Genomic DNA, 141128 nt, shown 5'->3' with positions numbered 1-141128 from the left:
CTTAAGGAGTTTGCAGCTGGGTGGTAAGAGGGAAAAACAGAACAGGAGATATAAACCAGATGAAACTCTCAGCTCCCCAACCCCTGACATTTCCATGATAAACTAGAGTACCAGTAGCCCACATAGCCCTTGTCTCTTGGCCTAAACTCTACTAAAGAAAATGCAGATTTGAAAGTTCTTGGATGAATAAAACTTTGGATGGATGCAAGTTGTACATCAGAAGAGCATGGCTTGATGGTGGCTGTCATTTAGTTGCTGCTGGCCTGCTGTTGATCATATGTGTGTAGCTGCTGTCATTCATCATTTACAGGTAAAGGTCACATAGGGTTGCTTTGCCTTCATGATGCTCATGGGGGCTACTCCTGGCTTCTTTCCCTCACAGCTCTAAAAGACAGTGCTACCCAAAGTCTGAGATGGACCTTTCAGTGGGATACTTGCATTGTGAATCTTTCTGGACAGTTTTGGTTTTGTTTTCCTTAGTCCCATCAATATCTGGCTCTTACAGTGTCTTATATTCCTCAAAGATTTCTGTAGGTTTTTTTTTCCCAAGAAAATACATTTTTCCAAACACTAGCAAGCTGCTCATTTCAGTTTGAGTGCTTCTCATGCCTTACAGAGTGATTCCCAGTAACTAAGCTACTGATGGATCTCACCTGAGAACACAACTAAGCTCCTTGAAGCTTTGAACAGTTTTTCTTTCCTCATGGGCCTGGCTAGGTGCAGTCTTGGTTTTGTTGATACTCTATGGGACTGAACTCCACTGGGATCTGCTGTTGTGAGCAGAGGTGAAGGTGGGAGTGTTGAGGGTGAAAGAACAAATATCCTGTCCTTTTCATACTCCTAGGATGGATTTGGAGAGGCCTGAGAGTGTTGTGTGTTAGGTCTGCAAAGATCATATAGCTGCTAGTCTGTCAGTTCAGCATATGGGTGTGGGCAGAGACTAGAAAGAAAGGACTGGAGTCTGGAAAGTTGAAACATTTTTCCTTTTTCATGAACTGATTTTCTCACTTTCCATTTTGTCTTAGTGACAGGGATAGAACCCAGGTTCTCACTTGTGCCATGTTAGTCCTACCCTTGAGCTGTTCTCAACTCTCCCTGTTGATGTGTAGACAGCCCCAGCAGTTAAACACAAAGTTCCCTGTTTTTCCTGTTAAAATCTCATAGGATGGCATCTTGTGAAAGTGGTCTTCCCTCTTAAGTCACATCATAGTGAGTAGCTCAGGGAACTTGTATGGCCAGATACACATTGACTCCCAAAGACTCTCCCTCAAGAGAATGAAACTCTGATAGGACTTTATTCCTGCTTTAGCTTGTAGCTTGGCTTTCCACTTCTAATAAGGAGAAGGGTGTGGATAGGTCATACTGCAGTTCTCCATGAGGCTGTTGGGAGTTCAGAATGTATCCGGATTGCAGGAAGATCCTTGAGAATCTCCACCTGCATATAGAGCACCCTCTTCTGAGTACCTGGCTGGGAAGCCCTCACAAGCCTCAGGAGGTTTTGTTCCATCCTAAAGTTTTGCCCTTTGGAAGCAAAACCGCTAGGTGTGATCCAAGAGGCCTACCTCCCCTCTTGCTGTGTTGGCTCATTTTACTTGGTTATCAGTCTCTGGCCAGGTTTTGAGGGTACATTTGTTTAATACTACTAAAATGCTGTCAGTGTACCTGGAAATATTTGCTGGTGTGTTGGGTCCACCTTGGAGGCAACATCATGACTCCAGGCTTGGGATATAGCCAGTGAGGTGGTCCTTAGTAATATCTAAAATGACTTATTCCTATGGCCCAACTCTGTTATCCAATGTTGTGAGGTAGGCTTAGCATTACAGTTTGCCAACTTAGCAGAAGAGTTTTGGGAGTTTTATGTGTATATGTGTTTTTCCCCCTTGAGAATTTATACAGCAATAGAAAATGTTCTTAATAGTTGCTGATCTGGCTGGCCCCAGTCTTCATTTATTTGTGACTGAGTTCTAATTGTGATTATTTGACTCTAAACTTTTCTTTCGTGTGTATGTGAAGGGATGGATACAAGGATATTCTCTTCAGGCATTTTGGACTGCATAAGAAATTATGGAGGTAGCCAAAACCTGGAGCCAGTTTCTGTCTATAGTGTACCTGACTTTGAGTTATAAGCAAGCCAGAAAATAGTCTAAAGATTGCATCTTTTTTATTGGATCCAGGACCTCACATGTGCTATGTATGCAAGCACTACACCAAGCTGCATTCCAGGCCTATGGAGAGGCTGGGTCTTAGTAGCACCCCTATTTCTAAAATCACAGCTATGATTACTTCGTTAAGATTGTAAGGCTAACCATGACTTAAAAATAAATGTTCCTAGTGAACTACTAAGTATTGTCCATATTATTGTTATATCAAGGGTTTGTTTTGACTTTAGAGAGACTAAGATAAAGGTAACAGCTCTTCGAGTCAGCATCTTCAATGAGTGAGCTAGGAATGAAGGACAGCCAGAGTGACCCTCTTGATTGGGGCTGTGTTGGATGAGCATGTGACTGGCTGGCTTCCTGAATTTGTCCCCTATTGGTAGAGGGGACAGGCCTCTGCAGTAAGAGTCTTAATATTAGTCTAGGTTTATAGGATGTCAAGGATAGGAACTCACGGGTCTAAATAACTTGACTACAAGTTGGAGGTACCCACCTGGTGGAAAAGTTTATCCTAACCACTGTCCTCTGGGAGAGCAGGGGTGGGAGGCATTGGTTTTATCAAGTAGAGAGAGCAGAAAGGATGCTGATGTGTGAGGCAGGGACCAAGTGATCTGTCCATCCACAATTGGTCAGTCCTGGAATATCTCAGTGCAGTGGGTATGAGAGCCTCTCAACGTCCATTCTGCTATATAGAGGATGTCCACCAGACTACAATCTGGAAGGAAGTGGGGTTCTTTTTTCCCATGTTTGATCTTCCAAGAAGCTTCTGGTAGTGGTGAGAACAGAGCAGGAACCAGGGAACCATTAGACTGCATATGACCTGCCTTATTACCATCACACTCCTGGACTCCAGAAGTTTCCTTTGCCTGGGAGTTGGGACTAGGACATAAGACACTTGCTGTCTTCAAGATGTCAAGCTTAGAAGACACATTTCCTTTCCTGCTCTTGGGGTTTTTTGTTTGTTTGTTTTTTGTTTTTGTAAAGTTCTTCCTGCATCTTTGTTGCTAAAAGTATAATTTAAATGGAAAATTTGCTGAGCTTTCCTCCAAAAATTTACCTTACTGTATTTTAAAATGAATAAACATTCCAGGTTACTTAATACTATAAAGTTTTTTGGTTTTTTGTTTTTGTTTTGGTTTGGTTTGGTTTTGGTAGTTCTTAGGATCAAACTCAGGATCTCATACAGCTAGGCAGTGTTCTACCACTGAAGCTATCCTCTGGGTAAGGATATTAAAATTATCTTTTGAGTCAGTCTTGCTCTGTGGTTAGAATAGACTTGAACCTCTTATCCTGCCACCTCAGCCTCTCCAGTGCTGAGAGACCATGTGGACCACCTGGCTGTCCTAAATATCTTAATATTGTACTGTTACTAAATTGATTTTCAGTGCTGAGAGTTAAATGGAACATTTTGTGCATGGCTGGGGAAGTGTTCCAACAGTAAACTACATCCCTTGACTATAAAATGCGCTTCTTGTAAAGTAATAACATATTTCACTCTATAAACACACAAAGAGAATTTTGTCCTGCCAGTTGTGAGCCTTCAAAAATATTTAACAGCTAGTACTCATCTTTAATCCCAGGACTTGGGAAGAGGCAAAGGCAGGTAGAACTCTAGTTTGAGATGAATACAGAGTTCAGACTAGCCAGGTCTACATAAATGAGACTCTATCTATAAATAAGTTAGTAAAAGTAAATTAGTGCTTGAAAAGTGGAAACAGGGCCCCTAAAATAAAACAGCTTTAAGCTGGGGTAGTTCACTAATGATGCATTTATAGATCATGAAACTCACTGGGTTTAAGTGTCGAAGTCACTGAGTTTAGGAACTTTCTTTAGTGCTAGAGCACAATCACCTCATTCGTTTCTCCCAGAAAGTTCACCTGTGTTCATTATTAAATGGCTCTCAGATGTTAAAAGGTCCTGACCTGTAGTAGAGTGTACAGTGTTTCCTCATGAGAAGTTGAGGATCACAGGAATCTGCAGGGCTCAGGCTCCTAAGACGTATAGCTCTCAAGTCCTGTGAACAGAGGACTTACCCATGTGGAGGTGAAAGCCAGTGGAGCTGAAGAGGCTGAAACCTGAGCTTAAGGGGCTCTCTGACAAATGCACTGTACTCTTCAAAAGCAAACTGCTCAACATTGAAGGAACGAAGTGCCACATAAATTAATTACAGTGTTTTAATCCACTGACATGAAATGCCCAGAAAAGGCACAGCAGGGCCTGGGGACCAGCATATGAAAGAACTTTCTGTGAGAAACGAATGAGGTGATTGTGCTCTAGCACTAAAGAAAGTTCCTAAATTCAGAATCAGTGCTGAAGACTGTAACTTTCTAGTGATGTCCATGGAGAGTTATAGTTATACTAATTATGTTGGACTCTTGAGGTGGTGGAGATACACCCAGGAGGAAAGAGGGCCAAAGTGGAGATGGAAGAGCCAGTGGGGCAAAGCAGCCTGATAATGTCCAGGCTGTCCTCCAGTAATCCTAGGTCCAGACTCTAGACCCTTGTTCCTAATACAAATGTTTAAAAACACAGGGCTTTTAAAATAAAAAAACACGCTGGAGAGATGGCTCAGCAATTAAGGGAATGGCTGCTCCTGATTCAATTCCCAGTAACCACACAGGCTTAACAGCCATCTGAAACTCCAAACCCAGACATGATCTGATATTTTTTTTTCTGGTCCCTGCAGACACACACGCTCGCGCGCGCACACACACACACACACACACACACATCCCTACATAAATGCAAGCAGAACACCCAAACAAAATTAACAACAAAATCCTAAAAACAATTTTCCTAAAAGTAACAAAAGTGGGAAAAATTACTTAATTTTTGTTCTATAAATCAAATGGTTAAAAACTCAACAAACAAGAATAATTACACTTGCTGAGGTAGCACCTTCCTGGCTAACCCTTGCTCCCTTCTTCCACACATATAGACAAGTACACTATACAGGACTTAGAGAGGGAAAACAGACCCAGAGGTTAAAATACTAGCGTTGTTGCACATGCAGACCTTAGTTGCCAACTGGTACTGGGAATGATGGTGCCTCTGGGCAATTCAGAATATTTCCTTGGAGGATTAGCTCCAGAAGACAGAACCTCCCCCCCCCCCCCAGGGCATAGCTATAAAAGTCTGAGAGAAGTGCCCCACTATAACCAGAGCCAGGTAAGCAGCATTGAGGAGCAGGCCGGTCACTGCACTGAGTTAAGCAGTGCCTACCGGGCCTGTAGGGATTCATTCAGACAAACAAAATGCCTGTGTACTTACAGCTACCAAATGCAAGGTTAAGTCAAAATTGAGACTAGGATTGTATTGTCTCCCAAATCCTACTGGGAACATTCGGAGAGGCTATGATAGATATAGATCTTAGGTCATTCCCTAGGAGGTGGACATGGTACAACTTGATTACATCATAACTTGGGTCCCAGCTCCTGGCAGCCACAGCTTGTGGTATGGAAATGGGAAGTGCAGTGCCATTATATGCTTAAAAGCCTGGTGGGTGCATGTAAACCACAGCAAGCACCTGGAGTTTATCTTTAAACCCTGAACCTGGTAGGCTGACCTGCTGTAAGTGCTGAGGATCTGTACAGCAATGTACTGAGGATACCTCCTGCTGGGGAGGGAGTAAAGTGCATTTATTTTCTTTCATGTGTTTTTAACAAAAAGCTCCTCTGTTCTAACACTCAGTGTCAGCTAGATGGGGGAGAGGGTACAGCCCCTAGAAGGTATAGGAATAGAAGGCAACAGTATTGATGCTGTAGTCCAAGGGAAGGTGGTATCCAATGTGCTTGGCTCCCAGCCTAGCACCCCCCAGTGCAGAAGAGTACCGTAGTTTCATCAGGGTGAATCGGGATAAGGAGCTCTGGGCCTGTAGTTTTCTGCCGTGGGTTAGCGCCAGGAGAAAGCCTGGAGTGAAGAACACAGAGAAGAGATCAGCAGCTGGGGCTTCAGTGGAGATCCAGCACATAGAGGCACCAGGATGCTATGGGTCCTGGAACCAGCAGGCCAAGGAACATGTACTCCTTAACTCTAGGGCATGCAACACCAACAACTTCTTGGTGCCAGAATCTACAAGGACCCTTGAGCAGTTTCAGAGAGCCTAATGGAGACCCTGCAACTGGCTGAACTGCAGCTGTCATGCTAAATTTCTTCTGGCCAGAACAGTGACTAAGTATGCTACCACCAATTATCACGCAGGTCTGAGCTCTTAAGGGGATGGAGAGATGGCTCAGTCATTAAGGGCATTCGCTGCTCTTCTGAGGACATATGTTCTGTACCTAGCACCCACATGGTGGCTCACAGTACCTTTAACTCCATTTCTGACTCCCTCTTCTACACTCCTTGGGCATTGCACACCCATGATGCACAGACATGCATACATGCTGGCAAAATACCCACACAACATAAAAGTAAACAAATCTTAAAAAGTAATATGTCATTTGTAATAGAACATCTTTTCACCAGTTCAAGAGCTAGAGCTGTACAACTCTGTAGTAGAGCACAGGTTTAGCAAGCACACACCCCAGGAGGGGGATCACAGGGGCTGGATGAACAGAATAAAGGGTTCCACTTCACCCTCCTTTCCAGCTGTATCCTTTGCTTCACCCAAACCTTCCCACCGAGACTCACCTTCCTTCAGCAGCTCCCAGCTCTCCCACACTGAGCCCACACACACAATGGGGAGGCCAAGCTCCCCTTGGAACAAGACCTGGGAAGAAGAAAGAAAATGAACACTGCAGACTGATCCTAACCTAAATCTTGCCAGAGCCTCAGAGATGTTTCCTCAGGCCAATTTCTGTCTAAGACACTCTCCTTCTAATGGGAAAACTAAAAGTAGACTCAAGCCAAACAAAAGGGGGGCGGCAAGGAGGAAAACGGAAACCATGAAAGTCAGGGAGAGAAGAGGAAAGGAATGTTCAAATAGGAAGATGTTGAGTATGAAGACAGAGCCCACAGAACAGACAGTACCACATGAGGCCAGTCTCTACAGATTCAGAGGCATCCAAGCACACAGAGTTTGATGGGACAGTCTTAGAACCTAGGCCAAGGGCCAGACCTCATCCAGCTGCCATCCACTTTCATGTCTTAACTCACCGGGTCAATCTCTGGCAAAACCGCCACAATGTGTCTGCCCAGCATCTCTCCAGCCTTCTTGAAGATGTACCGGGAAAGGGAGTCTCCCTGCTGTGCACCTGGGGCATGGAGGAACAAGGGGCTGGAGAATACAAGAAGCAGCCTACTCTACTCGAGCCCCTCTCTCCCTCAGGTAAGGCAGTAAGCTCAGACCAAATCAGTATTAGGATGGATACCCACATTGGTAAAGCAAACCTCCTCCCACCATTCCAGCTCTCCCCTTCCAGTGCCTTGAGAAGATCCTCCCCAACCCCACCAGAGCAGTAGGGCTAGACTCCAGTGAACTATTAAACTGTGTCTGTCCCCATAAGTCTATTAGCCCTGTGGACAAGGGACCCTATCTGAGAAGATTGCTGACGCTCCTGTTGGTGATCAGCACCCTCAACAGTATGCTGCTGGCCAGTACCATCCTGACTGGTGTTTTGAGATAAACACATGTAGGTACCCTGGGGCTAAGGACTCCAAGTTAAAAGAGCAGACCTCAGAGTGAAAAAACAAGGTGTGGCATGCAGGCTCCTCCCAAAGCCAACACAAGCTGTCTGAACTTTCCAATCCTTGCTTCTGTGAACTTGCCCAATAGACACTACTTCAAGTTCTCAAATCCAGGCCTGCAGATTGCACCAGCCACATGGCCAGCAGGGAGAGAAACACAGGCAATCCAGTGCTGTCTGGTCCCACCTTCACCCTATCCACTACACCAAATTGAGCAATAGAAGACAGGTTACTTGGTAAGAAAGCCTTAACCCATGCACCACCCTCCCATTAGAAATGTTTTTGGGGAACCAAGCTACACATAAGCCAGCACCTATAATACCTTCTGCAATTTTCTGACAAAACCCAGCAAACTTGGATTTATCAAAGTCCCTATACAGGTGGGTGAGGATTCCTAGCCGATCTGACACCTGAGGAACACAAGAGAAGACACAAGCAGTCAGTAGACACAGAAAACCCCTAGTCTTGTCACCCAGAGTGGCCTTCCCAGTGTGTCTACTGGAATAACCAAAATATTTTGGCGCTTTTAAGCTTTAAAAATTATAGGAATTTGAGATTTATCATTTGAGTAGTTTTGTTTCCCCCAAGATCAAATTCACTGAACTCTTGAGAAGATTGCTTCAGTTAAAGAGCAGTTCCCTACAGTCCCTACTCACAGTAGCAGACCAAACATTCACCCAAGAAATGAATTCATCTCTCATACTGTCTTCCTCCTCCACCAAATCTAACACATCAATCCATCCTTCTGAGTACCCAAGAATACAGAGATTCTCTAGAGTACATTTTAGTGGGGGGTGGGGTAAATGTGAGCATCTACAGAAACATGACTGTTTAATACACTCTTATTTGGCTTTGCTTAAATATTTATAAAAGTGCAAAAATTCCTAAGAGGAAGTAGCAACACACTGGTTGAACACACTACTCTGAATCCTGTCCTTAGCTGATCCACTGAGAGATACCTATCCTCTTCTGCAGCCTCTCCCATAGATGCCCCAGTGTCCTACACTAGGTTTACATGACTGTGGGGTAGGCAATACCTGGAAATAGTTGAACATGGCCTGCTTGACATAGCCAATATCATGAGGAGCTGCCTCCAGATTGTCGATAGAGTCAAACACGATTTTCACAGCTTTGTGTGAAATCCAGAAGGCTGCCAGGAGCAAAGCACAAAGAAAGACAGCCAATCACAGAGGCCAACTCTTCACTAAGAAGGACTCCCAAGCCCAAGACCAGTTAGAAGTCAGTGATCAGTCAGTTAGTGGTTTCCAGTAGGAAGGAAGGCTTTTAACCAAATTATCTGACAGACCTAGGCAAGGGAAAGCTGTTGGGAAGACTGAGTAGTTAAACTTGTCACACTGCTCCTATTCAAACACAAGGGTAGTGAGCTATAACACAGCTGCAATTACAACTTAAGAAATATATACATGGTGCCCTAATAGTAGTGTCAGTGAGAAGTGATTCCAGACCCCTTTCAAACTGGCACAGTCTCTGGACAGCTATGTCCTTAACCTTCAGGTTGAATCCTTCCCTTAGGTCTCCAAAAGTCAACAGGGGTAGGCTGTACCACCATGTCATAAACTGAACTCTGGGCATGAGAGGCTACTAAGGATCAAGATGGTAACTGTGATTCTCCCAACACTACCCTATACTCTGAAACAGGGTTAGGAGATATTTAGGGACACTTGTCTAGGTGTCCAAGAGGGCAGGAAAAGGGAAAGGAGTCACAGGAAGAGGTATGTCCAGGCCCTATGTGTGCTTACCTGAGCCCTCATCTCCTATCATATGGCCCCAGCCACCGCAGCCACTTTCAGAGCCATCAGGGTTGACAAACCTACAGTTGGAGCCTGTCCCAGCGATGAGGACAATCCCACCTGGGGAGAGGACATGGGGACTCAGTGTGGCTAAGAAACCAGACCCACTGAAGAGGGATCACCACCCAACCTCCCAGAGCAAACAGCCTACTTCCTGTCTAGGGGATAGAGGAAGAACACAAGTCTGTCTCTTCAAGGGAACATGGCTCTCTGGCAGCCAGACTTCAAATGATCTTGGCTTTACTGAGTACCTAATGCCAGAGACTATAGCAGACCCTGTTCTTACAGTGACCATCAGCACCCTAAAGCATACAGATAGCCAACTCCCACTTCTACAAAAATAAAACCTTTCCACAACAACTGGCCTAGGCCAGTTTCATTTTTGAGATGGTCTCATAAGGTAGTCCTGGCTGATCTAGGGCTTATTTATGTACAACAGGCTGGCCTTGAACTTGCAGCAATCTGCCTGTCTCTGTCTCCTGAGAGCTGGAGTAGGAGGTGTTCACTGACATGCCTAGTGAGACTCAGTTATATAGCAGCACACCAATACCATACCCACAGAGTCCCGCACTTTCTCCTCAGTACCCCCAGTTTTTGCCCCCATAGATTCTACCCCTCATTTCCCACCCACTTATCCTGCCCTCCTTCCTCTTCTGTCCCTGGTCTAGCAAAGGTATAAATATGCCCAGGAAAGGACAGCTGGGAGAGAATAAAAGTGGCTGACTTCCAGATATTTGTAAGAGAAGTTTTGCCAGTTATAGGTACAGGGCTTTCTTCCTAAGAAAGCTCATTCTCAACTCCACTCCTTCCTTCACATCCTCACCATCCGGTGTAGCTGTGGCGATGGAACCTGCTGCATCAGTGGTGATTATGTAACTTTCACTCAGGTAGGGAAATCGGCCCCTCAACTCCTCTATCAGGAGCCTCACTGCTTCCTCCTGCTCCCCACCACTCAGGGACAGGCCCTAGGCCACAAGGGAGAGGAACATGCTGAACAAAGAAAGGAGGGAACAGCCCCAGACCAGCTTTTTCTTAACCCCTCTCCTCCTAAAACCCATCTGGCCATAGCCTGCTCATCCTATCTAGCCCCTCCACCAACAGTAAACCCTTAGAAGGTCATGCCTTCAGGAATAGCCTGGCCTAGGGTTAGGAAAGAAAGACATCGGAGTAAGATGAGGAGATATGAAGAAAGCAGCCTGGCTTGACATCCATGGGGTCTGGCTGTGCCTGCACATCTCCCTTACATATCTGAGAAATAGCCAGAATCACAGAAACCTGGGAAGAAGACGAACTAACATTTTGGAATATATCATATTACCTCACTTTTCCAACAACTCTTATTATCTGTATTTTCAAAATGAGGAAACTGAGGCAAAGAGAAAGTAAATGACTTAAGGAACACTCTACTGAGTGGAAAAGCTGAAATTCAAGTCAAGATACCAATGAGTTTGTAGAGCCCCATACTCTTAAAAAAACATTCTCAGCTTATCGAAGACCACTGAAACCACAAGAATGGACAAGATGAAGGGCCCTAGCCCTAGAGCCCTTTCCTCTCACCATCAAGCTCATCTAATCCCACTGGCCACCTGCTTCAGCACTGTCACTGGTCCTAGCTCCAGCCGACTCACCAGGCTTCGAAGGGGTACCTGAGGATCCACTCCAGCCTTTTGTTTGGCTGTGCTCACCATCTCGTTGATCCTCTCCACACACTTGTCTGTGCCAACCAGCTGGCCTCAACAGAGAAGGAAGAGTTAAAAAAAACTTACAGGACCTGCACTGCTCCTACCAGCTGCTACGAGCCTCAGCCACCACCTCAACAGGAGTTACAGCACATTAAATAAGACCCAAGCCCTCTGGGATGGCTTTTTACCCAGTGGTTTGTGCTCAATCCATCTGCTTCTGCCAGGATCTGCCCATCCTTGGAAAGTAAAAGGGCTTTGGACCGTGTGCCACCTCTATAAAACACAAGAGAGTAATTCAGTCCTGCTAAAACTACACAGACAGAAAGCCAAGCTTGCACAGTAGTTCCTTATTAGAATCTAGGGTAGAGATAGCTTCAGCAAACCCAACCTCTACTCCCAAACCTATCTGTGTAATGACAGTTAAAACTTGATGATCTAACTCAAAGAGGACATCAAGTTCAGAGGGGATATTAACGCATGAGACAACATACTAAGAAATTACTTCTTGACAAATTATGGAAAATTAAGTTCTACCTTCCAGATTAATAACAAGGCTAAGTGCAAATCCCCACACTGTGCTGAGGGTTTTTCTTTGTTTGTTTTTAAGGTGTCACAAAAAAAAAAAAAAAAAAATCTGAAGACATCCACCTTAGCAATTTGCTAAGACTTCAGGGTAAGTGAGGAGTGAGCTGCTATGATACCAAATCCTCCCAAATCCTCCTCCTAGCATACGCTGGTTTGAATCACCCAGACCCACAAAATGTGCAGGGGACAGGGCAATCCATCATCTTGTTCACCCTTGTCCTTGCTTTACATATGTGGCAATTGAGGCCTAGAGAGGGCATTTGTCTCACCCAAAGCCATGCCCGGCAAAGCTACTTCCCAAAGTCCAACAGATCAACTTCTGAACATGAGAATGTGGGAAGCAAGGGCCTTCCTAGGGCTGACAGTTGTGGGCTGACAGTTGTGGGCTGACAGTTGTGGAGAGTCCCAGTCACCAGGACAAAACAGTGTTCTAGTGGCAGCTGCTCAACTCCCAGGTTCCCTCAGTCATAAATCTCAGTCTGGGATTTCGCTTCTTTCCCACGTCCACCCGCGACAGGCAACTTCCAACCTGACCCAAGCTCAGCACAACCGGCCCTGGGACGGCGCGAAGGTGGCGCCGGGAGGGGCGTGGTCACGCCGTGGAGCACAAAGGAGCAGAGTGGGCCACCGCCCCCTGACCCGCCGCTTCCTAATGGATGGCTTCGGGTCCGTTCAACGCTCACCCTTCCACGCCACCATAGAGCGCTGCAGCCATATTAGCCTTGCCACCACAGGTCCCTCCGTATCAATCACGCTCTCAATCCACCCGCCGTGGATCCGCCCCACGTCATGTGACCACAGCGCACATGCGCAGGAAGGATTGTTCGTCATCTCGCGGAGTCCAGTCTGTTCCAGGCCGTTATCTCTGGTGTTTTGTTTTGTTTTGTTTTGTTTTGTTTTGTTTTGTTTTGTTTTGTTTTGTTTTGTTTTCCAGCCTGCCCTTTTCCTGCCCCGTGCTTCCACATGGAGATCGAACCTCAACTGAGGAGCCTTGGAAGGTATGCGAAGGAACGCCGGAAACAGCTGGCAACCGCACGGTTAATTATGGTGCGCGCACGCGCAGACGCATGCAGAAGCATGCTCAGAGTCTGGCGGAAATGCCTGGGAGCCAGGGCAGGAGCCAAGGTTTAGTTTCCCCTCTCCGTCTCCCCTCCCCCTCTCCCCCCCTCCCCCAACACACACCTCCTACCAGCGCAGCCTGGGGTCTAAGCCCTGCTAAACTTACAGAGCCAGTGGCAGAAAGTCCCCAAGTTGCTGTCAGCACGGGACTAGCGGTGGAAGATCAGAGCCAGGGTTGTGCACGCCAGGCAACCACTCTTCAGGTGAGCCTAGCCTGTTCTTTTCTGTGTAACCCAACTTGGCCTGGAACATAGTGCTGGCTCAACCTGCTAAAATCTGGCATTCACAGACCATATTTCACCCCGGCCACCACCTACTCCCCTATTCTGAAATGTGCAATGGAAGGGAAGAAGGAAGATGCCATCAGGTCCTACAGAAGAATGGCTCCCGTGTGCCACCTCAGTCACTCAGGTGGTTCTAGATCCCCCAGGGGCAGCTTCCATGTCCAGGAGGGCTTACTGCTGCCCTTAACATTTCTCTGAGACATCAGATGGAGCCTCCATAGGGCCAGCCTGCCTCCTGTCCACCCTCTGCCCTTCGTGCCTGACTCCTGTGGAAAAATCTTTCCTTGACAGCTAATTGACTCCGGTTGTGTTTTGATGTGAATGGTTGGGAAGTTGGGCATACAGGGTCTCATGTATCCCCAGCTAACATCAAACTCTAGCTAAGGATGACTTTAAACTCCTGATTCTCCTGCCCCCACTTCCCAAGTGCTAGAATGTAAGTTTTTGGTGTAGGCGTGCTTTTTAAGAGTAATTAAGTAAATCTGTACTTTACTTCTTACCTATTGGAGTCAGTAAAGCGCCAAATAACTCAAGAATAAAAACGATATTACTACCTGATAGAGAAACTAGAGGGAGGGCTTTAATGCCCACTTGAGACATTTCCATTCACAGTCCATCAAAGCTGGAAATATTTCTTCCAACAGTTGTAGAATTATAGCTAATTCCATTGGATCCAAACTGAACAAAAAGTCTTAGCAGAAATGTGAAGTTGTAGGTGAATTTTGAAGGGAAATTTCCTTTTCTGTGATAATGTAATGAATGTCAGGATAACAATTAGATGTGCTTTTGTATTATTGTTTAGGTTTTTTTAATGAGGTCTCAAATCACCAAGGCTGGCCCTACACTCCTGAGGTATCTAAGGCTGCCTTTGAACCCCAATTCTCCTGCCTCCACTTCCCAAATGCTAGGATTGAAGGACAGCACAACCTTCCCAACTTTGTATTGCTTGTTTAGAAAAGAATACAAGAGAGAGTTTGGTTTGAAAAAAGATTGAATTCTGAATTTGATTTTGGCTGAGAATTATATACAATTGTTGCCAGTTCTCACCTTCAGAGAATAAAGATGATAAACCTCAGTGCCAAACATATGGCTCAAAGGTTAATAGCACCTGCTGTTCTTACAGAGGACTAGAAGTGAATTATCTCAGGTGGCTCGCAAACCCTGCAACTCAGACTCCGGGGAATTAATTCAATTCTTCCTTCTGGCCTCCTTGGACACTTCACTAATGCACACACATACAATTTAAAGTTAAATATAAAAAAATTACAGCTGGGCGGTGTTGGTGTATGCCTTTAATACCAGCATTTGGAAGACGGAGTGTGCACCTTTAATTTTAGCACTTGAGGGGCAGAAGCAGGCGAATCTCTGTGAGTTAGAGGCCAGCCTAGTCTGTATATAGAATTCTAGGACAGGCTCCAAAGCAACACAGAGAAACTGTCTCAAAAAATCAAAATCAATAATTAATAATAAATTCATTAAATAATAAATTTAAAGACATTACAAATCTCCAGAGACCAAATAAAATAGATCCTATGTAGCCCAGGCTCACCCCAAAGTCCCTACATAGACAAGGATGACCTTGAACTTCATATGCTCCCACCTCCATGTCCCACATGCTGGGATTCCAGGTGTGCACCACCATGCCTGATCTATGTCGTGCTGGGAATTGATGTCCCAGGGCTTTGTGTAGTGTAGGTAACCTACCTGCCAACTGAGCTGCATCCCCAGCCCAGTGGCTAATTTACTTATATCCAAAGGTACTGTTAAGCACTTGAAAACACACACAGGTTTAATTATAAAAACATAAATAATATATTAACTTTTATATGAATTCCATATTGAAAGGATAACATTTGGGATATAGTGAGTTTTGTGTCATTCAAAGTAACTTAGCGCCAGGTGGGGGCGCACACCTTTGATCCCAGCACTCAAGAAGCAGAGGCAGGTGGATCTCTGTGAGTTCAAGGCCAGCCTGGCCTACAGAACAACCCTGTCTCAAAAAAAAAAAAAAAAAAAAAAAAAAAAAAAACAAATTGGCTTAGCCATTTTGTGTGTGTGTGTGTGTTTAAATTAGAAAAATGTAAATCACACATGTGGCTAATGTTTGTAATTTACATTATGTTCCAATAGCTGTTCTAGGACGTGTCTTCTGTCCATCCTGACCAGATTATTTTAAAGTCACTGAATCACCTGTTTTTATGAAACATATACCAGCCATATTAACTTAAAACAGTACATTGAATAAACGATTGATAAGTATGCTGTCCATTGCACATAATTCTTCTGTGGTTTTACTTTGTTTTTATTGGTGGTACTGGGATTTGACCCTAGGGTTTTCCCTATGCTAGGCAAGTGCTGTACCACTAAGCTACATTCCCTAGCCCATATTCATAATTTTTTAATGCTTTTAATACTTTGTTTATCATGCAAAAAAAAAAAAAAAACTATGAGAAGTCACAAGAGATTCTAACCACATATTCCAAGGGGGAAGGGAATTAAGGCTGTGGAATCAAAGCAATTAGCCTCAGCTCACACAAATTATAGGCACTTGTTTTAGATGTGAGTGGTTACAAGGCTAAGACAATAAAGATGCTGCAGCACAAGGTATTTATTTGCTTTTAAGTGGCTTTGTGAAGGTCTCATGCCCCCTGCCCTCAGCTTGCAACATCCCAACAGCTAGCTATTCTCATGATGCTCACAAGATTGGTAGTGTCGTGGAAGGAATCTGCAAGCTACAGCTGTTGTCTTCCCTCCTCTGTCCCTGTGACCCCAGGGAGGCCTTCACTGCAAAAGAAGCAGGATGAGGATGGGGGAAAGGGACAATGGAAAATACCTCACATGCCAAATTCACTCACAAAGAGGGAGCAGAGGGCTCCTGGCCCAAGATCCTTCCTTAGAGGATTACATTGATCTAGTCCATGGAACACTGCCACATCAGTTGTTAGGCAGAGCTGTTTCCAGTGTTGACCTCAGTACTGGACACTGTAATAGCTTTGCAAGTGCCAAGAGATGGTAAGATGCTGCCATGACAAGGAGCTACAGTAAATGCCACAATAGGGAGCAAGAAAGTTCCATGGCAAAGATGGCTTTCAGCACAGACTAATGAAAGATGACTGGGGGAATGGGGGCAAAACTGTGAACCGAGGAAGTAGAGCTGGACACAGGCCTAGGAGTTCTCATTAGGATCTCACTATGAAGATCTCTGGGATAAGTGTGATCCCAACTCTGCACTTTAGAAAATTCTGGCAGGTTCCATAGAGTAGGATAAGTGGGAGGGAGGAGCTTGGAGCTGGGAGACTCTTGGATAAGAATCACTATTATAAACAAGAAACAAGGGCAGTGAGCTTTTCAATTACCCAGATACCGCACACTGAGGCCCCAGATTGGGGCCTTTTCATTTGTTTCTTTCTGTTTGGTTTGGTTGAACCAACAGTTGCTGGGGATCCATTCTGGACAAGCCAGTGACTATTCCTGGAGACCCAAGGCCTGAAGGAAATGGACAAAGATGGGTGGGCCTATAGAGGGGTATGGGGAGAACACCCTTGTCCTTCCTCTAGATTCTGTCTAGGTAGTGGTTCTCAACCTTTCTAATGCTGCCACCCCTTAATACAGTTCCTCATGGTGTGTTGTCCTCTCAACTATAAAAATATCTTGTTGTTACTTCATAACTGTAATTTTGCTACCGTTATGAATCATAATGTAAATATCTGCATTTTCCGATGATCTTAGGATGAGAACCACTGTGTTTTGGCAAAACTCTTTGGTCTACCACTGCCTTTCAGCTCTCCAGACCCAAGTTCAGAGGTATTACCGGCTACTCTTTTATCTTCATTTCTGAGACAGGGTCTCATATGCCCCAGGCTGGCCTCCAACTTGCTGTGCATCTGAGGATGACCTTTCACTCCTTATCCTCCTGTTTCCCTAAGTGCTGGGATTACAAGAAGGTCTACCACTACACCTTGTTTCTGTGGTACTGGACACCAAGGGTTTCATGTATTCAAGGCAAGCACTCTACCAATGGAGTTACACCCCCAGTGTTGGACTGCATCTTGTGAACTTTCCCAGAAAATATAAAGGGAAGTCACTGGGATTGTTGTTGAGCCAGTGTGGGATTTTGTTGTTGTAGTGGTGGTGTGTTTGTTCTTAAGACCCATTCACCTATATTCCTAGCCAGGACCCTAGGGAAAGAAAGGCAGAAGAGGCAGGAGTCGGGTTTTCTGCCCACCGCTGGTCTTGTCCTGCCGCGGTGCCACAGTCCACATTCTGCCCTGACTCTTAGGCTCCCCCTGAGAGCAGAAGTAGTGGGAACAGTATGGGCCTCAATTCAAGACAGGCAAGCACAACACAGATTTCCTGCAGGAGGCAGGATTTTAGACTACCTTGGAGACTGCCTGGTATTTATTCTAATCCTAAACTAGAAGGAGATTCAGACCCTTAAAAGGTTTGGACTCTGGTGGCCATGGCTGTATATGTCTGTAACCCTAGCATATCAGGGACCAAGGCAGAAGGTTAAGGCTAACCTGGCCTACGTAATGAGACCTGATTTCAAAACAGGCAAAGAAACCAGGCATGGTGGCACATGCCTTTAGTCCCAACACTAAAGAGCCAGTCATGCAGATCTCCATGAGTTTCAGGTCAGCCAGGACTATATAATGAGATCCTGCCTCATCATATATATAGAAGGAAAAAAATGATTTAGCTCTGGAAAACTCTGCAAGGGTACACAATGGGCTCTTATGGTTTGAAAAGTGGGAATGGGGGAGACCATCACACCATGCCTCCAGCCCTTGATATCTCCTGTGGCCCAGGCAATGTGTGTTTGAAAACCCTTCTGAAAGCAGTTAGTCAGTGCCCACCAAGGATCCCAATGCTGGCTGAGGAAAAGCCACTTCCCTTTTCCAGGAGCCCTGTAACCTCAGAGGTGGGAAAGGATGTGACACAGCCCTTTCTACTCTGAAGTCAGTCCACTGAAAGTCCCTGGACACAGTGGACAGCAGACATCATCACATCAGGTTTCAAGACCTGGCTACTGAATCTAAGCAGGGATGGGCTTGAGTTTCCTTTTCTGTTACTCCAGACCCCTGCTCTCTCCTCTCTCAGAGCAGGGATGTTCTCTTTAGAGAAATTCTGAAAGGAAGCCAGACTCACTTCCTTCTAATGGAGGTTTCTTGGGTCCTGGTCAGCCTATACACAGATCCCTGGGCTTGGCCCATCCTAAGGTGATCTCATACCCCTGAGGCAGTGACCATAGTGACTATCCAGAGCCAGTAGTGTTTGCTGAATTTTCTCTTCTGCCTCTCGTGTGTGTGTGTGTGTGTGTGTGTGTGTGTGTGTGTGTGTGTGTGTAGGTGAGGGTGGGGGCTACCATCAAAGGAGCTGGATTGCCCAGGCTGTCCCACATGGCCAGACAATTGTGGTTCAATGGCTGGCTGAGGCCTAAGCAGAAGGGACAGCAGTACCTTTCCTGAGACAAGTGGGAAGAAAGTATCAGCCATGGCTGACCGAGCTGTGACCCAGGACCCAACACAGGGCCAATTAGCAGTCACCACCACGATGGTGGGCTTGCCACAGTTTCCACAGGAGGCCCCTATGTGCAGCTCGAGTGTCAGGCCGAATTAGCACCAGGAGGCTGAGTGGAGCCCAGCTGCCTGGATGGAGGGCCATAGGTGACAACACTCCCACTGGGCTCTAGGGGGCCAAATCAGGGAGACCTGTGAACAGGCATGCCTCCACTCACAAGTGCATGTGTAGGCATGTTGCTGGATATGTGTTTGTACACATACTTGTCACTGAGGATTTGTGTGGCCTGGACTGCTGCCTGGGCATGACTTTGTGCATCTAGTTAGCACATTCACTATGCCTATGTGCACACCCAGAAGCCTAGGATTAAGCAGTCCACAGTTCCTGTCCTTGTGGAGCTGGAAATGCAGCAGAAGTGGGAAATGAATGGGCATCCATTGTGTTATATAGCAGTAGGTCCTATGATAAGAGGTAGATCTGGAGCAGGGGGCAGCTTGCTATTTAGCTGGTGTCCTCAGGGTGGACGTTTCTGAGGAAGAGATGGATGGGATCCAGGTGGCAGCCATTTGATTTGGAAAAGGAAAGCAGCAGGTGAGGGAGGGCCAGAGTGTGAGGAGCTGGACAGGAGAAGAAGGATGGGAATAGAACAGCCTTCAAAGAACCTGTTTTCCCAGCTCTGATCTGAGGTCCAACTTTGGCTATTTCCCTCAGCCCAGATGCACAGGGCCCTCTCTGCTTGCACAGACAGCACCTGGGACTGTCTGTGGCAGGCATGCTCAGCTACCATACTTGGCTGGGTGACCAGTGAAAGGAATCAGGGCTCTCAAAACCTGGTGTGACCTGAACCCCACCCAGCCTGAGGCTGGCCTTGAAGGCGATTCCTTGTGGCCAGATGCAAAGATGAAGGTAGGAAATAGGGTAGACTCTTTCAGCCCAGGCTTTCACTACCCACCACCCTCTGTGCTCAAGGGCTCAGACTCTGAGCTCCAGCAGAGATAGCTGGCTTTTAACCTTGAACTCCATCTCCCAAGACCCACAGTTCTAGACAAAGAGCCTGAGAGGGGGGAGGGAGGAGGATGGAGAGAGACAGAGACAGGGAAACAGAGATACACACAGAGAGAGAGAGAGAGAGAGAGAGAGAGAGAGAGAGAGAGAGAGCACTAGGCTAGCCCATCCCAGATGGCCTTGAGGAAAGTTAGATGACTACAAAGCAAGGAAGTAGCATTGTTGTGGAAAAGTCACCATGCCAAAACAGTTGAGCTCATTCCCCTTCAACATGTGTGACACTATATCTGGGGAAATGTGGCTAGATATCCACTCACCCCAGACAGGAGCCAACAACTGACCAAAGTCAAGATACCATCAAAGTCCAACTTTGAACCAGCGGGCTTAGTGGGGTTACAGGTGTATGGGTGAAAGGTTAATTCAAGAAAGTGGTTCACTGAAGGTAGGTGAGTAACTGGAAGCTACCTCTCATGAATGACAACTCACAAAGCTGGAACATTAGAACTCTGCATGCCATGCAGGCAACCCTGCAGGTCAAGAAGTAGCCTCTGGAGCCTTACTGCTTTACACAACCTTACAAAGGAAGAAAGTATGCATCTAGTCAGCTTCAGGGACTTCCTGAGACTCATGGTTTGCTTAGTTCCTGAGTTTTAAGAGCCTCCTGTTAGAGGCTCTTGAGTCTCAGAGCTTCTCTCCAGGGTACAATGTTTCAGCTCAGAGGATATTGCTGCAATGAGAAGGATGGCTTGAATGTCTGGAGGATGTTAGGTGGGAGGCCCATAGCTATGTGACTGCCTGGGCCCTGTGTCTGTGGGTGGACCCATACAGTGTGTTTGATTCAGGCCAAACTGGAGCCATCCTGCTTGCCTCAGTGAACATTCCACATTCCTGTACTGTAGGCCTACCCAGGCACACTCTGGGCCCCTGCCCTGCCCACCATGGGGATCTCTCTGTGTCAGAGCTTTTCTAGGAGACTGAACCAGTATCTGTGTCTCCAGGTTTGTCATTCAGCTGTCAGCCTCTGAAATCTATAAACCTCCTCCCCAGCAGACCTAGAGGCTCCCAAGGTATAAGCTGCAGGCTCCACCCTCATCTGGGTGGAAGATGGCCACAGTAAATATACAACTGGCTCCCCCAAGACACTGCTCTGTGCTGTAGGTGAGTAGGTTTGCACCTTTCTCTTTTCCTCCCTCCCTTCCTCTCCCTTTCCCACTCTCCCTCCCTGGCCTTTGTCTGTCTGTCTCTCTGTCTCTCTCTCTGTCTCTCTCTCTGTCTCTCTCTCTCTCTCTCTCTCTCTCTCTCTCTCTCTCTCTCTCTCTCTCTCTAATACACATGAAGCTATGTAGGCAGCCAGTGTGAGGATTCTGGCCTCTTATTGACCTCTGGCTTTGGCTACGGATTCTCTCTCTTTGGTCTCCCACCCTGAGGATGTAAGGAGAGTGCAGATGATAGTAACACCTTACAGTGCAGTGTAAACTGAGTCTCTTAGGGGGAGAAAACAAAAACAAAACAAAGAAACAGTTGTGTAAAAGATTGTATAAGGATTGTTGAATGAGTAGAATGTTCATGATTGTGGAAAGTTAGAATGTTGCAGATTTGGAGCCACATTATCTTGGACTATCTTTAGCCTCCTTAGGTCCGTGTGTGACCTAACAACCTGTGAGTATCAGGTGACTTCCTTTCTAGAACACAGAACAGACCCTCAGCTTTCACAAACCCAAAGTCTAAGAATGCCACCAAACAGCATCTGTCTATAACAGAGATTTTGCTGTTTCTCTGTGCCCCGCCATCCTAATGTTTCCACCAATGTGTTTTTGTAGTTTCACAGTTTATAAATTTCTTTGTTCTATTACTGTAAAAACTCCATGAAACTGTCTCCACATTGGAATATGGTGTTTGGGGGGAAACCAAACCTGTGTTGCTGAGCCGTGGTCACTCATATTTAACTCCAAATAAAATCTGTTATTCCCTTTGAAGTGAGAGCTGTGTTTTTGCCTCCCTCAAGTGTAATCTGGGATCTGTCTGACCAAGTTGTGGGTGAGCAGACATGGGGCCTCCCACAATAGGGTAGAAACTCCTGGAAAATTGCTTCAAAGCAAGGAGCAGAGAGGAAAGAAACTGGGCTGGAGGTGTAGGCAGGATACACAGGTTAAGGGTGTATGTGGGTGGGGCTGAGGAAGTTCCAGAGATGTGGAATGTTAAGAGCAGAACTGATAGCACATCAGCTCCTGCCTTCAGGTTCCTGCATTGTTCAAATTCCTATCCTGATCTCCTTCAATGATGGACTACAACACAAGCCAAATAAACCTTTTGCTCTCCAACTTGCTTTTAGTCGTGGTGTTTCATCTAAGCAACAGAAATTCCAATTAAGACAAAGGGAATCCCATGTGTGGACATCCTGACTCATGCTTTAGATTTGCTTTGTTTTGTTTTCTTTCTTCTTTTTTTTTTTTTTTCCTTTTTCTTTTTCTTTTGGAAAGAATGGGGCTGAAGCTCACTTTAATGAGAACCATTTCCTCAGTGACTGCAATTTGTAACCCGCAGCTGTGGGGCATCAGGACTTCGCCTCCTGTTCCACAGGCTTCAGATGCCACTGTACTACCAGTCCCCTGGTGCTCTTGAGGCTAGACATGGTCTCTTCCATGGGAAGGCCCTGTGGCAGCCTCAGGGGCTGGATATGTATCAAGTGTTAAACCACTTTCAACTTCGCATTCCCTTGTGAATTTGAGGGCTGTGTGCCTTCTGTAGCCCAAGCATCTTGATCGTCTCTTTTTCACAGTTACGGACACCTTTTTGTACTTTTTATTCTTGTAACAATGTGCAGTTTATGAGGGTGCTGGGGGTCCCCGCCATATTTTTCATGATCTTCAGGTCTAGGCTGAAACACTTTATCTGGAATCCTTGACCTGGTAAATTTGTGACGAATCCAATCCGTACCAATGAGAGATTTCACACCTTTTTCCACAGTCTGCAGTCTGCATGAAGGCTTCTGAAATACTGAGCGCAAATGCCAGCCATAAGTGCAGTAATTCTTCTCTTTAGAGGCCGTGCATGCTTCACTCCGTCTAGTCAGAGCAACCCCCCTTTTTTTCTTTTTCTTTTTTGAGCTTTGCTTTGGATTTGATGGACATCTTGTTTTCTTCTGCCAACCCAGCTACCCTGCAATCAAATTTCCATATGTCATAAGGCCAGCAATGGAAAAGCTATTAGTCTGCGTTGTGTTTTGTTTTGTTTTAATTTTTTTTAATGGAGGTGGGGTCTGGAGAGATGGCTCAGTGATTAAAAACACTGGCTATTCTTCCAGGGGACCTTGGTTTGGTTCCCAGCATCCACATGGTAGCCCACAATGGTCTGTAACTCCAGTTCCAAGAGGTTAAATGTTCTTTTCTGGTCTATGGTGTACCCACAAACATTCAGGCAAACACTCTTATACATAAAAACAAATAAAAACTTTAAAAAATAAGTAAATAAGAATAAAAATAGAGACATGTAATTTCCACCTGCTTGGTCTCTGACCCCCACCTCCAGTCCTCTGCTGGAGTCCCAGGTCCCTCCCAGAAATCCGCCTATCTCTGTGGGTCCACTCTGAGTCCCTCCCTCCCCCCCAAGATCCTTGACCCCCAAAGCAGGGCCTCTGCTAAAGAAAGAGGCCTCAGCTGGAGAGTCCCAGTTTCCAGTGAGATCCCACTATCCTGCAAAAACTTCCCAAGTTTCAGCTCAACCTTTGTCCTCTTACGACAGCCATTGGCTAGAGGTGAGTTTGGGCCTAATCGAGGTGGCCTCTCCCCTACAACCTCTCCCCCCCCCCCCGAAATCCCTGGGTTGGGCCCCTGATCCTGTGTCCTGTCCCCATCTAGAGCACCCTTGGAGCTCTGACACACCCCCACCCATCCCCACCACGAGCCTGCCCCTCCTACCCTGTGCCCTACCCTGCCCAGTGTCCTGCCACTCTGGTTGAGCACTGGGACAGAGGGTGGAGCCAACAGTCCACCCTACTCTGAACAAGGGAGACCTGCCTATCCATGTGGGGCCACCCGTAATTTCCACCTGCTTGGTCTCTGACCCCACCTTCAGTCCTCTGCTGGAGTCCCGGGTCCCTCCCAGAGATCCGCCTATCTCTGCGGGTCCACTCTGAGTCCCCCTCCACCCCCCCCAAGATCCTTGACCCCCAAATCCGGGCCTCTGCTAAAGAAAGAGGCCTCAGCTGGAGAGTCCCATTTTCCAGTGAGATCCCATTATCCTGCAAAAACTTCCCAAGTTTCAGCTCAGCCTTTGTCCTCTTATACCAGCCGTTGGCTAGAGCCATTGGCTAGTGGCATCTTCTACTGGATCCTCAGCCCTGACCCCATCCCTGGGTCCCTGTCTGCGGAGAGACCTCCTATAGAGCTTGGACCACCCAGAGCTACAGATATTGAATCTCTGACCCACATAAACCCACAAGGGAAGTACCATAGAGAGGGGGAGACCCCACCAACACCTACTGGAAGAAGCTATGGGAAGACAGCAATACAAGAAAACACCTAACAACAGAAAGACAAGCATGACACCACCAGAATCTAGGGAATCTACACCAACTAGAACGGAACACAACAACAAAGCAGAGGAAGCAGAAGGGAACGACTTAAAAAATTACCATCATAAAAATGATAGAGGCCCTCAAAGAAGATGTGAGAAAATCCCTTAAAGAAATGGAGGAAAAAACAAGAAAGTGGAAGAAATGAACAAATTCCTTAAGGAAAGTACAGAAAGCCAAGAAAAAACAATTAAGCAGGTGAAGGAAACGGTTCAAGACTTGAAAACTGAAATAGAGAAAATAATGGCAACACAAACCGAAGAAATGCTGGAAATAGAAAAACTGGGCAAAAAATTGGGAACTACAGACGCAAGCATAACCAACAGAATTCAAGAGATCGAAAAGAGAATCTCAGGTGCAGAAGATAAACTAGAAGAAATAGATTCATCGACCAAAGCATCTTCAACAAATGGTGCTGGCACAATTGGATGAGGGTGTGTAGAAGACTGCAAATAGAACCATGTCTGTCGCCATGCACAAAACTCAAGTCCAAATGGATCAAAGACCTCAACATCAATCCAGCTACATTGAACCTCTTAGAAGAGAAAGTAGGAGGTACCCTCAAACAAATTGGTATAGGAGACCACTTCCTGAACATAACTCCGGGGGCACAGACACTGAAATTAACGATTAATAAATGGGACCTCTTCAAACTTAGAAGCTTCTGAAGGCAAAAGACACAGTCAACAAGACCGAACTGCAGCCCACAGACTGGGAAAAGATTTTCACCAATCCTATATCCGACAAAGGGCTGATCTCCAAAATACACAAAGAACTCAAGAAACTAGTCAACAAAACTGACTCAGGCCCCCCTGAATATGGGTCTCAGCCATAAGGACTGAGCAGTCTAAGGGACCTCAGACAGCGGAGCCAGGATGTATTCCTGGTGCACAAAAGGACCTTGTGAACACATCGCCCATGGAGGGATAACTGCCTTAACCTAGAGACAGGAGAGAAGCCCTAATCCCTACTTCACATGACCTGACAGATCGATCTACATGAGCCCAACTTGATGGCATTCCCCTACATATGGAATTGGGGTGGGGGGATGGAAGGGGAGGGTGGTTAGGGTGCATGTGAGAGGGCAGAGAAGGTAAAAGGGAGGGAGGGAGAGGGAACTGGGATCGACATGTAAAATAATAAATTAAATAAAAAAAATACTTTGACTCCAAAATTTAAGTTCAAGGACAAGTTACCGGGGAAAAGGATTTCTATTTTTGTTTCCACAGAAAATGAAAAGATGTGGATTCCTTCCAGACTAATGTGGTTTGATCACGCCAGACCGCCTGAAACAGAGTACCAGATGATCCTACATTCAAAACAGCTGGACAAAGCAGCCTTACAGACTACAGCCAGGATTTCTGCATCTTCTTAGAATCCCCCATGACAGCGCCCCTTACCAGCAGGAAGTAGTTTGGAAAGAACGACACCCAAATTCCCAAATATTGTCTATAAATGTTTGTTTTCATTTAAATGGACTTGGTTATATAAAATAAATGAATAAATAAATAAAATAAGATAAAAAATAAAAAACAAAAAAGGAATAAAAATAGAGGCTGAGAGGCTGGAGAGATGGCTCCGATGTTAAGAGCACTGGCTGCTCTTCCAGAGATCCTGAGTTTAATTCCCAGTAGCCACATGGTAGCTCACAACCATCTGTGATGAGATCTAGTACCCTCTTCTGATATGCAAGTCATACATGCAGTCCGAACTCTGTATACATAATAAATAAATAAATCTTTTTTTTTTTTTAAATGGAGGCTGGGTCTGAGTGGTGGTGTTGCATGTGTTTAATCCCAGCACTCAGTAGGCAGAGGCAGGTAGATCTATGTGAGTTTGAGGCCAACCTGGTCTACAGAGTGAGGCCCAGAACAGCCAAAGCTACATAGAGAAACTCTGTCTTGAAAAATAACACACCACCACCACCTCCAATCAAACAGAGGCTGGGTAGATGTCTCATCAGTAAAACACTGACTATTCAAGCACAAGAACCTGCATTCAACCACCAGACCCACATCAAAAAGCCAAGCATGGTGGTTTGTGCTTGTAGTGCTTCAGAGGCAGAGACAGGTGAGTCCCTGGCCAGACCCCACATTTGTGAATCAACAAGACAAAACACAACAAAACAAGGAACAATACTATTTTTGACTTTTGGCCTCCATATTCATATGGATACTTGTGCACATACACTTGTACACATTCACACATGCCAGCACACACAATGGAAACAAGGTCTTTCTGTGTCCCTGACTCATTTGAAACTGTGTAGCTGAGCTAGCTGTACACTTGTAGCAATGCTCTGATATCTACTTCCCTAATGCTGGGATTGCAGATGTGCTCTGCATAGCCTGGCCTTGCATTTTGTTTTAAAGCAAGGCACACTGCTGCTGCCAACAAGAGATGTTGTTCTTAGGAAGGAGGGAAGAGGGGTACTCAGGCCTAACACCCTGAGTGTCATGCCTACTATCTTTATGATGATATACCAGAAGTACAGTTGACTGAATGATGTATGAGCAAGATGTGCTGTGCTGACCCAGCAACTGCAAGAAAAAGAGAAGGGAATAGTGTAAGGGATGAATGTGTTTCCTTTGAGATGCTGCAGAGAGATGGTAGTATCTGTGTGTTGCAGAATATTTATTCAACTATGTAAAGATGTGTTGTATTTGTTTAATTATGTAAAGATATGTTGCTCTTTTACCTTGCCTTCCTAAGGCATCTGATTGTTCTAATAAAAAACCGAATGGGTAATAGCAAGGGAGGAGGTATAGGTGGGACTTTCAGGCCAGGAGAATAAATAGGAGGAGAAATTTAGGCTCTGGGAAAAAAGAAAAAGATGCCAGAGAGTCACCAGGGGCCAGCCAGTCAGACATAGAGGAAGCAGGAAAGTAGGACCTATAGAATGAAATAAAGGTTTAAAAAAAAAAAAAGCCCCAAGGCCTGGAGATGAATAGAAACAGGTTAAAATAAGTTAAAAGAGCTAGTGGGACTGGAACAAGCCTAAGCTAAAGCCGAGCATTCATAATTAATAACAAGTCTCTATGGGGGCTGGAGAGATGGCTCAGAAGTTAAGAGCACTGCCTGCTCTTCCAGAGGTCCTGAGTTCAATTCCCAGTAATCACATGGTGGCTCACAACTATCTGTAATGTGAGATCTGATGCCTTCTTCTGGCCAGAGGGCATACATGCAGACAGAACACTATATACATGATAAATAAATAAATCTAAATAATAATAAGTCTCTGTATTTATTTGGAAGCTGGTTGGCAGCCAATTATTGCATCTGTAGAATGGTTTAAGAAAACCAACACTGTAAGCGGATGGTGTATATTGGTCAGGAGGGTCTGAAAACACCAAGCAATCCTGGCACATGCTAGATACACAGCTAAGGGATTTTTCCGGCACAATGAGTCACATAACCCTTGTTTGCTTGCTTGCTTGCTTCCTTCCTTTCTTTCTCTTTCCTATTTTTTATTTAAATTAGAAACAAGCTTTTTTTTTTTTTTACATGTCAATCCCAGTTACCTCTCCCTCCCCTCCTCCCCTGCCCCTGACCAACCCCCTATCTCATCCCTTTCTGCTCCCCAAGGATGGTGAGGTCTTCCTTCCATAGGGGAATCTTCAAAGTCTGTCATATCATTTGGAGCAGAACCTAGACCCTCCCCATGTGTCTAGGCTGAGAGAATATCCATAAATGTGGAATGGGCTCTCAAAGTCCATTCGTATACTAGGGATAAAAATACTGATCCACTGCCAGAGGCCCCATAGATTGCCCAGCCCTCTTACCTGGGCAAATTTCAGGGGGTCTGGATAGGTCCAATGCCAGTTTCCCAGCTATCATTCTGGGGTCCATGAGCTCCCCCTTGTTCAGGTCAGCTGTTTCTGTGGTTTTCTCCAGCCTGGTCTTAACCCCTTTGCTCATCTCTTCTCCCTCTCTGCAAGTGGATTCCAGGAGCTCAGCTCAGTGTTTAGCTATGGGTGTCTACTTCTGCTTCCATTAGCTACTGGATAAAGGCTCTAGAATGGCATATAAAATAATCATCAAGCTCATCAAGGGTATTTAAGGAAGCATTTTCATTATTGCTTAGACTGTTAGTTGGGGTCATAACCCTAGCTTTCTTAACAAGACTGAATCTGGTTCCAAGTAGGGACCACAGTTCAATGTCAATGTCCATCATCTGTGTGAGTCTGTGATGATGTTACAAGGTGAGTTAGTAAAGGAACACTGTAGGGGGACAGAGGTGGCCAAAGGAAGAAATGTGAGACCTGTTCACATGTCCTTGCAAACATAAAGCTAGAGAGGAAAGGGGAAGCCCGGAGCCAAGGCAGAACCCAGTCCCTGGACTGGACTGAAAGACAGGCCATAAATGGACAGGCAGAACCAGTTGACCAGAGAAAGCCACCTGGTTTCTGGAACCAGGCTGCCAAGACTCAAACCCTGGCTCCTCCTGGTGCTAGCTATGTGAATTTGGATGGGAATTGAAGCTCTCTGTGTCTCAGTTCCTTTTCCCTGAGACAGAAGCAGTAATAGTAACATCTCTTTCTTTAAATGTGATGCTAACTGGGTCAAGTTCATCTGGATCACTTAGGACCCTGTCTGGCCCAGAGTAATAGTAAGTAATTGCTAGTACTTAGCATCTTTCTGACCTTAATCTTAACAAGAAGGCCAAGAAGTGATTCTGTCATTGATTTCCAGGGAAAAGGTCTATATGGGATTGAGCTAGCTCCCTTCCTATCTCCAGGCATCCAGACACACATGTGTAAGAAAGGGCTCTGTGCATTCTCTGAATGAGAACGTGTGCCAAGTAGGTTCTGCTCATGACTAAGTCAGCCATCTGCTCAGATGCCTTGAATATTTTAGTCTTTACTCTTGAAATGAGTCCTTGGAATTTAATGGCCCTCTTCCTTACTCCCTCAGATTGAGACTTGTGTTTGGCCTTCCTCACCCTGAGCCCTGCTCAGCTTGGTCCCCCGAGTGCTAGAGCCCTGTGAGGTGGAGTTGGACTGGATGGAGTAGAAAGAAGAAACTGCTTTTCATTTCTTCCTGTGTGCCTCTCAGCTCCCAGGAAACAGTGGTTTCCACCTTCATTGCTGACAAAGGAAATTCAGATCTTCAGACCTGGATATAAAATGGGGAAAGTGGCAGCAGCCAGCTGGTGTGCCAGTTAGGGCTGGCACAGTGAAACATGGGTGCACTCGGCTCTCAGGGGGCTCTGATTCCTTTATCTCCAATTCTGGAGAGGAATCAGGGAACACATTTACATTCCCCCCCTCCACGAAGCAGTTTTATTCATTTAAAAATTTTATTTTATTTTTATTGTTTGTTTTGAGACAGGGCCTAACTATGTAGCCCTGGCTAGCCTGGAACTTTCTATGTAAACCAGACTGGCTTCAAACTCAGAGATCTACTTGCATACATGACCATGTGTGGTCTACTTATTTTGAATTATGTATTTGTGTGCCTGTCTTTGTAGGGGTATGTGCACTTGGATCCAAGTGCCCAATGAAGCCAGAAGCACCAGGTCCACCTGGACCTGGATTTAGAGGTGATTGGAAGCCACCTGACATGTGTGCTTGGAACTGAACTTGGGTCCTCTGCAAGAGCTCCTAACCACTGAACCATCTCTCCAGCCAAATTCATTTTTTTTTTGTTTTGTTTACGAAAGTGCTCTTACTTTATGAATCAAGAAACATGATTCTGGTGACACACACCCACAATTCCAGCACTCGGTGGAGGCAACAGGATCAGGAGCACAAAGTCATCTTAAGCTACATAGTGTGTTGAAGGCCAGCCTGGGCACATAAGACTGTTTCAAAAAATAAAAGAGCTGAGTATGGTGATCCACTCCTCTAATCCTAGGATTTGGGAGGCAGAGGCAGGAGGATCTCTGTGAGTTTGATATTAACCCCATTTTCTTCTTTTTTTTATTAATTTATTTTATTTTATTTTATTTTATATAATTAACCCCATTTTCATAGCAGATTCCAGGACTACACAAACACCTCGTCTTTAAAAAAAAAAAAGTTGTATTTTGCCCTAGCGTGGTAGCCCATATCTGAAATCCTACCAGCTGAGAGGCGGAAATGGGAGGATTCAAGGCAGTCTGAGTTATGAGACCTTGCCTGAAAATAATAAGCAACATACCGGCACTTGGAGTTGGCCTGTGTCAGCCACTAGGTGGTGCTCCCTCAGACAACTGCTTGCATTGTCGCAAATGCCGTCAGTGCTTAGACCAGATGCAAAGGTGATCTGCACTGCATGGGAAAGAACTAAGCCTAAAGGGAGAGTTAGGATTGAAGGTGACCATTTAAAGGCACCCGAGATTCCACACTGTGAAGCTTTCTAGTATGTGACCTGAGATATGGCTAACTTTCCTCTCCCAGAAAAGTTGGATCCGTGGCTGTGCCGGGCAGGACTGGGCCAGGTTTGGTCCCAGTGGTGCTTGGTGCAGCGCGATCTCGATCCTCCGCGCCGGTTGGCGGCGCTCGCGGACTCTGCGGGGGTGCACGGGCGAAGGTGCTCGGCCCCGCTCCTCTCGGCGTCCGAGGGGCGGGGACAGCACGGCGGCTGCCGCTCAGCGTCGCGGGAGCCGGACGGCGCAGGCCGGTCCAGGCGCCTGGGGGGGGCGCCATGTGGTTCATGTACGTGCTGAGCTGGCTGTCGCTGTTCATCCAGGTGGCATTCATCACTCTGGCCGTCGGTGAGAGCGCTGACCCGGGCCGCGCCCTGGTGCCCCTAGCCGCCAACCGCTGCTGCGCTTTGCAGCTGGGTGCGGGCGACCCCGAGTTGGTCCTGCTGGACCTCGGCCGAACCTTCCGGAGGGGATACATGGTCTTCGAGACGCATCCTTGCTCTCGGGGCCATGGGCTGTCCCCTCTACCTGTCCCCTCCAGCCGGGGCAGGGAAAGGCCCTGTCTGTCTCCCCGACTGAGTGCTAACGTACAGCGCCCGGCTTGTAAGCTAAGTGTTCTGCAGTATTGATTGACTGAGTTAAGGTTCCTGGGGCAGAGGTTAACCTTTGGTTGTGCAGTCAAATCCAGTCTTTCTGCAGTTGTCCTGGCAAAGTTCTACTTGTGCAGATGAGAAGGGCATCACAGGGGTGCTTTGGCTTCTTCCTGACTTCCTTAAGTCTGGGGAGGGTTGTTAGGGACTGCGGGATGAGCAGGCTGATGGGGATGGCCCTGGCTGAATTCTTCCTGTTTGTCCCGTCCTGTGGCCACCCTCACCCCTACCCCCGCCAACCCAGCGGCTGGACTGTACTACCTGGCCGAGCTGATAGAAGAGTACACAGTGGCCACCAGCAGAATCATCAAATACATGATCTGGGTAAGTGGCAGCTTTTCCTTGGAGTCATCCAGGGCTTGCTTGCCCCACCTTGGAAGCAGGAAGTGGGGGGGAGTATTTGGTTTGGAACTGCTGTGGTGCTGAGAACCCAGGTTCTGAGGGAGTCTGTCCCCATACCTCCCTGCTCTGCACTCTACCTTTTGGGTCCAGATCACCCCTGGTCCTCCAACCTCATGTGGCTTTGTTTCACAAACAACTGCCATTCTTTAAAGTGACAGTGGAGCTATTGCAATGATAGGTATTCGTGCCTTTGCCTTCACGTGGCTATCTCGCCCTGTGTCCACCGGCTCCAGCCCTAGATCCCCAAGCCCAGTTCAGGATTAGAACTTACAGCGACATTCAGGACAGTTTGTAATGCTTATTTATTGCCTTCTTTCTGAGTGATTTGTCCTAAAGGAGCATGCCTTGCCTTTATCTTGCCTCATGGGAGACTTCTTTTCCTGAAGACTTGGTCCCTGCTACTGCTTTGGAGGCTGTTAGGAAGGCTTTTCTCCAGCAGCTATGAGGAAGGCTGATGTTGCTGTGGGAATGTGTGTGGTCAGAAAAGTTCTTCACCTTTCACTTACCTACTGTCTGTGACTACTTTCACTATGAACGTAGCCTGGGGCTGTAGTTTGTATAAAGATAGGTCCACAGCCAGCTCATTGGTTCAGTCTGTGGGTGTGGTTGGTACAGCAATTAGACCTTTCATCACTGAGACTGCCAGCTGGGTTCATTACTGAGTTAATGTAATTGATTTAGTAGATCATGCTCTGCATTCAAGGAAATTGTGAATAGGGGGTGGAGGGTGGAGGGCATGCATGTGGCCATTGGTTAGGTCCCCTGCTCCAAAGATTATAACTGTAAAAACTAGGATGATATTGAGTCTGAGCACATGAATGGGTGTATGGTGGGGTGCTGTGTAAAATGTTTTTTCTTACTTTGGATCACTGTCAAAAATCTTTTAGAAGTGACCTTCAAAGATGCCACCTTGGAGTGTGGCTATGGAAGTAACTATGAACCAAGAAAACCAAAGTCTGTAGTGTTGTGCAGAGCAGGCTGGGGCTGGGGGTACATGTGGCTGAAAGTCCCCTGCAGCAAGTGCCTCTGTCTGTTTCAGTTCTCCACTGCAGTCCTGATTGGCCTCTATGTCTTTGAACACTTCCCCACCAGCATGATTGGCGTGGGCCTTTTCACCAACCTCGTCTACTTTGGCCTTCTCCAGACCTTCCCCTTCATCATGCTGACATCACCTAACTTCATCCTGTCATGCGGTGAGAGGGGACAAGCAGGGAAGACTTGATGTGATTGGATGTGGGCACTTTGTCTCAGACACTGAAGGGGAGACTGAGGAGGGGAACAGCTAAGCAGCTTCTGAGGTCCTCCAGGAGGCCAGGCTGCTTGGGGAAAGTGGCTTCTTATTCCTGAGCACCCTAGAGCCTGTCTGCCCAGGGCCTAGCCCTCATCAGGGGAGAGGCTCCAGCCAGGAGGACCTTGTCAAAAAGGCAGGTTAGGAGGGCTTGGGAAAGTAGAGAAGGCACATTCCAGGCTGAGTGGTTCTCACCTTTAAGAAACCACTTGGTCCCTTTGAGAAGCATGGAGCCAGCTTAATGAGTAGAGAGCTCTTGAAGTCACAGAAATGACGTCTTGGAGCTAGCTCCCTTTTCTCATCATATTGTCAGAAGTTTCCAGTGTGTCAGGCTTGGGTCCTGACTTGGCCCTGTCACTACTTCTTGTTCCTGGAAAGTTATACCCCATTCCTGAGCCTTAGCTATTTTTTTGTTAGACCCAGTTTGTTCATGCAGTGGTCACAGATAATACACGAATGTTCATGAGAAAGTGATCATAGGCACAGCTGTTTCTCCTCTCTCTAACCTGAATCGAGATGGCAGGAGGCATGTGTCTAGGGGAAATTCTGGATGTTATCCACAGAAGGGCAGATTGTTAGAGTTGGGCATCTCTCAATGCCAGGTGTGGTTTTACCTCAGAATTTGTTCAGCACAAGGTCCTTTGTGTGTCTCCCAGAGAGGAGCTCTGGTCACCAGAAGGCTCATCTGGCTCTTTATGTCACTCCCTTGGCCTGCCATTTGGATACCTGAGTTTTTATGAGGGATTTTGTAGGCACCAGGTACCATCTAGTGTCATTTAGTCTTGCCCATGGCATAGCAGAGTCCTACCTTCATGGTAAAGAGGAAAATTAAGAAGTTGTGAGGTGGGTAAGGGGGGGTGTATGGTCTTCTGGTGCCTGCCCTTTACCCTGGCATGGAAGCAGGTGGGGCAGGTGCCTCTGAGCAGCTGTCCCTTTCCTTGCTCTTTTTCATGAAGTTGTGCACACTGGAGAAGAGTGTTTGGGGCCGGAGCACACCAATATAGACTGGTGTGCCTCGTCCCGTGCTAGCTTTCCAAGGAATCCTGACTGTACGGTGCCTCTGGTGAGGCCTCCTCCCTGCTGTACAGTGTGAAATGGAGACTGCCATGGTATATGCTCTGCCTATCCATGTCCTCCCCTCCCCTACTGCTTTTGGTTGAGCAATGGTGTGATCATGGATTATGCAACACAGAAAAAACTTGCTTCTATAACATGCCAGGATGTCCCAGTCTACCTTCTGATTCTATTCCTGTTGCCCACCGCAGTGAGAAAGATGGGGCTGAGCACCTGTTCTTAACAGATGGGGACTGAGTTCTAAAAAGAGCTGTGCTGAGAGGTGGTGCAGTTGAGGCTGATACCCAGGGCTCCAGTTGGGGGCCTTCTGGATATGGTGAACACACAGTGACCAGACTCTCCATCCCCACAGGGCTAGTGGTGGTGAACCATTACCTGGCATTTCAGTTTTTTGCAGAAGAATATTACCCTTTCTCTGAGGTAAGAAGTGCCCAGTGTCTAGCACATAATATGCATAGTGGCGGGCATGGGGGAGTGAAGAGGGTTCACACCATCCACTTTGTGATTGTTAATGGTGGTCCAAAACTGGCTCCATTCAGGAACCATGTTTCTTAAAAACATAAAACATGATTTTGGAAGGCAGGATGTCTGAGAAACAGAAGGGATCCCTCTGGTGGAGGTCCCCCTGCCCCCATGAGTCCTTTGGGTGCCCCAATAAGATAATTCTCAAGTCCAAGAGGGGCATCATGCCAGTCTGTGTGACCCAGACCTCACAAGGCAGGACTGGGTGGCAACCTCACCCCCTAGTCCCAGATTCATCAGGTCCTGACCAGGATTTCTCCTACTTAAAACTCCAGAGAAGAACAATGTCACTTTTGGGAAGATCTGCATTCAGTCACAGCTGTACTTACCCTCTCCCAACAGTCTCAGTGTCGAGTCCTGCTCCCTGAGTACTAGTCCCTGCAGGGATGGGGTGGGCCTTCAGGGGGCACCCCTGGGGCTCTCCCTTCTCAGTCTCTCCTGTCACCAGGTCCTGGCCTACTTCACATTCTGCCTGTGGATAATCCCGTTTGCTTTCTTCGTGTCACTTTCTGCTGGGGAGAATGTCCTCCCATCTACCATGCAGCCAGGAGGTGAGGAAAGGCATATTAGGTCAGGTGGGGGAACCTGCCCCAGCCCTGCAAGAGAACACTGGACATGAGAACTGCATTCATGTACACATGCATGTGCATTCACACTCATCTTGATGCCTGTGTTTCCACAGATGACGTGGTCTCCAATTATTTCACCAAAGGCAAGCGAGGCAAGCGCTTAGGCATCCTGGTGGTCTTCTCCTTCATCAAAGAAGCCATCCTACCCAGTCGGCAGAAGATATACTGAGCCTTTGGGGAGGGCATGTGGGGGGCAAGACCAGCAGAGCCAGGCCCTGGGAGCCTGGAGGGTATCTTCTGCCAGCCCAGGTTTCCCTCCCCTCTGTTGTGAAGCCCCATCCCCACCCTCCCTGAGGGGGCTTGAATGCTGCCAGGGGTAGCAGAGAGGGTAGCAGAACCTGATTTGCCAGGAGTCTATGTCCCCAGCCCTCCCCTTCCTGGAGTCGGGTCTGGCTCAGATAGGGCAGGCAGGGAAGGGTCTGTGAAGATGGGGAACAGACAGCAAGTTCCTAGGCAGGTGAGTATAGGGAGGAGCAGAGAGTTAGTGCTTCTGGAAAAGTACATTTTGCTGTCTTGTCCAATGCTGGTTCCCTTTGAATAAAGATCCAAGGTGGCACTGTTTGCCTTAACACCTCAGGAGTCCATCTTCCTCTATACCTGCTAACCTTCTGCCTAGACCGGGCTAGCCTTCTACTCCGTGGATTCCTCTTCTGGCTCTTGCCCTTCTGAAGAAATTCTTGTGGCCCTAAGTGGGAAGGGAATAGAGATGATGAGTGGATACAGGCAGCTTTTCTGAGGCTTCTCCCTCTTTCCCATGTCTTCCCCAGACCATGATAGTCCAGATGGGAGGGATCAGGGACAGTTTATGACTGGGTTAGGGATGTAGAAGGCCATCTACAATGTCATATGTATGTCTTCCTTTAAGGAGAGGAGAAGTTTCTTGGTGAATTCTATCTCAGGCTCAATGAAAAAAATAATAAATTGGTTTCTAGGCAGCCTAAGGCTTGTTTCCTGAGAGAGGCTGCCGTCCAGAGCCTCATACTCCTGTGCTTCTGGCTCTTGGAGGGATGTAAGCTCTGCCTTCTAAGAAGGTGGGCCCCATCCTGGGCACAGACCTGCATCTGTTGACCTTGCACTTCAACTACAGTGCCTTGCAAGGGTTCAGCAGTACATGGAATCAAGGTCCCACAAGAACTGCCACTGGACAGGCATGGGGAAGATCCCTGTTCATGAACATCTTCTGTTTCCTGCATCCTTCATCTCATCAGCTCTTGTGTTTCTGTTGAGTCTCAGCTTGCCATTACCTGAATTTTATTTTGCAGCTACTGGTAAGATCTCCAGACCTATTTCTGCCACTTGGGTGGGTGAAGGTATGGGTCATGAGGCTGATGCTCATTGGCAGCCTGAGACTGACCCCACTTGGCCTTGCTGTCCACTTCTTTATCTTCGTTCATCTTACCTGCTGATCATTGCTTGGACAGAGGCTTTTCCAGGCTAAACCTGGTAGAGTCATCACTTGGAGTAGGTGACACAGCTGATGGCCTTCTTGACTTACACTTCCTTGGCACTTCTGTAGCTGGCTTTCCCTTTACCTCTCTGCCCATTCAGTCTGTATAGGGTTCTCTCTTGTCCTATGCACACAGTTGCTCTTTGGCTGGGTTATGAATTGCCTGAAGAAGTCCAGCCCTGCTGAGGGACACTGGAGGAAGCCAGGGCCAACTTTCAACTCCAATTCCTCTGTAGCTTAGCCACAGTTCTGCTGCCTTCTGGGCACAGGAACAATTTTACCTCAAAATCTGCTCTTTCTAGTACCTGCCCTGGTCCCATGATGGCTCAGGAGCCAAGCAGAATCTTGCTTTCTCTTTCTGCCCTACATCCAGTCTATTCTTAGTAGCTCTTTATCTGAGCCACTCCTGTCATCTTTCTCCTAGTTTTTAAACAGTCTCCTTTGTTTCTCTATCCCATGGCCAGCTGGAGTAGTTTTCCTAAAGTGTACAGTTGGCCAAGTCTTTCTTGGCCTCAAACTTTGCTCCAGCTCTCCACTGCCCTTAGGATAAAGTCCAGACTCCTTAGCATGTTGTGTGAGGCTCCTGGTGTCCTGGTCCCTACTGGCCTCATCATTTGCCTCCTGTATGCAGAGACCATGGTTCTCTTGCAGCTTTGATATCCATCCCTCCACTCACTGTGGTAGTTTGCCACTTTTCCACTTAGGTTTTACCAAGGAACCTTGAATGTCCCTTCTCCCCAGCTGACACACAGATCCTGGGCTCACTGGCCTGTGGTATGGTCTGTCCCCCACTAGACTGGAAGCTCCTTGAGGGCAGGGAAAACCCTTGGACTTTTGTATTATCAACTACCTGATTTTGGCACCTGGCCCATGGAAAGCACTCAATAAATGTTTTGTTTAAAGAGTGAGTTGTAGTGTGTGACAAGGGAACATTGGGGTCCAAGGTGGCATCCTGGACAGGTCTTAACAGCAAAGCCAGTCTTCTTCTCTTGGCAGAAATGCTGCCCAGCCTCCTGGACCTGTTGCTTCATGTATCTCAGTGGGGCCAGGAGCAAGGGGGCAGTGCCCCATGGGCAAAGAAACCTGTACGAGATACCACATTAGCCATTCCCCATCCCCAGTCAGGATGTGCAGCAGACAGGAAGGAGAGGTGGCAGAATTCCTAGGGGTGGCCTGTCCCGGAAGCCTTGTCCTTCACGTGCTAGGGGTAGGTTAAGGTAGAGCAGTGAGGGTTGTTTTTACATTTCTGTGTCACAGGACATTATTGACACTCTACTCTGAACCTTACTGCTCTGCCAGATATACATGTCCCAGTAAACCAGGCAATTTCTCTGTAGAGAAAAGGGAAGTGTAGGATGCGTACTTTTGGGAGGAGGGAGGTAGGAATGGCTCCTGCCCTTGGGCTTGGGAATGAGAACTCCATAGGTAGTCCTTCTTGCCATAATATTAATCTTACTCTTTTTGTTTGGTTTTTTTCAAGACAGGGTTTCTCTGTGTAAACCTAGTTGTCCTGGAACTAGCTTATGTAGACCAGGCTGGCCTTGAACTCATAGAGATCCACCTGTCTCTACCTCCTGAGTGCCACCACCAACCAGTCACAATATGAATCTTAACATTTTCTCTTCATCAGAAGGTTTCCAAAACAACTTTATGTGAGAACTTCCTTGGAGGGTAGGGCTACTTGAGTCTGGCAAGCTTCCATGGTAGCCAGGAAGGGTTCATCAAATGTCTCACGCAGGTTCATAGCCAATGTGTTGGAAGAGGTATCTCCCAAATGCCGTTTCTGGGGCACTTTGAGGATATCAAGTGGATACAAGCCCTGGGGTACTTTCATCCTGTAGGGTTTCGCCCCTGGGTACAGTACCCGGACCATCACCTCAAAAGGCAGGTGGGGTACAGGTGTCACCAAGTGATTGTCTGCTGTGCGTAACCATGCACCTCCGAGGGAATTCCGAGTCACCTCCAGGAATCTGCAAAAGTCATGCTCCTTATACGGGTCTGGATGCACACCCAGCCGTATACCCTGAGGGTAGCCAATCTTTGTGGTCGGGGACCTGTCAGGGTTATTGCTAATATTCCACAGTTTAGGCCGACTGATGGTAGTCTGCTTGTAGATGGGCTTGGGTGGCACCACAGGTGAGGGCAAGCTTTGTAGTTGAGCCTCCACGGAAGGATAAGATGGGAAGCTTTTGGCAATCTGAGGTCTTAGAGTCTTGGAGAGAGCCAATGGCCAAGGTCGGACACCAGCCTGTTGCTTGGAGTCAGCAGAACTCTGGGGCCGACCCAGCAGCTTGCCTTGGAGCCATGTTCTGAAGTGAGCCTCTCTCAGAATTCGCTGTTCTTTCTGCAACAACGAAGGACACGAGGCAGTGGCACTTATGGACAGGCAACCCTGTGGCTAGTACTCTGGGAAACCTCAGGCCTAGTGGGCAAGTTGCTGCTTTATGTGAGCCTTGTTCTGATAGAGGAGACACCCCTTGTTCTGACTGAGCTCCCAGGCTGTGGAGGAGACAAAGACTTTCATAGGAGACCTATAGACTGAGGACAAAGACATAGTCCCTCCCTAGGGACAACCTCTAGTTTTCAGGTCCCACTTCCACCAGAGGTAGTGACAGCCTCAGGTGACTTTGGTTTGACCCCAGGAAAAGACAGGGAAGGGCTGGGAGGCCTGGCATTGGATGGAAGCAATGAAGTTGGACAGGGCTTCCTGGGAGTAACATCAAGGACAGAGTGGCTACTGGCCAGACTGGGTGGTGGGGACTTGGCTAGAGCTCTGTCTTTACTACTACTGGCACTGAAATGTTCACGTGTAGAAATGTTCCCACCCCTATTATCTCACTCCCACACAGTCGCTAAGTAATCAGGTGATTTGGAGATTGACCCAGCTCCAGAGGCAGAGTCCTAATTCTGTCAGCCTTGCCTAGGCCTAAATCAGCATTTGGCTTTCTTTTTGTTCTTGTCATTGGAAGAATAGTGGTCATGTGATTCATTGAGGCCAACAAGAGGCTCCTGAGTCTGCAGGGAGCTACTGAGTAGAGGTAGGTTCAACAGAAAATACAAGGGTTGAGTGATAGAGACAAGGAGGATACCATGATGAGAGGCACAGCTTGGACAATTGGAAGAGTACACAGTGGCAGGCCCTGCAGCCATTGTAGGATTCACTTAAGAACCTACACTCTTGACTGGGCTTGGTGGCACACACCTTTAATTCCAGCACTGGGGAGGCAGAGGCAAGTGGATCTCTGTGAGTTCGAGACCAGCCTGGTCTACAAGAGCTAGTTCCAGGACAGCCTCCAAAGCCACAGAGAAACCCTGTCTTGAAAAACAAGGGAAGGAAGGAACCCAAACTCCTTCTAAGTTTTCTGTTTTGTGTGTTTTATGTTCCATCATTGTATCTGTTTGAATGCTTCCCCTGCCACTTCCACTGGCCAAAGTGCTTCACTGGTCTGGACCCTTGCCAAAACTCTAGTCTGTTAGTCTTCACCAACTCATACCTCATCCTCAAGTTTACTGTTTTCTGCCTCCATGATGCTCACATGTGCTCCATGTATTCTGCAAAGTGATTCCTTGTGTGGACCAGTCCTTCCTTACTTCATATGAATGCCTGTCCATCTTCAAAGACACCTCAGGCATCCTCCTCAATCCTCCCCCAAGAGCACAACCTACCTCTTCCTAGTGCCTAAGCTTCTTGAGTAGGGACTATACCTTGCTGGACTTGCAGGGCCTAGCAGGAGCCTAGTGTACAGTGAGGGTAAGGGTATCTGAATGCCCCATAATCCAGGCTGCGTTTGTTTCTGGCACAGGACAAGACCTTTGACCTAAAGGAGTGGCTTATAGGGGAGGATTCGGGGGTGGGGAGCAGGGGTTCCTTCTTCTAGGGAGTATTCCAGCTGCTCCTCTCTCCTGGCTGTAGGGCCCAGCCCTGGGGGTGGGGGTGCTTTCCCTTACTTGATATTCAATCAGGTATCGGTACTCCAAAATGGCCAGCTTCTCCTTCAGGGTCTTCAGTTTCCCCATCTCTTGGGCAAAGTCCTTCTTGTCCTGTTTCCACATGGCATCTTTCAAGAACCTGACATCAAGGCTTATTACAGTAACTGGGCTTCCCTCAGAGGGTGAGGCACTGAAGGCCAGGTGGGATGGGAGGACTTGCCAGAGCAGAGATGGGCAAGACACCCCAGTCCCATGCCTAGGGGCCCTTTGAAAAAGGAGAGGAAAGTGACTATTGGGCTTTGAGAATTGGGGGAGAGGAAAAGCAAAGAAGAAAGGCAGTGTTCAATCTAAAGGGGTGAGGTCAGGCCAAACTCATGTGGACAATACCCTGCATGGGGCCTCTTTCCCAGACTTACCCGACCTGACTGTCACCTGGCCTCCTCAGCCTTCCCCGTAGAGGCTCAGATCCCCCTCCCCCCAGAAGCAGCAGCAGCTGGTATGGTTGTCATAGGCTCACCGGGCACAGGTGCGGTGGTTCCATAGTTTGCAGTAGTTGATGGGTTTGAAGCCCATGGCATCTTGGGCATGCACATTGGCTCCACTCTGAACCAGGACTTTCATACATCCCAGCAGGCCATTGCGGGCAGCCAGGTGCAGGGGTGTGAAGCCATGGCATGTCTGACTGTGAAGTATACCATAGGGTAAAGGGCAAAGGGAAGGGTAAGGGCATCAGATAGGCAGGTAAGCCAGCTTTCAGGACCCACTCTGCCACCACCACGAGGGATTCTGTCCATAATCCTGCTGTTTTTCAGGCCTCAAGTTTCTCTTCTCTAAGAGGAGGGATGGACTAATATGAGCAGTGCAAATCTTAGTATAGGATATGTTTGAACATGACAGCTAGTAACTGCCTTGGAGGCTCCCTGGGTTACTCCAGTGCCACCAATCTCATCCACTTTTGTCTGATTGTTGAGACAAGGTCTCCTGTAGTACAGGTTGATCTCAACTTTGTTATGTAGCCAAGGGTGATCTTGAAATCCTCATCCTCCTGTCTCAGTCTTCTGAGTGCCCAGTGTACCACTAAGTCTGGCTCTTCCCTGGCTTTTGGCAAGGTTGGGCCTCAGAATGAAGTTAATTTTAACGTGTGTGGTGTGCATATGTATATATGCATGTTCACATGTGTGTCGGTGCATATTTATCTATGTCTGTATCTATTAAATACATCTTTCTATATCTACCTAATGTCTGTGTGGAGATCAGAGGTTGACACTGACTATCTTCCTTTTCCTCTATCATCCTCCACTTTATGTGTAGATGCACGGTCTCTCTCACTTGAATTCAGAACACACTGAATCAGCTAGTCTAGCTAGCCATCTTGTTTGGCATTTCCTGTCTTTGTCTCCCTGTGATTCTGGCCCATCATGTTCAAATGGATGATGAGGCTTTGAACTAAGGTCCACACACTTGTACAATGGGTGCTTTACCCATTGAGCTCTCTCTCCAGTCTCTATAGGTTGCAGTTAAATGTCACCTCCTGGGACTGGGGATGCACTTCCTTTGATAGAATGCTTGCCTAGTATACATAAAGCCCTGAGTTCAGTTCCAGTACTGTATCAAACCATGTGTGGTGATGTATACCTGTGATCTTAGCACTTGGGAAGTGGAGGCATGAGATTCAGAAGTTCCAGATCCTCCTTGGTTATCATAGCCAGTTTGAGGGTAGCCTGGACTACATGAAACACTCTAAAAAATAATGAAGAAAGGAACTACCACCTTCTTAGTGGTCATTGCTTTCTTTAGAAAGACCCTTCCCTACCCTATCATCCCACTGTTCTCATAGCTGAGTTTTTGGAATTCTGGCTATTCATTCATTTATTTGCAATTAGCAAAATGTCCAGTCACTGAAAGTCAGCTCTGTGAGGGCAGGGATGGGTTCCCTGTGTTTGTTACTATGCTCCAAGCTTGGGTGTAGTGCTTGTTAGCACACAGTGCATGCTTGGTTAGTATTCTGGATGAACAAGGCAGGCAGACTCTAGTATGTCATGCATTTTCCTTGTTACAAAAGTAGGGCTGGAGAGATGTCTCAGTGGTTAAGAGAATATACTGATCTTGCAGAATACTTGAGATTGGTTCCCAGCACAGAAGCACCTATAACTCCAACTCCCTTATCAAAAAAGCTCTATGTCTCAGACACATTCATCCTCCCAATCTCAATCAAAGACAGCCAGTTTCCAAACTAAGCTACAAAATAGAAATACCTGGAGATCATCAAGGCTTCCAAAGCTCACAGTAGTATCTGTGAGGTCCCATTGTATACACCTGAGTTTGAGGACTAGGACACTGAGGCTCAGAGGTTGAGTGGCATGCCCATGGACCCACAGTTTGTTTGCCTAAGCCTATTCTGGAAATTGGATCTGCCCTCTCTGGATGCCCTGTTTCTTTAAGGACCAGGACACTAAGTGGGTTTCTTGACTGCTTTCTCCAGGTAGGAATCCCAGACTCCCTCATCTGGTCGTGCCTGGCTACCCAGAGTCCCAAGTCCAGGCAGGCTGGACTTACGCGTTGATGGCAGCCCCTTTCTTAAGGAGGTAGTCAATGCAGGGGATGATGTCGGACTTGTTGTTTTTATGAATGACAAGGTGCAGGGGCGTCTGGCCATTGTTGGTAGGCAGATCCACAGGAAACTTGTACTCCTCTACCAGGACCTGAAGGCAGGAAAGCTTTCTTTGCTGGGCTGCGAAGTGGATGGCTGTGAAGCCCTGAAAAGTGGGCAGCACAGGAGAAGGCTCAGCAGGATTGGAGCGGAGCCCACAATCCTGCCTCTGTCTTGGGGTTGCCCTTTTTTGTTTCCTGTGTATCTGGAGGTGCTCACAGTCCTTCATCCCCTACCTCTCTCTGCTTCCAAATGGGCCTTCTATAAATGGGTAATTAGGACCAAGGCATAGAAAAGGCCACCTTGGAGCTCCCCAGCTGCAGCTCATCTGGTGTTGAGGAATTTCAGTCACTGCCTCCATGCTGTAAGCTTTACCTTGTCATCGACTGTGATCTCCTTGTGCTCCCGATTTAGACAGAACCGAAGCCAGTCTACGTTGCCCACAGAGGCTGCGAACAACTCGGAGTAGCTCGGAATCACTTTGTGGTCCGACGACCCTGAAAGGCTAGAATCAACGGTGCTGGGGTGAGAGGAAGGTCTGGAAACTTCCCCAGGCTTCCCCGAACGCCCACTTGCCCGCGCACTTGCCCACCTGAGCTGTGAAGACTCAGGATCGCTAGCAGCCTTTGGCAAGGTGTGTTCTATCTGTCGCGTGCTTCCCGGTGCCGTGGGGCAGGGCTGCTCTTCTCCGGAACCAAAGGCCCCTGTCCTGCGCTGCAGAGTGGCTATGCTCACAGAGGGTGCAGGAGCATTGGAACTACAGAGGCTGTGCGCACAAGGCTGCAAGGGACGGTGCACACGACTGGCTCCAGTGCCCCGGACAGCCCCTCTACCGCCTTTGGACCCAGCCAGGTTTGTGGAAAGAACAGAGCCGGCAACTCTGGAAACTCTGCACCCCTGGGCTCACTACACACTTAGCCTATGTTGGAATCCCATAGGGATGAAACGGAAAGTGAGGTTGGGAAATGGAGTGTGGCCATCTCTGCTCATAGAGAGCAGGGCCCGGTTCTACACGCGCACACACAGTGCGTTTGTATTTGAAGTTGCATTATGAACTAGCTGCCCTTGCCATTCTATATACTAAATTATTACGTCCTCACAACAGCAGCATAATGGACAACCACTACGTCACACGGACTGTCCAGGGCAGAACTGCTCCACTCTGGTTCTTTTCTTGAGAAACGGGACGATAGTTCCAGGGTAGCCTGGGCTTCACAGTCAGATCTTACTTCAAAAAGAAAAAAAAAAAAGTGTCAAGTATGGTGCTCCAGAATTAGCATTATTAAAACACAGTAGTGTTCAGTTGCCAGTAGGTTCAGTTGTCAGTACCCATCATGATGGCTTACAAACTCCTGGAACCCCAGTTCCAGGCTTTCTGATGCTATCTTCAGATCTCTAAGGGCATCGAGTCTGTAAATGGTCCACATATGTATATAGAGGCAAAACACATACGAATGAGGTAAATCTAAATTTAAAAAGAAAAAAATACAGATTTCCACCCAGAAGCACTTTTCTCTAGAATCTATAGTGCTAAGCCATGTGATGTTTAAGCTTGTTGAAAGTGGACCCTGGGAGGGAGAAGAGCCTTCCTGTCCCAGACTCCAGAATGTTTATTTTAAGTGTTTTTGGGCTAAAGAAATGTCTCAGAAGTTGAGAGCAGTTGCTGACTTTCTAAAGGACCTAGGTTTATCTCCCAGCACCTGCATGGCAGCTCACAACTGTGAGTAACTTCAGTTCCAGAGGATCTGGTTCCCCTCTTCAGGCCTCCCCAAACATCAGGCACACATATGTATGCGCATGCGCGTGCGCGCGCACGCGCGCGCGTAGGCAAAACATCCATCCATATAAAAAATTAATAGTAAATCTAAATAATAGTAATAATAATAATAATAATAATAATATTCTCTAAAACAGCTTTCCCCAGAGATTGTGGGACCCTAACTGGGTCAGGGTTGGGAGAGGGCAGCAAAGCAGCCCAGGAGTGAATTGTTCCCAACAGATATTACAATTATTTATCCCATGATATAAAAACACCAGCAATGGGAAGGGAAGTCAGAAGTTGAGCTATGGGGAAGCTCACACATGGAGAGGAAATCCTGCTGATTATACCAACAGTCAGTTTCTGCTGGATTTGAAATCTCCAATTTGGTGCTGTTGTCCTTGTTTGCTCAGTCATGCTAATGCAGATGTTTTGAGTGCCTGATTTGATGGATGTTGTCTTTCTGCTGCTTTTGCCTGACTGCCAATTGCTACTTATTCTTTGCTTTTGCTTGCTATATGCTGAATAAACTCACACTGGAAACTGAAGGCATGGCTAATAAACCTAATTTTTTAGACTATAAAAACCACTACCTCTGAGAACCCCAGTGATCAGGAATTGGTACTCCTGCCAGACACCTTCAAAACTAGCATATCACAGCTTTTCCTGTTGTGGGTGGAGTTTACCAACTGACTTTACATTAGGATAAAGTAAGGTCAAATACTGAAGGTTATCTGATGCCTGGGATGGATGTGGGGGCAACTGCTGCTCCTGAGGGTGTTTGGATGTGTGATGGCCATGGGTGCTTGCAGATGTTATCTGCACCTGGAGAATTTTACAGTCTTATTTTATTTTTTAAAATTTGTTTTATTTATTTAGGCTCTTGGTTTTTGTTTTTTTTTTTTTTTTGTTTTTTTTTTTTTTTTTTTTTTTTTTTTTTTTTTTGAGTGTGTTCTTGCATAGCCCATGCTGGCCTTGAACTTGCTTGTAGACAGCTAGTTTTAAACTCCTGACCCTCTTGTGTCTACCCTATATGTTATAGTCTTCATGCCATATCATAATCACCCTGGGGCGAGGAGACCAACACAGAATGCTAATACCAACAGGCTTGGATCAGTTGGTGTGGTGTGGGGCCCAGGTGTGAATATTTGACAAAATCTCTTAGTGGTTTTTCCATGCAGCCAGGGTTAGGAACTACTTTAAGGCAGCCTTGTCTTTATGTTCTATCTGAAGAGGAAAGACGACTTCTGAGGCAGGAGAGTCACCAGAAAGGGTTAAGAAGATGGGGAAGTTGGGCAGAGACTCAGAAAGGAAAGATGCTCTTATTGAGAACCCTTCAGCCAGATCCATGAAGCTGGGCAGAGGGCCTGGTAAAACAGCAGACAATTGACCAAGAGAAATATCAGAATTCCACTTAGAGAGTAGGGGTAATGGCATGGTTCCAGAGCAATTAATTGGCAAGGGAGAGAGAAGGCTGGATAAGGAGGCAGTGCTCAGAGACGGCATAGGACACAGAAGAGTACTGCCTCTAGCATGCAAGAATTGTTGTCCCACACCATCCTATAATCTTCCCACAGTCCTTCTGAAGCCTAAGCTGGTTTGAATTTGGGTTCTGTCACTTTCAGGAAAGCCTAAATAGTAAAAAGCTCTTTGGTTAAATACTCCATGGGGTACAATGATTAGGACTGGTATGAAGGTCTCTGGAATGAGCTGTGTGTGCTAGGGCACTGTGACACTCAAGGGACATTGAGAATCATCTCTGCACTGTTGGGCAACAGCAAATAAATGGGGGAGAGAGAGGAGTTGTGCTTGGACTGCCAGGCCAGGCTTGTCTGAGTAGGAGCACACCTGTGTGGGGCTAGAGCTGGGCGTTCACCCTCACTTGCACTTCTATGTGTTGCTGATAGCAGAGCAGAGACAGGGACCCAGCAGTCACTGGGATCTAGGGCCTGGCTGTGTTAGTAATGGGCAGGAAATAGGGCTTCCAGGTCAGCATCCTGGGTTCAGGAGAGCTAATGTTGTCTTTGTGGGGTGGGTGGGTATATTTGGGAGAGAAATGGAATTTGAATGACAAGTCTTAGCAGGTAGAGCAGGGAACATTTGCCAGTAGGATCAAATTGGAGGAAGAGTGGTGTTGAGTGTTGGCAGCACCAAGGAGATATCTGACTAGGGTTGAACACTGGAAAGAGGACATGTTCCAGAAAGCTCTCCCCATCTGCTTTCCTTAGCACACCATTGTCATGCTCATTCTGAGCAAGTCCTTCACATGAGCCATGGAGAAATTCCTAAGACCAGAAGAGGCCTGTGGGCAGATAGCTAGTCCCTTCTAGTGGTGTTTCCAGATGGCCAATTTCCTTATAGAGCCAGGAGTTTACTTCATCATCTTCCCTGTAAGTACCATGACAGTCCAAAATTATTCCAAGAGGCATCCAGAATGAAATGCTGTGGAATGGCTCATTGGTAAAGTGCTTACCATACAAGTGTGAGGACCTGATTTCAGAACCCCAGAACCCATGTAAACATGGAGCTACAGCATGCTTGCAACCCCAGCACTGAGAGGGTGGAGACAGGAAGATTCCTGGGGTGTGTGCAAACACACACACACACACACACACACACACACACACACACACGGGGAGGGGTGGTGGATACTGACATACTGATTCTGACATCTTCTAGATACCTGATATGTGGGGTAAGCATATAACTGATATGTGGAGTAAGAATGTTCCAAATCTCTGTAGTTGGCCTCCATTTCTGAAGGAAGCACAGGCACTCTGCAGACACAATCCTCAGAAACAACCAGGAGAGATGGAAATTATATTAAGAAATAATGGGTGGGTCAGGCATGGCCATGCACATCTGCAGCCCCAGCATTCCAGAGGTAGAGGCAGGAAGATTGTCCCAAATATCAGGCCAGCCTGGTTTATACAGTGAGCTCCCAGCTAGCCAGGGCTACATAGGGAAACTCTCTCAAAGCTAAAAATTAAAAGAAAACAAAAAAGAGCCTAGCTCTAAGGCACAAAAAAAAAAAAAAAAAAAAAAAGAAGTCACAAAAGTTGAAATCTTAATAACAACAGGAGAGCTCAGGGTGTTGGTGCCATGGCCCATTCTTGGCCTCCATCCCTACTTCAGAGCAACTGAGGAAGTTCCAAAGTAGGTGTGTGTGGCTGAGAAAATGGGGCTTCTCTCCTCAGCTCTGGAGATATGTAGCATTTTGCTGGGAAGAACATGATGCCATTTTGCCTCCTCTGTCACTAGCTACAAGGTACAGACTGAAAACTAAGTGGAAAGACTCTACCAAGTCTTCAGGAGCAGGCCAGCTCAAAGTCTTAAAAAAAAAAAGGACATTACTGAGAAAAGTGGTCTACTTACCCACAGAGTGACTTGGGGGTTATACACAGTCAATCTGTAAAGACTGGATTGAGAGCTCTAAAAATCCCTAGCAAAGGAAAGTTATTGTTTTCTAAGTGTGGAGAAGCTCAAATTCTGGAGATTTGGAAGGCAAGCAATTTTAAAAAAAAGAAAAAGAAAAAGAAAAAAAGAAAGATAATCAGCTAACTGGTTTACCAGAGCAACCCCAGAGAGACAGCTTAGAGGAGGCCTCCTAGGTCAGAATCGGAACACATGCCAATGCAGGTATTTGATAAAGAAAGATCTCTGCAGTTTACTCCCCAGGGGCATTATGGGAAATACAACAAGAAGCTTGGAATTAGTGAGGGCTAAAAGTTGGGTGTTAGATCAGCAGAGGCAGAAAGTTAAACAAAGATCAGATAGTCAACAAGGATTCTACTTAGACCATCAAACCCCCAGAGTAGTTGTGAATGCAGGGCTGTTTCCAGAAGTAGTTACATCCAAAGCTTCAAGAGAGGGGAAAGACACCACTAAAATCATCCATCCTGGACACCAACACTTGAGCAACATAACAAAGTCCCAGAGAAAGGGATTGGCAGATCAGAGTTGCTAATACATATTACTGAAAATAGTAGTTTTCAGAAGAAAAGTGTGAGATGAACAAAGAAATAGAAAACCATAACCCAAAAGCAGAAATAAAAATAAAATTGGGCAACACACAAAATACTTGAGAAGGGGCCCAGATGCCAGACTTAACAAAACTTGTAAGTAGTGCTTACAGAGCTAAAGGGAACTACAGAGTACAGGTTGGGACAGCATCTTATTAAGCACAACACACTTAGGTATAGTTGTTTAAAGAGAGCAAAGTGATCATTCTGGAATTGGAAACCACACTGAAAAATAGAGCAAGGGTCTGGTTGTAGATGTGAAAGTACACAGGAAAGAATTAGCAAACAATGGAGCTGGAGTCTCAGCAGTTAAAGGCACTGGCCACTCCTGCTGAGGACCCAGGTTTGGCTTGAAGAGCCCACAGGCTGGCTCACAACCTGTATCTGCAGTTCTGGGAGATCTGGAGGGAAATTGAAGAAGAGCAGGTAGCCTGGACATCCGGGGGGTTTAGAATACTCATTATCCACTTTTCATTTCTCTCCTTCCTTCCTTCCTTTTCATTCTTTTTCTTCCTTTCTTCTTTTCTTCCTTCTCTCTCCCTCCATCCTGAACTTTCTTTCTTTGAGACAGGGTCTCACTATACAGCCTAGGAACTCACTATGTAGACCAGGCTGGTCTAGAATTCACAGAGATCTACCTGCCTCTGCTTCCTAGTGGATTAAAAGTGTGAACACACAGCTCACTTTCCTCCTTCCTTACCGTGTGTGTGTGTGTGTGTGTGTGTGTGTGTGTGTGTGTGTGTGTGTATGAAAGTGTGCTTTGGAGCTGGTGTTCTATTTCCACCATGTCAGTCCTGGGGAACCAAACTCAGGTAGTCAGGCAGTCATATTTGGTGGCAAGCTCTTTTACCAGTTGAGCCATCTTATTTACATTTTGCAGGGCTAGGAACCCACCCATAGACTTTGTGTGTAGTAGGCAGGTACTTTGCTAGTAGGCTATAGCCACAGCCCTTTCATATTTTATTTATTTATTTATTTATTTATTTATTTATTTTGAAATAGGCCCAGGCTGGCCTGCAGCTTGCTATGTAGTAAAGGATAACCTTGGATTGCTGATCCTCTTGGTTTATACAGTTCAGGAGCTGGAACTCTGGATTTCTGATGGCTGGGCAAACTCCTTACCATTCAGCCACGTCAGCTTAGCTCTCATTTGAACTGTAAATACTCCCCTAAGAGGAATTCTGTTGTTGCTAAGGCACCAATTCAGCCAAGTTTTCTTTTTTTTTTTAATTTTTTTATTTTTTTGTTTTTATTTTTTGAGACAGGGTATCATACCTGGCTGCCTTCAAACTCAAAGAAATCTGCCTGCTTCAGCCTTCTGAGTACTGGGGTTAAAAGAGTGCTCCACTATGCCCAACTAAATTTTTCTTTTTAAAATACGTTTACAAACCACATGGTATCATCTTCACCTTCAACAGTTAGCAAAGTTTTCCCCATCTTGTTTTCACCGGAGACAAATTCATCTCAGTTACTGTTTTTGTTTTCCATTTCAGCTATATCTTTGGAGAAGGGGCTTCTAAAATAAAAGTGCAGGACTGAGGTGGAGTTCAGTAGTAGAGTACCTGCTTAGTAGTCTGGATCTCCGCTCCCCTCCCGCTTCATTCTCAGCATGCCCCTAAAAAGAGCCCCCACCCTCGCCAAAACATACTCCTGTCAAGGAAGGGCAAAAGACAAGGGCTGGACCATAAGCTGCAGCCTTCTCGCCCTAGAGCGCCGTGTCGGATGCCGGGTCCTGCTGCGCCCCCTGGCGGGAGTAGAACTCGTCCGTCACGCTCTGCGGGATGCGCTTCAGCATCTCTTTGGGGAAGATGCGCAGCAGTTTCCAGCTCAGGTCCAGCGACTCGAACACGGTGCGGTTCTCGTAGGGACCTGGGGACCACTCAGAATCATGAAGGTCCAGAAAGAGAGGACCAGGGGGTCCAGGTCCCGGTCCCGGGCCGCCCCACGCTGTGCCCTACCTTGGGTGATGAAGTTCTTCTCGAACTTCTGCAGAAACTCCAGGTAGAGCAGGTCCTCCGAGGTAAGTGCCTCCTCCCCCACCACCGCTTTCATGGCCTGCACGTCCTTTCCGATGGCGTAGCAGGCATACTACGGAAGGGCATCGTGGGCTCACCACCCCTGCAGGCTGGGCTCCCCTGGCTGGGCACAAGCTTTGCCCAGATAGGTTTTGTCTAGGTGGATTTCAGAACTCCAGCTTCTAAATCGGGCTTATCGTGTCCACTGCCCCCCCCCTCCTTACCAGCTGGTTGGAGACGTCTCCGTGGTCCTTTCTGGTCATGCCTTCACCTATGGCCGACTTCATCAGCCGTGACAAGGAAGGGAGCACGTTGATGGGAGGATAGACCTGGGGAGCAGAAGAGAGTAGCAGGTGGCAGGACTCATGCTCTCCATTCATTTCCCTGCCCCTGCTCCTCCTAAAGGTGAGAGACTACATTCTACCTGCCTTATTCCCCATAGATTCTAGATCTTGGTTACCACGTGGAAGAGAGTGAGGGTTGTCTATACAGGTGAGTACATGCAGGAAGGAAGCTGAAGTTAGGGGCAATGAGGTGAAATTAGTTAATGAAACACTATTTCAAAACATCTGATTATTTGTACAAGCTAGTTGAAACTTAATTGTGTGTGTGTGTGTGTGTGTGTGTGTGTGTGTGTGTGTGTGTGTGTGTGCATGTTTTGAGACAGAGTGTCTTGTAGCCCAGGCTATCTGGACTCAAAGGTGCTTTTTTTTTTTTTTTTTTTTTTTTTTTTTTGCTTTGCTGTGAGAGGACGTCTGAGGTATTTATTCACGGCCTAAACTACCATGTGCTATCTCATTTTTTTTTTCTGGTCAAAGGTGCTTTGTAACTAAGGATGACCTTGAAATTCTGACTTCCTGCCTCCACCTTCCTAGCACTAGGATTGCTGTGTTGTTGCCTAGATTATGTAGTGCTGGGAATGGAACCCAGGGCTTTCTACATGCTGGGCAGGCTCTTATTTATTTATTTATTATTTGTTTGTTTATTTATTTAATGAGTATGCCTGCATTGGCAGAAGAGGGCACCAGATCTTATTATAGATGGTTGTGAGCTACCATGTGGTTGCTGGGAATTGAACTCAGGTCCTCTGGAACAGCAGCCAGTGCTCTTAACCACTGATTCATCTCTCCAGCTCTGTTGGACAGGCACTTAACCAAATGAATTATATAGCCCCAGCCCTGTCATTCCTATTGAGTGTCACCAAAGCTACTAACTGTAAGTAGAAGAGAGATACTTCATATTTAGTGCTTTCCATATGCTTCATATATGCTAATGTACACCCCCCCCCCAGTGCATTGGTAATACATAGACATGGACCCAGATATTAGGATCATTTTCTCAAGGTCCTTAGGCTAAGTGTGGTAGCCTGTGGCTAGCTATGAAGCAAGGCTCCCCCAGTGCCTAGCATCTGATGGTATAACTTTGGACAGGCCTGTCCTCCTTCTTGCATAGGAGTGATGCAAAGGGGCAGATGTGGAGAGAAAAGAGGCAGCTATGGGGAGGGAACAGTACCTGCCGGTTGTGTAGCTGTCTGTCCACATAAAGTTGTCCCTCTGTGATGAAGCCAGTCAAGTCTGGGATGGGGTGAGTGATATCTGCAAGCAAATACCTTGTTCTCAGTGTGTGTGGGTGGGGTTCTTATTTACCTGGGGACACATGAGTTCTGCTTTCAGCATGGGAGTGATGGCTGGTAGAAAGGGAAGGTGGATTATGGAGGGCAGGGGCTGCCAGATGCTACCGTCATTGGGCATGGTGAGAATGGGGATCTGCGTGATGGAGCCACCCCGGCCCTCCACACGGCCAGCTCGCTCATAGATGGTGGCTAAGTCTGTGTACATATATCCAGGGAAGCCACGGCGCCCTGGTACTTCCTCTCTGGCAGCTGAAACCTGCAATATCCACAACAGCAGGCTGCAAAAGGCCAGACTCAGGAAGGGAAGGGAGATTAGGAGGCTGGACTGAGGGAACAGAAGAGAAGTACACAGGCTATGTTTGAACCCTGAGACTCTCTGAGAGGAGCAGGCCTAGATGAGGGAATTATTTTGTTTATCAGGGTGGATGTGAAGCCAAGGGAGAAACAGGGAGGGGGTGGTTTGTATCTGACAGCCTGTATACCTCCCGCAAAGCCTCTGCATAGGAGCTCATGTCAGTCAGTATAACCAACACATGCTTTTCACACTGGTAGGCAAGGAATTCAGCTGTGGTCAGTGCCAGACGAGGGGTGATGATCCTCTCAATCCTGGAAGCCAAGCATGACAGGGCTCAGGGGCCTGGAGGCCCAGGCCCAGACTCCATGAAGCCCCAGAACAGAGTGTAAGGTTGGCTGGGCAGATACTATGTACATGATGGCAGGGGAACAGATGAGCCCAGCTCAGAGCTCCTGGCTAAGACAGTGGTTCTCAAGAGTGGGCACTTCCTAGTAATACTGATGCCAAAAAAGGTCTCTTTCCTGCTTGAAGTTCTTAGAAGCATGCTTCCTTTCACAGCCACTTTCAGTTCTTGGCTCTGGGCCTGTGGGACCTCCATTAGCAATGCCATGCCAGCCTCCAGAATTCTGTCATTTAGTTTGGAGGAGTCCTTAATACCCAGGATAACTGACTACATTTTAAATTTCATCCTGAACACCGATTTAAGCTCCCACCTTCAAAACTTTCAAAATAGAGCATTTTCTAAATAAGCGCCCAGACCATGGTCTCTCCAGTGATGAGCTTGTGGAGGTGACAAGCAGGGGTGAGATTCCCTGGCTAAGACAGCTGCTCTGACACAGCTATGAGGAAAACATAGGGGCAGGAGGGGTCCTGGTCTGGCTTCCTAGCATGCCCAGGGCCTCAGTTTCCCTGTTTGTACAAACAAGAGTTATTCTCATAGCTCTAGCCCATGACTATAGTTCTGGGATGCCCTGAACCCTAGTACCCCAGGTCTAGGGATGGGGAAGGCCCCAAATGCAGTCACTCACGTAGGATCATTGGCCAAGTTCAGGAAGAGGCAGACGTTTCCCATGGTTCCATTCTGCTCGAAATCTGACTTGAAGAACCTGGCTGTTTCCATGTTCACCTAGACACATAGCCAAATAACTATAGGCATGTTCACCTAGACACATAACCAGGGAGGTATAGGCAGACCATGTGGCCAAAAGTGGAGTTTAGGCATGACCAGCTTTTCTCAGCAAAACTTGGGGACTGACCAGTTTAACAGTCACTGGTTATATAGGTGAATAGCCATTGAGGTGGCCAAAGTGTTCAGGAAGGACTTATCAGGTCCCCCACAAAACTCAGCCTTTATAACCTCCAGATTCTTCTTGTCCCTCCCTTGGCCAACTACTTCCCAACCAGCTCCTCAGCCACCAATTGAACCCTCTGAGGACCCTTGGTATCAGAAGATATCTTGTCTCTGTAGGTTCCATGTGATCCTACTCCAGGCCAAGTAAGGCCCATCTTATAGCTGCTGTGGCCTTGGGATGCTCAAGGGTCACTCTAACCTGGTCACTGAGTCCATCCGTGCCCCCTCTGGTCATACCTCCAGACTGTCCTGAACTTTAGGGGCTTCTCAGGGTACAGAACTCAGTGTTCCCCAACAGAACAGGCTGTGCTAGAGCCAGGACAGGCAAGACTATTTCTCGTGGTTTCCAGAAGTTGCCTCCAGCTCCCCTTACCCCCATGGCTGCGAAGACAATGGCAAAGTTGTCCTCATGGTAGTCCAGCACAGCCTTGGATTTCTTCACCAGCCCAGCTTGGCGACAGATCTGGGCAGCAATCTGAGACAGGGTGGGCCAGGAGGAAGGCAGTCAGGGTCAGATAGATGGTTAAAAACTTTGGGTGGGGAGAGTCCAAGCCCAGAAGAGTGAGGTACTTCTCTGGATCCCACAGTTTTTCTCAGGGTTGGGGATGGTCTGTTCTTTTGGCTACTAAGGAGTTGAAGGCACCTGTCACAAGGAGTAGGGCAGTATCCCCCAAAAGCAGTAGTATGTGTGAATTTGGGCACTTTAGCTTATGACAGCTGAGGGTTTCAGAGCCTATACCTCCCACAGCCTACAGGACTAAGATGTGTGTGGCTGTGAGAGCCTTCTGTCCCAAACCAAGATGTGTTGGGAGGGAGACTCTTGAAAGAGAGTTGGTACAGTCAGGAGTGGTGAGTAAGGGATATCTGGAAACCATGTCATACTAGTGGCTCTGAGAGGACCACATGTTTTTTGTCTAGTGGTGGCAATCAGGCAAACACTGACACAAGAATTGCTTAACACAGGCTGTGGCTCAGCTGAGAAGGGCTTCTACACTGCAGTCTGAAGCCAATGAGCACTCCATTCACTTGGGACAGCATGCCGCCCTTTCCAGAGGCAATGGGTGAGTGTGTGTGTGTTGGGGGGTCTCTTATGCAACCCTAACCCTGAACTACCAGAAAACACCAGCCAGGGTGGATGCTGGTCATTCCTACCTACTCTTTGCTTGGCAAAAAAGTGCTCGGTGCTAGCCTGGAAGACCAGGCCTCTGCTTGTCCCTAATCCTTGGTTATATATCCCTTACCTCGTTGTGGGGGAGCCCAGCTGCAGAGAAGATGGGGATCTTCTGGCCACGGGCAATGCTGTTCATGACATCAATGGGAGAGATTCCCGTCTGGATCATCTCCTCCGGGTAGATGCGGTCATGGGGATTGATGGGCTGGCCTGGGAGGGGTGATCATGAAGTCGGGTTCAGGCTCCAGCCCTTCCATGCACTACCCACCATCACTGTCTCTCTCTGCCAACCAGCCTGTTCAACAGCCCCTTCCACAACAACGGGACTGTGTGCACATTGTCGCCCAGGCACCCATGGCTCTTGTGAATACAAGATGCAATTTAAAAATGAAATTTCCTTTTGCTTGAATTGGCTCCATGCTATCTTAGGTAGCATTGCCTTAGTGCACCTTAACTAGGCAGGCCCCCTCAGCATCTAGGCACCTGAGTGATATGCAGAGGACCAGAGGGTGGCTCAAAGACTATGTGTGAACAGACATGTGCTTTGCCACTACTTTCCTGTGCGGCCTTGGTCAAATGAGGGAGCTCCACAGGCCTCCATTACTGCCTTGAAAAACTGATGGGCTGGAGAGTCAGAAAGGGCTGCTGAAGAATAGCTGTGGTCCTGGGAAGGGATCTCTCTCTGCTGTGAGCCTCCCCCACCCCAGCTCCCAGAACAGAGCATAGAGAACTGAAAAAGACCACAGGGGATGGCTGGAGGTGCTGTGCAGTGATAGAATGGAGTGTTAGGGGGCAGTTTGGGGTTCTATGGTAGATCTGGGGACAGAAGCCTTTGCTGATCTGTCTGTTCATCTGGCCAGCTGTAGGGCTAGCACTGCTTGGCCTAGTCTGTGCAGGACTTCCAAGGGTAGGTTGCAGCGGTGGGAAGGTGCTGGGACTGTAACCACAAAGCCATGCATAGCTTCACTCTCTCACCATTGATGTCCAGAAATTCCTCTGCCATGACAACAGGCCCTTTGTCAATGGGTTTTCCAGAGCCATTGAAAATCCGACCTGAGAGGGACAAGGGGTTCAGGAAGGTGTCAGGGCTCCCAGCTTCAGCATGGTCACCTTCTCCACATACTCCTCCTCCAGAATCCCATCATGCTGTGCTTCCTGCCTCCCCAATCCCCTGCCGTCACAGATGACCAACTTCCATGACTGTCCCTGTAAAGGATGGAGTGTCTTCTTCCTCTTCAGAGAATTTTCACAGGCAAGGCATCTTGGAGTCACCCTGGGTCCAGGTTGATCATGCTAATCAGAGGATCAGGAGGGTAAGAAAGGGCTTCATCATCCCTTTCAGCATGGCTCTGAGCAGGTGGCTTCCAGCTGCACCTGTAATGACTTAACCTCATTCCGTCCTTATTGAGTACATTCTATATTGGATCCTGGACTACAGATGGGAGCTAGAGGGAGAAAAATATAACCTCTGGCTTCAGAGAGCACATAGGAAACACATGTATACAAGCAGTGAAGGGCCTGGTTAGAGAATCCAGGAAGGAAAGACAGAGGAGCACCCACCCTGCTGCTCCACTCTCACCCAGCATGTCCTCTGACACAGGAGTCCGAAGGATATCCCCTGTGAATTCACAGGTGGTCTTCTGGGAATCGATCCCTGAGGTCCCTTCAAATACCTGTGAGTTAGGGATCTTGCTCTGAGGGGATAGCTGGAAAGGATGGGACCTCCCACTGTGGGCACTCTGAGGCACAGCTCTGAGCAAGGCATTCTCTGGGAAACAGGCCATCCTTCCCTCCCAGGCTTATAATTGAGAATAGGAAGCTCACTCTTCCCACTGGCACACTTACCTGAACAATGGCTTTGGTCCCAGACACTTCAAGCACTTGGCCACTCCTCTGAGTCCCATCCGGGAGGGTAAAGTTGACAATCTCAGCATACTGGGCAAACTGTTAGGGAGAAGAGCCACCCAGGGTAAAAAGCCCATGCCACTTCCCACTTCATCTTCTGGTCTCAAGCTACTGTCTTCTTGTGCCCTGATATGGGGAAGGGGTTTTTGTTGGGAGGGTGCACCCTGTAGAGAACTGGGATTTTAATCAGTTCTACCAAAATCTCCTTCCTAGTGCAAGTTTGTGGCAGCCATCTAATTATTTATACTGCTTACCCAGCCCTTAAGTCATTAACACATGAGCCTTAGTTTTCTCCTCTTTAAAACAAGGGTGCTAAGAATAAGCCCCACACAACAAGGCTGCTGTGACCAGGATGGGAGCCATACAGGCAAGCTGTTAGTACAGTGGCAGATGGGGGGAGGTGGTGTGGGGGTGGGATCAGTAGAACAAAGTGGCCATTGTGACTACCCAGGTATCCTCAACAATAAGGAGGAACATGCTTGTCACCAGAAGAAAGACTCCCTGTTTTCCAGGTGTCACCATGAACCAGTGACAGTCTATTCCTAACTAAGGAGCTTGGGTTGACATCTGTGTAATGGTTAGGAATTTAAACAAAAATCAGGTTAATAAACAAAATATATAAAGGTCTCCTATGATGAAAAGGATTTTATTAAAGCATTTGAACAGGCATTTCTCTAAAGATGCAGATATGGCCAGTAGGCAGATAGCAACATGTTCATGGTCATTCTCCTTGGTCAACAAGAAAATAAAAATCAAAAGCCATGCTAGGACTTGCAAAAAAAAAAAAATTAGAACAGTTTTTACTGAATATAAACCAATGCACTTGGTTTATACTAAGTAACATGCAGCTCCTCAAAAGGTTAGAATAGAGTTACTATTTAACCTAAGCAGTTTTACTCTTAGATATACACCTAAAAAATAAACTAAACACACATATATATCCTCATAAAATCTTGTATGTGAATGCTCACAGAAGCATTAGTCAGAGAGAAAAAAGAAAGACAGACAGAGAGAAAGACAGATAGGAAGAAAAACAGACAGAGAGAAAGAAAAGAAAACAGGGCTAGAGGATCCAGTAGTAGAGGTTCTGACACTGTTTTCTGGTCTCAGTGGGCACTGCACTCATGTGTACACACACACACACACACACACACACACACACACACACACACACATACACACACACACACATAAATAAAAATAAAATAAATCTTTTAAAGAAAATAAATACAATAAATAAAGAGAAAAATAGCTATTGGAAAAAGAACGTACAGCAATCTTGACTAATCATATTCCAACAACAGTAAAAGAAATATATATATAAGAACTTAAAAGAAAGGAATTAAGACTTAGGAGAATACAACTCAAACCAAAACTAATTAAAATTAATAGAAAGAATGATCTTTTTTTTTTTTTTCTTTTGAGACAAGATCTCTGGCTGTCCTGTAACTTACTTTGTAGACCAGGCTGAACTCACAGAGATCTGCCCTTCTCTGTCTCCTAAGTGCTGGGATTAAAGACATATCACTTTGGCTGATCTGTACTTTATTTTTAACCTTTTCACAGTTATTTTTCCATGTGCCTTTATTCAACTCAGTCAGATCACAAGTTTATTTCATGTTTTACTGGTAAAGATAAACTTATATAAATAAATGAGTAGTGTTAACATTACTGGATATTAAATTATGCTAATTACCACATCAAATCATTTCACACAGATCATTTTTATTCCTTTTAAACTTGTGGAGTAAGATTTTGTAACTTTAAAGTTATTAAATAGTTTAAAGCATCAGCCACATAGTGTTGTGCCAGTAAATTCTAAAAAGCAAAAACAAATAATTTGAAATTTGCTTAATCTCTTCAAAAGTTGGGGGGGGGGGGATGAGGAGGTACTGAGTTTAATTTGTTTTAGGCAAGTGACATTCACACCAAAATAAAACCTTTTTTTGGCAAATTGTAGGCTGCCTGCTAATGAACAGAGAGCCCAAAATCCTCATTGAACCTGAGTTCAGCTATATATAAAAAGACCAAGTCACAAATCCAGACCTAAGGGGAAAACAAAACAAATAAACCAACCAGAAAACAAACTTAAATGAAGACAAATGCCCAGTACTGATTTCAGGAACACAAGGTTACTCTAATAGGGAGCCTGCCAGTGGAGTTTATTTGGTTAATGGATTAAGAGGTTAATAAATCAGTATCCCAAAAATAAGAGGAGAAAGTTTAAAAATTGTCTATGGAGGCCTGGTGATGGCTCAGCAGTTAAAAGTTCACAATATTCTCTAACTCCAGTTGACCTCTGATGGCACCTGAACACACATGGCAGTAATGTATACAGACATATACACCTAAATAAAAATAAAAGCTGGGCATTAGTGGCACATGCCTTTAATCCCAGCACTAGAGAAGCAGAAGTAGATGAATCTCTGTGAGTTCAAGGCCAGCTGGGTCTATAAAGCAAGTTCCAGAACAGCCAAGGCTACACAAAGAAACCCTGTCTGGGGGTGGGGGACAGCTTTAAAACAATACCTTTCTATGGTTACAGACAAAACCCAACAAAACCACTGTTTAAAAGTAAGAAACATGAAACCAGAGAAAACCAGCACTTAAACTGAGGCAATTGCTCCAAGTTCAAGGTTATCCTTCAGACTTCAGACATAATGATGTCCAGCCTGGGCTAGAAGTGATACTGTCCCCCCCCCCAAAAAAAACACAAAATACAGAAGAGAAAGAAGAAGAACAGAGAGAAAGGGGGCTGGGAGATGGCTCAGTCAGTAAGGTTCTTGCTTACAGCAACATCCCAGATGAGAACATACTCCATCTACAGGGATGAGATGGTGGGTCCTCCCACAGACCACTCTGGGGGTCCAATCTCTGCACCTTTCAGAGCAAGTGCCCTTGTCCTGATACCAATATCTATGTATTTATTTATTTGTGGTGCTGATGATAGACTCAAGGCAGTAAGCCTCCTAAGCACTCACTCTGCTCCTGAGACACACCTTCTGCCCATATCTATCTTTAAATACAGTTATCTTTCAAACACACAGTTCTACCTTTGTAACTCTCATATAGCATGAGGGAATTAGTATAAAATGGTGTGTATTAATGAACTATCTGTAACAGCAGCGCCCGTAAACAGAATGATATTGCTGAATCATTGCTGTGACAAAAACAACTTTAATAAGGCTTTGTCTTGGTTTTGGGTCTGAGAGGATGTCCACCACAGAGGGAAAGACTTGGGACAGAGCTTGAGGTCACAAGGAGAGATGACTTCTGGAGCTCAGCATGCAATCTCCCTTTTTTCCTTTTTTATTCAGCCTGGGATCCCTTGTGGGATGGTGCCATTTATATTCTGGGCAAGTCTTCCGTTCCTAATTAAACCTCCCTGGAAATGTCCTCAGACACACTAGCGGTCTCCTAGGTGATTCTAAAATCTAATGCAGCTGACATTGAAGATTAAGCACCACATATATTAGTAGACTCAGAAACACAACCTGCTATATCACCTTCCAGTACATGTGTGTCTCTGCACATGTGCTGTTTACCTCAATATGAGCACAGAAAGCAGCTGTCCCACAGGGCTGGAGACAAAGGGACAGATGGTTAACTTTCTTTTGTTTCTCTGGGTACAAGGAGCATGTTTTTTTGTTTGTTTGTTTGTTTGTTTGTTTTGTTTTGTTTTGTTTCTTTTTTTCGACAGGGTTTCTCTGTAGCTTTGGAGCCTGTCCTGGAACTCACTCTGTAGATCAGGCTGGCTTCGAACTCACAGAGATCCACTTGTTTCTGCTTCCCAAGTGTTGGGATTAAAGACCTGTGCCACTACCGCCCGGTGTACTATTTTTGTTATTAAAATGTAATAGCATTTGGTGGCATGTTATGGTGCTGCACGTTATCATAGTTGTGGCTGTTATTCTGTCCCCTGATGGCCACACACCTTAGAGTTTAGGGAAAGTGCTGTTTGGACTAGTGACTAAGGTGGGCCACTCCCCCAGGGCTTCCCTGCTCAGATTTGCAGCGATGATGGCCATTAATGGCGGTTTTGTTTGTACTGGTGAAAAGAAAGACACGAAAGTGTCCCCTTTTCTGAGGGCTCTTTAGTCCCCGACGGGTGGGGTTGCTCTAGGAGAGGCACTCCCCAATCCGAATCCTCCGTGACAGATGCGGAAGTCCAACCGGTTGGGGTCTCAGCCACAAGAGGGCGCCCGAGAGCAGAGAGAGAGACAGCGGGACACCAGGGAATCTATAACAAAAGTCTGGTTCTTTCCTTCTCACTCTGTTCCCTGTGAGCCTGAGTCTCTGAAACCATCATCCTCAGTGTTTGTCCTCTCACTGGAGAGGAAGCGCTGTCAGCCTGAAGAGGAAAATTCCAGGTCAGAGAATGCTAAGTTTGGCCTAAAAGAAATAAGGAAATAAACCCACTCAACAAAATCAGGCAGGGAAAGAGAAGGAAGAGGGGAGACTGGCTGATGATGGTGGGCCAGTGTAGGTAAATTAGGATTTCCAGGGCCAGTACTCACCCCAGTCCCAAGACCCCAGCTTCAGGCCTTGAGTACTGGTGATTTTTTTTTTTTTATAGCTTTTCACAAAGTGTGAAGAATAAATTGCAGGAGTCTTGAGAGGTGACAGAGTTAAAAAGAACAAAACAAGGCCTCTGTATGGTCAGCTTAAGAGAAACCCTGGATATGGCCTAGAGGCTTGAAAGGAGACTGAAGGGTCTTACCTTGACCTGGTCCAGCACCACCAGAGGCCCATTGACGCTGCACACAGTCCTGTAGGCTGGCAAGGGGAGGAGTGGGTGAGGGGCTACCGATAAGTGTTCTGTCTCCAAGGAAAATATATGCATGTGCATGCATACACACACACAGAGAGAGAGAGAGAGAGAAAGAGAGAGAGAGACATAGTCATTCACTGAGACACACACATACTTACTGATACACAATTCACTGAGAAACACAGACACACACATGAGAGATAAACACACATTCACTGAGACACACACACACATACACACACACACACACACACACACACACACACAGAGAGAAGTATTCTGTCTTCTGCCATTCATGCACCCCCACCTCCTCCTCAGCCTGGGCCATCAGGGTCATTAGCTGTGACAGCACCAGCCACCATTGCTGTAAGGGTCAAGCCCCTGCCACAGACCCCCACTGTGTCGACACCTGCAGGATGCTGGAGGAGGGCATGAGGGCAGAGGCCTCCTCAGAGTCCTGCCCAGGCCCACTGAGCTATCCACCCCATGTGCTTCCCCTCTGGCCTCAACCCCAACCTCACCTACTCCCTCTTCTCAACTCCACTTGAATTTTCCAAAGGCATCTGGGGGCATAGCTGTGGCCTCCTTGGCCCACCCCCAGACACTCATTACTCTCCCTTCACCCTGCACTGATGAGCCCTGTGGGATGAGGGATGCTGCAGCCCTCTGCTCCCTCCACCAAGCCCTGGTCAGGTCCTGCCAGCATCCTGTTGGGGAGAAAAGGGTGATACCAGGAAGAAACACACACACACACACACACACACACACCACAAACCACACACACACACTCATACCACACATACACACACACCCACACACACACACCACACATACCACATACACACACATATCACACACACACACACACAGATACTCATACCACATACACCACAACACACACACACACACACACACACACACACACACACACACACACACATCCAGGGTAAAATCAAAGGACTAAAGGACTGATAGCCAAGAAGTCTACCTTTAGTCCTTCTGGGGTTAGCTCAGGGGCTCTGAGGAAGCTGTGGTCCCTTGACTGTGACAATGGAGTGCCATAGCTGGTCTCTGTCAGGGATTCTGTGGAGCCACCAGTAATATAGTGGAGACAAGTAATTTGGAACTGGATCCTGGGACACTCACTGGCCACAGAGCTCAGGGGAGGTGGGCACAATGGGCCTGGGACTGAGGAAAGCTTGGCTAAGAGTCACTGGTATGCCTGTGGCACCACTTGGGAAGGGTCTACCCTGAGCCTCAAAATGGCCCATAGCATAACACGTCCCAGAGGAAGCCAGTGTCCCTATCCATGCCTTCCCAGTCATTTAAGCTGTTTCACAGCACATGCACGAGAAAGATCAGATGCACAAGGCCATTCTTCTGTTGGTCTTTGTCAGGTATCTGTAAAACTCAAAACTGAACCAGAACTACCAGAGTAGGACACCCCATTCCCTACCAGAGCTATCTACTGTCCCTGTATCATTTACCTGCTTTCTTTCCTCTGCCCCTGAAGGAGGTCCACATTTATCTGAGGCAGGATCCAGGAGAAGTCCCTCCTGGGGTAGGGTCAGCTCCCCACCATGCATTTGTCCCTCAGGTCAGTCCTACCACTCATGCTCAATGGCTCTTCCTGCCCCTGAACCCACCCTCACAAGAGGGCTACTATACTACATCATTGGGCACATTCCCCTAGCTGTCTTTTCCTCCCCTTCTTCTTCCATGTCTAGCATCCTTGGAAGAAATCCACAGTGACCCCCACTGAAGGGCTTCTCACAGATCAGCTCAGGCTGTTTCTTCCCTCTTATTCCCTGTTCCCTGGGAACCCACCCCCCCCATTCCTCCTTTCCTTTCCTTAAATTCTAACTGTTGAATGCCATCCAGCTGCCACTAGGCAAGACAAATATATGACAGCTCAAATGTAGAGAGCCTAATGTGAAAAAGAAGGATCAGAAAGAGCACAGCATTGCTGAAACTATGAGAAACTACAGGTATGTTAAGGTGGAAAAGACCAGAATGGACTAATGAGATGAAAGGCAGATGGATGGGCAAGATGGGCAGGTGAGGTAGGTGCAAAGCCAGTAGGCAGAAGAAGTGAAGGGTGGGATGGGCCAGGGACCAGCATGGATGCTGAGGGAAGAAGCATTCTCAAATCAGGGAACCCTGAGTTAAGCCAGCCCCAGGGAGTTGAGGAAAGTGCCCATGGCAGAGTTCAGAGAGCTCCTGATTGCTAGCTGCTTAGTGCTTTAGGGAGAGGAGGGAGGTGACTAGGATTCTTCTAGGCTGGCTTCCAGCTGTCAAGGATGGTCTCTGCCATGCTCAACACAAGCTGGATACTCCACACATAGGGCTTGCTGAGTTCTGGAAGGCACTAAGTGGATCTATCAGTTCATTACTCCCATATGTCTCACATCAGGTATCCCCACTTTAGCCCAAAACCAAATGGGAGTCTTGATGCCCAGCACAAGGACCACACCTCCAGCTCCTGACTGCTGAGAATCACAGAGGAAAAGATGGGAAAGAATATATATAGTACTGAGTGTAGGGGTTGGGGGGGCATGACAAACACTGATGGTATTTACCCTGTGAGGATGCTGTAGAGTGGAGCTGGTGAAACCAGCATTGAGGCAGGGCCAGGACCAGCACCTACCAGGGTGGGGAAACTTTTGGACTGGCAGGTGAGTGTTTCCAAACCTGGAGAGAGCTGGCATTTTGCTAGATCCATAGTTGCAGGAAGACAGTAGTGAGTTTGGGGTCAAGAGACTACAGGGTGTATGGCTCTGAGTAAGTGGCTTGTCTCAGGAGAGAAGAGATTCACAGAGCCCAAAGGCTTCAGATTTTCCAACCTTGGGAGACAGGCCTTTCTGCTTTCTTCTTTGACAGCCTGCTCCCAGACTTCATGACTTCACAGTTTGTCCTGTGAAATCTCTGTTAGCCCTGAGGTCCAGCAATTCCACATGGAGAGAGGGTACCTGGAGATGGAGGTTAGGGATTGGAGGCTGGGACAATGCTGGGCATCCTAACTGATATGAAGTGGGGGGGGGCAATGCTGGGTGGCCTACCTGGCCCTCAGGGAGTCAGGTTGGGAGATTTTAGCTTCCCTCAGGCCGGACTACATGATGGCCACTGTGAGGTCTCTGAATCTCCACAGCAACCCAACCTTCTTTCCAGACTGCAGGATCCACCTGCTAGCTCAAGGCAGGAATTTCAGAGTGGCTGGAGGAAGGCACAGCTCTCTGCATTGTGGGCAGTAGAAAACTACTGAGTATCCTTTTCTATTCAGCAAGCCCTTCAGCCTTCCCCTGAAATCCTCAGGACCACAGACTGGCACCCTGAGGGACTAGAACTTTTCTCAGAGCCATCTGGTTTTATTGGATTGGTTTTGGATTTTGTGTGTGTGTGTGTGTGTGTGTGTGTGTGTGTGTGTGAGAGAGAGAGAGAGAGAGAGAGAGAGAGAGAGAGACAGAGACAGAGAGAGAGAGACAGAGACAGAGAGAGAGAGAGAGAGAGAGAGAGAGAGAGGTTGCACTCTACAGTGCAGCCTTCCTTAGAACTCACTCTTATATACCAGACTGACCTCAAACTCATGGCAATCCTCCTGCCTTATAGGTGTGTGCCAGCATACCCACCTTTAGTTGTCCAGTTAGGACACAGGCAAAGGGAAACTGAGAATCAAAAATATCCTTAGCTGGTGGGAAGGAACCCTGACTGTGTCCCTTGCATGAAGAGGTAAACTAAAGTGGAGGAGTTCAGCCAGTTCTGGGCACAGGATTAAGGCACTTTCCACCCAGGGAAGTCCCACTTGACCCTGAAGAAAGACATGTTGATGAGCTGCTGGGAGAGTGCTGGCACACTGACCTCAGAGCATTCCCTCAATGGGCTTTCTCCAGACTTACAGACATCCCCCCCCCCCCCCCCCCCGCCTATCCCTTCCCATTGTCTCTGACGACACTGGAATAGCATTGGAGTTGCAGTGTGGAAGAGAGCTCCTACCCCCACCTCCTCAAAGCTTTCCTGGTCAAAGGCTCAGCAGGACTCCTCCAAGGTCCTAATTAGAGACTGACCAGCCACACCTGCAGTGTCCAATCCTCCCTCCCCCAGCAGGCTACAGGCCAGGGTGGGGGTAAGCCTAGGGCTGCAGGTCCTGTTCCTCCACCCCCATCCCAGCTGGGGGGGGGAGGGATTACCACTGGAAGATGGGGGTCTTGGAATCAAAACCTACTTGTTAGAACTCTACTGTAACTTCCTCCCCTTTGGCTCTCAAACCCTGGATGAATGAACTGCCAAGGTTCCATCCCTCCAGCCAGGCTGTCACTTGTCCTTTTGCACCTTTGCACAAGCTGTGCACACCCCCACATGCAATGCTCCACATCTACCCAGTGATCCCATAAAGCTGCACTACCTCTACTGAAGGAGGGCCCAGCTTCCCAAGGTGGATATTCCCAGCACTAAAGTCCAGTCCCTCAGCCCAGCATTAAGTTACCCTTCCCTTCCAGCACCAGCTACTCCCTGGGATGGCTGACTGCCTCTATGCAAGGCTACAAGAGGCACCTGACTTCTGGGCTGACCCATCTCCTAGGCTCCCTCTCTACTTCTTCAGCCAGAGCTAGTACCTGGAGTTTCAAAGAAAGGACCTGGCTGGAGGAGGAGGGCAGGGGGAGGGGGCAACATACCTGTCTTGGCTGAGAGGCAACAGCTCTGGTGGGGGGGGGGCTCCTACTCTTGGATACGCCTCCCAGGAAAAACTCCACCTAGGTACCCAAGATGGATGGAGGGGTATGGAGAACTAGGTTGAGCCAGGCTAGGAGGGCATCCTGGAGGGCTAGCCCAGGCCCTAGGATATCCTGGGAGAACTCAGCCTGTGGTAAGGTGAGGGTATCATGGCAGAGAGAGACGGGGGTGGGGGGTGAGGGGGGGAGAACCTGCAGAGTGTTGACAATAAATAAGTTGCCAGCAGAAGGAAGCTGGTGAGAGTTGCTATAGCTTGAGCCCTACTATCTGGAAGAAAGATGGGGTGAGGGGAGGCTGCACAAAGGCTGTGTCAGGAGATCCTTGTAGATCCCTGCAAATCCACATTCCAGAAGGAAAGCTGAGCCTGGAGGTCCAGACTCCTGTCCCACCCAACCTGGCAGCTCTCCTTTGCCCACAGGTGGTTGGGCCTGCAGGGGCAAGGTATCACATGGCCCAAACCCTGGACATAATAAGGTCCCTCTCTCCACTGATTTCTGGGGTCATGGTGACTCAAGCCTTTGCCTGAAGGTTTTCTCTAGATTCTGTATGTCCATGAGGCAGGGTCTGCTCCTTTTCACTTTCCTCCCTAGCTGGTGCACACTCTGTGGGTCTCAGACTTAGCTGGTCCCATATCAGCTGTTGGATGCCCTGTGGGGCTGGGTAGCTTTGGATTCAAGTGAAGAAGGATGGCTGTGTCTAGTTCCTTCCCATCACCCATCACCCCCTGTTAGGAGCCTTAGGCTCTGCTTGACTGGGGCCACTCAGGCTGGTTTACTCCAGTGAGCTGGGCTGCCTGAGACTTTATAGGACCAGGAAGAGTGATTTGGACAAGAACATAGGGGGTGGCTTTGGCATTGACTTGGCTCACCCTTACAGATCAGGTACAGTATTGCCCACTGACAAAATGAGAAAGGCACACCATGTGTGAACAAGTGCATGTTCCTACCCCAGCAGTATACACACATTACCACAGTTAACTGTGTTCTCATATATCATGTAAGCATAAATCCAACATGTTCTCTCTCCTTGAACACACATGCACATTATATCCAAGAGCACACATACACATACCACACCTCCACCCTGAGTGTACAAGCCTACACACACACACACACAGTTGCATGTTTTGCCCTCCCCGTGGAGAATGCCCTTCTAGTACACACTTCTATATACAGATTCTCTTCCCTAGGAGGTGATTCAGGCACAACACACTGGTTACTGAATTCCTCAAGGCAAGTGCCCACTGAAGATACTGCTACATATGTCACTGCAGATCCATTTACCCACTCATACATGCCCACATATGTTTTTGTTCCCTCTCTCCCTCTCTACTGACTCTGTCTCTCTCAAGCTCTCACTGGACCTTGGGTGTTAGATAGGATCCTGACGATAACAGTTGCTACTCAGCCCTCTCCTCAGCCTGAATGGATTTCCATCCCTCCACCTGCAGAGGTGGCCCATGCACAGCCTGTGCCACTGCATGGCTCCAATGGACCCAGAGGCTCCTGAGCTCCCCAAGTCTTGGCCATCCTTTTCAAAGGCAAAAGCAGATTCCCAGCAACCCACTCCCCTCACCAGCTGGGTGTGAATACTCACAGACACGAGGGTGGGTGATATAGTTTCGGGTCACAGCCTGCACATGCTCTCGAGCTGTGACAGGGTCACAGCTATTGCTAGTGAATCCCCCAGACTTGTTGTCTACTTTCGCGGCCATGGTGTGTGGAGAGCTGGGATTCAGTGCCTGTGAAGGCTGGTGCTAACTCCAAGATTTCAGTTCCAGCTGGAGCTGGAGCAGACTGCCCAGCTTCTGGCAGCAACCACCCCTCCCCTTCCTTCTGTCCCTGCTCCCCGCCTCTGCCAGGTTGACTGTAAACAGGGAAGCTGGCACCTGTAAAGACTGAGCAGATCCTGTAGTGGCTGGCCCCAAGTGCTGAAAGCTTGCAATGAAGGACAGAGCAAGGTGCACAACATTTTCTTTTTCTAACTTCTATATCCAGAAGTCCCTCTGCACAATTCCTGCAGTGAATGTGGCTTCAGCTTTACCTACTTTCAACAAGTCCTTGTCCCTCACTTTGACACTCCTTGGTTTCCTTATGCTCTATTTCTAGCAGGTTGTCTTCTCACCCTCCTCACAATCTATTCCCTTTGTCTTGAGCCATACTGGATACCCCTCCCTCTCCATTCTATCACCTCATTGTCTTAAAAGGTTCATCTCCTGGCCAGTTACAGGTCACCTCCTGCAAGAAGCTACTGTGTTCTTCGGATCAGTCTGAGCTGTCTTCCCTGCTCACTCCCTCCAGCATTGGTCCATTTCAGATCTCTGTTCCTCTCTCGTGAATCCCATTCTGTCAAAGAACTCTTCTGTTGGGGGCTGGGTGCTTCCACAGCAGGTGAGATGATGTGAGCTTTCCTCCATGGTACCAGTGTTACTTTTCTATGTGATATATGCTACATATTAAAAAATGCTACAATTGTGGGTAATTACTTGTGACTGCCAGTTTGACATATAGGAAATATATACAGCCCTCCCAACTCCTGCCACCACCATGCCTTTCCTACCATAGTGCAATCTCAAACCATGAACCAAAATAAACTTATTCTTCGCAGGTACCTTGTCATAGCAATGAAAATGTAACCACACATAACACTGGCCCCAGGAGTAGACTTGTTGCTACAAACCTGGCCATGTGGTTTTTAGGCCTCTGCAAGTGGTTTGTGAGAGGAATGTGGATGAGTTTTCCAGATGCAGTCTAGTGAAGCCCTAGAATGGTCTAAGAAGAGTGAAACTGGCCATTCTGGTGGAAGACTGGAATGCTGAGAGATATATGGACAGTTGAAGCCAGCGCATGAAGTTTCAGAGGGGAACAAGGCCTTTATGATGAAATGGCCTAGAAGTGATTCATTTTTTATTCTGGAAATGAATATGAATTTATTTTGCCTGTATCCTCAGAATTTGAGTGAGACTGAACTTAGAAGTAATGGACTGATCTGTTTGGCAGAGGAAATCTCATGGCAGGGATGGTGGTTTGAATGAGACTGGCTCCTGTAATCTTATGTTTGGGTACTAGGTCCCTAGCTGATAGAATTAGGAAAGGTTAGGAGGTGTGGCCTAGTTAGAGGAGGTGTGTCACTGGGCCTGGGCTTTGAGGTTTCAAAAGACTTGCCCCATTCCCAGTACTGTCTCTCTGCTTCTTCTTATTTGTGGATCTGTGTATGAGCTTTCAGCTGCTGCCCTAGCATTGTGCCTGCCTGCTACCATGCACTCTGCCATGATGGTCATGACTCTAACTCTGCAACTATGAGCCCCCAAAAAACTCCTCTGTAAATCGCTTTAGTTGTGGTATCTTATCACAGCAATAGAAACATAATTGAAACAGCAGGACAGCATTCAGGCTGTAGCTCATCAATTTCATGCAGGCCTACAGTGAGAGGGAGCAGCATTCATGCAGAGCAAAGATATGACAAGTGTACAGTTTGTCAAAAGAGGGAGTTTAACATTACAGTCAAAGCAGGATTGGAAGCAGTGGCAGCTGTTAGAGAGGTTAGGGACATTTGACTGCTGAAGAGCACAGTTACAGGGCCATGGGGATTTGCACCACGGTTCTAGAAAGCAGTTGAGGCCACATCATGTGTAGCAGGTTTAATCCCCTTCGAGGAGGCCTGAGAAGCTATTGCGTGAAGCTCTAAGGGCAGAGCTTAAGTTGTAATTGAGATGATAGTGCCATGAACACCTGTTGAGGAAAGCTGTGAGCACGGCGTGGGGTTAGCTCAAGACAGCTGCTTAACACATGCTCTAAGTGGCAGAACTGAGAGCCAGCTATCAAGGCCATTCATTGGTATCTCCATAATCTGCCGGATACCTGGTCCCAGATGCCAGAGCTACAAGGTTTGTATTTACCCTTGCTGGATTCTGGTCTTGCTTTGGCTCATTCTTTCCTTGCTATGTCCCATTCATCCCTTTTGGAATGGGAACATTTATTCTGTGCCATCGTGTATTGAAAAGGTTTAATTTTCAAAAAATAGTCTCCTGTTAAGAATTTGAATCTCTACACTTTTGAAGAACTGTGGAATTGTGAAGATTTGGGAACTTTTGGAGATAGACTAAAGACATTTCACACTGTGAGATGAACATGAGCATCTAGAGATGAGGGGTGGAATACTGTTGATTAAAAGTGACATATATGTGCCAAGTTAGCAGAGGCAAGTGATGATGGAGAACCGCTATTGTCACCACAGTGGGGTTTAGAGTCACCTCTACTCTACATACCTTTAGGCATATCTGTCAGGACATTTCCCTAGTTTTTACTAAGGAGGAAGACCCACCCTGAATGTGGGTGACATCAGTCCTTGGGCTGGAGTTCCAGACTGAAGAAAATGAGAATGATCACTAAGGACCAGCATTTGTTCCAGCTTCCTGACTGAGGGTGCAGTGTGACTGACTGCCTCACTTCTGAGTCTATGCCTTCCCGCCAAGATGGATTGCACCTTCAAGCAATAAGCTAAGGTAAACCTTTCCTTCCTCACCTGGCTTCTGCTACATGCTTTGTCACAGGAACTAGGAAAGTCAGAGTACAGTGGGTAAACAATTTCCTGAGAATCTCTAGTTATTACAAATAAAAGTTAAATGAAAGCAAAGTGAGCAAAAATGAGATTTTTCTGAGTGCTTGATGTTGTATCCTTTCTCCAGGCCAGCCTTGCTCGGGCACACCTTTGATGCCCTCTCAGATCTCCTTTTACCTTGTGCCGTTCACCCCCTGGAAGGACTTACTGCCCACCCAAACAAGTATTTTGAAGTCTGAAAGAAAAGTTTACATATGAGAATGCTTAACCAGAGAAAGCTCAGGTGATGTAGGGCTGTGGAGCCTAGATAAAAGTTAATGGTGGACCCATGCCTGTGGACACCAGCCCCAGTGCCTACCCCTCCCCTCTTGAGGTTCCCATTTTGCTGCACATTGAGGACAAGGACAGAAGGGAGTGAGTTGGTACTGCTGGGACCAGTCCCTTCTTTATTTCAGTGAGACACACCTGCACACAAGCACACATGTGCACACACACACACACACACACACACACACACACACACACACACACAGGCAGGCACTCATGCAGCACTCAGAGAGTACATTGGGACCAAAGTCATTGGTTCAGTCTCTGAGCTGAGGGTAGGTGGAGAGGTGCATGCTGTGCCCACCCCTCCTCTTCCAGGCCTGCTCAGTTCAGTCCACAGGGGCCAGGAGACTGGGGGAGTGCTGTGATGGGTGGGGACTCAGTGTCACACAGGATGGGACTTAGGTGTCAGCCGCCTTGCCACTTTGGCCAGGGCTGCCTACTTTCTGTTGTTCTAGCCTGATATAGGGCTCAAACGCCGAGGACCCCAGTTTGTAGCTGGCAGGCAAGTCCAAGAGCGGAGCTGTGTTAAAGCAGATGGCAGACAGAGGGGATGATGCTGAGGCCGAGGGCATTGGATTGAGGCTTGGGGAGGAGTTCCTGGGGTCACCCAAAGAGGTGGCCCTATGGCTGGCAGGAAGGCCTGGCAGGCCAGGGGTCAGTGCCAGGAGACTGGGGGCCCTGGGAAAGGAGAGCAGCCGGCCCTGTTCCAGAAGCCGCAGAACGCTGGAGGTGGCAAAGGCTTCAGAGGCAGAGGAGGATGCCTGCTTCTCCAAGTCTCTGCTCTGGTCCTTCTTCTGTTTGGTGCGGCGATTCTGGAACCAGACCTTCACCTTGGGGCAGAGAGAACACAAGGATTTCAGAAGGCAAAAGGGGAGGGGCAGGAGGCAGAGCCAGAAGAAAAGGAGAGGGGTAGTTGGGGGGGAAGGTAAAATGGCAAAAGGGGCAGTGAGGGGAACAGGGTGAGAAAGAAAAGCAGGTTGTTAGTGTCACCTCACAACAGCCTGTACTGAGGAACTGACTAGAGACCTCAAGTCTCAAAGTATAGACACCCTTTCACTGCTGCTCTGGCCTACAGGAGCCGATTGACAGACAGGAGGTGGAGTTTGGGGGTTCATTGGAGGATCAAATTGCCCCTTCATGGCCAACACACTTTGCTCCTTACCTACTTATGTGTAGGTGATTCCCAGTACTGCCTTAGGCCCTGACCTCTGAACTGAGATCGAACCAGCTGCCACTTATTCATTTGTATTTTAGACGGGGTCTCATAATCCCAAACTGGCCTTGAATTTGCTATGTAGTTGAGGGTGAGCTTAAACTTGCGAAGTTCCTGCTGGGATCACAGTGCTGAATTCTAGTCCTATATGACCACATCCAGTTGTACACCTTGCCAGGGACACAACCCAGGGCTCTGTGCATGCTAGCCCAATGCTCAGTCAACTGAGTTTGTCATAGGTGCTTCTTATGCATGAGCAGGGACAGTATGTGACAGAGGAAGAGAAGGAACATGGCCCAGAGGCCCTGAGGGCAAGGCTGGAGAGATTTTTCTCTTCGTCTCCAGCTTTCATAGGACCTCAGAAGTCCAACTACTTGAGTGGCTCTGAGAGAAGGAAGTGAGAGAGGCTCCAAAATCATGTGACTCCTATGCTGGGAAAGGTACAAACCATTCTGTGCAGAAGCAGGTGACAATGACAAGTATGGCCAATGCAGAATGACAAAATTTGGAGACTGTGATCCCCACTACATCCTGAGTTCATAGAGAGGAAGGCATGGGAGACTCCCAGCAGGTAAGCCCTAGATGTGGACAGAAGCCTAGGCTGGGACTCGGACCTGATATTTCATCCTGACATTTCATTTATTGTCATGTGTAGATTCTCATGCCTGGCTGCACACAAGTTTTCTGTGTACACTGTAACTCCTAGTGCCCAGAGCTCTATCAGAGTTGGGTCAGGATGGAGGCATCAGGATTTCTTTTTTCTTTCCTTTTTTTATGTGCATTGGTGTGAAGGTGTCAGATTCCCTGGAACTGGAGTTACAGTTGTGAGCAGCCATGTGGGTGCTGGGAGTTGAACTCTGGACCTCTGGAAGAACAGCCAGTGCTCTTAACCGCTGAGCCATCTCTCCAGCCCAGGTATCGGGATTGCTAGAAAACCCTGGGGGAGATTCCAATGTGCTGCAGGAGGAGCACCTTCATAACCCATGCCTCTGTGTCCCGCATCATCGATCCCAGAGCTTCTAGAAACTAGTTCAGCTCAGTGAAATTGAGACAGGCTCAGACCCCCCTGAACCACCCCTGCTCCTCCAAGAAGCCTTTCAGGTTCTGCTCTTCCAGGAAGCCATTTGCTGTAGGGTGTTTCCTGGGCACTAACTGCCCTGCTGGGCTCCTTTGTGCCCCGCAGAGGTTCTCTTCAGGTTGCCATCTTGGACCCCTGGATCTCATGGACTGCTTGGTGGCCTCATGTCCTGATATTTTGCTGGGCCACAAGGCCCACGGCAGAAGAGAAGCATGGTTTCCAGGGCTGAGAGACTTTTTTTTTCCTGTGAGAAATCTCTTTGGGTCTGAGGTTTGTGCCTGGTTCTAAGGCTTATTCATTTGAAAATGAAAATACCATTAATAATTTAGAAATCAGACAAGGTCTCCCTGTGAAGCCCAGGCTTGCTTTAAACTCTGCATCCTCTTGCCTCAGCCTCCTGAATGCAGGGATGATAGGCATGCACTAGACATTCATCCTTCAAAGGCCACTTCCTGGAACCTGGGTTCATACAGAATCTGGATGTCTGAGTGTGGGTGGTGGCTTGTTTTTTTCCCCTGTGCTAGAGAGGTCCTTCTAGTCTGCTGTCTTGGACTCCTAGGGCAGGGGCAGTGTACTGGGACTGAAAACAACTGCTGAAGAGCCAAAGAAAGCACTTATTTAAGCTAGCTGGTGACTATGCCAGCACTGGGGTTTGGCAGCTTGTCCTTAGCCTGTCCCTTGGCCAGTTGAGGGAAAGGACTACTGAATCAGGCTCTTACCTTTCCTTCCATCTAAACCTCACCTGTTCTCATGGTGTCTTCTCACAGCAATAGAACAGTGACACATAGAATAGACATCTAGGCTATTCATTCCCTGAACTGTGAATGTCTCCTATCTCTATGGCCTTTTCCATTTCCCTTACTTATGAATGATCCCTTCTGTTGAAACTTGACTCTTTTCCCCTCCTCATCCTTCCTTCCTTTTCTGTGTGTATGTATGTGATCATTCGTGTGTATGAATATGGGCATGTGTGTGCCATGGCCTGCATATGGAGGTCAGAGGACACCCTCGGGTGTTGGTCCTTGCCATCCACAGTGTTTGAGATGGGGTCTCCTTGCCTTTTCACTGTATTGCAAATGCCTGTGGCAAGAAGGGTGAGGAGATGCTCCTTTTCTGTCTTCCATTTCTATATAGGGGCATTGGGATTGCAGGTGCTCACATTCAGGTTTTTAATGTGTCTTCTGGGGATTCAAACTCAGGTCCTTATGTTTGTCCAGCAAGTGCTTCTATCCACTTCCCCCATTTTCCTCCTTGCTTCTTTCCTTCCTCCATTTTTTCTTTATCTTTTAAATTTTGTGTGCTGGCTGGCTTCCAACTCTTTATGTCTCTGCCTTCCTCCACCTCCTGAGGCATGTGTCATCACTCAAAGTACTCTTGTTGATACTGTTGGCCCTGTCTTACCTGTGGCTCTAAGTTTTCCCCTTATGTGTGTAAGTTCCTCCCAAGTCATGGCCCTCTATGTCAGCTCTTGGCCTCATACACCAAGACGGTCCCCAGATATCAGGACCAGATGGTGGAAGACAGGCCTGACTCTCACCTGGGTCTCAGAGAGGTTCAACTGGTGGGCCAGCTCTGTGCGCTCCCGGCCCACCACATAGTGGCAGCGCTGGAACTCCATCTCCAGGCGGTACAGCTGTTCTGCTGTGAAGGAGGTGCGGGTCCGCTTGGGCCGGTCAAGGTCCAGGCCCTTGGGCAGGACGATTTCCCGAATGGTCCCCTTGGCATCTGCAAGGGCCATGAAGAGAGCCAGGTTAATTCACTAGCTGTGGGTTTTTTTCCTTCCTCCTCTTCCTCCCTCTTCTTCATAGGGTTTTGTCATGTAGTCCAGGCTGACTTTGAACTTATGGCTTGATAAGATCCTATCAGGAATCCTCAGGTCCCTGCCTGAATAGTCCCTGCCTGAATAGAGAACTTGCTGATCCTCTCTGAGCTGAGCTTCCTCAGAAGTCCCACGCAGGGAATTGTATGTCATGAGCATGGAGATAAAGATGATGGATGGATGGATGGATTAATGGATGGATGGAGATAGAGGGAAGTCTAGAGGGAGGGAGGGAGGCAGAAAGGAGGAAGGGAGAGGAAGAGAAAGAGACAGGTGGGAGAGTGGGGGGAGACAGAGGTGAGTGTGCCTCAGTAAGAACATTAGGGCTGTGATGTGCAGAAAGGAGCCACTATGGCTCATCCAGGACTCTGTACTCTTTGTAGAGTGAGGACTAACTGGGACAAAACAGACCAAGTCCAGAAAAGATGGATAAGAACTGCATGTGGTCAGTTGCAGATGCTTCCTGGAGACACCAAGTTCTGGTCACTCCTGGGGTCCATAAGGAGGTTAGCTGATGTGATACAGAGGGCAGAAAAGGAGCTGGAAACCCCAGGAGGAGCTCAAGGGTGGGCACCACCCTGCTAGGCTGCTGGGTTATCTTCCAGCCAGGGAACTACCCCACTTGCTGTGTCCCCCACTCGCTGTGTCCCTGTACAGCTGAGCCACATTGGGCTTTAGGCCAATGTCTTTCACACACAATCTCTTTAGTGCTTTGGAGTCCATTTAAGAAGGGCCAAGGACCCACCATCACCAGCACCACAAAGCTCAGAAAGGAAAAATGCTTTAATGGAAGCTCCCCACCACTGATGTGAAAACTGTTAGCACAGGTAATAAATAATCAGACAATGGAATAAGGCAGCACTGTACCCTGTGGGAAGTCACACTACAGGACTAGCTGTAGTTCCCACAATGGGAGGAGCAGCAGCCTAGAAAGCTTACACCAGCTCAGTATGGCATGGTGCTGCGTGCCTGCAAGCCCAGCACTTGGGAAGTGGAACAGGAGGAACAGGAGTTCAAGGCCAGCCTGGGATACAAGAGACCCTGTCTCAAAACAAAGCCAACAGCACCTACAACAACCATTTAGCAACTGGAAGGCAGTCCTTGCTTAAGAAACCCCTGCAACATGCCACCTCCTGCAGCTGCAAGGACACTCACTTCCACCAGGGGGCGCAGAAACAGCTTTTGCTATGCTCTGGGAAGCTAGAGGCTAAACTGTCTTAAACACAGTGGTCCTAAGGATGAGATTTGCTCCCTGGAGAGCAGGCCCCAGGCCATAGCCTGTAATTTTCTTGGATTTGCACCTAGTAAATCCAAAGGTACCTCTAGGAAGAGAACATAGCATTGACATCTGAAGGACTGATGACAGTTCGTGTTACTAAGCATTCTCTATGTGCAGGCACTGTGCTGTGTACTTTTGCATTGGGTATGTTTTAATTCTAGCAAAAACTCTGTGGAGATGGTACTATTAAACTTCTGCTGATGAAGAGCCTGAGGCCCAGAGAGGTTAGATGTCTCTACCTCAGGTGGCTCCATCTGGGAAGAGGCAGAGCCAGAATCCAGTTACAAGTCTGTGTGCTTGTGCTGTAGTAGATGAAAGTACCTTCCAGGCATCATTACCCACCTACCACTGCTGTCGGGTATTAATGAAATCAGTTAAGTTCCAGTTATATGGTCACAGCTAGTTACCTTTCCTGTAAGGAGAAAAAATGCAAGCTATTTTTCTAGAATGTACCCTATTCTAGGTACATTCTAGATTAAATGGGTTATTGGAGTTTTTCAAGTGTAATGACTCTGACTATTATGTTCATTCCTAACCATTCCTTTTGAAGGAGGGTTTTAGAATGAAATACATGTTTAACTGAAAAAAATATATACTTGTGTTAGACTTGTAGTGAACATGTTGCACATGGAATTCATAGTCTAACTGGGGACAACATTGGCATTACCTGGTTTTACGGATTATATTAGATGCAATGAAAGGATACACAGAAGCACTAAGCCTAGACTAGGTTTGGAAATGGAGTAAAGGAAGAAATAACATTGTATGAGACTGAAAGGTTAAATAACAGCTGAATAGAATGAATGGAGGGGCTACTTTGAGAAAAGAGCATGTAGAAGAGACACAAGGTAGGAAGGATGACAGCCTTTTTTAGGTCATGAGGTAGTCCTGACCATATTATAAAGTTGGCCTTGATTCCAGAGTATTTAGGGGAAGTTTTTGGAAGTTTTAGCAATGTGAGTTGGCTTTTGTTTTTAAGAACAGGATTAATGAAAGATTGAATTCAAGACCTCTTTTCCTAGACTGTAGATGGTCTGTACCCACTAAGTAATGGCCCAAGCACCAAGACCTGAATCCTATTTTGGGTTCTGGGCCACATGCTTGCATCTCATTCCAAGAAGCTGAGGTTACAGCTTTACCTTCCTGTCCCAAAGAGCCCTATCCTGAAGATCCTGACATGCATGCTTATAGAGCAGGAGCTTTTCTGTGGAAAGGAAGGGCTCATTCCTGATGGATTCCTGATTTGACTTAATGACTTTCCTGTTGTTCAACAGTAAATTTGTTACAAATGTTTGCTGCCATTAAACTGTGCAATAACTTCAAAAAAAAAAAAAAAGGATGAGATGGGGCTGGAGATACTGCTCAGCCATGAAAAGACTGCTGCTTTTGCACCCACACAAGGAGACCCACAATACCTATAACTCCAGCTTTGGGAGATCCTGAGCCCTCTTTTGGCCTCATGGGTACTTATACACATGTGCATAAATGTCCCCACAGACACATACATGTAATTAAAGTATTTTTTAAGATATGAAAGCAGGAGACTTATCTGGAAGAGGGAGACCAGAGAGGTGTGAGTGTAGGGTAACAGGGACATGGATTTAGTCCTAATACATTATACACATGTAAACAAGCAACAGTGAGAATAAAGGGGTCAGGGTGTTTCTTCAGCCCCTCCCCTGGGCCTGGTGTTGGTCTTAAGTTTGAACCCTCCCAGTGTCTCTATGGAGATGGAACTGACATTCTCACATTATAGATGAGGAGCAAGTTTTAAATAACTCCCTGAAGGTCCCTCTGTTGGTGTTCAATAAACCCTAGGAACATCAATTATGCCAAGAGTGGTAGCACACTCCTGTAATCCCACCCCTGGGAGGTGTTAACAGGAAGACTGCAAGCTCAAGGCTAGCCTAGACTACATAGTGAGAGCCTTTCTCAACAAACAATAACAGCAACAGCAACAGCAACAAGAAGAGTCTAGAGATGTAGCTCAATGGAACAGTTGCCCCAATGGATGTCCAACCTTCAAGGTATGTGTTGGCTCTGATCACATCTTCATGTGCAGGCAGTCCTGGAAGCAGGCAAGTTGAGGAGGGGACAGGATGGTGTGGGGGAAGGACATTGCCACTCAGAGGGAACTGAACCCTGCTAGCCCAGGTCCCACCCAGGCCCAGAACCAAGTATGTCTGACGGATGAAGGTCTTGCTATTGGCGTGTTGTAGGAACCATGGGCTTCTTGGGACCACTTAGCACTCTTGGTCCAATACTTTCCATATTCCAGAAGAATATGGAAACCTTATGAAGGGGATGGTTCTCTCTGCTCAGCTTCCCTATTATTAATGGTGAGATCAGACCAAAGACTTCCTTCCCACTCCCAGAGAGCCCATCTGCAAAAGTGGAGGTCTGACCAGGCTATCTATCTGCAGAGACAGGCAGGAGGGAGGGTGCTTATACCTGGTAATGTAGGCTTCACACCTTTCCTGAGCAGCTCCCTGAGTCACCCTGAAGCTTCTGAGCCTGAACACCAGGAGGTCAAGCCACACCTGGGCACACTCTTCTCTTCCTTCAGGGTCTAGGAGGAGCACTGCCACCCTCAGTGGTGGCATTGTTTGGGAAAGTTTATGAGGTGTGGCCTTGCTGGAGAAAGTATGTCACTGGGCTTTGAGCTTTCAAAAGCCACTGAGAATTCCTAGGACATGCATTCTGCCTAGTGGTTGCAGTTCAAGATGTGAGCTCTCAGTTTGCTAGTCCAGCTGTCATGCCTGCCTATTGCTATGCTTCCCTGCCAGGACGATGATGAACTCTTAATTCCTCTGGAACAATAAGCCCAAATAAACCCTTCCTTTTACAAGTAGCCTTGGTCATAGTATTTTAATCACAGCAACAGAAAAGTAACTAATAGATCATGATTTTACATGGCTGGGATGAGGCTAAAGTAAGTATTTAGTTCTAGAGTTGTAGAGATAGCTCAGTATGTAAAGTTGCTTGCTACCAAGCCTGATGACCAGAGTCCAATTCCTAGAAGACACACACACACACACACACACACACACACACACACACACACAGTGGAAGAGAACCAATCCTGAAAAGTACCCTCTGACCTTCACACATGCCTCCTCCAATCAATAAATAAATGTAAAAACATGCACCACACTAAAATACTAAGTAAATAGGTAGAGTGTGACTATGACAGAAATGGAATGGTGTTCAAGTGGCAACCAGAATAGGCAGTAGGATGGAGGTTACACTCTCCATCAGATGTGTATGTACAGAGATGAAGCTAAGGTTAGGGATATTCTAAAACTATTCACCACCATGCTGCCTACATGTGTGTGCAGTGCCCGCAGAGGCCAGAAGAGGTTGTTGGATCCCCTGGAGCTGAGTTAGCTGTAGCTGGTTATAAGCCACTCAAAACGGGTGCTAGGGACTGATCTTAGGTCCTCTAGAAGAGTGGCAAGTGTTTTTAATTACTGAGCCATTCCTCCAGCCTGTAAGTGACATTCCAAAGGAGGTTAGGTTATGCTTACCAGCAAGAAATATATTGATGGCCACAAATCATCTGTTTGGAATAAAATTAAGTGAAAACTTTATCTCACACCATAAATACCAAGTTTCAAGTAAACCACAGAGCAAATCATCCATTATAAAATGGTGAATTAAAAATGGTAAAAAAATTAATATGGTAAAGACATTGCAAAAATATGATATGGTACTTCCTTTTTCTTTCAGATTTATTTTATTTTGTGTGTATGAGTGTTTGGCTGCATGTATGTTTGTGTACCATGTGTGACCCTGGTGACTGAGGAGGACAGAAAAGGGGATTAGATCATCTGGAACTGGAGTTGCAGAAAGTTGTGAGCTGCTGAGTGGGTACTGGGAATTGAACTTAGGTTTCTGTTCTTAAGTACTGAGCAGTCTCTCCATCTGCAGGGCACTTTCTTATGACCTTGCTTTTTATTCAACACACGGTGTCTTGGTCCTGGCTGCCTTTTTTCTTTAAATACATATGGTGTTCTGCCTGTATGTATGCCTTCAATGCACACCAGAAGAGGGCACCAGACCTTATCATAGATGGTTGTGGGCCACCATGTGGATACTGGGAATTAAATTCAGAACCTCTGGAAGAGCTGTCTTAACTTATGAGCCATCTTTCCAGCTTCATGTTCTGGCTGTTTTGGAATTCACTCTAAAGACCAGGCTGACCTTGAAGTCATAGAGATCCACTTGCCTCTGCATCCAGAGTGCTGGTACTAAAGGCATGAAACACCACGCCAGATTCTATTAGGAGCTTTCTAAGAGACAGAACACAGGACTCTGGAAGAAACACAAAGGATGCATCTAACTCCACTGAAGTGGAAAGCTTGTCTGAGCAAAACACCAAACACCAAAACATACAATAAACAGTTGGATGAAAATACTGTTTTGTAGAAATAGCTCAGTGGGCAAGAGGATTGCTGCTCAAGCATGAAGACTTGAGTTCAAATTCTAAGCACCCAGGAAAAACTGAGCAAGGTGGGTGTTTATAATTCTAGCAAGAGTCAAAGCAGAGACAGATGGATCACTGGAGCTCATTGGCCATCCAGCTAAATGAATTAACATGTTCCAGGTTTAGTGAGAGACCCTGTCTCAAAAAACAAGGTGGAACACTGGAGAGACAGCTTATCAGTTAAGAACACTTAGTGCTTTTGCAGAAGACCCAGGTTTGGTTCCAGCACCACAAGGTGGCTCACAACTATCTGTAACTTTAGTTCTAGGGGATCCAAAGCCCTCTCAGGCCTCTGTTCTCTAACAGTTCTCTCTGCATATATATGTATGCAGGCGAATACTCACATAAAACAAAAATAAATAACAATAATAACAACACATGAAGAATGATTGTGGAAGACACCTAGTGTTGACTCTAGTCTCTAACTATGTTGACTCTTGTCTCTACCTATGCACTCATGACACCCCCATACCCACACATATACAAACTAAAACTTCAAACCACAGACTTGGCATGGTGGCACACACCTTTACTCTCGGCACTCAAAAGGCAGACACAGGTGGATATCTATGTGTTCTAGGCTAGCCTGGGCTACAAAGTGAGACCCAGACCCAGACTCAAAGCAACAATAATAATAATAAATTTTTTTCGAAGCATCCTCAATGTTACCCACAGGGAAATGGCTGAACACACTGTGACCCATACTATAAAATATCTAGCAGAAGTGAAAGAGTACAGTAATGATCATGGGAATGGACACTAAATACAAGAAAGTAACTTATAAAATAACACATTTAGGGGGCTGAAGAGATGGCTCAGCAGTTAAGAGCACTTGCAACTCTTGCAGAGGACCCATCATCCACATGGTGACTCACAACTATTTGTACCTCCAGTCCCAGGGAATCTGACCTCCATAGGTACTCCATGTATGTAGTACACATACATATGCCCATGATACACAGCAATTAAATGTATAAAATATTATTAAAAATATGTTAAAATAAATAACATGTACAGTATTATCCCATCATCAATGTGATTAAGAAGAATCATATCTATTTAACCATCTAATAGATATTTATCAATGTGCCAAGCACTGATCTAGACTCTGAGGACATAGGGACCAGCAAAGTAGACAAGGTTCTGTTTCCAGAGAGCCTGTGTGGGGAAGGGGGAGAAATAATACATTTAAGTTATTTTTAAATGTAACAATTTATTTTCAATAAAATGTTTTTAAACAAAACAAGGTAACAATGAGAGTAGAGAAGATAATAAAACAAATCTGGAAGTTATAAACCCAATCTCCAGGCCAAATAGGGCCCCTTTGGCCCCTTCCCACAGAATTGTGATGGTAGCCCTCCCTGTCTGCACTTCCTACCTCACTTCAGGAAGGGGCTTTCTGCAAGAAACTGTTTGTGTGTAGCTTTGTTGTTACTCGTTTTCATTTTGTTTTTATAAGACAAGGTTGTGCTATGTAGCCCAGACTGACCTTGAACCCAGCAATCTTCCTGCTTCAGCTTCTGGAGTATTGGGATTACAGGTGCATGCCACCACACCTCGCTTTAGTGTGCTAGATTCTTCCTGCTTTGATCCAGAAATATAATGCTGGCACTATAAAAGTTCCTTGTGAAAAATTCACTCTTGAGTTCACTGTGGAAATTTAAATAGTTAAGGAAAAGTCTTTCTAAAAGCAGTTCCTGGGTGGTGGCGGCAGCAGCAGCAGCAGCAGCAACTTACGCCTTTGCCTTTAATCCCAGCATTCAGGAGACAGAGACAGGTGGATCTCAGGGTTAGAGACCAGCCTGCTCTACAGAGTGAGTTCAAGGCAGCCAAGCCTACTCAGAGAAACCCTGTTTTGGGAAAAAGAAGAAGAAGAAGAAAAAAAAAAAAAGAAAGGAAAAATTTAGCATATTGGAGACCCCTGCCCATCTAATTTTATTGCAGCACTATTCAGCCCAACTGGCCATCCACAGATGAACAGAGAAAAGGTAATGCATATCCACAATGGAGTTTTGTGTAGCCAGAAAGAAGAACCAACTTACAAAATTTTCGAGAAAATGGGTGAAAACCGAAATCATTGTATTAATTGAAATAATCCAAATTCAGAATACAAATACTACAAGTTTGCCTCATCTCTGAACATACATTATATAGATATATGAAAGCATGTGTGCATACATTAGTGTATATAGGAGTAAAAGTAGAAGCAAGGCTGAGGGGACAAATGAAAATAATTAAAGGTGGCGAAATGAAAAGGAAGGAGAAATTGTTCAATACATGTGTATGAAAATGTGTTTGTGTGTCTATGTCTATGTGTGTATTCAGGTGTGAGATGGACAGAGGTCCATGGCAGGTATCTTCACTGTTGCTTTCCACCTTTTTCTTTTTCTTTTTCTTTTTCTTTTTTTTTTTCCAGATAGAATCTCACAGTGAAACTGGAGCTCATGGATTGGTTGATGAGCAAACTGCAGGGATCCTCCTGTCTCCACCTCTTGGCACCAGGATAACAGTCCCACACAGGATTACACACACACACACACACACACACACACACACACACAGCACTTTACTGAGATTCATTTCCCCAGACTCAAAAAAAAAAAAAAAAATGAACCCATCACCATGTAGGGCAGCTATATGACAATAAAAATAAAAATCATCAAACTAGAGCTGGGTGGCACACTTGAGAGGCAGATTCAGGAAGATCTCTGCGAATTTGAGGACAGCCTTGTCTATATAACAAATTCCAGGAACCCCAAGGCTACACAAAGAGACCCTGAGTCAGACAAGCAAATATATGTATTTACAAAATTTTACACACACACCAAAAACAGAAAAAGGAGACAATGCATACATCACCACACAGCAAAATTTATTACAAATAAAAAATAACTGAAGTGGTATGACTCTGAGAAAAAGAACCTTGAAGTGGAGCCACATGCCCTCAGGTATCCCAAATGTTCTACAAAGATGGCCTTTCAGATTAGTTGGGGGAAAGATAGGCCTCTTAAAGACATGGGCCTTGGACAGTTAGCTCATAGTTGGCATTGCATACAGTACCAAATTAACACTTAAGTGTAAAAAATAGAGCTTCAAAAATCAAGGAAACACACACACACCATTCAGAGCAAAGTGATGAGTAATTAGAGTACATCTGGGCAAATGCTCTGCAGGGAGTGAGTGAGAGAGTTAAACATAGACCCAGAGAAGGAACTCATAACCTGTAGGGCAATCTCAGAGTCAGAACACAACCAACTGCTCAAGGCAAAGGCCAAAGCTGGCCAGCATGGTGGAAAACTGAACAAATTATCCAGAGAAGAGGAAATGCAAGTGGCTAATTCCAATGAAAAGTGTCTGGTGGAGACATAGCTCAGTGAGGGAGCAGTGGCTGCTCTTTCAGAGGACAGGGGTTTGAGTCTCAGAACCACATGGCAACTAACAGCTGTCTATGACACTGATTGGCTCCAGGTTATCTGATGCCCTCTTCTGACTTCCATAGAGGTCGCACATACATGTGGTACACAGACACATATGCAGAAACACAAGTAAAAATAAGCAAATCTTTAAAAATAAAGGAAAATGGAACATGCTGAGACTCACAGTAAATTAGAGAAGGGACCAGGAACAGCTTGAGTTGGGATTTTTGAAACAATGTATTTCTCAGACTAGGAAAACTGCTGGCCAGAGTCAGAGTAATTTAGGTTCTCTGAAGCTGCTAATAGAAACACAAATGGATACAATATGAAAAGTACTGGAGTGGGGGCACTACAGCAGCCCTATTCACAATAGCCAAGATATGGGATTTTCTGAGGTGTCCATCAACAGATGAGCAGATAAAGAGAATGTGGTAACACAATGGAGTTTTATTCAGCCATAAAGAAGAATTAAACCAGGGGCTGGTGAGAGCTCAGTGGGTTAAGACATTTGCCAGAGTCTGATGACCTGGTTTCCATCTCATGGATCCACATAGTGGAAGGAGAGGGCAGATTCACAGAAAGTTGTCTTTTGACCTGCATACAAGTGCTGTGTCTTACCACTCATGCATACAGAGATTTAAAAATGGATTTTTTTAAACTAAAGAAATCATTTGTGGGAGAATAGATGCAACTGGAGATTATTGTATTAATTTAAATTAAATGAAATAAGGCCAAATCAAAAAGATTAAAAAAAAGTGCTCTCTCACACATTTGGGTCCTAGAATTGTTCAGAGACACCAAAAATCATGTGTGTATGTGTATCACACTCACAATATAAAAGCAGAAGAGAAACAGAAGGAAATAGGGTGGTGGGGGAGGGAAAGAAGAGGGAACTGGCTGTGTACTGGAGAGCCATGTCTGTGTGAAACCAATACAATCAACAAACAAACAACAATAAATATGAGGGCCCTCCCAGAACCCTTGGACAGCTTTCTTTCCTAAAGAAATACCGCCAAAATGTAATTTCACTAAAAACAAACAAACAAAGAACAAAAACCATGTTGAAAACTTGGTAATAGGAGAATGGCTGATGAAATCAGTGTGCCTTTGGCAACTCTGGAGATATTAGTAAGAATGAGGAGTGTCTTTATTATTAATCTGGGTGGACATTCACCAGATACTGTCAATAGCAAGTATGTGTGAGGTTGTGTATGTATGTGTGTGCATGTATATGTATGTATGTATGAATATATGTGTGTATGTATATGTGTATGTGTTTATGAATTATGTGTGCATGTGTATGTATGTGTGTATGCATGTATCTATGTGTATGTATGTATATGTATGTATGTGTGTATGTATGTGTGTTTATATGCACTTATTTGTAGCGTAAACTCCTATACACATAATAGCAAGTGTGGCAGGGAAACCAACTCCCTTTCTGTTCTCTCTGGGGACTAGAAGTTGATCAGAGAAGGAAAATTTCTCCAACCATCCTTTGTATAATTTTTAGAAGTATTTAGTTTGCGTTGAAGACAAAATAATTTTCCTCCAGTACTAAGGATGGCACCAAGCACCTTCAGCAAACAGGACAAGGCTGTCCTCCCAACTTCCCTACCCCACCTATCAGACAACTCATAAGATGTGTTTTTGTGTGTATATTCAAGGATTCAAGCAAGTGCAGATCAATGTTTAGTTAAGAATTTCTTAAACAATGCAGTTTAACAACTATTAACATAGCATTTGCATTGCATTGTTACTGGTAAGGAAAAACACTGGAGGATGTGTATAGGCAATGAGTGTGCCCAGCACCCTTTTCTTGTCCCTTCCTTCCTTCCTTCCTTCCTTCCATCCTTCTGTCCATCTGTCCGTCCGTTAATATGGAAAGCTTCACACACTTGTGTGTTATCATCACATAGGAATCATGCTAATTTTCTCTGTATTGTTCCAATTTTTGTATGTGTGCCACTGAAGCAACACCCAGCACCATTTTGTGTAAGTGACTTGAGTGTTTTCATGGGTTTGTGTGGAATGGATTCATCCTTCCACAAATTCATCATTTCTACATTCCAATTCTCCCTTCCCCCATTTCTAATCAGGAACTAAAATTTAGAATCCCCCCAATGAGACATCTATTAGATGTTATGACATTTTCAATTTCAATTCGAGAGAAAAAGAAAACAAAAAAACCTCAGAATGAATTTTTAAAAAAGAATAAGACCTGAGGGATGTCTGCAAGCTACAAAAGAGGGTTTGTTGTTTCCTTGGTGTATAAATAGCCCTTTCAGGGCTGAAGAAATGGCTCAGCCATAGGGAGCACTATCATTCTAGCAAAGGCCTCAGGTCCCACAAGGAGCACCCACATGATGGCTCACAAGCATCCATTGCAACACATAAGGTACACATACATGCAAGCAGGCAAAACACTAATACACACAAAATAAGTAAACACTAAATTTTAAAAAGAGCTCTTTCAAACTCAAGGTGACCGAAGCCAACTCAACACATGAGTAATTAAGTGCACAGCAGAGAAAATTAAATGCAGAATAAATAGGAACAGTTTAACACCACTAGCAATTGGAAAAAATGAGGGTTGGGTTTTTTACTTGGAAAGATTTTACTTTAAAAGCATGGCCTCTGTTGGAAGAAACATTGAAATGGCACATGTATTTTTACTTGCTGGGAATGTGAGCTAGCATGTTTTGGCATGAAATATATAAATACCTATAATGGCTTTGCTGTATCTTTTTATTTTTTTTTTCCAATTTTCCCTGTGTAGCCCTGGCTGTCCTGGAACTCAATCTGTGGACCAGGCTGGCCTCAAACTCACAGAGATCCAACTTCCTCTATCACCCATGTGTTGGGATTAAAGGTGTGCACCACCACTGCCTGGCATGTTTTTAAATTTTTGCTTTTAAAATTTTATCTTGTTATTGTAACCATACCATGCATATGTGGAACAATTTCAATTATTATAGATACTTTGTTATGATAAATTTGAAACATATACAGAATTAAATAGAAAATGACTGTTCACTGTCTCTGGGTGTTCACTATTGTCATCTTGGAAACAGTTCTATTTCTTTGGTATGGCCATACTTTGTAGCAAAATATCATGTTACTTCACCCATAAAAGACCCCTCTAAGAAACTTAACTAGAGTACTACTACTGCAATAAAAATTAACAATACTCCAGCACTCATGAGGCTGAGGTAGAAGAATTACTGCAAGTTCATGACCAGACACCATTTTAAAACAAAGCAAAACAAAATGACAACAAAAACAACAAAAAGCAACAATTCCCACAAATAACATACATACACACACACAGAGAGAGAGAGAGAGAGAGAGAGAGAGAGAGAGAATATTAAAAAAAAAACCCAACATACTCTAAATCAATGACCCAAACCAACCAACCAACAAACAAACAAACAAAATAGCTCTAGGAGCTAGGGAAATAGTTTAAAGGTAGGTGGCTTGCCCAGCACCCGAGGTGCAGAAGGGATATGGAAAAAAGTAACTGTCAGGCATTCTTGGTAGCAATGTAAATTGCCACCATCAAGGACAATTAAACAAAGACACCCTTTGACCCAGTAACCCACTTTGAGGAACCCTCGCAGATATACCCACCAAATGAAAAGAACCAACCAACAAACAAACACACCCACACCCACCCACACACACACACACACAATAAAAAAAAAAAAAAAACCTCATTTATTTACTGCAGTACATATACAAAAGCAACAGAAAATAGTTCACTGGCATCCATAGGGTACCAGCTGTGTGACAAAGGACCATACAAAGAAACACCATATATCTGTTAAATACAAGCAAGGATTCTTAATATCGAAAATGCAGTGGAAGAAAATACATAGTTGTACAGATGTGAAAAACATTCAAATGGCCAAAAAGAGTGGATTACAAGGCAATAAAAAAGGCTGCCTTCCAGCCACTTGAAGGCTAAGCTATGAGGCACTGCTAAGAAGGGGTTTTTTGCCTTAGCCTTTAAAAAGGGGAATGATGGAGATTTAGGGCGCCTCCATTCTTGAGTGAACACACACACACACACACAAAAAAAAAAATTAAAAGGGGGTATTATGAAGGGAATTTTGGTGAATTCCCTACTTGACAATTAAGTGAAATATTTTAAAAATCAAGCAAGCCTTTCAAATCAGCAGTTTTGCTGCTAGGAATTTATTTCACTGAAACATTTTTAAAAACCTGCAGAAAGCCTGGGCCCTTTGGGAGTTCATTTCACTGTATTTATACTAAATTAAACCAAGTATAAGTCCTTCTGGGGCTACACAATTAGCTTACTGAACCAGCAAAGGACACAGGACTGGTGGGACTGAATGCCCACTGCAGGTTAAGATTTTTGTTTGTTTTGTTTTATGTGGGTTTCAAAATAGCATAAGAAAATCACCTAGAAGGGCACAAGGGGAAGGGAAGTGGCTTCTGGCAGCCTTAGCTGCCTCTGGTTTTGTTTTCCGATGAAGCTTGTATTCTGGAATTAAAACCCTCCATAGGCTAGTCCTCTAGTCGGATGAGGTTGAATGTAGCTAACCTAAGCTGGGCCTTGAGGTGTGGGATATTCCCAAACCACGCATGAGGTTAAACTGCCAGTGAGAGAACAGTTTCATTTTTTTTCTAAGCCTGTGTGTTGGCGGAGTGCAGATTTACATAGCTAGTTCTTGTTAGAGTTGTTGCTTTTTTGGTTTGTTTTAATTTTCCATTTGGTTTTTGATAAAACTCAGAGACTGACCTTGAACCTGAGGCAACCTTCCTGTCTCTGTCTACTAGAATGTGCTGGCATTACCAACTCTTGGCCACCATTCAGGCCAATCAATTTAGGCTAGTTTTGCTCATCCACTGTAGCCCTGCACTTCCCATGACCTTGCAAGAGATTTGTGATGCCTTTCCAGCCCTATGATCAGAACACACACACACACACACACACACACACACACACACACGGGGGAGGGGGGCGCAAGAAAAGAAATTAAGGTTGTTTGGCCTTAGTTTTTAGCAATTCCCAAAATTAGGAATTTTAAAAGGTTACATTGACCTTATACTTAACAGTTATAGTGTGTGCTCCTGTCCACATGAATGTGTAACGCCAAAATAGGAATTTCAGAAGATCTGATGGGGAGTGATCACTAGTCACCTTAGGCTTAGGAGATAGGTAATAGTAACAAATGTTCTTTCGTTTATTTTGGCAAATATTCGAGTGCCTGCTGTGTGCTTGATAAAGGAAAGGTGACTAGGCTCAGCAGACAAGGTGTATACCTTTCCAGAGGCATAGATGGACTGAAGAATCCAGCTCCCTGCTCTCCTGACACCTCCCCTTCTTCAAGGAGCCCAGTGTGTGGGGGTGGGTGGGGGAGGGCAGTTTGGCAGCAAATCTCCAGGTTGAGAGCCCCCCAGGCTTCAACCATTCGGGTACACAGGAATGCACACTGGTGTCTGTGTACTAAGTCAAGAAGAAAGGAGGGCATAGATCTGAGAGCAAACTGTAGAGGACGCTGCCTCTACAGGCTGACACCCAGCTTCAGGTTACACAAGGAAAACTAAGACTTAATTGCGTCCACTCTAGGCCTTTGAGGCCAGATTCCCGCTAGTCGCTGCACCTTCTCCGCAGTGTCTAGGCCGATGAAAAACTCAGGCATCTGCAGGTGATCGAAGAACCCTAACCGCCCTTTGGCCGGTTCTTCGGGATGCAAGACTGGACAAGCCCAGGCTCCGAGGCTACCCTGGGTCTCCGGGGGAGGGCTTGCATCCCTCTGCGCCTTTCTTAGATCGGCTCAACCTGCGGTGCAGGACAGGGGCTTACATGGCCTCCGGATGCCCCGAGAACCAGGGCAATTTCTCTCATATTAAACAATAAGGAAAGAGGTGGGGCTTCTCCTGTCGCCCTCGATTAAAACGGAATGGAAGAATCATTTCCGACCGGGAGAGAAACAGGAGGCAGAGGCAGTTGAGTAATGGCTTCTAGGCCTAACTATGTGATGCGCAAATGCCTTTTTTTGCGGATGGTGCTGGAATCTTGAAGATAAGTTTGGAATAGAGACTGCCCTGAGCTTTTGGATTTCTCCCAGCCCCTGCGATCCTCACTCCCTGCTCCAGCTTTCAAGGATTTGTCCTCTGTGGGCCCTCATTGGGTCCTGTGGATGTGGGGGATCCACTGTGACTATACAATGGAAGAGAGCTTAAGAGGGCAAAGCCATGTAACTTGTCCCCATCGTTCCCTGAAAACAAGGTTTGGTGGAAGAGCAGCAACAAGGCCGCATTCTGAGGCTTTCTCGTGGGGAGGATGGTTAGTCCATAGAGGTGAAACTACAGAACCAAATGACCTCCGCACGGACCAGCAGTTTTTCTGATAACAAAGTAATGGGGGAAATGTAGAATGAAACAACCACTGAAAAAAAAATTAAGTATTCTTCACAAACACAAAACAAACAAACAAACAAACAAGACCCTCCAAATTCCCAAAGTGCAGTTTTCTGAATGAGTCTTCTACAGCTCTCAACATCTGCTTCTGCAGGCATGCTTGGCCAAGTTTCCGAATGTATCCACAGACTAAGATATGGAAAGCCACCCCACCACCACCACCCTTTCCCAGAGGCCCAGGATTGGGGCCAGGCCCAGCTCTCTGAAGTTAAAAGCTTTGCAGCTCAATACCTGCTAAGCAAGGCCAGGCCTGTAGCCTAGAGGTCTCCCCAGGCTCAGGGACTGATGGATCCCAGCCTTCGAAGCTGGAGGAGACCTGCAGTTAGCTTTTTGAAGCCACTGTCCCTTGGGAGGCTTTCAGGGTGCCGCTGTAGAAGGCTGGCCAGTCCCAAGCAGCCATTGTGCTGGGTGCTCAGACCTGACAAGCTGCAGGTTTTGAAGGGCCAGATTGTGCTCAAATCGTTTCAAGACATTTCAAGCCAAAGACCCAGTTTTTTTTTGGGGGGGGGATGAGGGGGTGGGTGCTGGACTCCCAAGCACCGGGTACATTTGTCCAACTTACTCTCCAGGGTTTTTCAGCTGGGTGAATGGCTAGCTGGGAAGATGACCCAGTGTATCACTCCTCTGGAGGATTTGCCATGTTCAGAAATGGTTCTTGCAAAGGCTGGGGAATGGTGGGGGAGTCTTGGCTAATGTTTAGAGATCTGCAGAGGAGGCAAGCAGGCTCCAAGAGGCACCTCTGATAAAGCAGATTAGTGGGGCCTCCTGGCATTGACTATTAAACAGTAGAACATTCTCAGATCTATCAAGAACATTCTCAGATCTATCAAGATCAGTTGGATTCTCACCTGGATTGAAAAGGAAAGCACCATGGGTCTGAGCCAAAGGTGGTGGGAGGGTTGGATTACCAATTGCAGATATTTGTGAATTATACTGCCTCTTCTGCCTGTGTCAGTCCCTCTTCACTGAAAGAGTCAGCACAGAGTTGGCCAACTGCAAGGTGAGATTAGAATTTGGAGGTCCCATTCCTTCCAGTAGCCTCCTGCCCCCATTGGCGAGCCCTTCCAAGATAAAACAAAAGGTTCTTTCCACACTACCCCTCCTTAGCCAAAGGCCCAGCACAAGGAATGTCTAGGGGCCTTAGAGATTGTGGAGTCCTGGAGTAAGCCTCCCTTTATAGAAGTCTGTGGTATGTCTGGTCTGTCATCTTGGTGGTACAGTACTTATGGCAGCCGCTGGAGAGAATGCCTCCATTTTGAAGGCAGGGTGAGCAGAACAGGGGCCCTCCTGGGAGGAAATTTCCTCCTCGGAGGAAATCTGAGACATTAGCCAAGCAGGGTTACCCAGAGGACACCAGAGGACAGAGGAAAATCTCACTGCTTTTTTTCAGTGTGGTCTGATTTACCTTTATCAGTTGCTGTTTACCTCTAAATTGCAACTGATAATAGCAACTCAGTCCCTGGGTCCAGTCCATTGTGTGTGTGTGTGTGTGTGTGTGTGTGTGTGTGTGTGTGTGTGTGTGTTAACAGTGGCTTCTGACTACCAAATTGTGTCACCCCATCCATTAGACAGGTTTTGTAGGTCACCCCAGGGCTACCCACTCCTCTGTCAACAAATATTCCCAGAGACTCTGCAGAGTGCTTTCTGTGCTCCTGGCAACAAGCTTAGCAAGCTTCCTGGAGATAAAATCACCAAGGTTGGAGGGCAGCAAGGCCAGAGGTAAGACACTGATGCTGCTTACCTCTGGTCCTAGCTGTTCTTGGACTTTCTAGTGCTAATGATCACTCTCGTGGGAGGGAGGGTGAAAGATATGGGGAGAGTGGGAGGATTTCTTCTGAGGGCCCGATCCTCATAGCAGCCAGGGCAGATAATCCTCCTCCTTGCACCTTTTAATGGCTCCCTTGAAAGATATGAAGTGGGTATGTCTTCAGAGAACCAGAGGACAAGGTAAAATGTGCTTAGGGCTTATGGGAGGGTTGTTTATTTTGGGCAATGAAGGCTCCCCTTCTCCAGTGTTAGGCTGGCTTCATTTATGGAAGCCTCCACCCTTAGCTGCGGTGGGGCTTCAAGTAATTGAGCAGTGACTGACACTAGTGACCTTGACTAGGAGGGATTAGTAGTAAATGACAACCTGGGCATTTCAGGCCTGTAATAACATCCTTGTCATTAAATGGGGGAGGGGCAGAGGGATTTGTGAGGGCTGAATTTGCTTTCCATTTCTGTTAGGTGGATAACTGTACTTCACATTTAATATTTCCATTATACTTTACAAAGTAAGAGAATTGACTTGTGAGAGGACAGCACAGATGTACCCGGGCAACTCCACATATGTATCTTTCTGCCTGGCTTAAGTAGCTCTACCTCAGAGTAGAGTCACTTTTTACTCCCACCTCTAAGAGTCTGTACCAGAGAAAATCCCATTGATGCCCATGAATAAGATGTATTTGTTCTACATAAAGGCAGGTAGAATGGAGGCAGATGGTGTCTGGGCTCAAAACTTGGTCATCTTATGAAGAGGAAAGATTTGTTTTTAGATTGCTGTGATGCAAGGACTGGAGACCTTACCCTAGGAGCTAGGAACATTAGACTGATTTCATCTCTGGCAGCCTTGCAGATTTCTTCAGTGAAACTCAACTGGTGGCTCACTTACTTCTTGCATTCTGAACCTCTCAGTTGATAGAATAGAATTTCACCCCAAATAATCAACAAGTCCTCATATCCTAGTGGTGCAACTGCCTTAACTCCATTCAGGTCCCTAGAGTGGCAGTGGTCATCCAATCTTCTAGTGACCACACCTATTCTCAGGAGTGTTTCTTTATAAAGGTTCCCTTCCTGCATCTGGATTCAAGACAACTTTCTATACCTTCAGACAGACTGTCTCCATGCCCTGCCTTAGCTGGGTTTCAGATTCCCAGGACTGCTCACATTCAGGGATTCAAGGAAGTTGTACTCCACCTGCTCCAAGGTATTTGAGACTTGGTTGAGAGAAACCTAGGTTCTCCTAGGCAGGAGAGGAAATTGGCTATGGTGGATGGCCTCCTGAGGCCTTCAGGTTCCAGAATGGGTACATGGGATAAGGAGGCTTGGATAGGGCAGTGAGGGGAAGCCAAGCAAGCCAATCCCAGAAACCCCCCCCCCAGTGATGGCCCCAGACAACAGGCTTCATATCCAGCTGAGGGTAGGACCCAAGACTTCTCTCTACCTTGGAGAGGCCCAGAGCCAGGAGGCTGACATTGGTGGCCTGGGTCTGGATGGGCCATGGCAGTGAATGCGAGCTTGCTGCTGGGAAAGGACTGGGAAACAGGGTGAGGTCCAGTGGACAAGTGGAGCAGGGGAAGAAAGTGTCAGCTAGGCTAGGCAGAGGGGCGCCCGGAGTCCAAGCAATGGGAACTGGGACTGGGGCAGCGGAGCTGTGCCGGGCCAACCTACCTCTGCCCCAAGCCCTCTCTGGACTTCAACCCCTGAAAGGCCCGGTGCTGGGAAACATAGGTGGGGTGAAGTGAGGGAGCTGCTGCAGGGCTGGCCTTCTTCAGCAGCTGCCCATCGGGGTCCCTCCCTATCCTGTCCCTGCGGAGTGCGCGCGTGACACTTTCTCCTCCCTTGCTCTGAGGCCGCTCCAAGAGGGCCCAGGCTCTCGGAGTCCTGCTTCCCCAACTGACTCGCATCCTTACTACAGCAACCAGCCAGGATGGGCCTAGAGAGAGAGGTCCAACCCAGGGAGGTAAACTGCCGGGGCAAGAAACAAGGACTCCTTCCAGCCCCTGCTTTGTCCCCTGCGTTCAGCACAATGCCCCACACACAATAGGCACTCGGAATATTTGTTGGATGTACTACCTAATGAAAGAACCAGTTTATGAACTGAGAGAGGTCAGAGGCCCCGGGAAGGGCAGTAATGGTGGCCCAAGGAACCAGAGCCACGGCCGGCGTCTTACCTCGTACCAGGATGCGGCGGCAGTGGTCCGTCTCACCGAGCGCCGGCTGTCCGTCGCTGTCTCCGCCGCTGTCTCTGGAGCCCACGGGGCTGGAGGCGGAGGTCGTAGCAACCTCCCTTGGACTCCTGCTACCCGTGTCAACACGCAAGTGTTCCGTTCCGCCGTGGTCTCCGTGGCGCCCGCTCCGGCCAACCGGCTCCTCCCGACGCTTGAGGCGGCGGTCCCGCTCCGCGCCCCCATCGCCCATGCCCGCCACCACTGCTGCCTGGGCCTCGGCGGTCGCTAGCCAAAGCTCTGGGTAGCAGGTCCTTCCTCGCCCCTCTCCGCCCCTTCCTCCTTCGGCCCCGCCCCCGTCGGCGATTGGGCACTAGCTAGGGTTCGGGGACTCTGGGTGGATCCCTTGGGCGCAACACAGCGGGAGATTATTGGGAAGGGGGAAAGAAAGAGGCTTAGGAGGAAGAGAGAAAGGAGAGAAAGGGAGGGAACGGTGTCTTCGCGCCTCCTCGGGTGAGACGTTGTTTAGAGATTGGCAGTGGGAAATTGGACCGCCAAGATGTTCAGAAGACCGCCCCATACCCTCTCCTAAACTTATTTCTCCCCACCAGTCCTCCTCGACGTCTCTCCTCTCTGTGCCTCGTATCTTCGGGGAATGCACCCAGTGCTCAGGCTGGCTCCGCTTGATGGACAACCCAGTGCGTGATGAAGGCGACCCTGGAGCGACTCAGTAGAAAGCAGGACCTTTGCTGGGATCCAGCCCCCCCCCCCCCCGGTGCGTTGGGGGGGGCGGCGCCTGGAGACTCGGGTGCAGGCCCGGAAATAACAGCGCCCGTGCTCCACAAACTCAGGTGAACAGAACATCACATCTTGCGGAACACCCACGGGTTTGACCTTATAAGCCCAGGAGGACGATTCACTCACTCTGGCCAAGGTGAGGTACCGAGTTGGACAGGCAGGCAGCCAACCAGGTCCTATGGCCAGGAGCGAACGCCGAACTCCGGGCTCTCCCCTAACTCTGAGGTTGTTCCTCCCTGGGCTGACACAACGAGAATGAGATGACAGAGCTCGGACTTTTTCTCGAACTTTGTGTCTTGGAGCAGTCCCTTACTCGGTGCTGCGAACAGAGCCCTGGGCGCGAGCCCGCTTTCAGGTTCGGCAGCATTCAGCTTCTTTACAGGTAGCATCAGGAGGTGTGGGGACTGGTTTTATTTTCTTGGGATCAGGTTTAAAGTGTCTTGGGGAAAGGTTGAGAGAGAAGGTGTTCACATGACTGAAGGTCATCTAAAGGCCAGGGACTCCCCCTTCCCCCAGTCCCTTCCCTTCTTCCATCTGTCCAGGTACAAGGGGTGAGCCAAATTCTTGGTGTGAGTTCATGCCAAGGTATTTCAGGAAGCCCCAAGATTTTGTTGAGGGTATCTGTGACACGTCTGAGGGTGAACAGGTTGTTTAAGTGTAGGAAGTCAGTCAGTGCCTTGGCCCATGTTCTGTGTGTGTGAAAATGGTTGCCGGTATCCCAGGTGTCCTTAGCCAAGGGGGAGGTTGGGAGAGATGCATCAGTGACTGAGTGACTCTCATGGATTCTTGTAAAGTGTTAGGAGAGGAGAGGAGAGGAGTAAAGAGAGAATGCCTGCTAGCCCATACTAGGAAAGAAAGGAAGGGGAGAAGCCTGGAAGGGTGGGAGAAGGAAGAAGACACTGCTAGAATATTTTGAGCCAGTAGGACTGCAAAGGATTAATGGCTCCCACAGTATGTGATTGAGCTTGCTGGGGGGGGGGGGGTATGGACTAATGGACTAACTTGAGGTGCCTGGAGTTCATAGGGTGATTGTGGAGAAGGAGAGAGAGAGAGAGAAAGGAAGAGAGAGAGAGAGAGAGAGAGAGAGAGAGAGAGAGAGAGAGAGAGAGAGAGAGAGAAGCATGCTCTTTGAATAGTTAAGGCGGGCTCTGCATCCCAGCTGATACCAGGGCAATGGCTCCTTGAGGTCAGCAGCCACACGGAGGTGTACTACCCCTCCCCCATTGGCCACCTTACTTGTGCCATCTGCACTTATCTCTGGCTCTTTCAATTTTAAAAATTATGTCTTACAGCTTGTGTAGAAAAACACAAACAAAAGAACAAGCTAGCGTCAGATAGACCTCACACTCTCAGCTCAGGCAGCTTCCCCTCCCACCTAGGAAGGCGTTTCTGTGTCAATAGAAGCGGAGTGGCACCTTCTGGACCCTTCTCGAGAGCTCTGTTTCTTTTCACGCTTTCACAGTCTTCATTTCACTAATGGCAGAAAGTGGTCTTACTCCAAGAGCCTCTTCTGGGGCCCATAAGCTGGGGTCATTCTTCCTGGAGAGGCAAGAGTTTTACAGAGTGCTTTGGAACAGGCATCTGGAGGTTCTGGTTCCCCTGGTGGTCTGCAGCACTCAGGTGATTGGTCCTTGGGTGCTATTGGTCTCTGGCCAGTGTATCCTCCCACTCAGGGAGAATGCATTCTTAGTGATGTCCAGGCAAAGGAGTTTGGATGCACTAGTGCTAGTGTATAGTCACTTGACCAGTGAGTGTCACAGCCCATAGTGGGTGAAGGGATGATGTTGGCCTCCTCTGAGTGTCTGACATGTCCTAGGAAGGGAGGACCTGTAGAGAGGTGTGGCTCTGAGAATCCATTCTGCTCTCAGGGTTAGCAGCATGGTGAATCTATGAGTTCTGCCTGATGAACATTCAAGAGTCCTGGGTTTTATTCCTACTGTACTCTCCTGGTCATCAGTGCTGCCTGCTGCCACATTCACACTCCAACCTGGCCACAACCCTGAGAATCTCTTCTCCTCTCCTCCCCTTCTTTTTCTTCCTTCCCCTCTTTCCGTCCCTTCCTCTTCAGGGTCTGAAGTAGCACAACCTTGCCTCAAACTCATAGTTATGCAGCTATGATCGACTTTTGATCCTTCTGCTTCCACTGGAATGCTGAAATAATAGGTGTGAGTCATCACACTGGGGTTATGCAGGGCTGGGGATCAAATTCAGAGCTTTTTACAAACAAGCAAACATTCTACTAAGTTATATCAGTTCCCCTCTGAAATATATTAAAGAACCTGAGTGAGTGGGCTGAAAGTACAACACAAAGATGGCAGAGGAGGACAAGAGGACATGCTGAAAGCCGCACTCAACCTGGTTTTTGCTTGCTGCTTCTCTCTTGCTGAGGGTGGGGATGGGTCTCCTCCATCCTCAAGCAGTATGTGCTGAGCTTGCCTGCTCACTCATTCCCAGCCTCTTGCTGCCTTGGGAATCCTCTCAAAGACCCCTGGGGAGGACCTGAGTAGCATTTTTGTGTTATTCCCCAGAGAATTCAGTGCTTAGATTTGTCACCATGGGAGTGTAGTGTTGGGGAAAACTGCTTGTAGACCCACACCTGGCTCAGAGAGCAAGCAGAGCTCACAGAAAGGGTCTACACGCCCCCCCCCACACTCTTTTCCAGCCTCCCACCTGGGAGCCAGACCTCTGTACTGACATGCTATAGGAGGACCCACTGTCCTGCCCATCCCATTCCCACAGGGAGAGGATGGCATCTGTGCAGAGTAACCATGCTAAAAGAGAAGGGGGCCTGGTGTGGCAGTGAGCTCTCTGGCAAGTCCCTCTTGTGTCTACCCTCCTCCTGAATTGAACCCTACAGGCTCATAGACACATTAACAGAAAGTTAAACGCGCTAGTGTTTGTCATGTGCAGTGACACACACCTTTAAAAAAAGAGTTAAATTTCTGTGCTTTGTGTGTCTGCACCATGTGCATGACTGGTGCCTGCAGAGATCAGAAGAGGTTGGATTCCCTGAGTTACAGATAGTTAACTCTAAAGTTATAGAGTTCTAACAACCATGTGGTGATGGAAGTTGAACCCAGGTCCTCTAATCCAGCAGAAAGTATTCTTAACCACTGAGCCATCTCCTCCAACTCCTACTGATACATTTTAGACAACACAAGATGATGAAGGTCTGTCTGGTCTGTGACCTGGGTTCTGCAAGGAGCAAGGACCCTTATGCTGTAGGACAAGGGGAATGGGCACAGAACATGAGAGGTCACTGCTGAGACTGAGGCAGAAACTGAAGATGAATAGTGCTACTGATCCCAGCTGACTATTACAGCCACTTTGTCACCACCAGTCTGCTTCCTAGAGCTCTGCTTTTGCTGGCCTTTGTCTACCACAGGGGAGGGGGACAGTTAGTTGGCTGAAGTGCTCTAGGCCACAGGGCAGGTAATTATCACTGTTGTTGGATTCTTCTCCCAGTACTCTGGGCTCCAAGACATGGCTCTGACCTGTCTAAGCTGTTTGTTGGGGATAACCAGGCTGTTTCTACCTACTTCACTGTGTACATTCAGCTTTTGCAGGACACCTAGTCAGGCTGCCAGAGTTCTAAAGTGAGCTAACACCCATTGCCCACATGCCAGGCTCTAGCAAGGAGCTTGCAAATTTCCAGAGCTGCTGAGTTCCTGGGCTTGACAGGAGACTACATTGGGAAGACTATGGATATACAAGAAAGACATACTGGAAGGGCACATGGTGGATGACATGTGAGTTGTGGTAACTGCCTTTAGCACCAAGGAAGCAGGTCAGGCAGCTCTGGCTTTGACACCAGGGTCAGAGCATTTTAAGGAAGGGGGCAAGGGGGAGAAAGGGCTCTTTAGTAGGGACCCACCCAGAGCACATAGAATAAAACTTCTGGGGCTCAGCTACAGATGGATCCTCACAAACATAAATAGACAACTTCCAGGTGATTCCCACCTGAGGGCCACAGGACTGGAACAAGAGTGGTAGTGGTGTGGGTGATGGTGGCAATTAATGAGATATAGCTCATATAGCTTATCCTTTTATGGTGTAGGTTGGGTGGATTTGAGGGCATCACAGATAAGTGCAGCCATCACCACCATAAATACCAAAGCATTTTCATGGGTTAGAGATGCAGCCCAGAATAGAATGCTTGTGTAGCAAACAGAAAGCACCAGGTTCAATTTCCAGACCCCCAAAACCAGGTGTGGTAGATTTGCCTGGAATCTCAATGCTTGGGAGATGAAGATGAGACAATCAAGAATTCAGTCATCATTGATTTCATGTAAGAGACCTTGAGGGGAAACTCACCCCTCATACTCTGCTCCCATTCCCTCTCAGCCCTAAGCTGTGTCAGTGGATTTGCCTGATTGGGGCGTTTCATCTGAGCCCCTGTGACTGGCTTCTTTCTCTCAGTGTGTTTCAAGGTCCATGCCTGTGTACCAAATACCAGCACTCCATTCCTTCTTATGCCAACAGTGGTGTTTTCGTGCATTTATCTTTTATTCAAATCTCTCCCATGTCCTAGATAAGCCTCACTGATTCTGGATTGTCCAGCCAGCAGCTCAGCTAGGCCAGGAATTTCTGGGGAGTAGCAGAGAGGCTCAGGGCAGTATTGCTGGTCACCTGGCTGTATGTACGTCTTCAGTCATCTTCTGGAAACCGTTGGAGATTGAACACGAAATCTTTTGCATGTGCTACATGCTCAGTTCTAGTCTTGACTCTGGGAAATGACTTTCAAAATGCGGAGCTGTAGAACAGTGTGACAGTCCTAATCGGGGTGCTTGATAAGTCTCCTGGGAACCAACGCTGGCACTGGCTTGCTCAAAGATGCCAGCTATTGGTGGAGCTTCCCATGTAGGATGCCTCTTAAGGACTTTCTGTAAGACTTGTCTAAGGACTTCCCTAGTTCTCCAGGAATAGCTGCAAGCTCCAGAATAGCCTCCATCTGTCAAAATCCTCTATAGACAGGCACATATCTCTGGAGATTGTCGTTTTGTCCTGGACAGTTAAATGTGGCTGGGGATCTCAGAGGTCCTGTTTGGGGCATCTCACCAGGTGGCTTACATCTGTGCACCAGGTGGGCCCAGAATCTAAGCTCTGATTTTCAGCCTAACAGCATCGGAAGATACATTTACATAGCCACTCCTAAGGACCAGGAAGGAAGTTCCTCACCTTGTTCAGCTACAAAACAAAACTATCAACTTCCAGCAAACCAGCAGAGGCACAGCTTGGGCAGGTATGAACTAATTTCACGGTTAAATATTAACCAATTTTAATTTTTAAAGATAGAAACAAACATTTATGAAAAGACTCTAGTTAGGAAGAATATAAGAGGGCAAATTAAGAGTTCCTGAAGACTCAGGCCATCTTTAGCACTCACGTTCTTGCCTCATCTCAGACATAAAACTCCCTCAAAACCAGAAGTGAAGTTGCTGGGTCTGCTCTGGGTCTGCGGGTTTTTCCAGCCTTTCTGGCTTTGGCCGGCCACCAGCTTTCGGCTTACCCTTGCCAGGCCCTCGTCCCTGGCCAGCCACAGTGACTAATGCTCCACTGCACCTCCAGTTTGCCAGATTCGTTGCTGAAGGCTGTGATATTTGTTCGGTTATGATTTATAAAAACGAATTAAATTAAGGGGAGCCAAGAGAAGAGATGTTTGTAGCCGAGGCCGTTTCCTTCGGTGGAGAGCTCGAGCGCCAGTCGGGTATACCGTGCGGAGCCCTGGTGGTGCGCTTCAGAGCTTCCTGAGCCGAGAGTGAGTGGGGGTTGCGGGACCAGCGGGAATTAAAACGTCGAGGAAAGAGTTGGGGTGGGATTAGCGGGTTCAAAAGCAGGTCAGGGGGAGCTAAGCGTGGCGACCAAGTCCCTGCTAGGTCAAGGTCCTTGGCAGGGGCTGGCTCAGGGATCTGCAGGGAGCTGCACAGGCCTGTCCACTGCCTATCCTCGGGGACCGCAGGGCGACGGAACCCCATGCTCTTCTGCGACAATTTCAGAACCCCGTTAGAGCTCCCTAGTAGAGCGTGTGCTCATTTGAAGGACAGAATTTCCTTACTCGTTTACTTTAACATTTTCTCTTTCTTTCTGTGTGAGACACTCAGCAGCTCGCGGCCATCCCCCAGCCCCAGCCGGTGCAATGTTGAGATCACAGGCGTCATTTCTCACTTCCCGCTTCTTTTTAATAGTATCTTTTTTTCTTGGTGGCCGGATAAATATATCGACCCACGCAGGTAAAGTTTTCTTCTCAAGAATCTCTTCCTCCTCCTGGCATCAGTGGCCCAGTGGTTCAAATAGGGGAGGGAGGGCTTCTGACACCAAGCACTCTCTCGAGTGCATCCTGTGGCAACAACACCGAGGGAAAGCTGGGAGTTGGGGCTCTACCGTCTTCTCTTTCCGAAAGAAGCGCTTGTGTGATTTCAAGCCCGGAGCGTTTGGAGGACTGTGGCGATACCGTAGAATTCGAAATCCTGGCCTTGCTGGCGACCTAAGAAAAATTCACAAAGCAGCCAGGATGGCGGAGGGGGAGTAAATTAATCATTAGTGTCTCCACTAGGTAGCCACCTCCAACGTCTCCAGGCGCCACAGCCAGCGCTTGAGTCCTGGCCTCCGCCTTATTTTCTGCCCACCCCACTAAACCCTATCCCCCCCCACCCCCACCCCCCCCCCGTCCCCGCGCTGTGCGGACTGGGGAATGCGCTGGTGGACTTCTGGTTGAAATCCCGGGGTTCTGGAGCCAGTTCGGGCTTAGCTTTTTGGAGAAAGACTGAGTGGACTCCGGCAAAACGATAAGTTTCACATTTCCTATTCTCTGGGACTGAGACCGAGATGGCTTCGAAGAGGCCCGGGCTAGGCTCCTAGGGAATCTGGGGTCCTGAACGTGGAGCGCCGGGCGGCTCCCTTGTCTGTCTGAAAGACTTCCCCCACTGCAGGCCCTGGGTGCCGACGCCGACCTGAGCGCTGCTGACTCGAATTCGATGCACGGCGGCTGATCCTGATGGATCCACTGCCGGAGGTGGACTCGGGTTTAAGTGGAGTCAGTGGATGTGGCTTGGCTCCGAGACACAATGCAAATGTCCTTTAAGGTTCCCAGTTCCACGGAGCCCGGCATCTGTTCACTGGAAAAGCGCTTGGGGCTGAAGACGCAGTCTCTTCATTCTTTACTTGTTTAAAGGAGGCGGGCTTCCCCTCGGTGCTGCTTGCTACCGGCCCAAACCACAAAAATTATGAGACTGAAGGCAAGAAAGCCTCCCACCGCTCTCCTTTGCTCCTGTGTCCTCCCTCCTATATCCCTGCATATCCTTGTTTTTGAATAAATTTACCACGAAAGTTCTGTATGTAGCACTTTCTTTTTTAAAAATAAACTAGTATTTTAAAGGACTTCCTTGAGAGAGAGAGAGAGAGAGAGAGAGAGAGAGAGAGAGAGAGAGAGAGAGAGAGAGAGCGAGCAGATGCTGGTGACGGCAGAAGAGGGCATGGGATCATTTATAGCTGGAGCCAAAGGTAGAGCTCTTAACTTCTGAACCATCCCACTTAATTAGTATTTTAAAAATCCACCTGTTTATTATGCACACCCAAAGGCCTGGAGTCAGAGGACAGTTTTCAGGAAAGGATTCTGTCTGTCCTACCACATGGGTTCTGGGGATGGATCCAGCCATTAGCCTGGTTGGTGACCAGAGCCTTTACCCACTGAGCCATTTCTCTGTCTCTCCTTTATGTATTTGAGGCAAGGTCTGGTGGCCTAGGCTGGGTGCCAGTTCATTATAATCTTGACCTTCTGATCCTTACTTCGGTTATAGACTGGTATCCCACCTCAGGTGTCTGATTTTGGGAAGTCAATAAGTGATCTCAAAGTTCTCCTTTTCAACACCAGTTAATATCCTATTCTACTTTGCTTATCTGCTCAGCTGTAGGCCCCGGGGAAATTCAGTCAGCCAGCACTGCTGAAATAGCTTACAACCAAAGCCAACCTGTCTGCAGCCTTCTCCACCCAGAGCCTTTGAATCATTATTCTGCAGGCTCAACAGCACAGAGAAATCTAACTCTGGGGGTTGCAGAGGGACACACTTATCTCAGAGCACAGGTGGGTTATCTCAGAGCACAGGATGGCCACCCCCTGGCCATCCTGGTCAAGGGACTAGGAAATAGACCTCTTCATCCTGGGGCATTTGCAGAACTGAAGAGTGTTAGAGTATCGTTTTTGTGGTATAGGTTTTGTTGAAAGAGATATTTCCTTCTTGGGAATTGTCTTCTAAGAAGCACTTCCCTCTTTCTTGAGACACAGTCTGGAGTTCAGGCTGGTCTTGTCCTCCTGCCTCTACCATCCAATGCTGGGTGACACTTGTGGCCCCTCTCCAGGCCATTTTGTAAACAACTTAAACATTGAATAAAAGATTTGAATTTTGTCATAATGAGAATATGTATGTGTTGTAAGATTAATTAAAATCAGGACTCCGCAGAGATGCTTACCCTAATTAGTCAGAAGAGTGTAGAGTAGTCTATCTTTGCTCCAGGATCCACCTGGCTGTGGGACAATGTGTGTGTGTATCTAAGCTAAGCCTGGGTGTGGGAACCTTATGTGTATCTAAGCTAAGCTTGACTGTGGGACAAAGTATGTGTCTAAGCTAGACATGGCTGTGGGACAATGTGTATGTGTAAGCTAAGCATGGCTACAGAAACAATGTGTCTGTCTAAGCTATTCTGTTTTTGCAACAAGGTTTAGTTACTCTCCTACAGCTTGGTGGCACTCATCTGTCATCCAGCACTGGGGGGGAGGGAAGGAATTGAGGCAGGAGGTCAGAAGTTCAAGGCCACCATTGGTCACAGAGTACATTTGAAGCTACCCTGGGGGAGATATATCTATATCTGTATGAGAGAGAACTTGAAGGTTGTTCTGCTGGATGGCCTGAATAATAACAACAACAACAACAACAACAACAACAACAACAATAATAGATAGTTTCTTTTGCTGGATTATTCCTCCTCTGTCTCCCCTCCCAAACCACTATGTTTGTTATATCTATCTCTGTTCCCACAAGATATTTGTTGTTTTGCATTTCCATGTCTAAATTTGTGATTGTGGCAATGAGTTTTCTCAGTTATTTTTAGTTTTGATTTTAAGGAAACAAAATTTCAAAGTTATGGAAGTTACCAGAATAGTAGACGGGCTGCAGCACACTGGACTTCTCCACAGCTGTTGCATCCCTTTCTTCCTCCATACCTGAGTCCTTATTCTTCAGGGTTACAGTGTATCTCCCTGTATGAGGATGAATTCACCTGCCTTCCTGCTGGGAACAAAATCAGGACAATTTAACATTGATACAGCCTCCATGTCCTATTCACATTTTGTCAACATCTCAACAATATCCTTTCTATTTTTTTTTTTTTTTTGGACCAGACTTTAATCCAATATTATCCATTACATTCTGTCTTAAAAACTCTTAGTTGATCCTAGTTACAAACACTTTATTTACTTTTTTGTTTGTCTTTGCAACATAATTTTGAAGGACACACCCAATTTTTGCATACATTTTAGATTTTTAATTAACTAATTTTTGAGACAGGTTTTACTATATAGCTCAGACTAGCCTGAAAACTCATGATTTTCCTGCCTCAGTTGCCCCCTGTTTTAGTTTGAGTACCCTGACACAGAAAAGGGTTGTACAAAGAACCCTTGTCTTGATCTATTTGTGCATAAATTGCTGTTACAAGGAAACCAAAGCCCTGGAAATTACTGTGCAGATCCATCTCCTCAGGTCTGAGTGCTGAGATTAAAGGCATTTGACACCATCTTTTATTTTTTGAAACAAGCTTTCATGTAGCCCAGGTTGGGCCTATATTATATAGCCAAGGATGACTTTGAAATTCTGAGCCTTCTGCTTCCACCTCCCAAGTGCTGGGATCACAGGCATGAGTGAGTCCCCACGGCCACTTAGGGCTTTTTGCATACTAGGCAAGCACTCTACCCTCTGAGCCCCTTCCCCTCTTGACTGTTTCCCTTTCCCTATTTTTGTCACCCTTTATCTGGCACGGAGAAACTTGCCCCTCCTGCAGTTGCAGTTCACTGGATTGATTCCCTGCTGTGTAATTACATTTCTGTTATGGCCTCACACTAAGCATGGAGACCGCCAGGTGAGGCTTAGCCTCCCCCCCTACCCCCCCCCCTGGGGTGGGGTTTAGATGCCCACTGTGCAGACAGTTGCTGTGGCACACACTCTTCCTGGCAGTGAAACTGCCCTGGTTTGGCTCCACCTACTGGTTTTTGAGTGGACCTTTCCAGGAGGGAAGAGCAAGAAGCATTGCGTGTTAGGATCACGCCCTCTCCATGAGACTACAGTAAGTCTCTCTTATTGTTCTCCTTCGGGGGGGGGGGGCACAGAAGGGTCCACTCATCCACTCTTTTCACCAAAAAACAAAACAAAACAAAAAAATACCACCACTACAAGCCTCCTCGTCTCCTCGTGCAGATTCCCCTAATCATCCACAGAAAAGAATCTCTGAGATGTTCATACAGGAGCAGAGCACCTGGGGCTAAGACTTCAAGGTATGTGTGTGATTCAGCACTCTATGAGGGCTGTTCTGTCACACTCACTTGCTTCCTACCCACATTCAAGAATATGTTCATATGTGCATATATAAACATATATACATGTTCATATAAGTATATACATGCATATAGATACACACATATTCATATACATATATACATACACATACAAGAAGTGTCTCTACACAAATGTGATGCTGGACACCTACAGGAACCTCACTACTTTTAGTTGTAGATCTCAGCTTGTGGTAGTTACGCCTGGAGGTGTACCACCAAATAGCGCCCAGCCGCAGAGGATCATCTGCTGCAGGACGATATTTGTCGGTACACTTCCGGGCAGAACCGGGATCAGATGGGTCCTCTGCGGCTGGGCACTATTTGGTGGTACACTTCCAGGCGTAACTACCATAAGCTAAGATCTATAACTCATACACACACACACACACACACACACACACACACATATATCCTTGGATGTTGTGGGACTCCATATATAAACCAGGCTGGCCTTGAACTCAAAAGAGACACAGCTGCTTCTTGAGTGGTGGGATTAAAGGGTTGTGATGCCTCACCAGAACCTGTATTTTCCTACTCTTAAGTTTTTAAAATACAAACTTTTCTTTGAGAATTTCAAACGTGTACAATGTATTTTGGTTCTGTTCACCCCTTCTCTCTTTCCTTCGAATCCACCCTCCAGGCCCACAACCCCCCACCTCTGCCTCCAACTTCATGCCACAGCCTCCTCTTTCTCCCCCTTCTTATAGCCTACTGGGCCCAATTACTGCAGTGTACATATTCCTGAGCATGGATCCACCTGGTGGAGCAAGGTCAACTTACCAGGGGCAAAACTCTTAAAGAAGCCCACCCACCCAAATCTCCCTGCCCTAACATTCATCAACTATGAGAACCTTCTCAGCTGGAGGAGGGGCTTGTGATCCTTCCCTCTCCACACTGGGATGCTGACTGGCTTGGTCTTGTCCAGGCAGTCAGGGCTACTGTGAATTCGAGGTCCTGATATGTCCAGAAGACACTGCTTCCTCCTTTTCCTCCCCAGATGTGTACTGTCTTTCTGTCTCTTTTTACAAATGTCCCTGAACCTTGTGTGGGGGGGTGTTGGATATAAATGTTCTATTTGTGGTCACTATTCTTACCTTTTAGACAACTTGAAATTGAAGGAGCTTTCATTGTTGTGTTGGTTCCCCCAATTTCTGGTTATCTTTGGTGATCTCCCAGCATGTCAGTAGCCTTTGGCTTTCTAGGGTTTGAACACTTAGCCACAAAGGGTCTACACAGGTCGGATCGGTCATTTGGTTCTCCAGTTCTTCTCCCCACTACAATGGCTTGAAAAGCTTTTTATCAGCTGTATATAGATCCAAAGCATGTGTGTTATTAAAACATTAAACTATTTTTCTGTGACTGGGCATCCTGAAATCTTTCAGTAGCACAACACACATGTATATATATCATACACATACAAACATATTCATACTTTTATATATTTGTTCCCACACCAGAATTTCTTTGAGTAAATCCCCACAAATGCTGTCTTTAGTATGAGACACACATTAGAAGCCATGGTATTTGACCACAATTATGTATCTGCTCTCATATTTGTAGCAGACAGCAGGCATCCCATCAGGGATGGATTGCTGGGGAGAAAGGCCACAACACTAAGAACTGTCTAGAGATGGGAAGAGTCCTTTAAGCTGGCAGTAGGTGGAGAGGACATCTCCAGGAGAAACCTAGCACATAGTTTGGCTCTGATGTGCAGGCAGTGGTGTAGGAGGCCTCAGCTTCTGGGAAGTGCTCCCTAAGATCCACTGAAGTGAGCCTCTACTGTCAGGAACACTGTCAGCCAGGCATGTGGAGTGTGTAAATGGACCCCACCCAACAAGGAGATTCTTCGCTCACGAGACTGGCAGGCTCCACCATGTATAGTCTGCAAGTTGTGCACAGGCAAGGTGACCACAGTCAGAAAGGTAAAAGGACGAGCTGCTTCTTCAGAGATACTATGTGGGTAGACCTGGTCCTGCCTCCCAGCCACAGTGAGAAGACAGTGCCCAGGGCTCTCTGACCCCAGGATAGCCACATAAAGACACCTAGTAGATATTGTCAAAACTTCTCCATTCCTGAACTATCTCCTGAAGGGGACATGCCCCTTCCCAGCAGTACCCAGGGAGGCAGCCCTGCCTCTTGAAGAAAGTCTCACCCCACACTGCGCTGGGCTATGTTAAGGAATCCTCACAGACTTGGGGTAACGGTGTATTCTTGGGGTGGGCAAGGAGAGGAGTGAAGACTAAGAGAAAGAGATGTTATGCGTCAGTTAAATCATTGATAACACCTGAGTCATCAACCAGCCTTAGTGTCTCATCAGTCTGTTACATTAGTCTATCTGTGTCCCTGTGCCTGCATAATGTCAGCAGTTTCATGTGACCTCCTAACTAAGGTCTTTGCTTTCTTTTTTATTGGACAGGGCAGAAGAAATAAGAGATCCTGCATAGAAATCTTTAACAGGGTTTCTTGTGTGTTTGGTTTTTTTTTTTTTTTTGTTTTTGTTTTTTGTTTTTTGTTTTGTTTTGTTTTGTTTTCAAAGAATTGAACTTTTCTGACTTGAAGTGACCTGAAACACTAAAAAAGGCGAACATTCATGTATCAAATAATACCAGTATGCTGTTTCCAGCATTTAGGGCAGATGTTTGACATATAAGGCTGCTTTCATGTGACTTATTGCTTCCAGTATTTATTACCCTAACACACATGCACACATGCATTTCTCAGGGGTCATGGAAATGGGAGAGCATATAACTGAAGATTAGAGCTATGCACTAACTTAGGTTGTAAAAGCTGATTATAAAAGAAACCCAAGGCAAGTAAGGTTGGGTGTTACATTGTTCTCCTAAAGGCAGGTGAAACAAACTGGCATAGTACCTAGCAGGATAGCAGTCTTAAGTCACCTCAAGGTGTATTATTAACTGGGATGTCAGGTTCTGTAAAAGTTTCAATATTTTAGAATGTAAGAGATGTTTGCATAATAACACATTGCTATAATGGTGTTCCCTGTCTCAGAGTGAACCCCAAAGGCAGTGAAAGAAATGGATGGAGACCTAGGCAGCTGTCTCTTGGGTACTGGGGACTGTGAGGAGGTGGGCTGCCCAGTAGCCAAACATGGGCTTTGAGAGCAGCTCTTCCTTTCTCTGAGCAAAGATTTGAGCCAGAGACTGACAGCCAGTGAGGGCCTGACATCTGTGTCCTTGTCTTGGTTATTTTTCTGTTGCTGTGACAAAACACCATAACCCAGACAACTTACAAATGAGCTTTTATTTTTGCCAGCAGTTCCAGAGGGACAAGAGTTCATCATGGGGCAGACTTAGCAGTAGGCGTTGGCAGCTGGGTATGCATAGCGTTTATCATACACATGGAGCAGAAAGATCAACCAAAAGTGGATGAAGCGTTCTTACTCTTCAAGCCCATCCCAGTGACATACTTCCTCCAGCAAGGCTACACCACCTAAATCTCTCCAAATGGTGCTACCAACTGGGGACCAAGTACTCAAATGCCAGAGACTATAGAGTCCATTTCTCATTCAAATCACCACAATATTCCTTAGCTCTTTGGCTGAATACCAGCTCCCTGAGCAGCCATCTCCCTGAGCAGCACTGTAACAGTGCTATATCCTGGCAGGGCCAAGATGACCAACAAGAGTTATCTACCCAAGGAGCATCTCCTCTTGGAAAGAGACATCCTCAGGAAGTTTTTTCAAACTCCCAAGACAACTGTAAAAGGAGATACTCTTGCTCCCCCTAGTGGAGATATTCTTTCATGCGGAGAGGACTCAGGAAGCTCAATGGACGCTCAAGGCTGCTCTCCAGGGTTGTATAAACAGCACCAATTGCTAGGGAGAGAAGACTTTCTGTGGAGCTGGATGTAAGCTGGGCAGGGAGCACCAGGCTTGCAGCTTTCCTGAGTTGTCACCCATGCTAGGTGGCCTTTCAGTAATGAAAACTGCCTTCAAGGCACCCATGTTCCCATAAGTAATTCCGAAAAACACCTTGGTTCACTAAGGTAGATTTGGGTGGATCAGTCACTTTGATCGTGGTTGGTGGTTATTCAGGATTGAATGGCCCTTCATGTCTCCCCAAAAAGAGTCATAGAGAGATGACTCAGTGCTTAAGAGCACCGACTATTCAGAATGCTTGGTTCAAGTCCCAGAACCCACAAGGTTAGCTTATAACCACTTGCATCTCCAGTTCCAGGGGATCCAGTGCCCTCTGCTAGCCTCCAAAGGCACCAGACATGCATGTGGTGCACAGACATGCATGCAGGCCAAACACCCATACTCAATGAAGAAAACAGGAAAGAAAAGAAAAATGAAAATGATTCCAAATGGTCAAGCTTAGGTTTTTGAGTTCCCTACCCACCCTGTGAGCCCCACTTGCCCACTTAATAGATGGGGGAAGTCAAGGCTCAGATAGTTTAGGTAACTAACTACCTAAACTACAGCCACACAGCCAAGGCAAAGCCAGCTTCCTCTATCACTTGGGCCAGATGCCTACATGTGCTAGCTGTATTGGTGGAGAATGGAGTTGGTAACTTATCTCTCCTGAGGACCAGACATATATTCAGACCCAGATCATTGGGAGTAATTACCCCTGACACTAGCTGCATGGGTGGGTCTCTGAGACCACCATGACCAACAGAATAATAGTCCTGGAGGCCAGAAGACAGTTTGGTTCAGCATGGATTAAGTAGCCAGTGCTGGTTCAAACCTTGGGAGTCTGACCATGAGTAGTTTATCTTAGGCATATTTAAGCACAGAACAATTTGGTGAAACATTTCCTGGTGATAATCAACTTAATTCTGTGTGCACAGAAATCTCAAGACATGACTACATGAAAACTCTTTGTAAAGTACATGTGACATCTTCCACAAAGATGGGTTCTATAGATTTACTATATATGGCACTGTCCATAAAGGTAGACTGACAATGTCATGGTAAGGGTCTAGGGAGGATGAAGATCCAGTGTGGTCTTGGCTACACAGATAATGCAAAGTTCATCAGGCTATTAACCACATCTGTCCCCGGCCTTCCTGGCAGAAAACAGGATATACATCCGCCGCCTTTTTAGAAGGGACAACCTTGCATGTTTAACATTCCTGGTTCCCCTAGTGCTTATCTGTGAGTACAAGGACATCCATACCTCCTATGACTGTCTAGTTTCCCTCTCCTTGACAATCTGACTGGTGCCTGTGAGCTTCCATGCCTGGTGGACCACCTCCTGGAAAGTGGCCACCCACTCCCTGCTGCTCCTTAGTGCACATCACAGGCCCTCTGGGTTGTACTTGAAAATTGATGACCACACCTGCTATGTGTTCCAGGTATACTCTCTCCAATTCCAGATCATCTCAAGGGGTTGGCAGAGAGAGTACCAAATTTTCCTAAGAACATGTTGTTCATTCCAGAAATGTTTTCTGCTTCTCAAAGGACCTGCCTTGACATACTTCCTTGGCTCAAGAACAAACCCTTTTTCTTAATTTATTTGTTTGTTGGTTGGTTTCAAGATAGGGTTTCACTTTGTAGTCCTTGCTGGAATCAAACTTGTAATCCCCTACCTCAGACTCCTGAGTGCTGGGATTACTCACCTATACTACTGTGGATCTGCAGGGGTGTTCCCTACAGTGAGCACTGCCCAGAGCAAATGAACATGCAAAGCTAGAAAGATGAGAAGGGGTGGTGACTGGTCCTTATCAGCGGGACCACAAAAGGAGTAATCCACAGGCTTTTGGTAAAGTTCTTCCAAAAGTCTTGTCTCTTCCTGAGGATGCTTTCCCCAGACTGTGTAGTTCCAATTCAGAGTCCCAGATCATGACAGCTAGACCCAAAAGGATCTTGGAAGGATGCACGAAGGTGGCACAATCAAAATGGAGTCGCCAGTTTTAACCCTAACAACAACAAAGTGAGAAAAGCCAGGGCAGTAGGAAGAAGGGGTTCTTAGACAATCTTACACAAGATTGCCTGGTGTCACAGAGATGTTTCCAAAACTGCAAGCTTCCACAGATGCCACAACCTTCCCTCCACAAGTCCTGCCCAGTCACCCTCCATTTAGCCTCTGCTGGTTGCTACTGCTCATTTGCTACATTACCCCCACTACCTTCACAGACCCAAGAAATGTCATTTTGTCCTACCTGAGGAAAAGGACTTTGTTTCATATAGACACGTATGCCACTTGTGGCCATTGGCCAAGCATGGGGGCTTTGTGGTGTGAGTGGATCTTGCTCCAAGGAAGTACCTGGTTCCAACGGGGTTTCCCTAGCAAGTCACTTGTTTTAAGAATGTGATCATGAGTCACATTCCAGGTGGAGAACTATGCTCATGTCAGGGCATTGTGGTGGTGCTAGTAATTGGGCAGCCAGGTTTCAGTGACTAGCAAAGAGGAACATTTCATCCTGGAGATTACAGACAGAGCCTCCAACCAGCAAAGGTCTGTTACTGATGGGACTGGTGCAAATGGGTCAGGCTAGAGAAATCCCAGGAAGTCAGGGCTCAGGCTAGTATACCTCATCCAGGGGTCTTTGCATCTCTTCTTACTTTATGTCTCCATGATGGCATTTAAGAGTGTCATAGTCTTTTGATCACAAATCTGCAGCCAGTGCCTCTTCTCTGCTCCCTGAAGACTCCCACTGGAGAAAAACCTCTTTATTGGATAGTCTGAGGCCTAAGGAGAAAAACATTTCTGGTCCTGTGTTATGTGTAGGAATAGTGGCCATGTGCAGCTGTGGATTTTGACTTTCAACATCAATTCTATTTTTATGCATTATTTGCCACAAAAAGCTGAAAAACCCATGACAGAGTTAAAACTAGAAAAATGTTTAGCCTTGTATCTGATTTCAGGATCCACATTTCCTTTCCCTGTCTTCTTTCCTTCCTTTTCTCCTAATGCTGCCCTTCTTGTTCATCTACATGTTGTGCTACACACATTTGTTTCTAGGATCACATATGAAGGGGGAACACATGGTTTTTTCTTCTTCTGAGATTGGGTGACCTTGCTTAGTATTCTAAGCTTTGTTTCAAATTTTGTGATTTGCTTTTTTTTTCTTTAGAGTTGAATAGCATTCCATTTTATATATGCACCAGACTTTCACTAACCATCCAATTAACCATCTGTTGATGGACATCCAGGTTGGTCCCATTTCCTTACTATAGTGAATAAAACATCAGTAGATGAAGCTATACAAGTGTCTCTGTGGTAAGGTGTGGGATTCTCTGGCTGTGTGCTCAGGAGCAAAGTAGCTGGATCATATTCTAAAATAACTATGTGTTTTATTTTGTACATATGGAAGTTTGTCTAAATATGTGGATGTCCATCTTGTGCAGCCCTGCTGTCAGTGGAGACCAAAAGAAACTGGGTGTCAGATCTCCTGGAAATGGGGTTATTGGTCATTTGAGCTGCCATATGGGTGGGCACTAGAAACTGAGCCTGGTTCTGAGTCCTCTGCAAGAGCAGCTGGTGATCTTAACTACTAGCCATTTCTCCAGGCTCAAAGTCCATTATTCCGCAAACTTATTGCTTAATAATTTGAATCCTCTATTCTTTTTTTTATTTGTTTGCTTGTTTATTTTTGTTTTTTGTTGTTGTTTTTGTTTGTTTTTTTGAGTAGGGGTTTCTCTATGTAGCCCTGGATGTTCTGGAACTCAATCTGCAGACCAGGCTGGCCTCAAACTCATAGAGATCTGCCTGCCAAGTGCTGGGATTAAAGGAGTGTGCCACTACCGCCTGGCTTCACCTCTGTTCTCAAGTTTTCACTTATTATTCCCTCTCTGAAACCTGGGCAGGTGAGCTTCCCTCATACTTTATTAAAACTATCAGGAAATTGTGAAGGGAAACACCTGCAGATAATCGTACAGGTTTCTGAGAGTGGTGTGCGCCTGGGTAGTTCAATAGTGGCCATCTACAAGACAGTGAGGCTGAGATCCCTGCAGTTCCCATGTAATGCTTAAAGGCCTAGAGCTCCCTGGAGAGTTCAGGCTGGAAAGATGAAGGGGTCCAATGTCCACAGAGGACAGTGGCAGCAACGATAGACTCACCTGGTAGAGGTAGAGAGGTGACACGGATTTTTCCACCCTCTTTATATCTGAGCCACCCATTAGGAGGGTGAAACTTACCTCATCAGTCCATTCTCTAGAACAGTGGTTCTCAACCTGTGGGTCATGACCCCTTACAGGTCATATATCAGATATTTATATCCTGAATATCAGATATTTATATTATGATTCATAACATTAGCAAAGTTACAGTTATAAAGTAGCAACAAAATAATGTTATGATGGGGGGGGGGTCTGTAGAGAGCCACCGGTGCCATTCCCGAAGATGGTGCAGGTTTCCTGTCCGTAAGCCAGCAAGGCGCGGATGTGCGATCCACGTCATGGGGTGACCGTTACGACCGTTGCAGGCTGCAACTGTCAGTAACGGACACAGCTCCTCTATATAAGCAGAGCCCCTTTTCCTCCTCGGGGTCTTCCCTCAACTTGCTGTAATGAGTCGCGCAATAAACATAGCTGCAGAAGAATCCTGTCGTTGAGCGTCGTTCTTGCAGGCAAGGCGATAGCGCTTGACAGGGGTCACCATAACATGAGGAACTGTATTAAACGGTTTCAAGCATTAGGGAGGTTGAGAACACTGGTATACAGGATTCATGCGCTTACAGACACTCCCAGAGGTGTGTTTCCTTTACATTAAAATATTTTATTATTATTATCATCATCATCGTCAATCTTATTATTTTTGTATGTGTGTCTGTGTGTGTGTGTGATAGATAAATGATAGATAGATAGATAGATAGATAGATAGATAGATAGATAGATAGATAGTGTTAAGGAGGCAGGGGTTTGCTTGTTTTTGATGTGCTGTGTATTCCAGGCTAGCTGGGAGTTTCTCTTGTCTTGCTATAGGGATGCTGGGATTACAGATATGTGCCACCACATCTGACCTTTTTTATGTGGGTTCTGGGGATGGACTCAGGTCATTAGGCTTACATATCAAGCACTTTTACCCACTGAGTCATCTCACTGGTTTTCATAGGAGTGTAAATCTTGTCAAGTTGACAACCCCCACAGATGTATGACTGGGATCTCATGGTCTTGGTGGCACTACTTGAGAAAGGTCTCTGGGTTTGGGCTTAGGTTTAACTGCCAGCACAAAGCTGAACATTTTTTTGCCTATTCTAAGCTCCAGGAAACTCAATCTGATTACCAAGCCAGATCTTTGTGGTCAGTGGCCAAGTAAATTCACCAAACTGCATGTGAGGCCTGAGGAAGCACAGTGTTTGTGATTCATGTGCACAGTGTAACTAACTATACACTGACACCAGCTCTCATTCTATCATTTCTCAAGGAGGTGACTCTGGCTCAGAGCAATGTGACATCTGAATGAATGGATGACAGGACACTTGTCAAAGGACACTTGTCAAAGCTCCTGCTGTGGTCAGCTTTGGTTCCTCCTTGCTAAAGAGCTCGTGCTAACTATTCACCACTGTAGTCAGGTGGACAGTTTTCATCCTATGGGCTCCTTCCAGTGTTCTTTGACATCTCATGCTGGCTGAATCTGTGCTCAGTTTCTCTGCCTGTTTTTTCCTGTCTCCTTGTGTGGTCCTGGAGACAAAGGCAGAGTGAAGAGTTGGGCCTGGGGTCTCTAGCGCTCCAGAATTCCTAACTTGACTAGTCTGCACTGAGATATGGAGGGGACTGGCATGGTGAGAGAGAAAATTCTTTCTTCCACTTCTCCTTCAAAGTTGCTTCCTTGCTTATTTCTCCTTATTCATGGACAGACTCTTAGGCAAGATGTACCCTCCCTGTTCATACAAATATACCACAGAAATCCAGTCAAATAATGAGAGAAGCTCAGGCTCCCACTGGGTTAGCACTGCTCTGGGTCATGTGACAGTCTGAGTTTTGGGTCTGAGATGATGGCCCTATAGTCTTCCCACTGTGTTCCCCTCCTCCAGCTCTGCCTCCAGATGGCAGATGGGGTTTCCTTGTTTGGAAAGGTGGAAATCTAATCTTTGCAACTTGTAGGTGGAGGAAATTCTAAATGACATACTAGTTGATTAGTGGGCACCAAAAGTGACATTTACGTAGGAGCCAAGGTGGAGAAGAGCTGGTGTGTGGCCGCTTGATATGGCCACTGTGCATGATCACTGGGTTTCCAGAAGCCAGGGGAGCCAGGTGTGGTGGTGCATGTCTTCAATCCCAGCAGGGGTAGGCAGATCTCTGTGAGTTTGAGGCTAACCTGGTCTACAGAGAGAGTTCTAGGACAGCCAGGGCTACACAGTGAGGCCATGTCTCAGGAAAAGTGGGGAAAGAACTTCAAGTCTTTTCACTCCATGCCTTTGTAGAAGTTTTGAAACATCTTGTGGTTTTCCATAAGCACATACACTTAAAGAATGCTGACTCAGGAGACTGGAGAGATGGCTTTATCCATCAGGAAAGTGCTTGCTGCTCAAGCATGAGGACCAGAGGAGGATACCCAGAATCCTTATAAAAGCAGGCATAGCTGCAGTCCCAACACAGAGGAGCAAAAACAGAGGATCCCCTGAGCTCTCAGGTCAGCCAGCTGAGCTGATCAGTGAACTCCATGTTTAAGAGACTCTGTCTTAAAATGTAACATGTAAGGTAGAGAAACATGGACCTCTTGCCTACACACACACACACACACACACACACACACACACACACACCTTTCTTAAGCACAGTTTTTTTTCTGGGCCCCTGCATTGTTAGGGGTGTATCATTGGCAGTTCTTCTATGCATAAGTGATGCACCTCCTTTCATTGTATTGCCATCCTCTTTACCCCTCACCTGTGTCCCTCCCTTCCTCTCTTCTCACTTACTCATTCTCAACTCACTGTCCAGTTTAGAGTCCTCCATGTCTGCTTCATTACACTTCTTAGAGGTCACGCAGTACTACTGGGCAAGCACTTCAGCAACTGAGTCTCTCTCTTTCTCTCTCTCTCTCTCTCTCTCTCTCTCTCTCTCTCTCTCTCTCTCTGTCTGTCTGTCTCTCTCCCTCCCTCCCTTGTTCCCTATGAGGTCTCATGTAGCCAAGACTGACTTTGAACTTGTGATCTTCCTGCTTCTACCTCCCAAGTGCTGGGATTACCTGTCAAGTTCATTCAGTGCTGGGGCTTTTTGTGAGCTAGGCAAGCACTCTATCAACTGAGCCTTGTCCCCACATCCTTGAGTCTTGTTTCTGTTCTTGTCCATCTTGCCCATACTCCATCTGAAGAAGAAGGCTAGCTCATCTTGAGAAGGGAAGAAGTGGCCAAGCTGCCCTTCTCTGGAGGAAGTCTGAGAACCCCAGGGAACAGAAAAATGGGCACAGTCATATCTTTTCTTGTAAAAGGGCAATTCTTGGTCTCTTGAGGTTAAGGCAGAGTTCCTCTTTGGTTAGAAAGAGTTGGTTTATTCTGGAGAGAGCTAGAGAACTGGCTCCTTGACTGAAAGGTACCTTGTTTTGTCTGTTTCTTCTCAGGGAGGAAGCCAGGGGCCAGCAGGGAGAGATGAATTCCATAGAAAGAGGGCTTGCATTCACTCCTTTCCAGTGGGCAAAGTAGGACATGAAACTTCCTCTGGCCTAGAAGTTTTTCCTCCTGAAATCCAAAGTGGCTCACAAGCCAAGATTCCCTGCTTCTCATTCTTTCCACACTGGTCAGCCTTTGGCTCAGAGATCAGGAGAACACCACCTGGAACCTGTTGGTTTCCACCCTGCCCTTCCTAAAAAGGGGACCCTAGCCTAGTGGGGACCCTTATTTCTACAGGTGTGGGCTCTCCAATGCCTCTGGGACCATCTCTAATGCAACAGTTAGATCTATTCCCATTTGGGAAAAGTCAACTATTTATTCATTTTTAATTTTTATATTTTTGAGACAGGGTGTCACTGTGCAGCCCTAGCTGCCCTGAACTTAATATGCAGACCAGGCTACTTGAACTCACAAAGATCCTCCTATCTCTGCCTCCTGAGTTTGGGGATTAAAGGACTGAACCACCATAACCAACTGAAAGTCATCTTAAAGAAATTGAATTACATGGCTGGAGAGATGGTTCAGTAGTTAAGAGTATTGCTTACTCTTCCTGAGAAATTGGATTCAATTCCTAGCATCCTAAGGCAGCTAACAACTGTCTGTGACTGCAAGGATCTGACACCCTCACACAGACATACATGCATGTAAAACACCAATGCACATAAAATAAAAAATTAAAAAAGAAATTAAGTTATTATGCTTGTGTGTGTGTGTGTGTGTGTGTGTGTGTGTGTGTGAGTGTGTCATATGTTGGGCCAATTCTCCTTTACATTCTCCTTTCTTGTTCTTCACATTTCCACTAGCCCTTTTTGTGGGGTCCAGACTGACTAACCGATCCAAGACTTTCTCAGAGGCCTTGATGAAAGGACAAAGGGAGTGTCAATTCTGTGTCCTTGTCCAGGAGTGGAGGTGGCAAGGACCAGTGACCCTCAAGAGTCAAGGTTCCAGTTTTTGGAGATTCTACTCTTCCCCTAGGACAGCTGTGTTTGAGATATTCTGTGTTCACTTTGACAATGTTGTCTGACTCAGTTCTCTGCTGACTTTGGCCATTTGTCCCTGAAAATAGTATATAAGATGCTGTATTTTTAAATAAACTTGCTTAGCATAAGTCCTCAGCTTATTTGAGACCTTGTGGTCCCAACTATTGCTTTTGTTTTCTTATTCCTCAATCCCTGGTCCTCCCTCTTGACACTTCACCATTAGGGACCCTTATTTATGTAGGTGAGGGTTACTCTTTGTTTCTTAGATATATTTACTTCTATTTTCAAACCATGTGTATGTGTGTATACATGTATTTGTATATGTAAGTGATTTTTGTATATATCCATATAAAAAACCTAGAATCCAAAAATGAAGACATAAATTTGTGTTCTGCAATTGACTTAATTTATGTAATATGTTGCATTTTAGTTATATCCATTTTCTTGCAAATGAAATAATTTTATTCTTTCTTTTTCTTTTTTATTTAATTTATTATTTTATATGTCCATCTAATTTTATTCTTTTAAAAACATTTTTTTTCGTGTGTCACTTTGTGTTTGTCTTCTTGTGTGTGCACAGGTGCCTTCAAAGTCAGAAGAAGGTATTGGACCTCTTGGATCCTGAATTATAGGTGGTTGGAACCACTTAATATGGGTGTTGGGAACTGATCTCTGGTCTTCAGAAAGAGACACAAATGTTCTCAATCACTAAGCCATCTCTCTAGCCTTAATTTTATACTTCTTAATGACTGAAAAATATGTATTGTGTATACACACATTTTCCCTGTCTTTTTCTTTTTTAAAAAATAATTATTTATTTGTATTTTATGTACATTGGTGTATGTCTATGTGAGGGTACTGGATCCCGTGGAACAGGATTTAGAGATAGTTGTGGGCTACCACGTAGGTACTGGGAATTGAACCTGAGTTCTCTGGAAGAGCAGCCAGTGCTCTTAACCACTGATCCATCTCTCCAGCCTCCTTGTCTATTTCTATTGAAAAATCAATGTCTTGCTAGAGAAGGAAGGGATCAGATGTCCCACATGTTGGGTAGCAGCTTCTTTCCTCAAATGTCCTAGGATACCTGGGCCCTTCTGCCAGGGTATGGCACTGTCTTCTATCTCCTGGTCCCGGGCCCAGGTTGTTGATGTGGGGCAGAAAGCAGAGGGCTGGAGTAGCTTGGCTTAGACAGGGCACTGGGTTGTTATTTTCACACTGCTGACATGAAGCAACTCAAGAGAAGAAGGGCTTATCATGTTTGATGGCTCAGGGGCACAGTTCACTCAGACATACCAGGAGGCCCTGGCTCCTGTCTGGCAGCAGAAGACTGCTTACTCACATCTTGTTGGATCAGAAAGGAAAGTGCCAGTTCTGCCAGATTTCTCCTTTTCTCCTTTTACTCCCCAGTCCATGTCATCCACATTCAGGGAGGGTTATCCCTCTTCAGTGAGTCCTCTCTGGAAACTCCCTCACAGACACACTCATAAGAGTGTCTCACTACTGCTCTAGACATTTATTAATCCAGGAAGTTGGCAATTAACTATCACAGATGCCAGGCAACAAGTCCCAGAAAGGACACATTCTCATCCTTATACACTTGGCTGGAACCAAGGTAAGCAGCAGGAGAAGGCAGGTCCATTCCTGAAAGTTCAGATCAGCATAGCTTCAATTCAGCAATTGGCTTAGGGCAAATGCCAGTGGCCATGTCAGTGGAGGAGCAGATGGTAATTGAAGTCCAAGGTGTTAGACCACCAGGAGGAACCTCTTTGATGGGTCAATCTTGGACAAGCAAGGCCCCAAGACCACAGACCCTGGAATGTGTTTTGCTTCTTCTGTGCCTTTACATGTTTGCTGTTGCTATTTTTCTCTGGTATCTGGCATGGTGTGGATTTGTGGTGATATATTATTTATGATTTAATAAAGATTGCCTGAAGTATCAGAAAGCAAAGCTAAGCCACACCAGAAACTAGGCAGTCTTTAATTCCAAGACACAGGAAACAAGCAGATGGATCTCTCCGAGTTCAAGGCCACCCTGGCCTACACAAGAATAAAGTTAATGCCTTTGATATCAAGACTTTGGATCACATGCCTTTAATCTCAACATTAGGGAAGTATAGAAGGGAGGAGATGTCTGGGCAGAGAAAGGAATATAAGGAGGAGGAAACCGGAATTCAGAGCTTTTGCCTCTGAGAATTCATGGAGAGATCTACTGGCTTGGCTGCTTTGCTTCTCTGGGCTTCAGCTTGAAGCTTGAACTCCAAAATCTATCTCTGGGTTTTTCTTAATTTGTGTTACAATGAATGGATGTAGAGGAATCCCCACTACCTCTAATGTAGTGTGCTTATCTCATGAAAACATCCCATTCTAAAACTGGGCATGTTTATCTGTGGATTGTCACGAAGACGACACCTCCATAGAGTTTAACCCAAGGAACTGCATAGACCATAGCTTAAGTTAATGATTAAGAAAAACAGTTGAGCTGGGTGGTGGTGTTGCACGACTTTAATCCCAGTACTCGGGAGGCAGAGGCAGGAAGATCTCTGTAAGTTCAAGGCCAGCCTGGTCTACAGAGCAGAGCAAGAAACAGAGAAACCCTGTCTCAAAAAAAAAAAAAAAAAAAAAAAAAAAAAAAAAAAAAGAATTGAGTCCTAGGAGCCAGGCTGGTTCAAATTCCTTTAAGCTTAATGCTGAAAGATACAGTCATAGCTTTCAGTGTGCATCTTTAGCTGAAACAAAACTTTAAAATAACTTCAGTTTAGATCAGATGCTTTGATAATAACTTTAAGATGTAAAACCCAGAAAACAATATAAAGTTCACAAGGACACACAGCTGAGTTATAGATTTATTAGGTTAGGGTAAAAAAATACTAAGCAGCCCAATTGTTAGTTCATGTGTTTTCCTTGTTACGTTTGGTTGGTGATCAAAGGTGATGATTAATTCTTCGTTCCCATTTTGCCCTGGATCTCCTGATAATATAAGAAACAATTGATGAGTGGCTATGCACCCCAGGATTTAAAGTACAGTTGACTGATTATTTTTATGTACAAAAGTTTAGGTTTGTGGTTTCTTTAAGATTTCTTATAAGATTAGCTTTCAAGATAAGTAGTAATTGGTCCTTTCTTTGTAACTGCAAAATGCAGCCTGCCAGTAGAAGACTTGACTGAGAAGAATGCCTTGCTTACCCATATGGTTAATCTATACCAAGTTGTTTGAATATGAATGTATGTGGGGTTTTGGGATAATTTGTTTTTTTACCTGCAATATGTAAAATGTTTAATCATGTAAAGGATATGGAAAACATGCTTTATAAAAATAGTTTGTTTCATGTTCACTGTAATCATTCACTTGAAAAACAATGTAACTACATTGTAATTCCTATATTGCCTGAAACACTTTGTTGGGGGTGTATAAGCTGCAGAAAAAAAGTATATAGTAGAAAGAACAGAGAGGAATAGAGAATAAAGAAGGAAAACATCAAGAGTGTGTGTGTGTGTGTGTGTGTGTGTGTGTGTGTGTGTGTGTGTGTGTGTGTCTTTTTCCCTAATCCCCTCAATAGAAAAGTGTAGTATGCACTGTGCTTTGAGCTTTGTGCTGCTAGAGGCTGGTCTCCCACCAAAGGCTAGAGCAGACCAGATGCTGGGCAGTTGCAGGCAGAGGAAAGGTGGGAGGACCTGAGACAGGACTGGTGGAGTTTCATCTTTGCTTCCTAGCTTCCTTTATACATCTGGAAGGTGAATGATTGTAACATGAGTAAATAAAAGACCCAGAGACTGATATTGAGTTCAAACATCAAGCTGAAGAACAGAAAAGCAAAGTAGTGGGCCACTAGCTCTTGCCACTACCTCAGACTGAAAGGGCTGATCCTGCTGCCTCTCAGTGTGGCTAGAGAATCCTGAGACTGAATGTCTTCCTATCCTCAGTGTGCTGGAGAATGAATGCTTGATACTGAGACCATGCTCCTGTTTTATATACTCTTCTAATTCTGGGATTAAAGGTGTGTGATTCCCAGGTGCTGAGATCATCTTTGTGTGAGCTGTTTCTCTTTAGAACTGATCAATCTTTTTTTTTTTTTTTTTTTATTATTTTTTTATTTAATTTTATATAACAAAGTCCAATTAAATGAAAACAAACATTTATACACAATATTTGGGAATTTGGGCGTCGTTCTTTCCAAACTACTTCCTGCTGGTAAGGGGCGCTGTCTTGGGGGATTCGAAGAAGATTCAGAAATCCTAGCTGTAGTCTGTAGGGCTGTTTTGTCCAGCTGTTTTGAAAGTAGGATCAGCTTGTACTCTGCTTCAGGCGGTCTGGCGTGATCAAACCACATTAGTCTGGAAGGAATCCACATCTTTTCATTTTCTGTGGAAACAAAAATAGAAATCCTTTTCCCCAGTAACTTGTTCTTCAACTTAAATTTTGGAGTCAAAGTGTTTTTTTTTTTTTAATTTATTATTTTACATGTCGATCCCAGTTCCCTCACCCTCCCTCCCTCCCCTCCAGCCCTCCCTCCCTCCTTCCCTCCCTTTTGCCCTCTCTGCCCTCTCACATGCACTCTAAACACCCTCCCCTCCCAACCCCCCACCACAATACCATATGTAGGGCAATGCCATCCAGTTGGGGTCATGTAGATCTGACAAGTCCTGTGAAGTAGGGACTTTTGTGCACCAGGGATACATCCTGGCTCCACTGTCTGAGGTCTCTTAGACTGCTCAGACCTTCTGGCTGAGACCCATATTCAGGGGGGTCCGAATCAGTCCCCTGTTGGCTTCCCAGCTATCAGTCTAGTGGCCCTTAGCTCCTCCTTGTTCAGGTAAGCTGTCTCTATGTACTTCTACCGCATGGTCTTGTCCTCTCCATCTGCTTCTGGGTTCTAGTTCGACTCAGTGTTTATGTATGGGTGTTTGCTCCTATTTTCAACAGGCATTAGTTGAGGACTCCATGGAGAAGTTAGTTGTTGATCTCACTCTCCAGGAAGGGCATTTATGATAGCCTTTCCACGGAAGCTGAGATTGTTAGTTGGGAGCAGTCTTGTAGTTCTCTAGACCTTTCTTTGTGTTCAATTTTATCTTCAAACCAATATTGGCTCCCTCTTTTATGTTCTCTCTCTCTCTCTCTCTCTCTCTCTCTCTCTCTCTCTCTCTCTCTTTCTCTCTCTCTCTCTTTCTCTCTCTCTCTTTCCTATTTTCCATTCCTAACCAGGCACAATCCTCCTGGTCGCACATGCCTTCCTCTCCTCCTCCTCATTTTCTCCTACTTCTCTCTCCATTAGCTGTCCTCCCCCACTTTACCTGAGGTCTGGGGGACTTGTCCCTTCCCAGTTCTGTGAGGAACTTTATATGAATCTCTCAGAATACAACTTGTATCCTAGTTCCTCTGGTGATGTGAATTATAGGCTGGTGATCATTTGATCTAGGTCTAAAATCCATATATGAGTGAGTACATACTGTGTTTCTCTTTTTGTGACTGGGTTACCTCATTCAGGATGGTTTCTTCAAGTGCCATCCACTTGCCTGCGAATTTCAAGATAACATTATTTTTTTCTGCAGAGTAGTATTCCATTGTGTAAATGTGCCACATCTTCATTAACCATTCTTCAATTGAGGGCTAGGTTGCTTCCAGGTTCTTGCTATTACAAATAGTGCTGCTATGAACATAGTTGAACAGATGTCTTTGTTGCATGGATGTGAATCCTTTGGGTATATGCCTAAGAGGGGGATTGCCGGGTCCTGTGGTAAACTAATTCAATTCCCATTTTCCTGAGGAACCGCCATACTGATCTCCAAAATGGCTGTATGAGTTTGCACTCCCACCAGCAGTGGAGGAGTGTTCCACTTTCTCCACATCCTCTCCAACATAAGTCATCACTGGTGTTTCTAATTTTAGCCATTCTGGCAGGGGTAAGATGGTATCTCAAAGTTCTTTTGATTTGCATTTCCCTGATAGCTAAGGATGTGGAGCATTTTCTTAAGTGTCTTTCAGCCTTTTTGATTTCCTCTGTTGAGAATTCTTTCTTCAGTTCTATACCCCATTTTTTAATAGGGTTATTTGGTGTTTTGTTGACTAGTTTCTTGAGTTCTTTGTATATTTTGGAGATCAGCCCTTTGTCGGATATAGGATTGGTGAAAATCTTTTCCCAGTCAGTGGGCTGCCGTTTGGTCTTGTCAACTGTGTCCTTTGCCTTACAGAAGCTTCTAAGTTTGAAGAGGTCCCATTTATTAATTGTTTCTTTCAGTGTCTGTGCCCCTGGAGTTATGTCAAGAAGCGGTCTCCTATACCAATTTGTTCAAGGGTACCTACTACTTTCTCTTCTAAGAGGTTCAATGTGGCTGGATTGATGTTGAGGTCTTTGATCCATTTGGACTTGAGTTTTGTGCATGTTGACAGACATGGGTCTATCTGCAGTCTTCTACACACCCTCATCCAATTGTGCCAGCACCATTTGTTGAAGATGCTGTCTTTGCCCCATTGTATAGTTTTAGCTGTTTTGTTGAAAATCAGGTGTTCATAGGTGCGTGGATTAATATCAGGATTTTCAATTCGATTCCATTGGTCTACCTGTCTATTTTTATGCCAATACCAGGCTGTTTTCAGAACTATAGCTCTGTAGTAGAGCTTAAAGTCAGGAATGGTGATGCCTCCTGAAGTTCTTTTATTGTATAGGGTTGTTTTGGCTATCCTGGGTCTTTTGTTTTTCCATATAAAGTTGATTATTATCCTTTCAAGGTCGGTGAAGAATTGTGGTGGGATTTTAATGGGGATTGCATTGAATCTGTAGATTGCTTTTGGTAAGATTGTCATTTTTACTATGTTAATCCTACCTAACCAAGAGCATGGGAGGTCTGTCCATTTTCTGGTATCTTCTTTAATTTCTTTCTTTAGAGTCACAAAGTTCTTATTATATAGGTCTTTTACTTGTTTGGTAAGCGTTACACCAAGATACTTTATGTTGCTTGTGGCTATTGTAAAGGGTGATGTTTCTCTGATTTCTTTCTCTGTCTCTTTGTCATTTGAAAAAAGTAGGGCTACTGATTTTTTTGAGTTTATCTTGTATCCTGCTAGTTTGCTGAAGGTGTTTATCAGCTGTAGGAGTTTCCTGGTAGAGTTTATTGGGTCGCTTATGTAAACTATCATATCATCTGCAAATAGAGACAGTTTGACTTCTTCCTTTCCAATTTGGATGCCCTTGATCTCCTTTTGTTGTCTTATAGCATTAGCTAGAACTTCTAGTACGATATTGAAGAGGTATGGAGAGAGAGGACAGCCTTGTCTTGTTCCTGATTTTAGAGGAATTGGCTTAAGTTTCTCTCCATTCAGTTTGATGTTAGCAGTTGGTTTGCTGTATATTGCTCTTATTATGTTTAGGTATGTTCCTGTTATCCCTGACCTCTCCAATACCTTTATCATGAAAGGGTGTTGAATTTTGTTGCATCTAGGCTTTTTCCGCATCTAGGGAGATAATCATATGGTTTTTCTTTTTCAGTTTGTTTATATGGTGGATCACATTGATAGATTTTCGTATGTTAAACCATCCCTGCATTCCAGGTATGAAGCCTACTTGGTCATGGTGGATGATTTCTCTGATGTATTCTTGAATTCGGTTTGCCAGTATTTTATTGAGTATTTTTGCATCGATGTTCATCAGGGATATTGGTCTGTAGTTTCTGATTTGTGGTCCTGTCTAGTGTTGAGAGTGGTGTATTGAAGTCTCCCACTCTAAATGTGTGAGGTTTTATATGAGCTTTGAGTTTTAGTAGTGTTTCTTTTACGAATGTGGGTGACTTTGTATTAGATGTTCAGAACTGAGACTTTGTGTTGATGGATTTCTCCTGCAATGAATATGAAATGACCGTCTTCATCTCTTTTGACTAATTTTGGTTTGAAGTCTAACTTGTTAGATATTAGGATAGCTACGCCTACTTGCTTCTTATTTCCATTTGATTGGAAAATCTTTTCCCAACCCTTTACCCTGAGGTAATGTCTATCTTTGAAGCTATGATGTGTTTCTTGTATGCAGCAGAAGGGTGGCTTCTGTCTTCGTATCCATTCTGTTAGCCTGTGTCTTTTTATAGGTGAGTTAAGACCATTAATGTTGAGGGTGAGTAAGGACCATTGATTGTTGATGCTTGTTTGATTTAGGTTTGTTGTTGGCAGTGGTATTGTGAATATATTTGTTCTGCTTCACCCTTGGTTTCTGGTGTAGTTGGATTATCTGTTGCCTACATTTTTGTGGCCGTAGTTACCTTCCTTGGGTTGGAGTTTTCCTTCCAATACTTTCTGTAGGGCTGGATTTGTAGATACATTGGGAAAATCTGGTTTTGTCATTAAATATCTTGTTCTCTCCATCTATATTGATTGAGAGTTTTGCTGGATATAGTAGCCTAGGCTGGCATCCGTGTTCTCTTAATACTTTTAGAACATCTATCCAGGACCTTCTGGCCTTGAGGGTTTCCATGGAGAAGTCAGGTGTAATTTTGATAGGTCTGCCTTCATATGTTACCTGTCCTTTTTCCTTCGCTGCTCTTAATATTCTTTCTTTATTCTGTATGCTAGGTGTTTTAATTATTATATGTCGAGGGGTCTTTTTTCTTTGGTCCATCCTATTTGGGGTTCGGTATGCTTCCTTTACTTTCATGGGCATGTCCTTCTTCGGATTGGGAAAGTTTTCCTCGATGATTTTGTTGAATATGTTTTCAGCACCTTTGAGCTGGGCTTCCTCACCTTCCTCTATGCCTATTATTCTTAGGTTTGGCCTTTTCATGGTGTCCCACATTTCCTGGATGTTTTGTGTTAAGGATTTGTTGGATTTATGATTTTCTCTGGTCGATGAATCTATTTCTTCTAGTTTATCTTCTGTGCCTGAGATTCTGTCTTCCATCTCTTGAATTCTGTTGGTTATGCTTGTGTCTGTTGTTCCCGATTTTTTGCCCAGTTTTTCTATTTCCAGCATTCCTTCGGTTTGTGTTACCTTTATTTTCTCTATTTCAGTTTTCAAGTCTTGAACTGTTTCCTTCACCTGCTTAATTGTTTTTTCTTGGCTTTCTGTACTTTCCTTAAGGAATTTGTTCATTTCTTCCACTTTTTTGTTTGTTTTTTCCTCCGTTTCTTTAAGGGATTTTCGCACATTTCTTTGAGGGCCTCTATCATTTTTATGATGGTAATTTTTTAAGTTGTACCCTTCTGCTTCCTCTGCTTTGTTGTTATGTTCCATTCTAGTTGGTATAGATTCCCTAGATTCTGGTGGTGTCATTCTTTGGCAGAGGCCACGATTTGGGGGTCAAGGATCTTGCTGCAGGAACTCTGAGTGGACCCACAGAGATAGGCGGATCTCTGGGAGGGGCCCGGGACTCCAGCAGAGAACTGGAGGCGGGGTCAGAGACCAAGCCGTGGAAATTACGGGTGGTCCCGCGTGGGTAGTCAGGTTTCCTTTGTTCAGAGTTGCTCCGAGAAGTCTCCGAAGTAGGGTGGACTGTTGGCTCCAGTCCCTCTGTCCCAGTGCTCAACCAGAGCGGCAGGACCATGGGTGGGGTAGGGGACAGGGTAGGGGGGGTAGGATGGCGGTGGGGATGGGTGGGGGTATATCAGAGCTCCAAGGGTGCTCTCGATGGGGACCGGAGACAGGAGCAGCAGGATCAGGGGCCAACCCAGAGAGTTCGGGCGGGGGAGGGGGGAAAAGCGCTGAGCAATTTCTTAAGCATCTTTCAACCATTATAGATTCCTCTATTGAGAATTCTGTGTTTAGTTCTATATCCCAATTTTTAATTGAATTTAAATTTTTTTTTTTTTTTTTTTTTGGTGTTTTGGTGACTAGCTTCTTGAGTTCTTTGTATATTTTTGGAAATCAGCCCTCTTTTAGATGTGGGGTTGGTGAAGATCTTTACCCATTCTATGGGGCTGCCATTTTGTCTTATTGACTGTGTCTTTTGCCTTAGAGAAGCCTCTCAGTTTCAGGAGGTCCCATTTATTAATTGTTGGTCGCAGTGTCTGTGCTACTGGTGTTATGTTCAGGAAGAAGTCTTCTGTACCAATTCATTCAAGGGTACTTTCTACTTTCTCTTCTATGAGGTTTAGTGTGGCTGGATTTATGTTGAGGTCTTTGATCCATTTGGACTTAAGTTTTGTGGATGGCTATAGATATGGATATGTCTGCAATCTTCTACAAGTCAGCTTCTACAAGCTGGCATCCAGTTATGCCAGCACCATTTGTTGCTTTCTTTTTTTTTTTTTTTTTTTTTTTGCATTGTATAGCTTTAGCTTCTTTGTCAAAAATTAGGTGTTTGTAGGTGTATAGGTCAGGGTCTTCAATTTGATTCCATTGCTCTACCTGTCTTTCTCAAATATATCTATGTATATCTAGATATCCTAACTAACATAACTATATGTTTTGACTATTATAAGTGATTATATACAATTTGTATTTAATCATGCATTACATTTTAAAAGATCTGTATAAACAAAACACCTAAACAAGAGGAGAAATTTACATATCACAACATTGACCTTAAATTTGTATCAATAAATGAAAATCCACACCAATGCAAAGTATTCATTCCTATATCATTTCCCCCCTTTTTGCTTTAAAGATTTTGACTATGATCATTACCATTTATAATCAACTCCATAAAAGTGAAAATAAACATTTATAAACAATATTTGGGAATGTGGGCATTGTTTTCTCCAAACTACTTCCTGATGTTAGGGAGCACTATCTTGGGGATCCTAAGAAGATCCAGAAATCCTGGCTATAGTGGTCTGCAAGGCTGCCTTGTTCCAGCTGTTTTGAATGTTGGATCACATAGGCCACTGCTTCAGTGGGTCTTGCTTCATTAAACCATATTAGTCTGGAAGGAAGCTTTTCATTTTCTGTGGAAACACAAATAAAATCTTTTCTCCAAAGTAACATATCCTTGTACTTAACTTTTGAAGACAAGGCATTTTTAAAATATGTAAATTGGATTTAATCTAGGAGCCATTTCTTTTAGCAGGTCCTGCCACCCTTCACAGCCCCAAAGAAAAATTTGGACGCTCCATTAATTATGAAACTGTTGGCCATTGGCTACGGTTTCATATTGGTTATCTCTGACTTAATTAACACATTTTCTATTAAGCTAAGTATTTCCCCGTGGTCTTGGCTTACTGGGAATGCTAGACCTGCATCTCCTTTGCCTGCTATATCTTTGCTGAGAAAAGACTGGCTACTGATTTTTTTGAGTTAATCTAGTATCCTGCTAGTTTGTTGAAGGTGTTTATCAGCTGTAGGAGTTCCCTGGTAGAATTCTTATGTAAACTACCATATCATCTGCAAATAGTGAGAATTTGGCTTCTTCTTTTCCAATTTGTATTCCCTTGGTCTCCTTTTGTTGTCTTACTGTTCTAGCAAGAACTTCAAGTACAATATTGGAGAGATACGGAGAGAGTGGACAACCTTGTCTTGTTCCTGATTTTAGAGGAATCACATTGAGTTTCTCTTCATTTAGTCTGATATTGGCTGACAGTTTGCTGTATATTACCTATATACAGCATACCTATATTTAGGTATGTTCCTGTTATCCCTGATCTCTCTAAGACCTTTATCATGAAGGGGTATTGAATTTTGCCAAAGGCTTTTTCAGCATCTAGTGAGATGATCATGTGGTTTTTCTTTTTCAGTTTGTTTATATGGTGGATTACATTGATGGATTTTTTTGTATGTTGAACTATCCTTGCATCTATGGGATGAAGCCTACTTAATCATGATGGATGATCTTTCTGATGTGTTCTTGGATTCAATTTGCCAGTATTTTATTGAGTATTTTTGCATCAATGTTCATGAGAAAGATTGGTCTGTAGTTCTCTATCTTAGTTGTGTCCTTGTGTGGTTTGGGTACCAAGGTAATTGTAGCTTCATAAAAAAGAGTTTGGCAATAATTCTTCTGCTTCTATTGTGTGGAACAATTTGAGGAGTATTAGCTTTTCTTTGAATTTCTGGTAGAATTCTTCACTGAAAGCATCTGTGCTTTTTTTTTTTTTGGTTGGGAGGATTTTGATGACTGCTTCTATTTTGTTAGAGGTTATAGGTCTATTTAAATTGCTTATCTGTTCTTGATTTAATTTTGGTAAGTGATATTTATCCAGAAAATTGTTCATTTCTGTTAATTTTTCGAATTTTGTGGAGGACAGGTTTTCAAAGCATGACATGGTGATTCTCTGGATTTCCTCAGTATCCATTGTTATGTCCCCCTTTTCATTTCTGATTTTGTTAATTTGCATGTTCTCTCTCTCTGCCTTTTGGCTAGGTTGGATAATGGTTTATCTGTTTCATTGATTTTCTCAAAGAACCAACTCTTTGTTTCATTGATTCTTTGTATTTTTTCTTTGTTTCTTCTTTATTAACTGCAGCTCTCAATTTGATTATTTCCTGCATCTACTCCTCTTGGGTGAGTTTGCTTCTTTTTGTTCTAGAGCTTTTAGTTGTGCTGTTAATTCTCTAGTGTGGCCATTGTCTAGTTTCTTCAAGAGGTCATTTAATGCTATGAACTTTCCTCTTAGCACTGCTTTTAGAGTGTTCCATAGGTTTGGGTATGTTGTGCCTTCATTGTCATTGAATTCTGGGAAGTCTTTGATTTCTTTCTTTATTTCTTCCTTTACCCAGGAACCACATTATTTTTGAAAAAGGTCTCAGTGAACCTAAAGCTCTCTCCTTACCAAACTTGTTAGCCAGGGTTCTACATGGATCCTCTTGTCTCTGCCTTCTTAGCCTGCTGCCTTCTTAGCCTGATTTTTACATGGGTGCTGGAAATAGGAACTCATGTTTATTGGCAATCACTTATCTTCCCAGGGTGCTCTTTCTAGCCCTTTTCCCGCCTGAAGTCTCCTTCCTGAACCCACTGGGGGGAGGTAAAACCCCTTAAAATGATCCAAAAGGATCCTCATCACATGACTAGATACTTCCTTAAATCCACATCCACTCCCTGCCACACATGTCACCATGTACATAAGACCAGAGCTATCTACAACATCCTAGTAGTCGTATTTCACAGACACTGAGTGTGCCCATCCCTCAATCAGTACTCCTATCACTCTGGTCCCTGTATGACTTTGACAGTGGATATCCATTCATTGCCATGTTCTTCATCTTGTATTGTAATTTACTTGTTCAGGCTTTTGTTTTTTTGGGTTTTTTTTTTCTGTCAGATTGCAAACTGTCTGCATTAGAAAATTGAGTAATTAATCTCTGAGGTTGAACTCTGAATGTGTTTGTAGGGTGGGTGGATAGATGCTGGCTGGATGATAGGTGATGGGCTCTTTGTAAGAGAAATAGAAAAACCTTCAGATTAGATGATTAAAATGTTTGTGTCCAGAAAAGAAGACAAGTGCCCCCCCACACACACAAGGCCTGGATCTTCAGAGATGGGATGAAGCTGTGGTCTCTGCCTGGTACAATGTCTAAGCCAAGAACAGGGAACTTGGGCATGACATAGTGACTTGCTCTGTGACTCATTTCCCATTTCTTTCTGGATAAAAGGCCTTTGGAGAGACAGGCAGCCAGAAGCTCCTGTGCCAGAGATGGAGATGAAGGAAAGGGAGGCCCCTGATGCCCACTTCACAGTGGACAAGCAGAACATCTCCCTCTGGCCTCAAGGCAAGTGCCAGCTGTTGCCCCATGCCCACTTGGTGCCTTTACCCATCACTCTTCCTTAACAAGCTTCTTTGTCTCCTTCCAGAGCCTCCTCCTAAGCCAGACCTATCTCCATTCCTGAGGAAACCTATCAGCCTCCGTGTGGCCCTCATCTGTCTGTCATTGGTTCTGGTCATCTCTATTGTACTTCAAGCTGTTTTCTGTAAGTCACCAGGTCCCTGGAGGCCCAATCCTTTTTTGCCGCTGCTCTTGGTGTCTTCAGTCTATGATGTTTCAGGAAGATTCTTGATGTTTCTAGATGATCTGCTGTTCCTTCCAGCTCTGGGTTCTTGGAGGATTTTCTGACTGGCATTAGGAAATGTCTGTTCTCAGGGGTACTCTTCAGTCTTTTAAGAGTCACCAAGCTTGTCATGTCTGCATCCTGTCGCTCATATCTCTGAGATCTGGGATTCAAAACCTTGTGGATATTTCCCAACAGTGAGAGGGACCCGACTCCTGACCCTACAAGGGAAGGAATTCTCCACTGAGCCAATAGAGAACTTGGCCAAGCCAGCAAATCTCCCAGACACCTCACTCTCTTATATGTCCTTACCTCGAGCCTTTTTATTCTTCTTCTAGAAGCTTCTTGGTCTCTTTTGTGATCACACCTTTCTCCCTTCTGCTAAGTCTCTATTAAGTATAGGGAGGGAATGTTTCTCCTTTCATGACCGACACGTGTGGTTGCAGATTCTCAGTCACACCCTTCCAGGTCCCCAACACTGACCTTGACCTTATCCTAGATTCGTGGTCTTGTCTTTTCTCTTCTCCGCCACTTTCTCTCTCTCTCCCTCCCTCCTTCCCTCTCTCTCCTCTCTCTCTCTCTCTCTCTCTCTCTCTCTCTCTCTCTTGCTTGTTGCTTGTTTGAGACAGAGTCTTACTATGCAACCCTGAGATCTGCCTGCCTCTGCTGGGATTAAAGGTGTGTGATACCATGCTTGGCTGTTCCTAGCTTGGAGCACTGTCTTTTTCATAGGATTCTTTTTGGAAATCTCATATTTTATTTTATTATGTATGCAAGTGTTTTGCTTCCATGTATATGCAGCACATACCCTAGAATGGTTTGTATACCACATACCCTGGTGCCCAAAGATAGAATAGGGCATCACATCTCGCTATAACTGAGGTTATTGTCAGTTATGGGCTGCCATATTATGTTGGGAATTAAACTCAGGTTTTTTTTTTTTTTTTTCGCATGAATAAGTGTTTCTTCTGCTGAGTACTTTTCAGTTCCACAGGTCTCTTTTGATAGTTATTGGTTAGTTTTGGTTCCCCTATGATCTTAGTAGAGTATGAAAAATAGGGCCAAGGAAGGGCAGAAATAGCTTAATATCCCTCCTATGTGTTCTGGAATCTGCATGGATATCGCCCTGCCCATGGCCATAGAATAGGGCAGACAAGGGAGAGTGTGTTGCCCTAGTTGGTGGCTGTGTCTTTGACAGAATATGGCTGGGGGACTATCTCATAGGCTCAGAGGGAACTCTGACCATTCTAAGGCATTTCACTGCTAGATCCTCCCTCTGCTTGTTCATGAGCCCTTTTGGTCTCCTCCAGGCCTAAGCCACCCAGCATTCCTGAAACATGAATGAGTGAATAATAGGTGTCAGCTCCTTGGACTCTTTTGATCCTGCATCTTTCCCTTTCTTCAGACAACATTCCATCTCAGTGGCTCAGGAACTCCTCAACTGACTGCATGGCTTTCTCAAATCCAGATCCCAGGTTGATGGACAAAATATTGGATGTGACGAGTGATGCTCAGATATTGAGAGGTCATGTGGACAATATCAGCACCCTAGGTTCTGTTCTTGAGAAGGACAGAGGCAGTGTGGAGAAGGCTGAAGTTCAGATGTGGATCCTGAACACCAGCTTCTCCCGAATGCGTTCTCAAATCCTGTCTTTGCGGATCAGCATGAAGCAAGCCAGTGATCAGATCAGTGTGTTAACAAGAAACTGGGAAGAGGTTGATAGTCTTAGTTCCAAAATCCCTGAGCTGCAAAGAGATCTGGATAAATCCAACACCTTGAATGCAAAGATCCAAGGACTGCAGATCAGCTTGGAGAATGTCAACAAGCTGCTCCAAAGACAGAGTAAGTAAAAAAGATCATCCTGCAGGCTTACCAGTGGCAACAAAATCCTACCTGTGTCAGACAGGAGGCGGGCTGGCTTGTGGGTGGGCAGACCTTACCAGTGGTATGAGAGAACTTGGGGACAGTGAGGAGAGAAAACACCAGGCCTAGTTTGGGTCTCTACACTAAGGTGCAGAGTGTAGAAGCATTGGGGATTCTGTCCTGGAACTCTGTATGGTCTGGAGAAGAACCATGTTTTGGGTTCTGAGAGAGTGGGTTTATTAAGCATATAGTGAACTAAAAAAATAAAAGAATGAATAACAAATGATAGATGGATATTTGATTGGTAGGCAGACAGACAGATAGATTAAATAGGTGATAGATTGATATAGTAACATCAAACTGGGCACTCAAAACATCCAGCAGAAATCAACTGGGGAAGCCACACTGAGGCCCTTATTGAGGTTTCTGTTAGAGAGTCCCTGAGAGGTAGAGGGTTCCCTGGGGAAAGAACAAATAATGGCTGGATGGTGACATCATCGAATCTGGAGCTACAAATATCTAGCAGAAACCCACTGGGGAAGCTGAAGCAGACAGCTGGTTTTCCAAATTGACCTTTCTCTCCTTAGAGGGCACTTTGAGACAACATGCTTGGGTCTGAAACTGGGAAGGGTGGGCATCCCCACTCCAGAGCCAGCTTCTCGTTGAGCTCACATATGAGATTTTACTAATATAACCTGTTACATATGGCCTGTATCTTGCCTTTTCCCATGATGTTTATCACTGTGGGCCAGGGCCCAGGAGTAATGGTCCCTTATGTTCCTCTCATAGCCTCTCCTCCCTGACACTGTACCTTTTTAGCCTCAGAGGTTCTAGTCACAAGTCTCAGACCTTTAGGGTTCCAATAGAGTGTTCCCAGCCCAACACTAGGAAACTAAGGACCCTTAGATCCTAGATCTATTCACTGCTGTCCCTAGAATCCCATTGAACACCCCATGCCCAGTCAGGATGCAGCAAACCAGGAGCATCTCAGTTACCTTAGCCTCTGTTTTCCAGGTGACATTCTGGAGATGATGTCCCGAGGCTGGAAGTACTTCAGGGGGAACTTCTATTACTTTTCTCATACCCCAAAGACCTGGTACAGTGCAGAGCAGTCCTGCATTTCTAGGGATGCTCATCTGACCTCAGTGACCTCAGAATCAGAACAAGTGAGTGCAATTATTACAGGTTTTGTGAAGGGTATGTCAGAGAGGCTGAGCGGGAGTTGGCTGTGGTAACAAAAATTCCTTAACAGTCCATGACTTAAGAATGAAGGCTCATTTATTCTCTCTCTCTCTCTCTCTCTCTCTCTCTCTCTCTCTCTCTCTCTGGATGTGTGTGTGTGTGTGTGTGTGTGTGTGTGGCATGTGAATGTGTGTGTGCAGAAGCATGTACCCATGCATGTGTGAATGCCCAGGAGGACATCAAATGTCCTGTTCTATCACTGTCTCATTCCCTGAGCACTGACTGGTAGCTAGCAAGTAAGTTGTAGAGATCCTCTCCCTCTGTCTTCCACAGGGCTAAGATTATATGGGTGCTGGGGATTTGAACTCAGAGCCTCATGCTTGTGTAGCAAGTGCTTCTACCCACTGGGACATCTCTTAGTGCCCCCTCCCAGATTTATTTCACATGTATATTACACATCTTGAATGGGACTACAAGGATTTGATTCTTATGAGTATCAAGGACCTAAGCCATAGGATTCTTTATTTCAACATGCATCCACAGTTGTTAAAGAAGCAAGGAGAAACTGCATGCTTCATTGGCTGTTAAATCTTCTGCCCTCAACCTACATGTCATTTCTGCTCACATGCCCCTAGCCAGAGCCAGTCACACAAATCTGATAGCTTCAAGAAGGGCAGAAGGGGGCACTCTTTCCACATGCCAGAAAATAGAAACATTGTGACCAACATTAACGATAACCCAGGACCCAGGAGGCCTCCTTCCTGGTGATAGAGTGTAGACTGGTCTCATTGATCTGGCAGGTGGAGAAGTGAAGCAGAAGACACCAGGGTCTATGCTAGCCAAGTGTTACAGTCTGCCAGCAAGCTTATCCTGGAGCCTTGGGGAGATGACTTACATTTCCAGGCCTCACCTCAAGTGAATTGAGGGTAAAAGAGCGAGGAAGGCATAGGTGGTTTTCTAGCATCTGGCACAATTAAGGTCTCATGTAATTTAGGTATTAGCATTCAGGCCATTCCCTTGTCCCTTGTTTGCTGTTTAGCCGAATTTTATGGGTCTTTTTTTGTTTGCTTTTTACTTTTTTTCTGTTGAGATGGAGTCTTGGTAAGTAACTCAGGTTGACCTTGAATTCTCAATATTCTGCCCTCAGGCTCCAAAGTGCAGGGATTGCAGGTATCTGTTGCCATGCCTGGCAGGCTGTGTCTCCCTTGTTCTGTACACCTCATTAGAAAGCACAAGTTCAAGTTTGTTAGTTGATAAGCAATGCGCAGCTAGGACTTGGAAGTGGGCTCTGGGCTGCAGGAGCGGTCATGGAGGCATGGAGAGGAGATGCAATACCCGAGTCTCTGTGAATCTTGTGAATGCACTGTCAAGTTCAGGGGCTGCTGCTGTGTATGAGTAAAGAGTACTCAAGGAATGGTGGTAGCTGGGTGTCCCCTCACTTACACTGTGTTCCCCACAGGAGTTTCTCTACAAGTCAGCAGATGGGCTTCCATGTTGGATTGGTCTCACCAAAGCAGGGATTGAAGGGGACTGGTACTGGGTGGATGGGACATCATTCAACAAGAAGCAAAGTGAGCGGTGAGTGTGTCTACTGTGCCATCCTTACCAGCCTGATTGGATGGGTGGTGAATTCCCATGGACACAGGGCTGTGTGCTGTCCTTAGCACAGTGGCAGCACATCCAGCAAACTGCTGCTGCTCACTGGTGTCCTGGGAACACTTAGGAACCTGCATGCCCTGTGCGGCCGGGCAGCAAGACCTTCTTCTGCCCAGGTGGGGTGAGTCTGACCCAAGTCCAGGCCTATGGAGCAGGGTCCTGTGAGAGCCTGAGAGAAGGGGGTGGGGGCACAGTAAGAGGCTTGGAGTAGAAGGTTTACTCATTTTGTTATGATTGGGAACAAAACCTTGTGGTATTGTCACCAAGGATGAAAATAGATTGAAGTAACTCATCAACATTATTTATTAATTTAATTTTATTTTGTGTGTACATGATGTATGTGTGGGATCATGTGACACATGTGTATAGAGGTCAGAGGACAACTATTCCAAGCTGGATCTTTCTTGCTGTGTGGATCCTGGACATTACACTCAGGCCACCTGTTTTGCTTGCCAGTAACTTATTAAGTCATCTTTCTGGCCTCTAATATAACTTACTTTAAGACAACATCTCATGTATCCCAGATTGGCTTGGAACTTGCTATGTAGCCTAAATTGACTTTGAGCTTTGATCCTCCTGCCTCTACCTCCTGAGTGCTGGCATATGGTGTTGTGGATCTGATGCAGGGCTTCCTACATGCTAGGTAAGCATTCTGCCAGGTGCACAAAGTGTCCTTGTTTTTCTCATTTGGTAGGTTCTGGATTCCAGGTGAGCCCAACAATACTGGGAACAATGAACACTGTGCCAATATCAGAGTGTCCTCCTCTCGGGCCTGGAATGATTCTTCCTGTGACAATAAGTTCCCTTTCATCTGTAAGCGGTCCTACAGCCAGGCAAGCCCATAACAGGACTGGTCCTGAGCTCAGTACCCATGCATACTGCTACAGTGATCCAGCTTGAAGAGATATTGCTCTGTGCTAAGTTTTTCTTGATTAAAAATTGTTTTAAACACATCCTAGAGTCTGTCTGTTTTATCTTGGAATTATCTGTCCCTGGAGGTCCCTAAAGGGGGTTGGGTAAATGGGCAAGGAAATGGAGAAAATATAGATATCCCTGCTGCCCAGGTGAGGCAGGTAGATACCTGACACCTGCAGATAATTTTGTTTGGGTTTTCCTGATGTTTCTAAGAAGCCGTGGATGACCACATAAAAGCTGTATCCAAACATGACCAGTGTTGATGAAACAGACATGTTTATCCAAATTTAAACACTATACAATTTTTACATGCATTAGAACACCACAAGGTACTCTCAACACATGTAACTATTCCATGTTTTAATGTGTCTGTTGCAAATACATTTAAAGACTAACTTCTTTTTGATGTGTGTGTGTGTGTGTGTGTGTGTGTGTGTGTGTGTGTGTGTGTGTGTTCTCACAGAGTTCAGAAGAAGGTGTACAGCCCCCTATAGTTGGAGTCACAGAAGTTAATGAACAACCTGATATGGGTGCTGACATCTGAACTCTGGCCTTCCAATAGAGTAGTACGCCATTTCTTCTGTCCTGTAAATTCAATTATAAAATAAAAAAACAAAAATATAGAAAAACACACCAGAAGGCTGGCAGTGTGGCTCAGTGGGTAAAGTGCTCATCTGGCACCAGTAACCCCAAGTCTGACCTGCGGACCACACTAAAGGGTGTGGTGGTGCATACCTGTGATCCCAGCAGAGAGGAGGTGGAGGGAGGAGGATCAGAAGCTCAAGGTCATCCTCAGCTACACAGTGAGTTTGAGGCCAGCCTGGTACACAAGACCCTGTTTTGGGAGAGGGGGCAGTTTGCTTCAGAATGACTGAGGGATTCTTCCTATATTATTATGAGGCTTTCTCTAGTTGAGACCACAGTTTCCTTATGTCTGTTTAGGAGCACTGGCTGTTTCTATAGGGACAGCCACTCTTGGTCACCCTGTCCAACCATGTTCCATTACCTCTTTCTTTGCCCACTTTCTCTGAAGTCTGAATCCCAGTTTCTCCTGAGTGAGCTAACCCATGCAGCTTGGGGCTGGCAGGTCCTCTGTCTTCTTTTGAGCTGCCTGGTTCAGCTCCCTTCCTCATGCACCAGGTCTGCACATGTCCAGTTCCCCTCCACCACAGCAGTTTGGGTCTCCTGACTTTTTACATCGTGTTCCTTCCCTTGCTATGCCCGGGCAGACAGCATCCTCTTCTGCTTTAAATACCTCTTGGTTCAATGCATGTTTTCATTCCTCATTGCCACTGTGAACCTGAAAGAACATGTAATCTTGGGGAATATTCAATAGAGGGTTAAAAAAAAAAACATAAAGAATAAGGGTGTCTGGCCTTAGAAATGCCAATAACTACAGGCTATTATCTTCGGTTTTTCTGTGAATTAAGTATGGAAAGGTTTAAATAAAGTCTCTTCTTGAAGCTCCTGGGCAGTCAGCTTTCTGTTCTCTAGCTCTGTGCCCAAGGGAAGCTTGTCAAGGTGCTCATTCTTCACAGGTTTCTGGATATAAGCTGAAATCCTGAGACTAAGGCCTGAAAACAGGAGCCACCAACAGGGGGCAGAAGAGAGAATGCAGCAGGAGTGAGAGGCCTCCATTGAGGATTCTCACTAGAGACATTCCCTTACAGTGCTGTCAGAAAGATATTGCTGGGTGAGAAGAAGGGAGAGCATAGGGTGCAGGCTGTTTTTCAGACAGGGTCCTTCTATGTTGTCCTGGTTGATCTGGAACTCACAGAGATCAGCTTGTCTCTGCTTTTGCCTCTGGAGTGCCAGGACTAAAGGTCCCACCAGACAAGAGGGGGCTTGTATTTGATCAGGACATCTTTGAGCCTCCCAGGACTTCAAAGACCTCAGCCTGAGACCCCCTCATCTTAACTGTAGTCCCCACCTGCTGAAAGGCTCCCTATCTGGCTAGCACCCCACCATGGGATCAGCTGCCTTCTATTCAGTTTTATGCTAGGTATCCATTTTGATACAGACATTTTGTCCCTGAACCAAACTCCTGGAAGATAAGTTCCCTGCAATCTTGACTCCTCGACTTCCACCCAGAATTGTGCAGCCATGATGTAACCATCTGTTTGTTATGCTATGACTAACTGCTTAATTTTGGCTTCTGTAATCTGCTTAAGCAGATATTCAAGGACTGTTTTGAGGTCACCTTGGCCAC

The 141128-nt window shown here is 46.0% G+C and overlaps 6 protein-coding genes and 1 non-coding gene across 7 annotated transcripts; 2 read left to right on the top strand and 5 right to left on the bottom strand.

Moving 5' to 3' along the window:
- Positions 1-5777: 5777 nt before the first annotated feature.
- On the bottom strand, positions 5778-12603 carry Nagk (N-acetylglucosamine kinase). Its single transcript, XM_051175017.1, has 10 exons — positions 12546-12603; positions 11466-11550; positions 11224-11322; positions 10419-10560; positions 9545-9655; positions 8822-8934; positions 8107-8194; positions 7254-7351; positions 6789-6867; positions 5778-6065 (listed from the first exon to the last, which is right to left on the bottom strand). Exons 1-10 carry the CDS (start codon positions 12575-12577, stop codon positions 5878-5880), a joined length of 1035 nt encoding a protein of 344 aa, XP_051030974.1. The 5' UTR covers positions 12578-12603; the 3' UTR covers positions 5778-5877.
- An 18288-nt stretch (positions 12604-30891) lies between these two features.
- Tex261 (testis expressed 261) lies at positions 30892-37628 on the top strand. The gene is made up of 6 exons (XM_051175011.1): positions 30892-31060; positions 31607-31686; positions 32804-32957; positions 34479-34546; positions 35097-35199; positions 35331-37628. The coding sequence occupies exons 1-6, from the start codon at positions 30991-30993 to the stop codon at positions 35444-35446; spliced, it is 591 nt and encodes a 196-aa protein (XP_051030968.1). The 5' UTR covers positions 30892-30990; the 3' UTR covers positions 35447-37628.
- Positions 37629-38372: 744 nt separating this feature from the next.
- Ankrd53 (ankyrin repeat domain 53) lies at positions 38373-44640 on the bottom strand. The gene is made up of 7 exons (XM_051175026.1): positions 44634-44640; positions 43897-44140; positions 43680-43809; positions 43211-43410; positions 41172-41336; positions 40673-40793; positions 38373-39068 (listed from the first exon to the last, which is right to left on the bottom strand). The coding sequence occupies exons 1-7, from the start codon at positions 44638-44640 to the stop codon at positions 38373-38375; spliced, it is 1563 nt and encodes a 520-aa protein (XP_051030983.1).
- A 6150-nt stretch (positions 44641-50790) lies between these two features.
- Atp6v1b1 (ATPase H+ transporting V1 subunit B1) lies at positions 50791-68693 on the bottom strand. Its single transcript, XM_051175019.1, has 14 exons — positions 68551-68693; positions 62176-62231; positions 57396-57494; positions 57130-57223; positions 56526-56603; positions 55621-55760; positions 54753-54854; positions 54057-54154; positions 53216-53339; positions 52839-52989; positions 52613-52695; positions 51325-51429; positions 51044-51173; positions 50791-50954 (listed from the first exon to the last, which is right to left on the bottom strand). The coding sequence occupies exons 1-14, from the start codon at positions 68666-68668 to the stop codon at positions 50791-50793; spliced, it is 1542 nt and encodes a 513-aa protein (XP_051030976.1). The 5' UTR covers positions 68669-68693.
- Positions 68694-72219: 3526 nt separating this feature from the next.
- Vax2 (ventral anterior homeobox 2) lies at positions 72220-95764 on the bottom strand. The gene is made up of 3 exons (XM_051175015.1): positions 95518-95764; positions 75673-75860; positions 72220-72674 (listed from the first exon to the last, which is right to left on the bottom strand). Exons 1-3 carry the CDS (start codon positions 95762-95764, stop codon positions 72243-72245), a joined length of 867 nt encoding a protein of 288 aa, XP_051030972.1. The 3' UTR covers positions 72220-72242.
- On the bottom strand, positions 87010-87115 carry LOC127214733 (U6 spliceosomal RNA). Its single transcript, XR_007833889.1, has one exon. It is a non-coding gene; the product is annotated as a U6 spliceosomal RNA (small nuclear RNA).
- A 10659-nt stretch (positions 95765-106423) lies between the features above and the next one.
- Cd207 (CD207 molecule) lies at positions 106424-138864 on the top strand. Its single transcript, XM_051175025.1, has 7 exons — positions 106424-106437; positions 132925-133025; positions 133108-133224; positions 134771-135145; positions 136181-136332; positions 137808-137926; positions 138699-138864. The coding sequence occupies exons 1-7, from the start codon at positions 106424-106426 to the stop codon at positions 138847-138849; spliced, it is 1029 nt and encodes a 342-aa protein (XP_051030982.1). The 3' UTR covers positions 138850-138864.
- Positions 138865-141128: the final 2264 nt, after the last annotated feature.

This window comes from Phodopus roborovskii, unplaced genomic scaffold, assembly GCF_943737965.1.
Source record: "Phodopus roborovskii unplaced genomic scaffold, PHOROB, whole genome shotgun sequence".
Lineage (NCBI taxonomy): Eukaryota > Metazoa > Chordata > Mammalia > Rodentia > Cricetidae > Phodopus > Phodopus roborovskii.
Note: the sequence above shows the minus strand (reverse complement) of the source record. Positions and strands in the feature narration are given on the sequence as shown.

What these genes read in the sequence shown, in the direction of transcription:
- Cd207 (XM_051175025.1), top strand. An exon ending in CATCTCCCTCTGGCCTCAAG is followed by an intron (nt 133,026 to 133,107) that starts GCAAGTGCCAGC and finishes GTCTCCTTCCAG; the next exon opens with AGCCTCCTCCTAAGCCAGAC. An exon ending in CAAGCTGCTCCAAAGACAGA is followed by an intron (nt 135,146 to 136,180) that starts GTAAGTAAAAAA and finishes TCTGTTTTCCAG; the next exon opens with GTGACATTCTGGAGATGATG.
- Tex261 (XM_051175011.1), top strand. Translation starts at nt 30,991, where the DNA reads ATGTGGTTCATGTACGTGCTGAGCTGGCTGTCGCTGTTCATCCAGGTG. An exon ending in TAACTTCATCCTGTCATGCG is followed by an intron (nt 32,958 to 34,478) that starts GTGAGAGGGGAC and finishes CCATCCCCACAG; the next exon opens with GGCTAGTGGTGGTGAACCAT. An exon ending in ATCTACCATGCAGCCAGGAG is followed by an intron (nt 35,200 to 35,330) that starts GTGAGGAAAGGC and finishes GTGTTTCCACAG; the next exon opens with ATGACGTGGTCTCCAATTAT.
- Atp6v1b1 (XM_051175019.1), bottom strand. Translation starts at nt 68,668, where the DNA reads ATGGCCGCGAAAGTAGACAACAAGTCTGGGGGATTCACTAGCAATAGC. An exon ending in GGAATTTCTGGACATCAATG is followed by an intron (nt 55,761 to 56,525) that starts GTGAGAGAGTGA and finishes CACCCCTCCCAG; the next exon opens with GCCAGCCCATCAATCCCCAT. An exon ending in GACAGCTACACAACCGGCAG is followed by an intron (nt 51,430 to 52,612) that starts GTACTGTTCCCT and finishes TCTGCTCCCCAG; the next exon opens with GTCTATCCTCCCATCAACGT.
- Vax2 (XM_051175015.1), bottom strand. Translation starts at nt 95,764, where the DNA reads ATGGGCGATGGGGGCGCGGAGCGGGACCGCCGCCTCAAGCGTCGGGAG. An exon ending in CCGCCGCATCCTGGTACGAG is followed by an intron (nt 75,861 to 95,517) that starts GTAAGACGCCGG and finishes TGGCCCTTGCAG; the next exon opens with ATGCCAAGGGGACCATTCGG. An exon ending in TGAACCTCTCTGAGACCCAG is followed by an intron (nt 72,675 to 75,672) that starts GTGAGAGTCAGG and finishes CTCTGCCCCAAG; the next exon opens with GTGAAGGTCTGGTTCCAGAA.
- Nagk (XM_051175017.1), bottom strand. Translation starts at nt 12,577, where the DNA reads ATGGCTGCAGCGCTCTATGGTGGCGTGGAAGG. An exon ending in GATTGAGCACAAACCACTGG is followed by an intron (nt 11,323 to 11,465) that starts GTAAAAAGCCAT and finishes TGTTGAGGCCAG; the next exon opens with CTGGTTGGCACAGACAAGTG. An exon ending in TTGTCAGAAAATTGCAGAAG is followed by an intron (nt 7,352 to 8,106) that starts GTATTATAGGTG and finishes TCCATGCCCCAG; the next exon opens with GTGCACAGCAGGGAGACTCC.
- Ankrd53 (XM_051175026.1), bottom strand. An exon ending in AAAGGGGCTGCCATCAACGC is followed by an intron (nt 41,337 to 43,210) that starts GTAAGTCCAGCC and finishes TATACTTCACAG; the next exon opens with TCAGACATGCCATGGCTTCA. An exon ending in AACCACCGCACCTGTGCCCG is followed by an intron (nt 40,794 to 41,171) that starts GTGAGCCTATGA and finishes CCTTGATGTCAG; the next exon opens with GTTCTTGAAAGATGCCATGT.